At 39.4% G+C, this 121,976-nt stretch overlaps 2 protein-coding genes across 2 annotated transcripts; one reads left to right on the top strand and one right to left on the bottom strand.

The window, feature by feature from the left end:
• Positions 1 to 11,318: 11,318 nt before the first annotated feature.
• LOC145985886 (uncharacterized) lies at positions 11,319 to 12,927 on the bottom strand. The gene is made up of 3 exons (XM_083120019.1): positions 12,776 to 12,927; positions 11,716 to 11,822; positions 11,319 to 11,493 (listed from the first exon to the last, which is right to left on the bottom strand). The coding sequence occupies exons 1-3, from the start codon at positions 12,907 to 12,909 to the stop codon at positions 11,378 to 11,380; spliced, it is 357 nt and encodes a 118-aa protein (XP_082976145.1). The 5' UTR covers positions 12,910 to 12,927; the 3' UTR covers positions 11,319 to 11,377.
• A 6,698-nt stretch (positions 12,928 to 19,625) lies between these two features.
• LOC145984922 (uncharacterized) lies at positions 19,626 to 107,562 on the top strand. The gene is made up of 14 exons (XM_083118323.1): positions 19,626 to 19,708; positions 20,992 to 21,160; positions 22,793 to 22,914; positions 48,563 to 48,662; positions 49,783 to 50,068; positions 52,005 to 52,098; positions 63,500 to 63,676; positions 64,117 to 64,239; positions 66,183 to 66,270; positions 67,591 to 67,885; positions 70,411 to 70,464; positions 79,169 to 79,274; positions 79,940 to 80,046; positions 107,233 to 107,562. The coding sequence occupies exons 1-14, from the start codon at positions 19,626 to 19,628 to the stop codon at positions 107,343 to 107,345; spliced, it is 1,917 nt and encodes a 638-aa protein (XP_082974449.1). The 3' UTR covers positions 107,346 to 107,562.
• Positions 107,563 to 121,976: the final 14,414 nt, after the last annotated feature.

Here is a 121,976-nt window from a genome sequence, read left to right on the forward strand (position 1 = left end):
AGGGGACGGGGCCCTCTCTGCCGATTCAGCGCAGTGGGTAGGTATGGTGCAAAAGGGTTCGCACTGTGCCATCAAAATGTGCAGGCGCTCCATCCAATTGAAACCAATACGATGTCGCACGTTGAGGGGTACATCTTCTAGCAGCTCTGGAAGGACTGATGCAAGAAAGGTGCGATAGAGACGGCCATTTAAACGTGGTGGCAGCAGGCATGGACCGATAATCTGTTCATCGATGATACCTGCCCAGATATTCACTGCAAACTGGGTCTGATGGTGCACCTCGACTGCTGCATGTGGATTTTCATAATCCCACACATGGCTGTTTCGGCAATTGAAGATGCCCTCACGGGTGAATGTTGCCTCGTCCGTGAAAAGCACATGGCGCAAAAAACGGGGATCGTCGGTACAAAACTGCAACAGTCGTTGACAGAATTCCACACGTCGTGGGTAATCCCCAGCCTGCAACGCGTGGACTCGCTGTGGATGATAGGGATACAGCAGATCATCATGAAGGACACGCCACACTGTCGACTGTGATACTCCCACTGCACGTGCAATGCTACGGGTGCTAGTGGACGGTGTGTCGTCCACGCGAGCAAGTACGTCCTCCTCGACCGCCGCGGTGCGCACATGTCTTGGGTGACCGTCATGATGGCCTGCACGTAACACACCCGATTCACCAAGGGTACGGTGCACGTTCGAAAACAACCTGCTGTCGGGTTGTCGCCTCTCCGGATACCGTCCGCGATAAAGGTGTGCAGCTGCTCGGCCATTGCCATCTGCAAGGCCGTAGACAAAATGCATGTCCCTCAGTTCTACAAATGTGTAGCGTTCCATGGTACGGTGAGGATAGTGCCAATTATGGAATACTGTACTGCAGTGCACGGGTGGCACACACACACACACTGGTCACAACGGCTTCGAAAGAACGTACTCAATTGTCGTACGTCAAGCACACCACCACCGCACCGGCTCTTTCACTGACACGCTCCCTGACGCTGCACTTCCAATCAGCCCACACGTCCGCACGGCGCTGTGGTACAATCAGCTGACGTTCCTGAGCCACCCGTGCCTGTGCTCTTCACTACCTGACCACTGCCGTCAGGCGGGGCCATGTACTCTGGGGCCTTGTCATCGTGGAACACATGTAGCGTCCTTCATTCTTGCCCCATTCACCCACAACACGTACTTCGTCCGTCTTGCTCGAGCCGACGGGGAGCCCTACGTACGATCGTGTGGTGTTTGTGTACACCAATGTGGGGTAACCCAGCAGTTGAACAGACGTGCATACCCCCACGTAGCTTCATTACACGATTGTCCCACGCAGTTTATCTGTCCAGCCTTGCTCGGCCCGGTCTCACACCCACGCGGCAGTGTGCGGCTGTGGTGGTGTGAGGCCACGCTTGGTTTCGGAGCGGAAGGCTGCGGCCGAGGAGGGACTCGAGTTGTTCGGCTGGGGTTGCGCTCGGAAGCAAGCAGCCGCGTCAGGTCTGGGAACGGTGGACCCGGTGATCGGGATGGAAACATTCCGACCTCGTCCATTAGTGTCGTCCACCGTTCGGAGTGGTGGGGTCCGTACGACACTCCAGCAGCCTTTCGCCCGCTCCCACCCAGCGATGTGCCTCCGGCTTCATTTCTAAGAGGCTGATTGGGCCCCATCACGATGTTTGTTACAACGTCAGTACGGGGTACGTGGTCCTATCTGTACGTGCACCTTTCATTAGCAATAACCTCCTGTGCCCGTAGTTGCTGTGTTTGTCCTGCTGGCGCACGACCTCTGTGTGACATCCCCTCGGTGCTGCTACGGGGAATCCCTCGTCCCGCATTTGTTGTCTCCTTGGCAGGTACCATTCCCCTTCCGGTCCTCTTTCTCTTTTGTTGCACCGTGCTTTGTTCTTGCTGCGGTGTCTCCCCACTGTGTTTTGGGGACTCCCCTTGCGCTGCACCGCCAGCGCCGCCATTTCTGCCCCGAACTATGTACGCGTCTGTTGCCTGTCGAGTGTCACGGACCACTTTGCTTGCATTCTCGGTGTGTTTTTACATCCTACGTCGTCCTCCCGTGGTTCTGCAACCCCGCACTACTTTTCTCGACTGCACTGCTTCAGTCATGGTGTTTGTTTCCCGCTGTGCAATTGTTACTTCATGCTTCATAGCTTCTTTTCTCCCTACCGTTGTCGATCGCTACCCTTTCCCTTCACTTGTCTTGCGGGACACTCCTATTTCCTTTGTGGAACCACATGCGCATGCGTTGCGCAGCTGCCGCCTAGTGTTTTTCGGATGGGCGACTTTGGTGTTCCTTTTGACTTCGTTTGTTCCGCCTTTCTATCTTCACTGGTACTGGCTGTACAGAGGTGTGAAGTTCATTTTCACACGTTTTCGGCGTTGTCTATCTCCTCACGGAGGCATCTCTCGGCAAAGTGGAAGGGGAACTTTCGTCTCTATTTCATGGGAGGTATCTGTGGTTTTCGTTTGTACTATACCTTTAGAATCACCCTGTATATATATATATATATATATATATATATATATATATATATATATATATATATATATATATTGCTTTACTTATTCCATTACGCGTCGTTCACGTGTTCTCAGGAAGAAATCCAAGCATCAAAAAATCTAAATGGGCAAAGGTCAAATTAATTTTTTACCTTACACAAACTACTAAAACCCAGTCTTTTTAAAATATTAATAAGTGTATTGCTCCACTCCTTCTCACATATACCGCCAGCTGGTCGGAAGTTTATTACGGGCTCGTCTAGTCCCACTTCCGACAAGCTAACGTGTATATGGCACTGAAAAAGAATTCAACTAGTTTGAAAAAATTACCTGCAAGGCAAGAATTTGTACGAAGGATGGGTGAACTAATCCTAATCGGCGTCTTGCGCCATCCTTGACTTCCTGAACAAAGTAAGAACATGTTTCTTCTCAAATTTAGTTTCTTTGGTTAACAAGTGCTATTTGAACTTACATCATCAAATACGTAACAGTAAATTCTGCATAAATATAGACAATCACGTGACGACTACTATTCTCTCTCAATTATATAACAATAGGAATGTTATTTTAAAAAAACAAGAAGCGTCAATTACAACTTGCTCCATACACTTACAAGGCAGACATCTCTTAACATTTAGCCCCTCTCCAGACTTCACAAATTTAACTTCGACGATCAACGTCGATTAATTATTTCTTTTACATTTCTTTAGCTTCCTCTTTATCTTACAAACATTCATTTTCACACAAAAAAACTATCCCTACATTTACATTCCTTCTCTTCATCACTCTCCTATTTCAGAAATTTACCCCGGCGATAGAAATTATTTGCAAGTTAGTTCGCGATCTATTCTAGAATTGACAAAAAGGGGAAAGGGAGGACTAAATCAAGATTTATTAATCAAAAGTAATGCAATAAATTAAACCCTTAGATAAAATACTATTTGATTACTAGCCCACCTTAACTCCATCTTACGCAAAGCTCCCACATGTTCGTTGTCGACGTCCCAGGTGTACAGTCATGGAAAAAAGTTCTTCCCCATAAGGCTTTAATAGGAGCAAGTAATGCAGGAGGGTAGGCAACACATATTGCACCCTTCGATGATCGGGTGATTTTGCCTGTCTTAACACCGAGAAATGTGTTCCACGCGAAGGTCAACATGACAGGAAAGCAAAGAGGGTCACGTGACTATTGGGTACGTGGAGTGTTGTGCTTCTCCACGTCCCCAGTTCTTGATCCACATTGCACAAAAAGTAGAGCTGCATGCAATATATGAAAATAGGTTGTTTTCAACTACACGCCGCTTAATTATGATTTTCCCAATTGTAAATCTATCAGACGTGTCTCCCGATTTAGTCGGGACAGTCTTTTACTTTGAATTCCTGTTTGTCATAGGCGTAACTTGACGGGAGCAGAAAGGGCATTTGTAACCCCCCCCAAAAAATCAGGTTTCTTAAAGCTGCTAAAACAGGAATTAAATACTATGATTTGACGCGTCCAAAAAAGTATTATATTGAAAGATTTTTCCCAAATACGTAGATAGCAATTTAATACTTTGAAAGTGTCTCAGATTTGTTTATTGTCACAACTTAGTGTGGCACAGGTCTACTACAAAAGTGGAATTTCTTAACAGAAATATGAACCCACTCCTTTTATTTCGTAGCCGATTTCATCTTGAAACTGAAATTAAGAATATTAGTTAACAATGTCATTGGTAAACAATAAAAAAATGTGTTAGACCCAATTCTTTAATACCTTATCATAATCTTTATCGCAAGTTTAAATTTTGTTGTAAGTCCACTTTATGCAAAAAAAAAAAAAGGTAAAGTTCTCACCTGTGCTTGGCGCTACGCCATGAAGGCGTATAGGGGGTGTGGGGGTAACGCCCCACACTTTCTTGATTCGTTCGTGAGTGGGGGTGATGTGATCAGCAGCACGCCGCCCCACACTTTCTTGATTCGTTCGTGAGTGGGGGTGATGTGATCAGCATCACGCCCCTGACCGCCTTTACCTCCAGGGTTTCCCCCAGGTACCCATGTCATTCGACGCTGGGTGGGCGCCGGGGCCGCTTCCAACGTTAGAAAAGTTCCCGGGCTTGAACCGGCCGGGAATCGAACCCGGGGCCTATAGCATGGTAGTCAGACGCGTTGCCGACTGAGTCACCGGCACAGATAGACTAATCTGAAGTGCATACAGTTTAAAGTGGGATCCGAAACACTATGTGCGATCACCTGGTATCGTACCCCAGACCCCTTGATTACAAGGCCTTACCACTACGCCATCAGTGAGGCGCACACAATCTTTGTATTTCGACCTTTTTAAACCTATATGTATCATATAAGAGGTTGTTTAACGTTGCTATGCCTCTATGGATTATATTTAACCAGTATTCGAGCACATAGCGTCAGGTTTCATAGAATATAAGCTTCTCTTCCATGTTTATGGTTTCCTGTCTGCAGTAGAAAAACTGGCAGGTTCCCATAGCTTTTCTTTCAATAGTCTTACAATGGTTGCATATCATATCACTCAAATTTGATTCATTCGCTTCGAACACAATCCCCGATGGCGCAGTGCGATCATGGGCGCCTTGTAATTAAGGGATCCCGGGTTCGATACTCGGTGGAGGAACATAGTGGTTCGGATCCCCCTTTAAACTATAGGTCCATTCACGATTAGCCTAACAGGACATAAAGTGGACTTAAGACACCAATCAAGCAACCAACACAATCCCGTTATTGTCCAGATTATCGAATCCAGAACCTTCGTCGCGAACAACATAAGCAGGAAGACAACGTGAAATAACCGAACAGAAACAGAACCTAAAACCTACATCGGATAGATTGAATTAAGTTGACGATACAGCACGAGTTCTGAAATGAAAAAGAATACGAAAGTTGAAGGACCTCTATACGCACCCACTTTTCCTCCACTCAATGGGGAAGATATCCTTCTAGCTGAGAAGCCTTTACGTAGGAGTGCCCTGAGGGAACTTGAAGGCCACGACGATAAAGTGTTCTACGTGCAATGACGGGACCAAAACATACGGCAGATAGCTGTGTTCCTCCTTATTTCGTACGCCATTGATAACTGGAACACGTGACCTCGTCTTTGGTAGAGCAGAAGCCTGCTTGCTTGCCACCACCATTTAGTTCAGTGACCTTCGCCCGTAGTTAGCAAGAGTGAATGACTCACCATATACTTGTTGTCTGTGAGGCTACACAAGAATAGATATTTCGTTAGTGGCTGTAAGTATTGTTTCATCTGCAATTATATCAGTTAACATTTCAATAGTTTCCTTCCTGATGGTTACGTTAGTGATAAACATGTAAATTAGTTCTCGAGAGTGAACGTTTTATCTATTTGAACGGGGGATTTTTATACAGCCTGCATGTATTATTTTTTCCTGAAACAAGAAGAAATTCGAAGACGCAAAAAGAGTTGTATAAGAGTAGTTAACAAAAGGAAAAAAGAAGAAGAAATCGAAAATGTAAATGCTGAAATAAATTATGGTAGAGATCGAGTAAATAACATTTTGTCATGGGACCTCCTCGATGGCGTAGTGATAACGTCGTCTCCTTGTAATCAGTGGATCCCGGGTTTGATACACGGTGGATGCACATAGTGGTTAGTATCCCACTTTAAACTGAAGGTCGAGTCCAGATTAGCATATCTGTGCACCAAACCAAAACTAAGAAAGAAATTGTCACAGTGTAAGAAAATTTCATGTTCAACGAGATACGAAACAAAAGGGAATAATATATTGCAGGTTGGAGTTCACATCTGTAGCATCTAACCAGCACAATTATGAATCGCAACATATCGTATCAGATCCATTTTTATTATACATGTATGATAATATAAGAGAAGTAGAGGAAAGAGAAAACCAAGCGAAACACGGACGCCTTCTCCAGAATTTCAAATCTCGTTACATAAGGTTCTGGGTTGGAGTCCCGAACAGGCATGACTTTCTTGTTCTTGCCCTTTTATCTGCTTCATTTCATCATAATTCATCGTTATGGTTTACCTGCAGGGGAAGAATAATGACAATAATTGCCAATACAAAGCCAATGACAAACAGAACAACTCCATTACGGAGGTGCCAAGAAGAAATGAGACTTGACAGTGTCTCCGTCTCTCGGTTTGTCGAATTGAAAATTGCTCTCCCGTTCTCGGTCTCGATTAGTTAAATATAGAAATCGAAAATGTATGTGAATGAATATACATGTATTTTATATATTCCGGTTTTGTAGGAGATTTCGTGAAAGATGAAATAAGTACTCTTCCATCGTATTTATTAGAGCCTCCCCGATGGCGCAGTGGTAGCGTCGTCGCCTTGTAATCAAGGTGTCCCGGGTTCGATACCTGGTGGAGGCACAAGTGGTTCGGATCCCACTTGAAACTGTAGGTCCAGTCCCGATTAGCCTTACTGTGCATAAAGTGGACTTAAAAAACACCAACTCAACAACCATCGAATTTATTTTATAATTTTTATTCCCTGTTCGATGATCGCGACGATAACGACGAGTGACCATTACATGAAATTGATGACGAAATAGTCAAACACCCCCGACAAGGACGGTACTCGAACCCGGGAACTTTGGCGACGATATCGAATGTCAATCACTTAATGAGCTTGACCACCGAGCCTGCTTAATGTTGTTTCTGTCAGGTAATTTGTAATAATATCCCACATTCACTATCATTTGCTTCATAATTTATCTTATTGTTGTGATTAACCTGAATTCAAAGAATTAGTTGAAAGGCAAAAATGCAAGATTGAATGTCTCTGATGTTACTTCGTGCCGAATAATATGACGTGGTATTATGATATGAATTTATTAATCATATAATATGCCTATTCATTCCATTGAATGATCCCAATTGAGCACACAAAATATGATATAATGTCCACTCCATGGAGGAGTGGTTAGCACAACGCGCTACGATGCCATGGGTCCCTGGTTAGAATCTCGACTTGGGCGTGGGTGTCCTTGGTAAGTGTCCCTTCATCAATTTCATCATAGCATCACTCATCTTCATCGTCTCTATTTGCCAAAAGTGAAAGAATAGCAAATCTAAATAACAAACATCCAATCAAATCGAACATCTCTACCGATTTAATTCTATACGGTACCAAATTCCCACTTTATTACTGCATCTTAAGTCATTTTACAGCATCTCAATTGTTTTCCGATTCGAAAACATTTGGAATGTTGTTTTGTGCAGTTGATTGTGCATTGTTTCGTTGTTTGGATTGTTTAATTAACGTCGCATTAATTAGTTTTAGACCAATCGTGACAGGGGGAAGCAAGAGCACAAAGGAAGCGAAAAAGACAAGGAAGAGACCACGGCTTTCTTTAAAGATAGCATCCCGTGAATACAACTCAAGTGATTGCAGAATATTATGAATAAAATTTATTTCGCTTTTTCCTTTTATTTCTGTTTCAGTTATTTTACTTCGCTTTTCTTCTACCACTCGCGTTAATCGTGTCGGTGAGGAAGAATTATAAACTCGTGAAATGGACGATGGTACCAAAAAATATATGCCTCTCCCACGGTTCGAAACTGTCAGTACAAAATATTGTCTTATTTTTAAAATTTACGGTCAAATATGGTTTGTCACGTAGCAATTTTCGCTTATCTCTTTCTCAAGGGGTTCCATTGCCTCTCTGATGTCGTTGGTAACGTCTTCGCCATGTAATGAAAGGCTTCCGAATTCAATACCAAATAGAGAGGCATTTGGTTCGGATCCCATTTTAATCTGTAGGTCCAGTGCATGAACTGGACTTAAACAATTAACGTGTGGCATGTGGTCTGTGATGAGAACCATCATTTCAGCGAACCTTCTTGACAATGGCTCTAATATCACTTGAAAGAATAGTATTTTCTTACGAGTAGCTCTTGTCACGAAACCAGTTCCTGAAATTTTCTTCTGGAGGCATCGTAGCACCCAGCTGTTTGTTGTGGCTGGGGCACGAGTCATGTGACTCATGCTATCAAAGCTTAATCCTTCCCGAGAACTCAAAATCACCAGGCAAACTTAAGCGAATATTTTGTTATTTGGGTTGCATAAACAACAGGCTTTAAGACGTTACGAAATTCTACGTCCCGTGGCCCAGGTATTTTTTTTCTAAGACTGTACGGGGAAAACGGCAGAGTTACGGCGGCTATCACGGGCGGCTATCACGTCGTCGAGAACACTGTTACTAGAGTAGGTCTTATTGCGGACGCAGCAGGGAGAGAACTTGCTACTCGCGCAACAAGGAAAACCTCTGCCCCGAAAAACTCACCAGGTGGCAGTGTCGTCAATCCCATGCGAGCTTCTGGGAGGCAGACGAAATTTATTCGAGCGAACTAACAATCTCAAGGCAACGGGGTTCATTCCTTTTATACAGGGTGGACCGAAGAATGTAGCGAAACGGAATAAATGAGTCCCGATTCACCACAACCCACTGGCGGCAATGAAGTATTTGTTGAAGGAGCATATTTATTTACAGTTCCGTGCAAAGAAAGGGTGATAATTATCAAGAAATGGACAGACCAAGATTTGAATCCTGGTTTAGTGAAGTGATTCATAAATTGAAACCGGGTAATAGCAGCAGACAATGCACCTGATTGTCACCAATAACAAATCATGCTTTCTTTGCGTGTGTCTTACAGAAACGGATGTATTGCGAACGAAGCAATCAAGTTTTCCATAAATGTATTTCTTTCTAAACCAAAAACAATAATTTGCCATTAAATTCAAGAGGGGCCTATCGTTGTTTACTTTTATCTTTGTTTATTTTTCTTTTTGCGTGCTTGAAATATACACACATGCTCTCATGTTTAGTAGTTATTTCACATTTATATTAAGTAATGACACATTTATTAAATTATCTATGCGCAGAAAGTACTTCTAAAATTTTATGTGTCAGGAGACAAAAAGAAGCAAAAATACATTCTGCTTGACATGCATTCGGGTTTTGATGTGTTGTGCGGTTGGCAATACTGTGCATTTTCTCAGTGTCTACGATGTAAGCAGCTCTGAAGTTGAGGCAAGACTGGCACGGAAGATTCTGAGCTCAGTTCTCGCGTGGATTGATCATAAAACCTGCTGCAAATTTAGCTTATTGTCCAGCATATGAAACAAGCATATGAAACAAGTCAAACATCTAGTAAAGATCAAACATCTAGTAAAACACTTCATACTGCAACAAAAGTTATCAAAGGATGACGACGCATTTCCTTAGTCTCTTCTCTTTAGACATTCACTCTGGGTTTCCTGTAATCGTAGATTTGCAATTTTTTTCAGATTTTCAGATCCCACGAGGTTAGTATCGGCCCCATGAGAAGGGAATATGAAATATCTAAAGGATGGAGAGATTAAGATGAATGCCTCCTTCATGAATTACAATTGCTGCGATCACAGTTTTGAAGATGATTTGCTCGAGGACGCCGACTACAGAAGGTGGCCAAGCGTACAAGAGAGGGATTGCTACGAAGCCTATCCCGGTGTAGTGTAACGAGTGAGTTGACTCCTTTGAAAATTGAGCTGGCGTTGCTCAATGGTCTCCTAACTAGTGAACGTGAGATAAAGAAATTTCAAGTATTAAAGTTTCTTTTCTCCTTTTTTTTTACTATTTCCTTCATCGACCTTCCATTTTAATGACGATAAAAGAAACAGTCCTCCGTAATACAAATGAGACATCAAGGTCCTAAAATACTCTTTTCTCAGTATGACGTTATATGTGTGCTTAATTTTGTGGCGTTGAGAGAACTTCAATAGCAAGTTCATCCATCGCAGGGAAGTGAATATTTCGGGATTTGGCGTCTCTTTTCTTATAAAAATCAGCATAACCACGCTATCCCATACTCAGCTTCGCTTGAGATAAACTACATATCGCTAACCGACAATTATGTTATTTGGATTGCATAGAATATACGTATGTTTTTAAGACATTATGAATTGTAATGTGCAGTATGCATTATTTTGCACCACAGAAAGCTCCAGAGCTGAACTGCAAATTAAGAGTCTGTCCTGTTTTACAACTGAAACATCTGCTGGCATTGAGAAGCAAAAGCATCAACTCGAGATGAACTCACCGTACGCTAATATAAACTGAAAACGGCAACATCTACACTAACAGTGTTTTTCTACAATTGTAATCCTATCCAAATAAGGTACAACGTTATCAACAGTATATATGGATTCTCTTTGAAGCACACTCCGAAGTTGAGCAACATTTTATTTTATGCACAGAAGCTAGTCGCAACATTGCCAGGAAAAACAGCCAGACATTATGTTTTAAAATGGTTATCATATAACCGATATACTCAATATCAGAGACCATGCACATTGGATAATTATTTTAGTATCTTCATTACAGGATATGCCTGTTCCAACCTCCATTCCTACTCTTCTGGAATTCTTCATTAAACGTTTCGCTCCTGTGCGGACGTCATATGAAGGACAGACAAAAAGACCGACAAATAAGCAAGTAAATAATTAAATATCCATTAGTCTTTTCCTCGTTCTTCCTTCCCGGTGACTGTGTTTCTTATATCTAGTCTTCTTTTCGAGATAAGCTGATGATAAACAATTACTGGATTATAAGTTTTCCTGTAAACAAAGGTTCAGCCATATATGTGTTTACAACATAAACGAATAATTATCAAATTTTTATTTAGTCTCCGAAAAAAAGCGCAAGTGTAGCACTGAGTTAACATTATTTTTATACTACTTGAAATATGAATCTAGAATTATATCGTAATAGGACAGAACTTGTGCAACTTTGCTACAGTTTCTACACCTATTCTTCACTTTGTTTAATTTCCATGTTTAATTGAAGTTAATTGTACTAGATAGTAGATACTTGTAGCCTACTTCGTCTTCATTTAAGCTTCTCGCCTGACCAAAAGGAACAGTGGTCTTATAATCATGAAGTAAATTACTTCCATAGCACTCATCAAACTGGCACCAATGAAGAACCCGAAGACACCACCAACTGACACTGTAAGGATGATTGAACGTTACAAAAGAAGTGGTATTTACAAAGTATCAAAAAATGGAAAGATGTATATAAAACACACATTAATTACATTTAAAGAAATTTACTTAATTCGAAATTATAACTTCAGCTCGCACATATATTTTCAGATGTTAAAGTGTTTGCTTGTATTTTCGTTATTTCACGTTACGTTCTCCTGTTATAATATAAAAAGTAAACCCTTACCAGCAATGTCTACCATTCCACGCACTACTTTCAGTCGACGTCTTGTTTTGCCGAGAACAAGCCTCATTTTGCTGTTACAATATTTTCCTTTAGTTGTTAATCCTGACCTGAAAGCAATTGCAAAAATTTGAAAGATATGAATTCATATAGGCCAAATTACATTATTGCACAATGCAGATGAATGTAGTAAATAAGCAACATCGTTTCAGCAATATACGTGACTCTGTTTTATTGTACGAGTTACGAAAATTCTCAAACCACCAACGATTATCATTATTGTGCATTGTGCTGAATGCAAAATATTTGCTAGGTGTTATTTTCGTTTGTTTTTTTATATATAGATTTTGAAACTTTTTTTTAATGGATAATATTCAGCGAACAACTTTCCCTACAGTTCATTGCCACCATATTTCGGGCAAACAGATCAGATCTTGTTCTGAAAACATGCCGGGTAAACATTGCGCATATGATCTTTGCCGAAGTAATTTAAGGAATGATTATCATGATCATATGAGGAAAGTGTACAAATAAAATATCGCAAATTTCTCACTGAAGGAAGGCTTTTCATGCGTTTGCTTAACACGTGAGGATCTGTTTGCCTTGTGTTTGCCCAAATTCATGTTATTTCTCCCCAAAGTGTAGCTACTGCGTATTGACGTCAAGTTGAATATCATCCTCTGAGATTCTGTTGTGGTAAAACTAAACGATATTTCCGACGTGCTCTATAACCTGTTAGTAACAGACTTTATACTGAAGTTCGTTCTACAATAGTAAAATCAGAACATTATTTTCGAAGTAAGCAAAAGTGCATTATATCAAATATCTATCTGATAAATATATATTTTTTTTTTCAAAATTACATTTTCGTCATTATACTTATTCACTGCAAATGTTAAGATAACATTAAAAATAACACGACATTTTTGAAGGAAATAAACTACCAACAGCAAAAATAACGACGAACAAGGAATGGATTTTAATTTAATCGATCGAATTTTAATTATGTTGGAAATTTTCTGTTAGATGCACTATTCACTTCTAAAGTAAAACGAGAACTTACATTCTGTAATTTAAGACAGCAATATTTTGCTCAACACAGCTCAAGGGGCAGTCGCATCTTAGACCACTCCTTCCTTCCAAGGCAGGATTGATATATTCAAGTTGGTCTGAAATTAAAAGTGAGATAGAAGTCATATTATTCACTTGTAGGGGAAATTGGCCTAAAATGACATACTTTTTGTAGAACGCCTAAAAATAGGACAAGACTACAGGTTAGAAAGCTGATTTTATTGTAACCCATTGTTACATTCTTTAGTTACAATATAAAAATAATTAGAATGATATATGCTCAAAAAACAACTAGTAATAATCGTTTGAAGTGGAAGATGCCATTTTTCAAGTACTGAAATAGTACGCCTAAAATTACATAATAAGTGAAAGTAAAATGACATACTGTGTAATTTTGATTGAATTGTTGTTTTAAGTCCACTTTATGCACAGAAAGGCTAATCGGGACTGGACCTACAGTTTAAAGTGGGTCCGAACCACTATGTGCCTCCACCGGGTATCGAAACCGAGACACCTTGATTTCAAGACGATGACGGTAAGTATAAAATAAATGTTTCCACATTTTCACTATTAGGGTAAAATGACATGCTGTATTTTATGAGCCTCCCCTACCTAACAACTTACCTGAACTTCGAGTACGCATCCAAGAAGTAGTTGCGTCCATTGACCCTGAGATGTTGGGAAGAGTGTGGCAAGAATTTGACTATCGGTTTGATGTGTGCCGAATTACAAAAGGCACTCATATTGAGCACCTTAACGTGGAACATAACACGTATGTATGTAAAAAAAAAAAACTTTTTGAGTTTTCCTTTCATTTAAAATAATTTGCATGTCATTGTGACTAAATAAACGTGAGATATTAAACTTTGAAATCGGGAAGATCATTTAGAATAGCCATGTATATATTAGTGTACAGTCACAGTCAATAAACATGGGACACCTAGATCCTGAAATACAAGCTTTCCTGTAAGGCGTTATGTGTGCTGCTTAACTTTACGGCGGTGAAAGAACTTGTCCTTGAAATTTGTTATTAAAATCTACTCATTGCCGTAGAGTTAGGCAACACACATAACGCCTTGCAGAGAAGCGAGTATTTGAGATCGTAAAATGAAGACTATAACTTCAAACCCAAACAATGTTTTTTGAGATAAGAAGCACTGTTTTAGAAATAAGTAAAGAAAAATACGTTTTGCTATTATGTAATGCTACATATTTTTTTCTCCTGCACGTTTGATATTTGATTCACTGTTGTTGAATTTTTTGAATTTGATTTTAAAATTGTGGGAGCGTCAGCACTTAGGCTATTTTGCAGCCCCTTATCATTACAAAAAACAACTCTAACGTTGCATAATTATAAATCTTAAAATGTTCTGACTTCTGTTAAAAGCTGAGGCTGTAAACGGGCACTCAGCACAAATAAGGACAAAACAAAGGACATCACAAACAAAATTATACTGGCCATGGGGCAAGTCGCCAGAGCCTCGTTAGTCTTCGGTCCAGAGTGTACTAACGTGGAAGTGAGGTTGACATTTGGGTGTACTACGTGGAAGGTCAGCCCTTACACCCCGATTCACTGTTGTTGATTTTGTTGATGCATAATTAGCAAACATTGTAATTAGGAAATTCAAAATAGTACAAACCATTTTTAATAGCATTTCCAATCCCGTGCATCAAGAAAGCCACTTTCAAGGTAAGCAGAATTTCTACAGGAGATATGAACTACACATTCTATTTCTTTGCCTGAGAAAGGACAATTCAGTGTTATGTATAGCTTCGTAAATAGAGCACCGCGCGAACATTTATTATTCTACTGAGGCCTGTGTTTTTGTGCGTAATGAAAATAAACGAAGCCAGCAAAAAATCGACCACTTTCTCTGAAGCGGAAACCTCAACTGATACTTGCGTTAAGCCTGGATAACGTTTGATATAATTATATCACTCTCGTTCACGCACACATAGTCTAACCCTACACACATACATACCTAAGTAGTATTGTTTTAAGTCCACTTTATGGACCATTTACACGAGGTCAATTGTGAAGACATTCCACTAAGCCAATCCAATGACTACTGGCGCCGAAAACTTTGAAACCATTCTAATTTAGTGGAATGGCTTGAGACAATGGCTGGAGACATTCCATTCACATGGGTTGCCTCTACTCACACGATGCCAATGTTGAATTGGCCTAGTGGAATGTCTTCACAATTGGCTTCGTGCAAATGGTCCATTATGCACAGATAGGGCAATCTGGACTTGACCTACAGTTTAATGTTGGATCCGAAGTACTATGCTCCTCGATCGGGTATCGAACCCGGGACTCCTTGATTCCCAGGCGACGACGTTACCACTACGTCATCAGGAGGTCCGAGGGTGTTCTTTGTGTCCCTTCATATATTTCATCGTATCGTCACTCATTCCAATCTACGCGATTAGCAAAAATCGTCAAAAAAGCGAAGTAAAATAAACCAATCAATCAATCATGTAGGGCCAGTCCCGATTAACCTATCCGAGCATAAAGTGAACTTAAATAAAATCTGGGCCTGAAAGGAAGGCATTTAATAATGTTTCTAATGATAACTACGAGCGATTATTGATTATATAATAATCATAGGTTACATAATTATCATAGATTATAATCTAGTCGTTCTCACACTCACTTAAGCGCTTTTTTCATATATTTTCTGTTTATGAGTGCGTGAATGTCAGTAGCACGTATGGGTATGTAAGTATGTATATTTACATGATTATTTTGGTTTTGTGCAATGAACTGTCAGTATTAATATTAATGATGCTTGCATATATGTGTTTTTGCGTAAACCAGTTTTTTTTTCTATATTATTCTTCCAAATGTAGAGGGACATATTTACCTACCTCCAGAATGTGGCTACGTGATGGCCATTAAGCTTATCTCGGTGTTTATTTTCCTCAATGCTGACAGGTGTTTGCTCAACAGATGGATTGGCAAAAATATTTGAACAAGAGCTTATAGTTCCATTGTGAATACATTTGAGTCGAGACAGAATCGGAAGCATACCAGTGTTAATTGTTACAATTTCTGCCAGGATACAAAAGGGTATGTAATACTTGATTTCCAACGCAGTTATTGGTCAACTCTGGAGCAAGCATATACGTACGTCTTCTCACATTCTATCACTAAGTGGTTCTCTCCGATAGGGTAGTGCTTAAATTGCCACCCTGTCTGTTCGGTGGCAGAGCGCGTTAATTGGCTGACTTTAGAACTGGCAACCGAAGTTCCCGGGTTCGAGTCCCGGTCTAGGCATGGTTTTTTTTGTGAATGTTCCTTCATTTTCATCTAATTGTCAATCATTCTCATCGCCGCGATCAGCAGGAAGTGGCAGTAAAGCGACGCTAACTAATGCAAATAAAAATACAAATTGCCACCTTGTAATCGAGATAGCACTTCTGTGACTACAAGTATGTATTACAATATCTATTTACAGCCAAAGTGCGCCGGACCCCGTGGCCGAGTTTTTAGCACATCGCGCTGCGACGCTAGGGGTCTCGGGTTCGAATCCCGATAGGGCTTGGTTGTTTGTAAATGTCCATTCATCAATTTCATCATTTCATCCCTCATCCCGATCTTCGCAAATTAGCCAAGAGGCACAAAACGCGAAGTAAAATAAATCAAATCATAATCATAAATCATACAGCCAAAGTGCATTTTTCCCGAGGTGGGAGTGCAAAACATACAGAAGAATATCTAGGAAACCAAACAAATAAATAAAAACATATTCACATTACTTCCATATGGTATGCAAAAGAACTTCGACATGACTAGGCTTTTTTCACCTAGCATTTTTGGTAATGGGTGATTTATTTCGTTCGTGTGGCAATTATCAGTAACTGAAACTGTTTCCAAGAATTTCAAAGCTTTATGAAAAAGATAAACTCGATTTGTATGAAGATAAGGTGTGAACAGGAGAAGAAGTGATACATACGGTAGTTACAATGATCATTTTTATATTACCTAACTTAGTTAAACGTGTTTGTTTTCTCAATCTAGCCATATTTCTATTGAACCACATTGAGCATTTATTTTTCCTGCATCAGTCAGGTCACGATTATTAAGCAACTGATGAAATTGATTATTCGATTTTCATTTTGCACATATTCATTTATTTTTGCAATTTTTAGTTGTATTTTGTGTGAAAAATCACGTTTTATGTGAGGAAAGTTTAATCCAGAATGAACAAAAGTACTTTAAAACCTTTTCTAACAGGCATTAATTAAATACAAAGATTCATGTACATAGACGGTTAGATGTATCAATTTGAAACACTCCTATGAGCCATGTAAAAGAATCATTCGTTAGAGCTCTACGAAGAAGCACTGTTCTTTTCAGTTAAAAACTCATAATATTATTAAAATTGTATATTCAAAATCATTAATTTGAATTATGGACAAAAACAAAAAAGTATTTCATCACTATTTTCGTAGTTTATCATACTTTCTGTATTCATCCTTGAATGCTTAATGTAGGCCTATAGGCCATACGACATTATATCTCATGAAAAAACAAGTTATTTCGTTTTGAAAAGCCGTCAGTAGTAGCAAATAAAGGCGGACAGTTGAAACTTTAGCAACTGTAAATGTCGAATTTTGGTATAACTTGCTTTCCGAATCTAAAACGCTAAAATTACATTTCAAATGGTTTTGCTGCTAGGTTGCTTCACTCCACGAAGCATTAGGCTTTGTTCCTCTCCAAGAGACGGCGCTAGTTGCACATATACAAATTACTTCTTGTAGCCTGTTGGCGTGTTTTCCATAACTAGGCTCTGGCGTCTGTACTCACATCCGGTATAATCCTCTGTGGACCCGTTTTGTGATCTGTCCATGTGTGTTTGTGACTGTCCTTTCATTTATTTAATCTAATCGCAATTCATCATCATCTTCGCGATTAGCCAAAAGTGGAAGAAAACCGAAGTCAAATAAAATAAATCAATCAAATCAATTAATCTAATCTACTTCGATCTGCTGATTAAGTATAGTCTATGTTAAATTCCTTCTTAATTGAAAGAGATAGGACAAATTATCCACTTTAAAAAAGAAGTACACTGTGAACAGTTAAAAGGCGTAGGCAGGGAGACACAATGAAGGGAAGGGACACTTAAATGAGAGAAATAAGGAAGGTTATATCAAGATTGACAAAGGGAAGATAGGAATAATAGCCAAGCGGCTTTACAACAGGTGACGACATGGAGTCACTTCCTACTCTTTCCTAGATTGGAGTGGATAAAGGGAAATTTAATCAGAAGTTTTGGCGAACGGATTACCCGTCCGGGCGCATGTATGTACCCGTCCCTGCAGTTTTCCTTGTCTTGTTATTTTTGAAGGATAATATAATATCGGAAACAATATACGTTAATGGCAACAATACTGTGGACTAGTCCGATGCCATGCTCTGCCAACCGTTCATATTGAGTTTTCTGCTTTCAATAATGCTGCTATATGGTTTCCTAATTTTTAGGGCTTATTATCTATGTATTTATCATGACAGGAATGTACGTATCCACAGATTGAAATAGATATAAATTGAAGCTGAAAACACTCTTAGAAGAGAAGCAGAGACTATGATAAATTGCAGAGTATTTTTGCTCAATACATCACTGCATGGACTACCAGAAACGGCCAGGAAGGGAAGACGGATTGGAGAAAGGTTTGTACACGCCTTCATTACGCGTATATTAATAAGAAAAAATATGACAAATTTTAGGATGAAAATAAAAAAAAGTGAGATTAACCCTGTTTGTCATTATGTACTATAAACAATATTTAAAAAACAGAGCCTTATATAATTATCCTAAGCAGTCATATTTGAATAGAAGAACATTGATCATCTATATGGATTAGGAAAGTTCTCCGGATTATAATTTATTTCAATACAGCATTGTCGTCAAAGCAGAATATATTTTAGGAGCGCATGATAGTTTTACTGAGAATAGTTAATAATCATTTTTTTAAATACATGAAGATTAATACTTTATAACTGTCATTAGTAATTTGTTATCGAAATTGTTATGTAAAGTTATTAATTCCACATATGCTTTTTATATGTGGCTTAAAATTTTAAAAATACACTTAGGAACAGTTTTTGTATATTTGATGTAAATTTAACGCAAAATATTATCGTACTGAAACAGGTTTATCACACTGGATAATCTTATTATCAATATACTTTCTTACTTTAACGGTTTATTGTGCTATAGAAAAATGAATCAATCGAAATAAGCATTCTACTTGGGAGTCACTTACTTTTATACAATATTGTTTGCATACTTCTGTATTGTAACTATTCTTTGATTACTTCCAGGGTACTTTGGTTGGGAGTAGTTGTAATGTGCATCGTAGCTACAACGCTGATAATAATGGAGTCCTGGGAAAAGTACCAAGAAAATCCGACTGTTCTAATTATAGAGAGAAACAGAAATGATTGGATATTTTACTATCCAGCTGTCACTTTTTGTGGCGATTCTCGCACAAGGAATCGTCCTTTAAAAAGATTTATAAAGAAGTAAGCAATCACATATTTATTGCAATATTTCTAATGCACAATATGGTGCAAAATTAAAAAAAGTTATCATTTTTTTCTCCTATGATGTACAGAGTGGTCACAAAGTGAGCGTATTCCCCATTTATTTTCCACACTATAATGGTTGATTGCTTGAAACACACACATACCTGATGGTTTAAGAGTTCGGAACATCGGAATGGGGATCGTCATTTTCGTACACACCCGAATTCTGGCAGAAATATGCGGAGATAATCCGGGTCAAGTGAGCGACGGCATCTTTCACAACTGCTCGTAAATCTTGCGTTATACGATGCCGGTTATTTCCGACTGTGTCATTGATAAACCCCCAGAGGTGAGGTCGGGACTACTTGGAGGCCAGACTAAGGAAGCTGGGTAATCTTCAGAAACTCTTCCAATCCACGGCCGGGAAAAGCCTTATCCAGATAATGACACACTTGCAATGCGAAGTGTGCCAGAATTCGGCTGCTCTACGAAACTGACGTCTCCATACCGATGTTCTGAAGTCTTAAACCAGCAGGTATGTGTCCACATAATATCAAACATTCAGCCATAGCCATCGAAGTGTCGAAAATAATGGGGGGTACGTCCACTTTGTGACCACTCCATGGGTGTCGTAAAAAATTGTTGTAGGGGGAAGTGGGGCTCGGGCAAGTGATAAAAGTTGAATAGTGGAGAAATAATAAGTATTATTACCACGGTTATAAATGTTATTATACGTATAATAATAAAAAGTAACAACTAACAAAAATAACTTTTATTCGAAATAATAATAATAATTATTATTAGTATTATTACACAAATGTAATCCACCAAACGAGTGTATACCATCACAACTATTTTCCATTATTTCTTTTGCATTTTATGCAGTTCGTATCTGAAGTGCATTTTGATATTAGCTTTTGCACATCTCGTTCAAGAAAGGCTTTAAATGTTAGGGGGATTCTCTTTTCATTAAGTTTGTTGTCTGACCTTTCGCCTACAATTGTAATTCTTAGAGTTTTGAAAACTGTAGAACCATTAGTTCTTTGGATGAAATGGTAGAATATAACCTTATTCGTGTATTTTTCACTCAATGTTTTCCATCCAATGCATTTTTACTGTGATTATTCTCTTCGAATAATAACTAAATGAACTCCATTTCTGTTCTTATCAATAAGAGTAACAAACTTTCGACTTTCTTGTATCTTTAACTGAATGATGTCAATTTCCAGAGGGGATACACCGACCCGTTCGACCCCCCCCCCCCCCTATCGACGCCCATGGACCACTCTGTAATTCTATCAATATAAATTTACATTAAATAGTGAACCTTGTATTGACAGATTTTGAGTTTTAAGTTCGCTTTGTGCACATATAAGTTAATTTCGGAGATATATTCAATATAATCTCATTTGCAGACATTTTCTCTAACAAAAATTTCCACACTGACACACAATTATGTATTTCAAAACTTAATTTTATTCCTCACAAGTATACAAGCTGCTGCTTCTCGTCCATCTACCTTTAGATATTCGACAGAGGCACAACGGACCAAGTAACTAGAAGTCACAAGTGCAATAATCTTCCACCAGGAATCGCCTCTAAACATTGTAACCCGTATTTACCTTCTTCATTATTAAATATTAAAGGGAATGCTATTGTGTCTCTTTTTTCAGAGAAATTGGAAAATTGCCAAATAGTAAATTAAACTACTACATGGATTACTTACAGAAAGTAGCAAATATGAACATATCGTACATGAAGAACATAGCGTACATGAAAAGCTTTGGAAAATACAAAAATGTGAATATACTGAACATGACTTTTAGTGAGCTTCAAGATAAGGTTAGTATACATGACATGAGGTACTACCAGAGGAGAGGTGTCCGGTCATTCGGGATATGCGGCAATGACCGAGAAAAATAACAAAAATATTATTATTTAAGTATTTTAGGAAAGAACATAAAAACAGTCAGAATATTTCCCAATTTGTGCGAAATTAGTCAAATGGAAGCATAAGGAAATACGCAAGGGATTCGCAAAGTTTAGTGCATTGAAATGAGAGCCCAGGCCCGCTACGTTTCCTCTTGAGTACAATATTTATTTATTTAGTCTATTTATTTACCTTCAACAGAGACAAGTTTCCAATTACAGAAGGTAGTATCAAAATATTACATTTTCATTTACAACTTGTACGTACGCATATACGATGCTGTTACCCGCGACCATTCCGGCGACTTGGTCGAAATCCGATGCGCTGAATTTAATGTATCCATGTCTCCACTATGATCGGTAATGTTCGCCATTGTTCGGTTTAACTGGGCAGTCATGACACCCGAAGCCAGGCATGTCTTTGGCTTTTTGCACCTGAACGAATGTACAGAAGGCTTTTTAGTTGTTGTTGTTATTATTACAATCTGTCATGTGGCTGGACCTTTATCACCATTGCCGTAATTGCTCTATTTGAACTTTCAAATTTGACCAAATTCAAATCATATTCGGAAAGAAACAATTTTCCTGAAAATCTATTTGCTGACTTTTATACAGTTTATCCAAATGTTTTTTATTACAAGGCCTTAAAAATGAACTGGTTGTATTTTATAGAAATGCATCAGTCTAGGATAAATCGTCATGTAAATTGGTAGCATTTATGGTAAAAGAAAATTTAGAAGAAACTTTGGAAGAAATTTTTCCGTTTCACTAAATTATTTTGCGCACTATGAGTAATAAGAGGAAATAAAAGAAATGTACGAGATGTCGATTTCACTAATTCGTCACGAAAGCAGAGAGGCTAAAGTTTCTATAGAAGTAAGGTAAGACGTTTTAACTTAATTTGGCCTATTTTACTTCGTAATTCATACATGCCAATTTGTTATATTTAATTACAGGACGAATGTAAATTAATAAGATTTCTCATCGTATGGGACAGCTGTGAGCGTATGGTATTGCAGTGAGCTTTTAAATTTGAAAGGGCAATGACCTTGCCGTTTATGCTGCAGAATTATTACAAACCCCCTTCCTCCGCCCGGTTAAAAGTTCGATCCTGACATTCGGCAAATCTTGCGATGACTACGTAAAAATATCACACCTCGCCACTGGATACTATTAAAAACAAACGTTAAGAGCAATTTATGTAATATGTACTTCTGGAGAAATGTTTATTCTGTCGAATAAAGGATAATAATTTTAATTTTTTTTTCATTTCTATACATATTACTTCAACTGGAATATTCTATTAAATATGTATTGTGTTTAGAATGAATTAATGTGGTTCAAAAGTCCACTTTATGCACAAATAGGCTAATCTGGACTGGACCTACAGTTTAAGTGGGATCCGAACAACTGTGTAATGTGCCTCCATCGGTATATCTTTAGACTTTTCTGGATTTACTGAAGATCCTATAATGACTACTAAATATACATGACAAATATATACGTATATGCCCTATATAAGAACACCTCACTCTTTTTATTTAGGTGAAGGAGGAACCAGTAGCTCTTTTAGCCTACAACCTATACGAAAGATATATGCGGGTGCCCTTAAGAACGGAGTTTGGACTGTGCTTCGCAGGGAATTCCTTCTTGGCTGAATATGCCAGGTAAGAAAAATGTTCTTAATGAAAATACGTTAATACTTTAATACACCAAAAATATTTGTACGATGGCAAATCCATGTTTAATTGAATAAGCTGTGGATTTATCCATGAGCAAAGTACAAACGGGGTAAGATATAAATATATCTAGTGTGTAAAATTATTTTACTAAGTGTAACCACAATTATATTTCAGTTTGAGCTGAACTATGATCAAGAAAACTTCTAATAAAACACAATTACTAGAACGTAAGATGACCCGGGCTCACTTTAAATATGTAAACTTCGGATTAAACACAATGCTAAACATGTAACCACGTTTTTCTCTTAAGACCATAGAAAACATTAGTTCACCTCGTCACAAAATCCCGGCCTGGGTATGAGTGTTCTTTGTGAATGTCCCTTAATCAATTTCATCACATAATAACTCATTTCATCTTCGCGATTAGCCAAAAGTGGCATAAAAGTGAAGTAAAATAAACCACCGAAACAACTTAGTCAAAATTACATATGGTCTAATGTAATATACAGTTGCGTATACTGGGTTAAAATCCTGGGCTATGTCATATCATAGTGTTCGAATGGACAAAAATTTGCTGGTGGGGGTGGTTTTTTTTAAACTCATTTCGGATGGCGGGTTGAAGTGATGTGACACCGTTATTAAAAATATGTACCTCATAAATAAAATATGGAAATGTACACTATGTCAGTAAGGAAAGGATTTCAAGCAGTGGCGCAGTGCCTTGAAACTAAGGGATCCCGGCTTCGATACGTGGGTGTTCGGATGCCACTTTAACTGTAGGTCCGATCCCCATTAGCTTATCTGTGCATAAAGTGGACATAAAAGAAAAATCCACACCGATTTGTAGCTTATCGTCAAAATAGACAGCTTGTTAATTATATCCCTCATTTCAGTTCACTACACAACACAGCACATATCATTCACAAAAATACAATCTACTCACTACTGCATTCACACGCTGCCTCTAAACAAAATCCAAGCACCAAAACCACTCGACGCGATCTAGACTAGATCTGGTCCTTGTCATATCGGTAATTTTTAGATTAATAAGCCATTCCCGGTCAGTCAACAATTTTCTACTCTCCACTGTATCTCTAGTTGTTTGAAGGTCAACGACCTCTTTTTCATCTCTCTGCAAGCGTTCAATTATGTTCTTGTCCCTGCCATATGCCACACTTTCCGATTCCTTGCGATAATTTGGCTTCAAAATTCCCCGTTCCTGGTAAAATTACATGATGGGAAAAATTGGTTTGCCACATTGACCTAGACTGTTGAGGTAGTTCAGAGTGAATTTTTCCGCCATTTGCAACCCTGTTCCCCTCTCCTGTAACAGTTTGGCTCCACAATTACCCGTTCCTGTGGAAATTATATGGTGGGAAAAATTGGTTTGCAACACTGATTGGGTGATCCTTAAGATAGCCCTGTCACGTTCGCCCGTTATCACCCCCTGGAATCGCCGCCTGGAATCGCCGCCTCGCGAATTAAAGGAAGCGGACAATGTTTCCAACTCCTAAGAAATCAGATTCATCTTCATATTGAAATGAACAATTTTATGCACATTTTCTGATAGATATTTTTTTCTGTATTTTGGTCATTGAGTCTGGGCTTCGCAGATAGCCTAGATAGCCCCGAATATACGCCCCTGCTAATATCCACAGGTAACTTTAGTATGTCATTTTTCTTTCGAAACGTCTCGTCTCAATCATTTACGGAACAGAGGTATTTGAAAGTATGAACGGGTGCTGCGTGTATATCTAATTGGAAAAAATAATTATGGAATGCTTTAAAAGTAGTGGAAACGTATTGTTTCTAAGTAATCCTTGTAGGTATGCCTAGTATTTAACCTCAGTTGTGACATATTTTGATGATTTTGATGATTTTTTATGGATTTTATTGCGTTCGACGATGTTCTAGCCCTATTTTTGCTCAATCTCATTTTTGGAGCCTCATCTTTGTAGGTATGCCATGATCTTACGTGATATAACTTAACCTATTCACTTTTTTACAGCCCTTTACGGGTTAAATAACCTACAAAGTGTAAAATGGTTGTTTCTATGTTATCCTTGTAGGTGGGCCCTCAGCGTAAACGGCTACCATGTATTTTTTGTTGATTTTATAGCATTTGACGATGTTCTAGCCCTATTTTTTGCTCAATCTTATTTTTGTAGCTGGGGCTCTCAACGTAAACGCCTACGATGTATTTGGGGGCCTTATTTTTTTTTGTAGGTGGGGGCCCTCAGCGTAAACGGCTACGATGTATTTTTTTTTTTTTAATGATATGTGAGCCCCCTCCCTTTTCACGATGTATGTCGTGGCATTGGTTCAATGCCCCCTACTTTTGGAGGGGCCACAGTGGGGGCTCGCAGTGTTGCCAACCCACCCCCACGAAAATTTCACCATATGATATTTCACAGGCGAAGCTAACTTACAAATAGAAGTTGGCACAGTAGGGGCTCGCAGTTATAGAACTCGTCGAGCAATAGCAGATAAAGCAAGAATTGTTTTCCTACAGCCCATAGTTTATGAATTACAAAACAACTTAGAAATTACATCTTGAAATTTTAATCTAAAATAACTCGGAACCAGCAAGCACTAATCATCATCTGTCTAATAGGCTGTAGAGTACTTCTAATTTTTTTATCGAATGATATTAAAATTTTCGAATTAGGGTCAAAACGAAGCCAGCAAATCAAGTTTCTTAAAAAATTAAAAAATGTATATATTTCCGAAACTTGAGGGGATGGAATTAATTTTGTTTGCTAGTCGAGAAGTTTTCGTCAAACTCTATCCAACAAACCTATAATTATCATCCTAGCTCAATTAGGAGCCAAGAAAATTAATTTCTTAGAAATCGTCTTAAGATATTTGTCTTAAGAAAATTTTCTTGACAGACCGGAAGTAACATCTTGACAGACCGGAAGTCGACTTTCTGAAAGATTAAGATATTTGTCTAAAGACATTTTATAAGACGTTGAGTATCTCGACTCCTATGGCAGCTAGAACCATGTAACTTTGGTCTATGTATATACATACTAGTGCTTTTCCAACATGTTCACCCACCTTAGAACCTTCACAGATAAAGAAAAAAGTAAAGTTTCCCCTGTGCACATGTATAAAATTTAAACTCCAACCCACCAATATTCCCATTATCATACTGATTTTTTACCTTCCCAAAGCTTTTTTTAGCACTCCATTCACACACCTCCACTGTAGACCTCATGGTAAGTGAATTGGGCAATAAAATTCAGTCAGTTATTTCATTTGCAATAACAGAGCCATCTATGTGCAAATGTCTGAACTCGATGAATGCTTGAGTCATTATTTTCAGTACGTCAACATTTGTAACTCTTTTTGTCAGTGAATGGGTTAGGTGACTTGCAACGACGAAGGCCTTCTAGCAATACGAACTTAGCTTATGCCGGCGTAATTCGCTAAAATATCTTTAAATTTGCATATTTCTCATACCGCTGTATCTTGTTATATTAGACCTCTTCAAGAAAATTGCCAATTAGTGAAAATTAATTGAGCAACAACAGCAAAAGAGGTGCTAATAGGGGGCAAGCATACAGTGATATGAGAATATACAAATTGTCGGTTTCTTCAATTCAGACAGATGGATCGAATTGAAACTGGGATATTTTGCATTTTTTTATATGATAGCTAAAAAAGCAGAGATTTTGATCGGCTAATAATTTATACGTGGTGTTTTCTGATTGGTTTAAGTAAGCAAGATTTCTATTGGCTCCATAAATATATATAACTCAGAGCACAGTGCTGATTTCTCACCCTTGCTGGATCGGCAGAGGAACCCACATCGCGGGGGATAGAACCTGAACGGGCTCCACCAAAGTATAGGAGACTAGAAGCATATAATTTTTCATAGGGAATAGTATTATCAGGTTGAATTTTAAGTTGGTGATATCCCATTAAATTTTATATAAAAATTTTAAATTTTATATAAATAACATATCTGAAATTTCTATCGTTTGTTTGCTCATATTTTAAAGCATATAAATAAAATGGAATCACCTACATGTTTGACTCGTAAGATTGATAAGATCGAATGTGTCACTTGTGGGAAACTAATTTCAAAAAATAATTTATCGATACATAAGACAAGGTGTAACGCAGCAAATCGTTTGTTACCTTCTAAAGCCTGTGCTCAATGTGGAAAAGAAATTAGCATTCCAAATCTAAGTAGACATTTGAAAATTTGCAAACCATCGACCGGAGAAGGAACATTGAAAAAAAGATTGATTATTCTGAAGCTGAAGCTTCTGCTCCAAAACAAATTAAATTAAATAATAAATATAAACCAGTTAGGTCTGCATTTAATGGTCGACTTCAGGATTTATCATTTACGTCGGAAGCAGGCCGTGACATTCCTAGTTTCTTGCGTGAAGCGAAAACTTTTGTACTGAATACTTTGAAAAGTAATCTTGAAAATAATTCCATGAAAGTATACGTTGATTTATGTTCCGAATATGAGAAAGTCCATGGTACAAGAAAAGTTTTTTATCATCGTACCAAAAACCAGGCTCTTTAATTGGTAGATGTTGAAAATTTGGACGAGTTTTACTCTAATCTGTCAAATGAGTTGATTATGAAACATGACACTTTCGAGGCTAAGGGGTCGGGATGGTCTTTATGTGGCAGTCCTCATACATTAACCATTTACGTGAAAAAAAATTCATGCCTTTTTCTGCATCGAGTTACGTCCCTCTACCACCGAACATTCAAAGCAAGAAAGCAGTATTAAATATTCAAAATAATGACTCAAAATGCTTTCTTTGGTGCATCTTGGCAGCTCTGTATCCTGTTCATTGGGAAAATAATCCAGAGCAAGTTTATCATTACAAGCAGTACGAGACAGAGTTTGAAAATGTAATGTCTAACATTGAATACCCCGTGGCATTGTCAGACATATCAAAGTTCGAGTCGCGCGCACGAGATTCTGATGGAAAACGCATTGCTATTAATATATATTCTTATACGTCAGAAAAACATCTTGTGCATCCCATCAGGATAAATGATATCAACGATAATAATGCTGATATAATTAATCTTATTTTAATTTCAAACAACAATATTCACCATTACTGCCTTATTCGCTCACTATCACGACTAATCAGAAGTCAAGCAATGAAGTATGCAAATCACATCGAGGTTTATCCAATGTGTTTGACCATGTTTAATGATCGAAGAGAATTCAATCACCAAATATATACCGCACGGCAAATTGCTATTGAAAAACGTGTCGAACATGAAATATATTGCGGTGACAACAAACCAGCTCGAATGTTGATGCCCAAAAAGAACGAAGTCGAAGAATTAAAAAAAAACAAGGCTTTGTTTGATCATCCAGCCATTATCGTCGCAGATTTTGAATCATTTCTGAAGCCACTGTCCACCTGCAAACCAAATCCAAACATTTCCTCCACAAAGCCATACCAGCTTCATGAACCAAATACAGGGTGTCCCACGAACGGCGCAACTGGGAATTAAGAGTGGCGTTACTTTGTAACCGAAACCTGTACATACATAAGTCATACACCAAATATTAGCCCTGTCCAAGTGGATATTTTTAAACATAGAAACAACAAACGGGGTACAGTGTTGTTCATGCAGTGTTGCCAAATGTAAGTAAAAGTGTAAATTTATTTTTCCACAAAGCATGCAAAATTGCACGTCAAACATTCGTACGGAAATTTGGACGTCAATTTCCACCTTGGGTAGGTGGATTATTTCGCCATCTATAGTTCAGAGAAGAAAACCGATCGTTTTCGCGTATAGCCAATCTTGAAATGCCTCGTAAAGGCGTACCGGTCCAAATGGGTGTTTTAAAAAAAATATGAGGTACAGTGGCAACACTGTTGATGTTTGAAGGCAACAAAAGGTGTGTTTAGTGATGGTCTATGACATGGAAATACTGGAAAGAGGAAAAAAAGAAAATGAAAATTATGGTGAAAAAAGTGTTACTTACCTACTCCTGGCAACCATGCAAGGCGATAAGAGCGCCCACCGAACGAGAACAAAAGAATCAGTTAGTTGTGTACTCAGAACTGTTTGAGCCGTGCATTTCGCATTGTTCGTAGGGGAAGATTAGAATTGTTCTGTGAAATGAAGTACTCTTTGGAAGAGAGGGTGTTCATTGTGGAACATTATTTTTGTTCAAAATCGTACGCTAGTGTAAAAACTGTGCTTCGCGAGAAATATCCGAATAACAGTGTTCCAGAAAATTCGACGATATAGCGACTTGTTTCCAGATTTCGTGAAACAGGATCAGTTAATGACAAACCCTACCACAGACAACCACCAGTTTTGACACAAGGTGTGCTGCAGGATGTGGAGCAGAGAATGTCACAATCTCCCAGGAAATCTGTTCGTAAACTTGCTGCACAGTCAGGTATATCAAAAACAACAACTCACCGAGCGTTAAAACAATTGCACCTACGTGCATATAAGGTACAGGCTGTGCAAGAACTGAAGGAAGCAGACAAAGGTGCACGTGTAAGATACTGCCAGTGGTTTAGAAATTTTATTAGAGACAATGGATGAAGTATGGATGAAGTATGGTTCCACTTAAATGGATATGTCAACAGTCAAAATTCACACTGGTCAAGTAACAATCCCCATTTGTTACATGAACAATCACTTCATCCACAAAAGATCGGTGTGTGGTGCGCGATTTCGCGGAGAAAAATAATCGGCCCATTCTTTTTCAACACAACAGTTGACGGAATAGTTTATCGTGACCTTATCACACAGTTTATTTCTCTGTTGGAAAGTGATGAACGTGATTGTTGGTTTCAACAAGACTCCGCAACATGTCACACGTCTAATGAAACTTTAGACATGTTGGCAGAGTTTTTTGGCGATCACATTATAAGCAAAAACTTATGGCCCAGTCGCTTCCCGGATCTGATGTCCCCAGATTTTTTTCTGTGGGGTTATTTGAAACTAACAGTTTACATTAATAACCCAAGAACACTTGATGATCTAAAAATAATCATTTGCACAGCCATTAACAATATAAACCAATCAACCTTGCATAAAGTTGCTTCCAACATGATAAAACGTGTTGATGAATGCCTCAGGGAAAATGGTTGTCATTTTCAACATCTTTTGTAAAGCTACACTGCCTGTTACGCGCATTGCATGGTTGCCAGGAGTAGGTAAGTAACACTTTTTTCACCATAATTTGCATTTTCTTTTTTTCCTCTTTCCAGTATTTCCATGTCATAGACCATCACTAAACACACCTTTTGTTGCCTTCAAACATCAATACTGTTGCCACTGTACCTCATAATTTTTTAAAACACCCATTTGGACCGGTACGCCTTTACGAGGCATTTCAGGATTGGTTATACGCGAAAACGATCGGTTTTCTTCTCTGAACTATAGATGGCGAAATAGTCCACCTACCCAAGGTGGAAATTGACGTCCAAATTTCCGTACGAATGTTTGACATGAAATTTTGCATGCTTTGTGGAAAAATAAATTTACACTTTTACTTACATTTGGCAACACTGCATGAACAACACTGCACTCCGTTTGTTGTTTCTATGTTTAAAAATATCTACTTGGACAGGGCTTATATTTGGTGTATGACTTATGTATGTACAGGTTTCGGTTACAAAGTAACGCCACTCTTAATTCCCTGTTGAGCCGTTCGTGGGACACCCGTTAGTTTTGGTTACATTGTCATACGTCAAGATGAAATAAATAAACCATATGTATACCGTGGACAGAATGTTATCGAACACTTTTTTGAAAAGATGGAAGAGGAGGTTGAGAAAATTGGCAGCTTCTTGCAATTAACCAAACCGATGAATTTGTTGACAACAGAGGAACAAAAAATATTTGATGAAACTGTCGAGTGTCCAGTGTGCAATCAATACTTCACAAACGAGAATCGTAAATTGTTTCACCATTCGCACACAGACGGTCGTTTCATCAGCGGAATCTGTAATGCTTGCAACCTCAAAATTCAAAAGCCCAAATTTGTCCCCATATTTTTTCATAATGGATCGAATTACGATTTTCATTTCTTAATTCGGAAACTTGGATAAGACACACAAGAAAAAGATATTCTTGCTCAAAATGAAGAACGATATATTTCTATAAGTAAGAAAGTTAAGATTTCGGGGACAAATAAAACCATAGAGATGAGATTTCTTGACTCGTCCAGATTTCTCACTGCAAGTTTGGACGTTCTAGCAAGTAAACTCTGTGACGAACAATTTAAAATTACGAAAGCTAGTTTTCCCAACATAGATATAAAACTGATTACAAGTAAAGGGATTTATCCGTATGAGTACGTAAACAATGAATCTAAATTTAATGACGACACTCTCCCTCCTCAAAAAGAATTCTTCAGTCAACTGAGAAAAGCAGGAATTACGGACAAAGAATACGAACATGCACAACTGATGTGGGATAAACTAGAATGTAAAACATTCGGAGATTATCACAACGCATACTTGAAATTAGATGTTGCAGATGTTTCAATGTCTATTTACAAGTTGGACCCTGCGCATTTCTTCAGCCTCCCGGGATTAGCGTGGTCTGCAATGTTGTTGCAATCAAAAATTAAGTTAGAATTATTAACAGATGTAGACATGTTACTTTTCATCGAGAGAGGGATTCGAGGTGGGATGGTACAATGTGCACAGAGACATGCAGAAGCCAACAACATGCACATGGAAGAAAAATATGATGCGAATAAACAATCGAATTACATTTTTTACATCGACGTTAATAATCTCTATGGATATGCTATGGTACAGGAACTTCCTTATGGAGGTTTCGAATGGATAGAACCAACTTCCATAAATATTATTGATTTTGACGATTGTGAATTTTTTTTTTTTTTTTTTGCAGAAGTGGATATTGAATTTCCAGACAATTTGCATGATATTTTTTCCGATTTACCACCGGCACCCGAACTTAAATGTCCACCTAATTCTAATCAACGCAAGCTTTTATTAACTTTGGAGAAAAAAGAAAGATACGTTCTCCATTACAAAAGTCTACAGTTTTTGATTGCGATGGGTGTTAAGGTATTGGATATTAGAAGAGTCCTCAGGTTTAAACATTCCGATTGGCTCAAACCGTACATTGAAACAAACACACAACATAGAACAGTTGCCACTACCGATTTAGACAAAGATTTTTTCAAATTGATGAACAATGCTGTATATGGCCAGACAATGGAGAACGTGAGAAATCACGTGGACGTGAGATTGGTTTCAGATGAAAATAAATGCAGTAAGTGGGTGGCTGATCCTAGATTTAAATCACGAAAAATTTACAACGAGAATTTGTCACTTTTCAATCTAGATATAAAAGTGATAAAATTCCGAAAACCAATTGATGTGGGAGCAACAGTTTTAGATTTATCGAAACTTCACATGTTTCAATTTCACTACATTGTTATGAAACCTTTCTACAACGATAGCATTTCATTACGTTACATGGACACCGACAGTTTTATTTATAGCATTAAAACATCCAATCTATATGAAGATGTAAAAAATCCGTCCTTGCTTGATTATTATAATACTTCTTCCTACCCTCAACCGAACAGATTTGGAATTCCATCTAGTAACAAAAAAGTTCTAGGTAAATTAAAAGACGAGTGTAACGGTGACACCATTCTCGAGTTTGCCGGTTTGCGTTCCAAAATGTATACATTTAGAACTGAGAGCAGCATCACGAAGAAAGCTAAAGGTGCTGGTAAAAATACTGTACAAAACAAACTTTCATTTCAAGACTATATTGATTGTGTGAAGGAATTGAAGCCCCAGTTACGATTGGAAAAAGGAATCCAAAGTGTAGACCATGTGATTACAACAAACAAAGTTAGGAAAGTAGCATTAGATCCGCATGATGATAAAAGATGTATTTTGTCTTGTGGGATCCACACGTTGCCTTGGGGGCATTATCGTTTAAATAGTAGTAAGAAATGCATACAATGCACTTAAAAAAAATCGTACACAACCTTACGGCTGGCAAATATTTCTATCAACACAAGCATATAAAATAATCATGCCTATGAACCTGTTTGGCTTCAGGAAGCAAGCTATGGAAGTACCCGTCCAGCCTACGTCGTCGTCGAGCTTCAACGAACTCCTGCCTTCCATGCTATCTAAACTTAACGGTCTGTTAATTATACACTTGAATAGCATCCTGACCCAGTACGACGATGACGTGGTCAAAACTTTCTATGTATTCAACAACAACTTGAATTATTACCAGTTCCCTATCTCTGGCAAACTTAAGTTCAACATGAATCCCGAGAACAAAGGGGAGGCCAAGGTTTCCACTGGCAAGAACATCTATCGCATCAAGCATGATAGGATGGATGCGACTACAACGTACGATGTCTCTGCTGGCGATCGCCTGTACGTGGAGCTCTTGGACGACTACGACAAACTCATCCCTCTTTTTATAGAAATGAAAATCACCTACTCTATAATAAATAACCATAGCAACAATGCCTAATGACATCTTTGGTCACACCAAGCGCGATGATCACGGCGACGAGCTACTCATGCTCGACGTCAGGGTGAAGAAGCTGCGAAGCGACCTGCAAGCTCTGCAGTCCACGGTCAACTCTAGCCTCCAGACCGAGATAGCCAGCCTGCAGTCTCAGTGCCTGGACCCCGTACTCAAGATCGACGCCGAGCTTAAATCGCTGCTGCAAAAATATACCGACCTCGCGTCAATAGACAACCTCGAGAACCTGGCAGTGAGTGTAGGCAAGCTCCAAAACGAACTTGTGAAGCTGCAACAAACGCAAACGTCTGACGTGGAACAGCTGAAGCGACACTTGCAAGATCAAACTAGCACCACCCAGACTGAACTGCAAAACATTATCCAGAGTATAAAAACTCAAGATGACTACGATCGCGTGAATGCAAGTATTGCCAAAATTGCATGAACAGTTTCAATCGCTCGAAATTCCTACGTTGGAAAGCATCAAGGCTGAGCTTCAAACGGACGCTTTGCATGAAGCCATCAACGAAGATAAAACTAAACTCCAAACACTAGAGGATTTTATTGACAATCTACCTTCGTCCAGCGAGCTGAATGCCATTGCCCGTACCGTGGCCAACATCAAACTACAACTTGAGACCTACGAATATTTCGGGAAGCTGTAAGGCACCATAGCCCATATTGAGGATGCTCTTGCTGTCATTAGAAATGATCTCCAAACATACACCAAGCACTGGAATCCAAACTGCCTGGCATCAGTGATACTCTGGCCAGCGTCCAACAGCAGATCTCCAAGCTTGAAAATCTGAATACCGAATCCGAGTTGTCTCATTTTCATCACTTGATCGACGACATACAGACTAAGTTGGAAACTTTGCAACAATCCACCCCCACCCAGGACAACATAACACAATTACAAGAAGGGATACGTGCTGCTGCTGCTGCCTCCGAGTTGGACGCGGTGAAAAAAGCTTTGGAGTCGCTCCAAAACACGGTGACCACCCTGCCTACCTCGCAGGAATTGAAAAGCATGAAGAGGGCTGTCAACCAAATACTCAAATCCGACGACATCAAAAACATCCAAACCGAAATTGAATTACTTCGGGAGTCTGTTGCAACCTTGCCTACCAACCAGAACATCAGCGAGCTACATGAATTGTTTGCGGAAATTAGAACCCAAGTCCACGACCTCGGAATAGAGAGCTCCAAGTTGACACTTGTGGAAAGTCTACAGCAGATTATTGCCAGCGTGAAAGAGCAAATTGGTAGTATCGAGGCAAGCCAGGAATCGGCCATAGCCAATTTCAGCACCCAACTACATGACTTAAACGAAAAATTCAAGAGACTAATTGTCGATGTGAAGATCAAGCCTGACTATGACACTGTTGTTCATGCTATCGAGGAACACCTGGAATAGGTGAACGGTAGATTGGAGGACGTAGAGAGTGAGGTTCGAACCAACGTGAACACCCTGAACGCCAGCATCGACAATCTCAAGTCCACAATTGTCATCGAACTGTACAGCATTCCAAACAGAGAGTTTTCCTCGCTCTTCAATCCAGGTTCCAAACTCTACATGCTGACTCCTGCAAAAGCCTATCACCAATTTTTCCTCGCTTTCACACTACAGTTCGTCAAGATTTCCTACTGGTCTTTGCCTCACGAAACCCACTACCTATCCATGACCGTGACGAACATCGGTGACGAGCCTAAAATAAGAGGAGTGGAGTTGGTCGATTTCACCCACCCCGAAACTCGCGAGACTGCCTATGCCGAAGATGCCACTCAAATTATCGACATAGAAATAGGTGATAAGCTGTACATAGAAAACCCGGCATTGTCTGCAGCCAGAAATCCCATCCAAGCTATATTTTTATTTTTGCGCAATGTCTAGGCAGGCTATTGTGAACGAGCTGCACAAACCTGCACGGCGAAACTACAAACGATTGGCGGTGGTAACCAAAAGCATAGACGACCTGTGGCAAGCTGACCTTGTGGAAATGAGCAGTGGCAACTTAAAAAATTTACATAAAATCAACAAGGGATACAAGTATCTTCTCACCGTTATAGACACATTTTCAAAATTTGCGTGGGCATTACCCCTCAAGGAAAAAATAGGAACCTGTGTACTGGAAGCATTCAAAACTATTTTCGATAAAAGTGGCAGGCGACCTCGATTTCTTAAAAACAGACAACGGAAAAGATTTCTACAACTCTGTCTTTCGGCAATTTATTCAAAATCAAAATATTCAACATTACTCCACCTTCAGTCACATCAAAGCCAGCATAGTGGAACGTTTCAACCGAACTCTCAAAACACGCATGTGGAAACAATTCACGCTTCAGGGGAATAACAAGTGGCTCGACATGCTTCCGGAACTTCTTAACAGCTATAATCACAGTTTGCATCGCACGATAAACATGAAACTAGCTGACGTTAACAAATCTGACGAGCAGCGTTTAATTTCTACGGTTAATTGTCCAAAGTATAAATTTACAAGCAAGAAACCGAAATACAAAATTGGAGATCAGGTGAGAATCAGTAAACTTAAGCGTGCGTTTGAAAAGGGCTTCACAAAAAATTGGAGTACGGAACTTTTCACCGTAGTTCGAGTCTTACCCGGAAACCGTCACACGTATATAATAAAAGATAATCGCGACGAAATTCTGAAAGGAAGATTTTACGAAGAGGAACTTTCTAAAACAAAATACTTCGACACGTATCTTATTGAAAAAGTATTACGTAGAAAAGGTGACAAACTGTTGGTGAAATGGCTGGGACTCGAGGGAAAAGTTGGATCGACGCAAACGAGGTGATTGTGTAACGGGTGCTTGGGATGTGGTACGGCGACTGCCAGATTTTCCATCGAAACGTCAGGATAGGAAAAATGGCGAGCTTATACCCGACAACATTCGCTGTCTAATTGTTGGACCTTCTGGATGTGGAAAAACAACGTTACTTATTGATAATTTTCTTCTTGCACCCGACTGGTTAAACTGGAAGAACAGGCACCTGTATGTTTTCTCCAAAAGTTTGGAGCAACCGAAGTATCGCCAGCTGTCGAAACTATACGAGGGACTAGGCATAGGTATATTTGTTTCTGAAGTGATACCACTAGACTGCTGTCTCGAAAATTCGGGGGTGGTTTTTGACGATGTGATCCTGGAGAACCAGAACGAAATTCGCAATTCTTTACTCAGGGTCGGCACAGAGGCATGGACTGCTTCTATCTTGCTCAGACTTTTTCCAAAATCCCCAAGCAGCTACTCCGAGACAATGCTAATTTTATTTGTTTGTTTCGTCAGGACTACACTTATTTAAAACACGCTTACGATGATTATGTAGGTGGGGATATAAACTACAATCAGTTTTCCAAATTTTGCTCTTCATGCTGGAACCAAGATGATTTTGGATTTGTCACAATAGACATGACGAGGAAACCCAATAACTGAAAATACAGAAACAAAAATAATAATTTTCTAAACGTTGCAACGTTACAATAAACGTCTTGACCTATTATAAATAACTACATACAAAAAGAAATGAAACGCAAACTTCCAGACGACAACCTGAAGCTGCGTAGCTACCTGGCAAAACGGTTTAAGGGTTAGAAATCCGAGAATCGTGGAATTTATGAAGAGAGAAAGTGTCAGGACAAACCTATCATCGATTCCATCAGTGGACTTGGTAAAGAAATCAAAGATTCACCGAGCAAAACAAAGAGTTAATCAACGAGCTTGTGCCACTTACTGCTCGAAATTATACCATACCTACACCGATATCCAGCATTCACTCTACTCCGTTCGAACTTGCTCCGGCTCCGAGACGTCAGGCCCTAGGCAGTATCTCTTCGGACAAGCTAATCGAGCTGGGTCCGTTGGCGAGGGATTACCTAAGCACCGGGAAATTCGAAAAAGACGAGGTATTCGGATTGTACCCGACCATGGAACATAACGAGGGTGTGGTTTGGAAGATTGGAAAGTCAAAAGTCACGTTCGAGGGCGACGATGTAGAAGTTAATTTGGGCGAGAAGAACAGCTGGACCAGGTATCCCGGCCGGCACCGTGGGACTGTGGGAACTTATCACTAAGAAGCAACCTAGAGATTATACAAACGAGGATTACCAAAGTTACACAGAAATTTTGATCATGACGGACGCACTGTATCAAAACAACGATGCAACACAGAATCGCGTGAAATCTAGCAGTGGCGAAAAGTACAGGAACCTCATCAAGCCAATATGGACCCAGCTCAAGACTGGCAGCGGTGTCAAACTCTACAACACCTTGCCAAAGGAGTTTGTTTGGGTAGACGACGTAAGAAAGCTTGTAGATCGATTGCTGGTTATCGCGGGCGAAGAAAATGCAGGCAATCGCAACTTCCACAACGAGAAGATGGGCATCATGGACATGATTAGCACCAAGCTTGCCAACTTCATTGTCAACGACAACAAAGGTATAGGTTACCTTATCAAAATCATCAACACCCTGCCTCCCAAATTCTGGAATGTAGCCGAGGGTCGAGGTTTGGTGAATGATATTATCAACAATCTACCCTTCGAGATGCACCTGCCAGGTTACCAGTACTGTGGTCCGGGTACGAAACTCGAACAGCGACTGGAAAGAGGAGACAAGGGAGTGAACCCACTGGACGCAGCATGCAAGGACCACGACATTGCCTACAATGCTCACACCGATCTTGACGCACGTCATGATGCTGACAGAAAGTTGGAGCATGCGGCTTTCGGGAGAATCATCAGCAGAGATGCCTCGCTAGGTGAACGGGTTGCTGCATTGGGTACGACCATCGCCATGAACACAAAACGAAAATTAGGATGGGGATTGTAACTAAATAACCTTTGTGAAAAAATGCAACTTGTATAACCAACCTATCATCACTTCATTGCATTAGGGGCAAAGCAGAGATTTTTTCTTACCCTCTCACGATATATAAATAACATACTATCACCATGAAGCCCAAAGGTGTCGTTTACCAAATACCCTACGCAAACCTCAAGTCTCTCGGAACATTAGATGGAATGCTCACCAAAAAGCAGCGCGAGAAGAAACATTCCTGCTTGGCAAAAGGTCATGGAATGAAATTGCTGCTCAGCACTCCTCAGTTGAGGAGCTTACAAGGTTCGCGAAAGCAGCAGAAGACTGGAGGTTTCATATCCAGCATCCCGGCTATCTTGACAGCTTTGGGTGCTGTATGCAGCTTGGCAGGAGGCAGTGCCGCCATTGCCAAGACCGTCATCGATGCAAAAAAGAACAAGGCCGAGTTAGAAGAGCAGAAACGCCACAACGTGGCTATGGAGAAGAAGGGGAAAGGTGTGACCAAAAAGCGAAAAAACAACCTCGAAGCTTTGAAAAAGTTTTAAAAAAAGAAGAGCCCCTGTCCAACTTCGATATTGAATCTTTGATCGAATCATTGGGGATCAAGCACTTCAGGAGCGTTTTCATGTCTGATTCTCTACCCACTGTTGTGAAGAAAAAAGAGTGTGGTGTGGTTAACCTAGACAGTTACGAAAATCCAGGTACACATTGGATATGAGTAGTGCAAGTTTATTGTTTCAAAATAACACTTGGTACGAGTGCTTTTTTATCCTCTTTTTTTATCAATTGAATATCAGTTTTTGACATATTTTGACAATTTTTTGTCGATGTTTTAGCGTTTAGCGATGTTTTAGTGAAATTTCCCTTTTTTCCCACTCACACTTGGTACGAGTGCATTTGTAGCCTCTTTTTTTATCAATTGAATATCAGTTTTTGACATATTTTGACAATTTTTTGTCGATGTTTTAGCGTTTAGCGATGTTTTAGTAAAATTTCCCTTTTTTCCCACTCACACTTGGTAGGTATATCACGATCTTACGTGATATAACTTAACCTATCCTTTTTTTTATTACGTGCTAAACTACACGAGAGCCTCTACATGGTTTGACCTACTTTAGAGTAGACCCAAATAGAGAGTTCTCACAACGTTGCAACGTTTAGAAAGTCGTTGATTTTGTTTCTGTATTTTCCGTCGTTGGGTTTCCTCGTCATGTCGATCGTCGCGAATCCGAAATCGTCACTGTTCCAGCAAGAAGAGCAGCGTTCCGAAAATTGATTGATCAACAGGCCGTTGAGTTTAGATAACATGGAAGGTAGAAATTCATGATCTGCCGTGCGGTGTACAGTCTCCATTGTTTGCTTTCGGAAACCAAAGAGATTCATTGTCCTTGCTAGTTATTTATTGTGTATGTGATAATTTGAGACAGTTAAAGTTTTTTTATTTTAGTTATAGTTATTTAAGTTGTTTTTTTTTCAATTGCATTGCCTACAATTTTTACTAATTTCTAAACGATAGTGTCCCCAAGGCAACGTGTGGATTCCACAAGACAAAATACATCTTTTATCGTCATGCGGATCTAATGCTACTTTCCTAACTTTGTTTGTTGTAATCACGTGGTCTACGCTTTGTATCCTTGTCTCCAAACGTAGAATCCTCGACTGTGAATAGAGGCAATTGATGTAATCCTCGAACACAAGCTTGTTTTTCACGGTATTTTTACCAACACCTTTGGCTTTTTTGGTGATGCTGGTTTCTGTTTTCACCACATACATTTTGGAACGTAAGCCGGCGAACTCCAGAATGATTTCTCCCTTGCATTCATCCTTCATTTTACCAAGCACTTTTTTATTGCGAGAAGGGAGATCAAATCTGTTTGGTTAAGGGAAGGAAGATGTGTCGAAATGATCAATCATTTTCGGTTGTTTCAAATTGTTGTAGAGGTCAGATGTCTGTACGGAATAAATAAAACTGTCTGTGTCCGTGTACAAAAGTGTTATATTTTCATTATAGAAGGGTTTCATGACATTATAATGAAATTCAAACATATGCAGTTTAGATAAATCCAAAACCGTCGCCCCCACGTAGATTGGTTTGTTGAACTTGATTATTTTTTTATCCATCACAAACAGGGCCAGGTTTTCATCATATATATTTCGTGATTTGAACGTCGGCGATGCTATCAATTTTCTACATTTATTTGAATCGGGAACTAATCTCACGTCTACGTGCTTCCTGACATTCTCCATTGTTTTTCCGTAAACAGCATTATTCATGAGTTTAAAAAATTTTTATCTAAATCTGACGTGGCGCGTGTTCTATGATACGTATTTTTTTCAATGTAAGGTTTTAACCACTCGGAATGTTTGAATTTCATTATTCTTCTCACATTTATTACTTGAACTTCCTTCTCAATTAAGAATTGAAGATTTTTGTAATGGAGAACGTATCTCTCTTTCCTATCCAATGTTAACAGAAGCTTACGTTGATTTGAATCGGGCGAACATTTTAGTTCGGATGCAGGAGGTAGATCTTTGAAGTAATCGTGTAGATGGTCGGGGAATTCGAGGTCCACCTCTATAAACAAGCCAAATTCACAGTCGTTGAAATTATTAATGTTAATGGAAGTGGTATCCACCCATTCGAACCCGCCGTAAGGAAGTTTTTGTATCATAGCATGTCCGTATAAATTATTTGCATCCACATAAAATATGTATTTCGATTGTTCGTTAGGATCGTATTCTTCTGTCATGTGAACGTTATTTGCTTTTGCATGTCTCTGTACGCATTGCACCATTCCACCTCGTATCCCCCTCTCGATAAAATATAACATGTCCACGTCCGGTATCAATTCGAGTTTTATTTTTGTCTGTAATAACATGGCAGACCACGCTAAGCCCGAGAGACCGTAAAAATATGCAGGATCTAATTTGTAAATATTCGCCGACGTTTTCCTGAATGCTTGAAAAACATCCGCGAGTATTGTCACGTCCAATTTTAAGTAGGCATCGTAATAATCGCCGAGTGTCCTACATCCTAATTTGTCCCACATCCGTTGCGCGTGTTCGTATTCATCGTCCGTGATTCCTTTCTCTCTGAGTCGACTGTAAAATTCTTTTTGAGGTGGAAGAGTGTCGTCGTTAAATTTAGAATTATCACTAACATATTCGTAAGGATAAATACCTTTACGTCTAATCATTTCTATGTCTACGTTGGGAAAATTAGCTCTCGTTATTCTAAATTGTTCAGCCGAAAGTTTGCTTGCAAGAGCGTCCAAGCTCGCAGATAAAAATCTGTAAGAATCTAAAAATCTCATCTCCACAGTTTCGTTTGTTCCCGGAATCAATACTCGCTTGCTGACACTGATGTACCTTTCTTCATTCTCTGCTAGAATATTTATTTTTTGTCTATCATATCCAAGATTCCGTATTAAGAGATGGAAGTTGTAACCGCTGCCATTATGAAGGTATATGGGGACAAAAGTAGGTTTTTGGATCTTTAGATTACACGTGTTACAGATTCCACCGATGTAGTTTCCGGTGAAGTGATTATGGTGAAATACTTTCCGGTTCTCGTCGGTGAAACGTTGATCGCACACCGGACACGTTTCAATGTTATTGTGAGATTGAAGTTCATCGCTGGATAATGGAAGCATTGGTTTCGATTCGCGTAAGAGGCTGCCAATGGTCTCAACCTCTTCAACCATCTTTTCAAAAAAATGTTTGATTACGTCTGGTCCTCGGTAAACATACGGTTCATCTATCCTATCCTGTCGCACAACAACATATCCGAAACTCGAGGCTTCATGCAACTGATACGGTGTTGTGGAAGAAAGTTCGGGGTCTGGTTCGCAGTACGACAACGTTTGAGAAAAGACTCAAAATCAGCAATGATGATTGCGGGATGTTCGAACAATGCCTTATGCATCCTAAATTCTTCGACCTCTTTTGATTTCGGCATCAACATGCAAGTCGGTCTGTTGTCACCGCAATAAATTTTATGTTCGGCAAGTTTATCGATAGCAATCTGACGTCCGGTGTAATTTCGATAATCGACTCGTTTTTTATCGTTGAACGTGGTTAGGCATCTCGGGCAAACTTCGATGTGGTTTGCATACTTGGTAGTTTGACTTCTGACCAAACGTGATAGGGAACGAATTAGCGTGTAGTGATGAACATCCTCGTTTGAAATTAGAAGAAGATTAATCACACGAGCATCGTCATCGTCGATATCGCTTATCCTGACGGGATGCACGAGATATTTATCTGACGTGAAGGAATATACATTAATAGCGATGCGTTTTCCTGCACGATTTTCAAACTTTGTTATATCCGACAATGTCACCGGGTATTCGATGCCAGACATTACACTTTCAAACTCGGACTCGTATTGTTTGTAATGTCCAACCCACTGTGGATTATTTTTGCAATAAACAGGATGCAGTGCAGCCAATATACACCAAAGGAAACACTTGTTATCGCTGTTCTGTATATTTAACACAGCCCTCTTGTGTTGAATGTTCGGTGGAAGAGGAACGTAGCTGGAAGCGCGAAGAGGCGAGAATTGGTTCACGTAAACAGTTAACGTGTGAGGACTTCCACACAGAGACCATCCCGACCCTTTAGCCTCGAAATCGTCATGTTTCTTAACCAGCTCATTGGTAACTTTATAATAGAAGTTGTCTAAATTTTCGACGTCAGCAAAATAAAGAGTCTGGTTTTTTGTACGATGATAAAAAATACTCGTTGTGCAATCGACTTTTTCGTATTCAGAAAACAGAACAACGTATACTTTTATAGAGTTGTTTTCAAGTTTATCTTTTAAAATATTTAGTACAGATGTTTTCGTTTCGTCCAAGAAACTAAGGATGTCACGGCCTGGTTCTGACTTAATTGAAAAATCCTGGAGTTGGTCGTTGAATGCAGATCTAATTGGTTTGCGTTCATTAGATAATTTAATTTGCTTGGAAGTGGAAGCTTCCGTTTCTGAATCATCGATTTTCCTTCTCGATCCTTGTCCGGTCGATGGTTTGCAAATTTTGAGGTGTTTACTTAAATGTGCAATGCTGATCATCTTTCCGCATCGAGCACAAGGCTTAGAAGGTAACGAACGATTAATTCTCGAACCTGTTTCGATACATCTTGCCCTGTGCTTGCTAATATTAGTTTTAGATATTAATTTTTCGCAAGTAACACATTCAGTTTTATCATTTTTACGATTGAAACTGGTTGTGGATGCCATTGCTTTCTCCAAAATCACAGAAATCAAAAAGTCTAGTATATTACAATAGAATTTTCAGCTATGTTATTTTATATAGAATTTTACGAGGCGAAATAAAAAACGCACAATCACGTCAAAATTCAATCTGGTCGAAATTACTATGAAAAACCACGTGAAACACCTTTAAACTTGAAATAATAGATGGTATGTAGCTTCAAAGAAAGTTAGATACCTATTTTTTTTTTACAAAAACGAGGAGCGCTGCGACAGGACGTCCGTACTCTTCGGCTGCTCTCACGAGACTGACTGATCTGCAGTGTATGCCGTCTTATATATAATAAAAGCGCGGACCGCATTGAAAACACCTGTAATAATTAACCAATCAGAAGACGCCACGTTAGATATGACTCATTACATTACGTCATAATTTGTTGCAACATGTTGTGTAATAGTTTACTCTACATGGTTCTATCACCGAGTTCAGATGTTTACTCATTGCTGACTCCGTCGTTGTCGTCTATCAAAAACCTAAGTACATTGGAAACAGTGAGAGTTATCGAAAAATCTCCCCTTGTCGATTTTTTTTTGGTGACGTAGAGTACGCGTAGAGAGGCCGGGTTTAGTGCGTCGGTCGAGTCTCGGTGTTCTCTGTCCTCCCATACCAAAATGAACATAGGTCGTCATGGAACCAATTTTTTTCATCAATCGAAAAATTTTCTAAGTCCACAGCGTAAAAAAAATATCTTAAATTGCAAATATCTCGAAAATGGTAAGAGTTATCGAAAAAAATATATCGAAAAACACCCCCATCCTGGTATCGTTAGATACCCCCCTGTCGATTTTGGAGGTGTAGAATCCGTGTACCAAGTTTTGGTGGTCCTGGGGTCAAGGGGTAAGAAGTTAGCCCACCCTCCAAAACTTTTGATCACTCGTAACTTTTGAACGAATAGTCGTAGAAAGGTCGGGTTTAGTGCGTCGGTCGAGTCTCGGTGTCCTCTGTCCACCCATACCAAAATGAACATAGGTCGTCATGGAACCAATTTTTTTTCATCAATCGAAATTTTTTTCCAAGTCCACAGCGATAAATTGCAAATATCTCGAATTTTTGACAAACAGAGGTGTCTCATAGGACCTTTGAGAAAACAAAAAACACGTGAAACTCTACAGAGGTGTGCTTATCTATAACCGCAACCGTTAGAACCTTTTTTGGTTGGGCACCACGCACTCCTGGCGGGGTTATAGGGGCCAGGAATCCTAAAAAAACAATTATTATTTTTGTTTGTTTGCTTGCGTCACAATACGTAAATAATGAGAGGCGCGCGCGCGCGTTTGTGTGGCACATCGTTCCCGAGAGGTTTACAAAAATCACGATATATAAACATTTGACCGGGACTTGGAAAATTACGATAAGGCGCATTCGCTCACCACTGTTGCCAGCTATAGGTCTTTTAAATCTCTCTCTCTCTCTCTTCATCTTACAGCAACGTTGGCATCTCTCTCTCTCTCTCTCTTTTTTTTTTTTAGTTGTAGGTGGTTTGCCAACACTCTCTAGTTAATAATGCTACATATTATACACACACACGCACACATATACTGTGTTGCCATCCATCCATCTCTCTCTCTTTTACGGCAGTGTGTGTTTGTTGCCGGCTCTCCTTGCCCAGTGTGCGTATGTTACGCCAGTGTATACATTGGCTAAGCCCTTGCCAAGTAAGAAGAAGAAGAGGTGTAGGTAGGTGTTGGCAACACTGCGAGAAAATGGAACTTATGCCTTACAAGAGAAAACCATTAAGTCGAGCTCCACCGAGCCCCACTCCGAGCTCCACTTTCGGTTCCAGAACTCTCTATTTGGGTCTACTCTAAAGTAGGTCAAAGCATGTAGAGGCTCTCGTGTAGTTTAGCACGTAATAAAAAAAAGGATAGGTTAAGTTATATCACGTAAGATCGTGATATACCTACCAAGTGTGAGTGGGAAAAAAGGGAAATTTTACTAAAACATCGCTAAACGCTAAAACATCGACAAAAAATTGTCAAAATATGTCAAAAACTGATATTCAATTGATAAAAAAAAGAGGCTACAAATGCAGTCGTACCAAGTGTGAGTGGGAAAAAAGGGAAATTTCACTAAAACATCGCTAAACGCTAAAACATCGACAAAAAATTGTCAAAATATGTCAAAAACTGATATTCAATTGATAAAAAAGAGGATAAAAAAGCACTCGTACCAAGTGTTATTTTGAAACAATAAACTTGCACTACTGATATGCTACCTCAAAGCCAACAACAACAAAGCATTTGTTTTCGATTCATTCGGAGGCATATCACCTGCTGGGTTGGTAAAGTATCTCAGTGTTGTCAACCTCTACTACAATGACGAACGCATCCAGGGTTTCAGCGATGTGAACTGTGGTCATCTCTGCGTTTCCATGCTTGTCTTCCTCTTGCAATTTAATAACCCAACAATCGAGGATTTCCAGAAAGCATTGTGGCACCTGAAGCACTATGGGAGTATTCCATCTCACAAGCGAGACTTCGCTTCTGAAACTCGCATTGCATGACGATATCATCTATCCTAAATCTATTGCTCTTCGTGCATTCTACAGCATGTACCTGATACCTAATGTGACGGTACACAACAATACCATCAAAATTGGCAGCGAAAAAAGCAGCATCACCCCTGGCCAGTACAATCTGTCTACCTTGCAGGCTCAATTGCCAAGAAGTGTACTGCTGTCCCAAAATTCTGTAACTCACAGGGTGGAACTAGTGTCTGCCACTGAAATCGTAGACCTGGGTACCATCGGAGAGCTTTTGGGATTCGAGCACAACACAAAGCTCGAAACTGGCATCAAGCACATCGGTGCTAACATTCCTAAATTTCTAGCCATCGAGACTCTGAACATACATTGCAATGTGGCAGAAGGTATGATCACCAAATCCTCGGACGGCATCCCAGGGAGTCACAAGCAGACAGGTATTATCGCTACGTTCAAACCAAACTCTGAGTTCATGGAGCCAATTATCTACACACCCTCCCCACCGATATACTTTCCTGTATCTCGTAATCGCATAGACAACATAGAATTTGCAATTATCAACGAGAAGGGAGAGGTGGTTGATTTTGCAGGACCCACGACCACTGCCGTCGTGGAGATTAACATATAATAAATAACCATTATGGAGCAAATCGAAAGTTACGAGTTGCAGTCCATCCCACCCAATCGTCGCACGTTTGCCAACCTCAATGAAGCGAATCGAGAGATAGAATACGACGTGGACGTCGGGGATGGGTTCATTCACCCTCACAGAGCTGATTTGTATATCAAGTTTGATGTAGTGAAGAGAGACAACGGCGAAGTATTCCTTGCCAATGCAAATTTAAGATTTGTAGATAATTTTGTGCCGTACCTATTCTCGCAGGTGGAAGTTAGAAAGCATGGCACCGTCATCGATAGGGTTGACTACCCCGGGATTACCTCTACAGCTGTGGGAACACTGAAACTCTCCAAGACCGATGCAGCGTACTACCAGGCAGGGGGATCCGAAGCAGGTACAAAAATCAAAACTCAAAGTCACACAGTACTGTTTCTCATGCGCCTGCTTCCTGGCTTCTTCTCAGACTACACAGAGATTATGTGGAAGGGTGGTTTGCGCGTCACTTTTCGCAGAAGCGCCAACGACAACGATGCGCTGATGTGTTACAGCACCTTGAGTGCAGACGGTTCGGCACTTCCCAACACACTACCTAATGCTGCCAAGTGCATCATCCAGTCCATGGAGCTGCGCATGCCCGTAGTGGAATACGAAACTAACTACGCTCTCAAGTACAAAGCAGACATTTTGAAGAATCCCTAAATACCCATCCAATTTTACGGTTACCAGTGCGTTCAGAAACCTGCTTCCGGCAATCATTTTGAATTTGACGTGACCACACAGTTTAACAGCATCCGGTACGATATGCCAGAGTTTGTGGTCATGCTCTTCCAGACAGGGGAGGACAACAACCAAGAAAAAGATTCGAGCCAGTTCGACAACTGCAAGATCAAGAACATCTACCTCAAAAATGGCAGGAACGAGATATTTCCGCGTGAGAACTACAACCTGAACATTGCAAACAACGACTACCTGAAACTGTACGAGGCATACACAGCTTACAAGAGAGTGACCTCCGGCAATGTGGACGTGTACTACAACCCCAATGAGTTCATAGCTCGCAGACCTATGTTCGTCATTAACACATCGAAGAGAAAGCAGGTGGTTATTAACGATCGTACCAACATCAAAATTGTGTGCGAGTTCCATGACGCCTTGCCTACCGATACTCTATGCAGCGTCATTCTTATTGCAGAGAAAACTTTTGTGTATGATGTCAAGAATGAAAGAGTGACTGAACAGTTTTAGATACAACAATAAAAATGGATAATTCTATAAAAATTACACTGACCTTAGATCCAAACATTCTTCACACATAAAAAAAATCACTATACTATAGAAATTTATGGCAATACTGAGTAGTGCCAACTTCTATTTGTAGATTAGCTTCGCCTGTGAAATATCATATGGTGAAATTTTTGCGAAGTAAGTTGGCAACACTGCGAGCAACCACTCTGGGGCCCCTCCAAAAGTAGTTGGGGCATTGAACCCATTGTAAAAAGGTATGGCAGTAAACCCCAATATCCTACCCAGCCTCTTATATTTATTTATTTATTTATTTATTTATTTATTTTCGACTTTGTTAAGGCATTATTGCCTTCTCTTCCACTTAACCATTAATTACAGTGATCAGCCTTAAACAGTAGCTGTGAGTAACCCCAGAACAATTTTCGTTCATAACTTTGTTAATTGAGGAAATAACATTTTGACGATTTCCAGCATTTCCTATGGAAAATTTGTAAAACTCTTGGTAATAGTTTTATTTTAAATAAATTTATTTAGAGAGTGGGTTCATAAACCTATACACAATAACATTTTATTGCACTTCAAAAATGTGTTTAATCTAACTTCATGAGATGAGATAAGTTACATCTTAATGCAAAATTTGCCTTATATAATTTTCAAACTATGTTTAATTCATTGCAGAGCAGGAAATGAATCAGAAGCAAAAAAGTTTCTTCTCCAGTTTGACATGAGTGATGAACAAATGTTTCTCTTTGTTTATCCTGCTCCACAAAAGCTTAAGGTAAAAAGACAAAACATAAAAACTTCCCTAAGGCTGTAAGTATTATGTTCTTACTATTTAGTTTACATTATTCACGATATATCAAAGAATGAACATGAAAATTTGATGATGGCGTTAGATCTTCTTTTGTTTCCCATTGCATAGAACTGCCACAACTAGCACAGCATCTATGCGATGCAAAATAGCAAAAATCAAGTCATCATACCTTATAAAAGCACATGATGAAGAACGAAAATACCGATGGACAATTTCCCTTATCTGAAACTACAGATAAAGGTTATGAGGCTTGATTTATGCAGTAGTTCAGGAAAATTCTCAAATAAATTATTTTTTTACTTTTGTTATTTAGCGCAGCTTTTCATCCAATTTTGGCTAATCGCGACATAGGAACGAGTCATGATACGATGAAGGGGCACCTTGAAAGAAAATTGGAAAAAATATTTTGGTGCACAGGTCCAGAGATGCCTGAGCAATAACGTATTAAAATCTCCAAAAATTCCATTGGGCCTTCATCCCACGTTTGGAAAATTCGACCATCTTTGGAACAAAACGGAAAATGTAGAAACTCCAGCGAAAATACAGGCTCGATCTAGACTCGAACCCGTATCTCTGGCTGGTATATTTCTACATAGTGTCAAATAGTAAGGTAACACGAAAAATGAAATACCATTAGTTGTATGAATTCAGAAGTAGTGGTTACATAATGGCATCAGATTGACACCCGCTGGCATCCGTGGTGGAATGGTTGACAGAACACGCTGTGACGCTAGATGTCGAAACACTGTTTTAGCATGGGTGTTCTTTGTGAGTGTTCCTTCATCAATGTTATAATATCATCACTCTTCCTCATGGTCGCGATTAGCCAAAAGTACCTCTTTTTAATACAATTTAATATTATTTATAGAGTAAGTACAACCAGAGGCAAAAGCAAGTTTTGCTTGACTATACACGTTGAATTTGGAAGGATTAGAAAGAAGGAAATTCACTTGTCACTAATTGAGTGATCGCCGGATTAACCACGAATACTCCCACAGCCCTTTTATTTGCTGATAAAATGCACTTTTGCTCCTGACGTTTACAACACATACTAAAATGTTTCATGTTTGTACGACTTTTTCAGGTATTTCTGAACTCACCGTATGAATTTCCCCAAGAAAATGGGAACGAATTCGTGTACAGCGTTCGTGATGATGTTAACCTATACATCCATGATCTAATTCTAATTGCAATAGTGAGCACTCCATCTCTAAGAGAGCTTTCTCACTACCAGAGGAAATGCTTGTTTCAAGATGAAGTGGAGTTGGATTTCAGCCCCATCTACACTCATGCCGCCTGCGAGATGGAGTGCAAATATCACAACATCATGGACAAATGTGGCTGTATACCTTATATATTCCAGTTCTTCGGTAAGTACCGGGCTTGACATTGCTGAAGAAATAACACCAAGGTACAAAGTGTTCAATTTAAAACAGGACCCATCGTAGAAACACCATGAGAGTAACTGGAAGGTATATATAGCCAAAAGTCACCGGACACCCAGTGCTGTTTATTCCAAAGACACCAGCCAGGTAACTAATGAGATGTCAGACCTCGCTTCGATATTATTACAGCATCTACTCTTCGGGGCAGGCTTTTTACTAAGTTCTGGTAAATTGCTGGTGAAAATTAACCCATTCGTCCTTAAGCCTCGTTAATAGTTCATGGGTGGTTTTCGGTCGAGTGGATCTGGTACTCAACCAACGTTCCAGTTCGTCCCAAAGATGTTCTAAGGGGTTCCGATCGGGGCTTTGAGCGAACCAGTTAAGCATATCCTCCTGATTGTCCTCAAACCACGATGCAATGGACCCTGCTTTATGCAGAGGGCATCATAGTGCTCATAGAGAAAATGGTCCATTTCAAACTGTTGGCGCAGTGTGGGCAGGATGCTATTTTCTAAAATGTTCTCATAAACACCACTGTTCACGTTGCCATTGACCAAACTTTATGGCCCGAGCCCAAACCAGGAAAAACAGTCTCAGACCATGATACTATCGCCACGTTCACTTGGGTTTCTGGTGACTTTTGTCTATATAGTGTGGATTCAGTAAGGCTATGATCATCCTGACAACATCTTGGTGTTGTCAGAGAGAGAGGTTGTCAGTGCTCCGTGTACGAGATCCACTGAGTTGAAACCATGCTTCGTCTGTGAAAAGCACCTGATATTAAGTGGAGATGTCTCCAAGAATGAAGTTCTTAAACTATTGGCAACTCGCCGCGTTCGAAGGCAGCTCCCCGCAACTGACTAATCACAGGAGTTTCTGCGTCAGAGGAATTATATCTCTTCCTCTTTCCTAACTTCCCCACCAAGCGCTTTCTGAATGGAAGGATACAGGAACCAGGTTACCACTACAAACTAACTATGCACACAATTTATGAACTTGTCAATGTGCGGTCCTGTTTTAAATTGTATAGGTAGTATGTCTACAAGACGTATTTCCATGCGTGTCTACTTTAGCTTTTCTTCTTGTGTAGCTAAATATATGAGTTGTTACTTTGAGTCATTGACTATTCTTCAATTTTATTCTACCAGTAGCTCCTTCATTTTTTTTATTCTACCAGTAGTTTCTTCATCTTCAAGTGATACAATTACACATCTGTCCATTCTTAGATGGGACATTGTGAACAATTCTGCATTTCATAATACGTTCACTGTCCAATTCTACTCAAGATGTTCATCGCAACTGTGGTATAACCATTTCATAAAGTGAGAATGTTCATCACACGTAGTTTTATGGGTTTACATAGAACTGATTCCATGAAAAGTGTACGTTTTAGCACATGTGATGTATCAATTTCACAAATATTTTCCAAGTTTTTTGAGTTATAATAGTCCATTATCTTATGTTGCCTTTTAATTCGCTTAATGCAAGTTGAAGGCCCATCCTAATTTAGTCAGCACATTAAGTCTCTTAAGAGACTGTTCCTAATATCTTGTTTTCCACAATGTCGTTAGTTTCTATTGAAAATACATGGAGAACCTTTAATCCGATTCCCATTTTACTCTAATGGTCTAATATAAGCATTGTATTTCAACCTATATACCGCTATTCATGGTTTGTCTTTATTCCAGGAAATTACGAAGAATGCAATTCGACGGGCTTACAGTGTTTCGTAGAAGAATTAGGTGAGGCAGGAATAACATTATTAAATAATTCTGTTTGTTATAAGTTTATTTTATAATTGAATGTGCTAATTTCTTAGCTAATTTAATGGTAAATTAATTTTTGTTTGTTTCATAATAGAATTAGATTCCACGTATGTGTGTTTCTTTAATCCAACTTCAAAATTTTCTTTACTTTCCAGCATTTAAAAATGAGACGGCCAAGGTTAATGACTGTATCTGCGAAGCGCCCTGCGACGAAGAAAACTTTGGAACGTTTCTAGGCCTTACGGGAAAGTAAGTAAATTGTGATATCATTATAATATTCTGAATTCTTCAATTATTTGATGAGAATGAGCAACGCCCATACACTGTTTGGAATAAAAATCAGACAATTCATGTACGTACTTTTGTAGACCCTTATTACACAAATATATAATCGCAAAATAGCTTTATTGTCGGAGGTTATACAGGGTGTTTCTAAAGGTCGTTTACAACGCTTGGGAGGTGATTCCTCACACGAAAACAAGCAAAAAGTCTAAGTTCCATTTTTACGACTGAGGCTTCGTTTCCGAGATAGGAGCCTCGCAAAAGGTGACAAAGTGAACGTCACACCTGACTGGGACGAATACTATAACAGATAGAGAGGCGGTTCCAAGGGAATCATAAAGGAATCGTATGTGCTCAGTCCGGAAGTCACTATGAAAAGTTCACTGCACGCATGCGCAAGGGAGTCCTCAAAGGAATTGGGGATTTCCAGCAAGAACAATACATGGAAAGGGTATGTAACGCAGCAAGAAAGACCGTGACAATGAGAAATGCGTTAAAAACAACACATCCCGACCTCAAACATCAAAACATGAGCACGGAACACAAAATCCGAAAAGTTGAGCACGGATGCATACCCCAGTTACACGCGAGGAATGAACGAATCATGTCATGTGACATACGAGAGACACATTACTCCACCAGGAGGAGGGAAAGAAAAACACAATATCAGATGATTGCGACAACGTGTATTTTTACACGCGACAACTACGTAATATCCCCCCCCACACACACACACAACAAACAACAAATGCTCGAAGGGTTGGTTCTCTCCGGCAGTCGTTCCAGTCGTGTTGCAGGTGCTGGGATATGATCAGCAGTTGTGTTCGTACGGTGATACGGCCAATTTGTGCAGTGGGCCAGTGTTAAACAAAAACAATACTTTGCAGTTCCAGCTCCCTATTACACAGATGGCTGCGTATACGACCCAGCAGCTAGCAGACATGCACCTCATGTATGGGGAGGCACGTGGTAATAGCCGTGAGGCAAGGCGTCTTATGGAGAACGCTTTCCACATAGACGTTTACCGTCTCACACCTTCTTTCAGGTAGTGGACAGTCGACTGGGTGAAACAGGGTCAGTGTTACCACCGCGGCAAGAAGTTGGAAGACCCCGAAGTGTACGCACACATCAGTTTGCAGAAGATGTGTTAACAGCGGTCGCAGAACATCCTGGCACCAGTACGCGAGTGCTCGCTCGGACACGAAACACGTCTCATGTGAATTTGTGGCGAGTGTTGTCAGAGGAAGGAATGCACCCTTTTAAACTGCAGAAAGTACAAGAACTGTTACCTCGTGACTTTCGCCCTCGTATGGAGTTTTGCCAATGGTTGTTGCATCAGCTGGACACAAACCCTCACTTCGGGGCAAACGTATTGTGGACAGATGAAGCCATTTTCACCAGGATGGATGTGTTCAATAGTAGAAACAGTCATGTATGGGACTTTGACAACCCACATGCACTTTTTGTGGCCCATCACCAGCACAGGTTTTCAGTGAATGTGTGGTGCGGGATAGTACATGATCATTTAATTGGACCATACATTCTCCCTGTTCGCCTGAATGGTCGCACGTATCATGCATTTCTTAGTGAGGTTCTGCCTGAACTGTTGGAGACCGTACCTTTGGCAAGAAATGTGGTACCAACACGATGGTGCACCAGCTCATTTCGATTGTAATGTACGACATTTCCTGCATGACGTGTTTCGCAATACGTTCATTGGTAGGGATGAGCCTGTGCCTTGGCCACCGAGGTCGCCAGATCTCAACCCTCTCGATTTTTTCTTCTGGGGAGAAATGAAAACCCTCGTATACGACACACCTGTCACATCAGCTGAGGACCTCGTTGCTCGCATCAACGTCGCCGCCGCGACGGTAGCAGATACACCTGGCTTGTTTGCTCGTACTCGACAATCCTTGATTCGTCGCTGTCATCTCTGCGTAGAAGTAAACGGCAGACATTTTGAAAACCGTCTGTGATTATTATCCTCGGCAATCTCAGTGAGAACACTCTTGGTATTGCTCCCCACCCCCTTTGTGTGGTGAAAGTGACATCTTCAGTTGGTGTACAGTGACAGGACTGTCTGTGCGTAAGATATTGTAGCATTTGTTGTTTGTTGTGTGTGGGGGGATATTACGTAGTTGTCGCGTGTAAAAATACGTTGTCGCAATCATCTGATATTGTGTTTTTCTTTCCCTCCTCCTGGTGGAGTAGTGTGTCTCTCGTATTCCACATGACATGATTCGTTCATTCCTCGCGTGTAACTGGGGTATGCAACCGTGCTCAACTTTTCGGATTTTGTGTTCCGTGCTCATGTTTTAATGTTTGAGGTCGGGATGTGTTGTCTTTAACGCATTTTTCATTGTCACGGTCTTTCTTGCTGCGTTACATACCCTTTCCATGTATTGTTCTTGCTGGAAATCCCCAATTCCTTTGAGGACTCCATTGCGCATGCGTGCAGTGAACTTTTCATAGTGACTTCCGGACTGAGCACATACGATTCCTTTATGATTCCCTTGGAACCGCCTCTCTATCTGTTATAGTATTCGTCCCAGTCAGGTGTGACGTTCATTTTGTCACCTTTTGCGAGGCTCCTATCTCGGAAACGAAGCCCCAGTCGTAAAAATGGAACTTAGACTTTTTGCTTGTTTTCGTGTGAGGAATCACCTCCCAAGCGTTGTAAACGACCTTTAGAAACACCCTGTATATAATTTTACCATAGTATCTTTTTTCTTATTTTTTGAAGGCTTATTGGCATGAGGGAGTGTTATAATATAAGTTTATACAAGTCGTACGTTTCGTGACTTAATGTATTGTTGACAATAGAATCTGTTAATAAGGTAATGTCGTCAGCTGGAATATAGTATTCCAGAATTCAGAATAAATTTTTGAATAAATTATATGACTCCTACTACTGAAACCTGGGAGATTCAATAAACAATGCAGACTCCTAGTATTTCTGTGGTTTAAAATTGCGTTAACTTTCAACCAATCAATACTTGTTCCATTATTATTATTATTATTATTATTATTATTAGTGTTATAGTGTATACGCTGGAATACCGAAAGAAGGAATTTCCTCAGAGGTAGAATAAAGTACCATATCTCCCTATTAATACTACCCCTTCAAATATTGTATGCTAGAAGGATACACTTTCACTTATTTTACTGAATTAATTTCACAAGAGTTCAATTGCATACATGTAATGCGTGGAAGTGCATGAGTGTGTTTAAATTGATTTCTTATGGCTATTTTATATTAAAATGAACTATCTCTTCATTTTATATATCATTGCGTGGTAAATACGAACGCTCTAAAAAGCACGTTCTCATTTGCAGGGCATCTCACAACATTCCCAAAGGAGTCGGATACATCATGGGTTCATTTCCAATGGTTAGATACAAGAGAGATGTTGTCTTTGGAAAACTGGAGATGTTAGGTAAGTTCTAGTATAAAGGATTTATTCCAGAAAATATTTACTGTGTAGTTCAAATCTAATTAATTCCATTGAGAAAAATTCTAATTGAGATTGTGTATTGAAAAAAATATCCATGTTCGAACATTAGCCCATTAAATCACTGGCATTCCTCGCCTCGCTCCAACGAACTCCTAATTCCTCTGTATCTTCATTACATCCAGAGATATATACGTAGAAAAGTTACATCCAGAGATATATACGTAGAAAAGTCTATTTTTTAAAAGAAAAAAAAACATTCGTGTATCATTTAATGGTATTTCAATAAAACAGGAGTACGAGAAGCCAGTGAACAGAATTTATATGTTATGATCAGGGCTCGGAAGTTATGGAAATTACATTTTTCCTTCGGATAGAATTATTGCATTTACATCTATCTCGATGTATAACGCGATGTATTGAAAAATGGTTTGTAAAAATGTTGTTTATCTTCGTAATAGGAATAAAAGTATTAAACAAGAACTTAGGTTTCCATTAAAAAAAATATGAGTGGCCTTCAAATGACCTTCAAAATGGCCGCCTACTAAAACATGCATAATGGCATTCTATTTCCCTCCTAGAGGAAATTTGCATACAAACATACGTCACGAAGTTCAGTTGTCAGAATGAGACATGACGCCTCGTTCACATCAACGCTGTTTACAATGGTAAAAAATGTTAAACAAGAGAGCAGTGGTGTAAAACCTTTTTTTCAATCGGAACAAAAATTTATAGTATATGCATTGATTCTGGACGCCAGATAATTTTTGCACCTCTTCAAAAAAGCTCGGAGAGTGGAGATGAATGTACAGAAGCAAAAATATTGCAACATTGATATGTGGGTTTATTCAGAGAACTGTAAAAGTTTTAACATTTATAGACAATTCTGTAATGCGATTTTTGGAAAAAATCACGCCCTTATATAAAGTGTAAAGTGTTTACTTTTCTGTCATTGGCTGAACGTAAAAAATAAGGATTGGAAAATCCATGCTCGAAACTCTTTTGCTTTCAACTTCGCCACTGGAATAATATTATTTTTTTAAAAATCTATTAACATAATTCTATTAACATAAAAATCTATTAACTGTTAAGATAAAAATCTGTTAACATAAAAATCTCTTAACATAAAAATCTGAAAATTTATAAAAATAAAATCTGTTAACATAAAAATTTAAAAAATCTCTTTACACATTGCATATAATGTATACGTTAAAAGAAAACACTACGAAGACCTATAACCTTACTTAGATTTATTCACCAAATCATCTGCTTTAAGTCTCCAATGCTCTGGTGAAGTCTGTTCAGGTTCTATCGCCCACAAGTGCTTTCCCTTAGCAATCCAGCAAAGGTGAGAATAATACACAGCAACCTTCTATTTATACTCTTAGGCAACTAGTCAGCAGGGGTCATATGACACCCCCCCCCACCCGTAGAGGGAAAGGGGCAACATTCTGAACAGGTCAATGTCTAATGTTCACACACAGCTGTAAGTGCATCAATCTCCACACACACGCATACACACTCGGGAATGTTTGGAATGCAAAGAATTCTCGTGACAAGACTATTAATAGGAAATTCCCCTTAGCCAACCAATCAGCACAAGTCGCATGATCACCCCCCTTCCCCCGGTAGGGGTCAATGACATTCCCGAGCCAGTATTATTGATGTGACATTCTTAACAGGTCAATGCTCACAGACTTCCCCTTAAGTGCATCAATCTTCACACACACGCACACACTCAGGAATGTTTGGAATGCAGAAAATTCTCGTAACAAAACTATTGATTTGTCTCAGTAAAAAAAAAACTATGTTACATGAGAATTCTTGCCAACATTTCTGTTAGTATTCAATTTTCTTGAAGTTACTGGTTAAGAAAAAGTTATTTTACACACCAAGGTGCGTAAATATATATTTTTATATAGCTTTTTTCTTCTAAGAGATACACATATGAACATTTCAGACGTAAAAGTAATCAGAATATATATATATTTTGGAAAAGTAATTATATATACTGCACTGCTAATAACTCAAACCAATATCTACATTTCAGACGTAAAATTAATCAGAATACACACATTTGAGAAATAATTATATACACTGCACTACACAGCACTACACTGCACTGCTAATAACTCAAAACAGTATCTACACATCTATTTCTTTAAAAATCTGGATAATTGTAAATGTATGCTTAAAATATACTGATTTAGACTCAAAAAGTGAATTTTCCCCTATAGATTGAGCTTTGATAAAGAAAACATAATTATTTTTTATGCTATAAAAATAGTAAAATTTTGATTTTTTGGATATTTTCCCCTTAAAAAATTAGCTGAAATCGAGGTAAAATGAAAAAATACAAAATAAATGTTTTCAAAAGAATCAAATACCCTACTCGCGGGAATCTCACTTTAAACTGTAGGTTCAGTCCCGATTAGCATTAGAGCGCATAAAGTGGACTTAAAAAACGAAATCAATCAATCGAGAATATCGCTTGTCTTGTAATGCAGCTTTAGTTAGAAACTTCATATTCATCTCATTAAAGCGCCAAACACACATCGTAGCAACAAATCACTGCGAGCGAAGTGAACAAGAAAATTTTTACATCCATTTCTTTGCAAGCTTTGAAGAATATTAATTGAATGGGGTGTCAATACTTTCTTAAGATCCCGAGATATTTAATCTTTTCCTTTACCAGCTTTTCCTTTGGCACATTCGGGGTCAAAAACGTGTGGATGCGCTATCGCTTAATACAGTCTCCAAAAAATGTAATGTTTAAACTCTCTCTCCACTACAGAAATCCCTTAATAATCTAAGATTTAACACTTGATCAAGAGCTTTCTATCTCCCTCTTTAAATTTCATACTCAATCATACCACCAAAATTTCCATGCCAATTTTAGACTTACTGTTAATATTAAAGAGTAGATATTGCCTCCTCCTAAATTAATTCTCAGTCTCCACACCAGAATTTCCGCAACAGTCTAAGACAATAGTAATACACAAGAATTAGATATCCCCTTCAATTTAATGCTCAATCCCCCTCTAACTAAAGTACTCGCCATAATCTGAGACCTAGAGTTGGATACTGTCCCCCCAAAGTTTAATTCAGAATCCCCCTCAGAACCCACGTGTCTATTAAGGCCTAATATATAGGAGTTCCATACCCCCCTCCCCCTTTCGATAATGCCCTAAACACTTTCATTTCTTCATCTAATGTATTAAATATTGTGCATTTAAGGTGTAAAATTTTTACATATATTTTGGAAAAGATATAAATGTTAAATATTATATTATTTGAAGGGAAAAATTTACCCCCAAAACATCTCGATGGCGTAACCTGCGCCATAAAACCCCCCTGTGGGCAGCCCTGCCAGGATTTATCAAAAAAAAAATCACGATAGCAATAGGTTAAACTTGGCAAATTTATCAACAAAAAATCACACGAAGAGAAGATTTCTGTTTGTTGCTTTAATTTTGGACACTAGTATAAAATGTAAGTGTATCAATATATGTACTTATCTACCTATAAAAATAACATCGTGGTACTTTTCTTTTACAATTTCTGTTGCATTTTTGGATGTGAAAGAACAGAATATTTACTAGGCTATATTACAGCGCAGAAGAAATAGCTTGGCAGTGACGTCATCTCCCACCTTCACCTCTCCTTCCAAAAGCGAAGGCTCATTCGCTAGAGCGGACGACAAGGTGACCTGCAAACCAATCGAAATAATTCAGAGAGGGGTGATACAGGCGTGCAAACCCCCACACTGCTACATTGGTCTAACAAACCGCAGCTACGAGCGAGGGATTGCAGGCTATTTTGTTTCTTTGTTAGAAAGGTTATTTTGGCTGGTTTTGTCATTGTTGTACAATGAGCAGTGGAGTAAAGAAAGGTAAGCCCCTGCACAGCGATACAAGAGAAATAGTTTTCAATGTGTATAAGTACTTTGATTGCGATGAAAACAAAACCACAGCTGTTCACAGAACGCCCGTGGCGACAGGTGTCAGTGAAAGATCTGTGTGGAGAATTTTGAAGGAGAAAGACAAAAGTGTTGCTATTGCGAGCGGGAAACCTTTTTCAACGGCGGGCAAAAGCCGACCGAACGCCCAGCAACGTGTCACAAATCTGGATTCTTTTGATGAAGCAGTCGTGCGCCGAACAATCCATGATTTATACACGAAAGGCATTGTTGTTACCGTACATAAACTGATGAAGGAACTGCAAGAAAATGTTAATTTTAAGGTTTCCCATTGGTCATTGCTAGTGTTGCCCACGAGACGAGACTTTGGCCTGTCTCGTCTCGTGGAGTCTCGTGGAAATGCTGTCTCGTCTCGAAAATATTTGTTTGTCTTATGACACATGGTCAGTCTCGTCTCGTCTCGAATTTTTAAAAGCCTGTCCCGTCTCGTCCCGTGGGCAACACTAGTCATTGCGTATGATCATAAGTAAATTAGGATTCAGCTTTTAAAAGCACAGCGTAGGCAGCAGGAAGCTACTCCTTGAACGAAACAGCATCGTTGCATTGCGGGCGGCGATCATTTTTGCGTGAAGTTAAAGAACTGCGCAGAGAGTAAACCGCCGGTCTTTCATTTACATGGATGAAAGAACACACACCACACTGTCCCCAAAGTTTGGTTGGATTCCAAAAATTCGGAAGGGGGGGGGGGTTAAAAGTGCCAACAGGAAAGGGTCCCAAGTTTATTATTGTGCATGCCGGTGGTGAAAGTGGATTTGTGGAGGGGGTGTAGTTAGTGTTCCTTTCAAAAACAACTTCAGGTGACTATCATGGGGAGATGAACACTAACAATTTTATATTGTGGTTGGAAGAACAGCTTATTCCCAATCTGCCCCCAAACTTGTTATTGCGTGTGACAATCCTCCATACCACAACAAGTTACTGAAAAAAATTCCAACATCAAACAGCAGAATGATGAAATGAAGTCGTGGCTATCATCTCACAATACCCCGCATGCAGAAGGTTTGCTGAAAGCCGAATTATATGAAATAATTAAAATAAACAGACATAAAATAAACATCTAGCAGTGCTAACTTTAAATTGAAGATTGGTAGTTGCACCGCGATCCTTACTGCTCGTACTCTTATTCGTGCCATGGTTCTTTTCATAGTAGTTGGCAACGCTGACTTAGCAGGGAGTGACGTTACTGCCAGGTTATTTCTTCCCGCCTGTAGGTACATATGTACTCAATATAGTTTAATCGTTACTTTTTAACAAACTTCCGTGCAATTTGTTATAATTTGGAACTGATTATAATTTTCAGTAAACGTCCAGAAATTATCCTTCTTTTGAATTTTGTGATTAGTTTTATCTTTCTGACTTTGTACACCATTAGAGGAAATCGCAAACCTTAGGTACGCCATATTGGGTTCAGAAACCTTAACACAAACTCCACCCTACCTGTCAAATGTCACTTTATTAAGAATGTTTAGGTCAACTTCCAAGTCCTAGCTATGAATAACTCCTACCTGTGATTTGATATGTACCTATGTACTCGTATTTCAGTGACGTTCGGTGGTACGGCTGTGTTGCTGTTTGGCGGAAGCATCACCTCAATGATTGAAATCTTGTATTTCTTTGTAATACAACCAGTTTTCATGTTTGGAAAATATGAAGTTAAGAAAGCAGCATTAAAGAATGGCAGCTCTTATCATCAGAGGAACATAAAATACAATGAGATTTCAGCTGCCAAAGCACTCGAGATGTTTATACTTTCAGCGCAAAGACATGGACGAAGAAAAGCGTGGATAAAACGTTACAATATACATGGAAAACTTGAACATGTATACTCGCCTTTAGTTAAATGGTCGACGAATCCACCAAGAAGTACATTACTCGGGTAAGTGATTATATTCTTATGTCATATCTTCACGAAAGATAGTGACGTATTTGATTTCTATTTACGTCACAAACTGTAACCCATACAGCAAATAAACATTGGACAGAATCTGAAAGATATCGGTCAATCAGGCACGGATCTAGAAATATGTTTCGGGGGGGTCCGAACCAAATGTCTCAGGAATAATAATAATATTTTTTTTAAAATTAAAATAATTATATAGAATGAACACATTCCGCTAGCTTTATACGAAATTTTATGTGTGTGTATTGTGCAGGTCCCTTTACAACCTTACACGTTTAACTTTTCCCAGGGAAATTTTACTTCATTTCTTAAAATCTAGGTAAGGAATTTAGGTAAGAAAATCTTTCCCATTTTCGCGTGCAGGTGCAAAATTGCCACCATATGTGCCACAAGCCCATTAATTTTAATTCATTCATTCATACGAACTCTTATATAACGTATACATAAATAGGTAAAGTTTCTCTGTCCTGAATACATGATATATCTGAAATAGTTTATTGATAAGCCAAAGAATCAAATTTTAATCTCCTCTATTTTAAAACCAATAAGTTGCTGACCAAGGCAGTTTATTAAGATAAAAACACTTAACACGTAACGTTTCGACCCTGTATCAGGGTCTTCCTCAGACGAAGAACTAAGTTTAGTTCTTAAGAAGTTTAGTTCTTCGTCTGAGGAAGACCCTGATACAGGGTCGAAACGTTACGTGTTAAGTGTTTTTATCTTAATAAACTGCCTTGGTCAGCAACTTATTGGTTTTAATATGGAAACAAGGCTTAATTATATTACAATTGGACATCCTCTATTTTGACAGTAGGTTTCTTCCGAACTTGAATTCGTAGAACTAAGTGCATGTGCTTTTAAATTTCTAGGTTTCCCGGTGGTTCGTTGTTTAAATCTATATATTCACTACTGAGAGAATATGCAGATAACTCAACTCTACATGGCATTAAATACATCTTCCGATCAACTTTAAGTCCTCCGCAGAGGTATGTATTACCATTTGGTGCAAAGAATTGACAGACAGGAAAATTTCTTCATATTATTTGTATTTGAAGCCGATGTACTCGATAAAATTCATTTCCATTTCTAGTTTGGTTATTTCACATTACTTTTCTATATCTTGGATTCTTAGCGACGTGAAGGACACTAACGTAGATAAGCAGGATTTTTTCGGTGGAATTGTAAAGGTGGATATTTACATTACTACGTTCTAGTAGGCGGGATACACAATGAAAAAAAAAAGGTAAAGTTCTCCCCTGTGGATAGCACCACGCCATGAAGGCGAATAGGGGGTGTGGGGGTAACGCCCCACAATTTCTTGACCCGGTCGTGAGTGGGGGTGATGTGATCAGCATCACGCCCCTGACCGCCTTTACACCCCAGGGTTTCCCCCAGGTACCCATGTTATTCGACGCTGGGTGGGCGCCATAGTTAGAAAAGTTCCCGGATTTGAACCGGTCGGGGTTCGAACCCGGGACCTATAGCATGGTAGACAGAAGCGTTACCGACTGAGCCACCGCGGCCACAAATAAATATTTCGTAATTACCATTTTTAACCTTAGTTTTAAAAGTTGTTTAAGGACAAAAGTCGTAATCGGAGGTCATTTTAAGGGAGCTTCGAAGTTCTTCACTGCTCTCATTTGAAAATTTTGATTTTCTCAAAATTTCTGAAGGAGTTGTAGCCCTGTCAGCTCCTCCGCGTACGCTAGTGGTGGAGGATGAAATTGATGTCAAAAGTACAGAATAACAATAACAATGAGAGACAATTTAAAAATTAGGTAGAGCTAGTCACCAATGAAACAATGAATATATGGGATACATATTTGTAAGCAGTTGTGTATTGCTATGATATCATGATATGAAACAAATAAAAGGTTGAAAATTATTATCAAATTAAACGTCAATAAATTACTAGTAATTAGAATGTTTTAATGACAGTTTCTAGATAATTGTTAAATCTTAATTTAGTTTAGGTATGTGTAAGTAAAACATTAGTAGCTACACCAGCGTCAAAAACTAACATATTTTCCTGTGCAGGATATTTTGGCTGCTCGTATGGACGACGCTACTAGCTTATGCTACCATTGCATCAATGACTCTTTGGGAGACTTACTACTATAGTTCAGTTGGTTACGAAACTGAAACAGATTTTGTATCCTGGAACTCCACAATTCTCCCAGCAACGACAGTATGTTTCAAAGAACGGGGAAACAGGTAATTAAGATTACGTTGTTATAATATTGAGACAAAGTTCACTTTGTTCAATTATTTTGTATCATGGGCAAGAGATCACCAGAATGAGATTGGTACCGTAGCCCCTTCTTCATGATCAGTGAAATATATATAATATATCATGCACTCAATAATGTGAGTATCAATATTTCACATTAAATACACACACACACGCCCACAAGCTTCCATAATCGCATGTTTTTGGAGCATTAATATGCTGCGCTTAATAAAATACCCATATGTGGTGATACTCAATTATTTCGATACTATAAGAGCAACAATGACAAAAATTACCTGAATTATAGCTACAAAAAATATTAACCACAGAGTATCCCGTGGTCTCTTCCATAGTTTTTTTTTAAATTCAAAAGTCCACAAAAGTGCTTAACTAGTTAATGTTAATTTCAATTGTAATTTTCTAGATCCTGTGATGTTATTTTCGAAGACTGTTCAGTTAATACTGTTCCTGTGGACTGCTGCGAGGCGTTCCAGCCTTTGCCGTCTGACATCCCAGACTGTTTCTCTTTCAACTCCAGGCAAGCAAGGCAAGTACAGTATCAGTCATTCATATTAGTCTCATTGTATTTCCGGTCTGTAGTGCTCAAATTAATGTATGTACAGTACATACGAGATACTGCCTTTGATCACATCGAATCAAAATTGAATACACTTTTTCGGATTTTCGACCCCTAAAGACAACTTTTGTCTCTCAATTCAACTTCTTAAGTCAACCGGATCACACGTTAAATCAGACTACTTGTGCAAATCCGCTGTTTTGGAAAATCAGTGTGTTAAGAGCCAGGTCAAAATGAAGATGTACCTAAGTAAAATAAAGATAGGTTTATTATAAATCAGTTTGGGTAGTCCTGTAAAAGTATTATTTAGAATGCCTTACGCCTTGTCATTCTCTCCTGAATATGTATATATGAATTGTTAAGTCCACTTTATTCGCTAATCGGGACTGGATCTGAAAGTAAAAAGTAAAGTAAAGTGGTAAAGTGTGCTATGCACCACGCCATGAAGGCGTATAGGTGGTGTGGGTCAGGGCCCCACACTTTCTTGATCACGGCCGAAGGTGAGGTGATGTGATCAGCACCACGCACCTGGCGGCCTTTACCCCCCACAGTTTACTCCAGGTACACCCAACGGCGAAAGAAACAGTAGGCGAATTGTTCACCACCACTTTCATTCGGTCTATATTACACAATGTGATTACAATAAATTGAAGTAATGACGTCAATAAGCAGAGAACAATGCCTGCTTCGAACCAACATAGTTTCATTCCTTAAATCAACACAGGATGTAGAATAAAAAAAGTAATTAAAATAGTGGTGAACAATTCGCCTACCATTTTCTTTGTCGTTGACTGTACCCATTTTATACGACACTGGGTGGGCGCCGGAGCCGCTTGAACAGGTGGAAAAAATCCCGGTTCTCCCCCGCGGGGGATCGAACCCGGGTCTCTCGCATGGTAATCAGACGCACTAACGACTTAGCTACCGCGGCATTGCATCTACACTTTTAAAGCGCAACCAACTGGGTATCGAAACCTGTAGCTCTTGATTACAAAGCGACACCTGCAGGCGGCTCCTGCCGACTGCCTGCATGCCGCCCTCGGGGGCCTCAAACTGGACAGTCTCCTTTGAATGGAGCCAGAACCTTATTTCTGATTACGTAAGTGTGGCTATTTGTTATAAAAGGAGTTGGATAGACAATAATTAATTCAAGTTACTGCTGCAATAAGAATATTACACAATCATGTAGCAATTTAAGCTAAGAGATTACTGTTATTTTGATGTCATTGTATGTATAGGTATTAAATAAGCACATACCTACAATAAACGTGTTATTTAGCAGAAACACTTAAAGTATTCACTAAATAAGCTTATAATTTTTCGTCATTAAAACTGGAGGAAGGTGGAAAGTATGGGAGGCAGAGTAGAAATCTGGAGGGGTGAAAATTTTATCCTGGCGACGGCGTTACCATTATACCATCGGGGAGGCAATGAATTTAATTTAATAATACACAATGAATTATTACATACATTTAGATGTTTTACACTTCTTCACAGTGTTCCATAACTTAAAAATTTTATTTCTAAGAATAAAATATAAGAAGAAGAATTATAGCTTTTCAAATCCATAGTCGTCTTGCTTCACTGTAATATAAGACTAGAATCACATTTGAAAACTCTTGGTCAGACATTAACAAACATTGGTGTGTGTGTGTCTGTCTGTCTGTCTGTCTTCTCCTATCCCCCAACCAACCTGCGGAGATTTCGCACCCTGAACCCTATTAATCTTCGATAAGTCAGCTGTCTACTAACGATTACTCAACCCAAGTAAACACAACTAATGTAAGATTTCCTCACATATCCTTCATGTAGGGCTCTATGTTTATCTGGTTTTAATGACTTACATATATAAGTTATATTATGACGACATTCCATTACATATGTTTGTGACAAGTTTTGTAATTTTCTTTCAGATCTTCACATTTGCCTCTTTTTCATATTAATGAAAGTCATGATATAACACTTGCATACTCTTTTATGTGGACTGGTCTTCCTGTAAAGGTGAGTAGGACATGTGTGTGTTTGCTTATATCCTATACAAACACACACACACACATACACCCCCCCCACACACACACACACACTTACGAGCTCCCTAAGGAGCTCCCTAAGCCTATCTCTGGAAACGTGCCTGTATGTGTACATACATTGGTTTCTGTTCGCTTTTTTCTCGTTAAGTACGTGCAATGTCCCAAAATCGAAAGTAATAAAACGGTGTGATATAATGGAAGTTGAGGTCAATAGAGCTAAGAATGCGTTCGAAATAAACACCATTTCAAAAGAAATTCGATACAAATAAATATTTCAATGAACATAAAGCTGCTTCGTCAATGAACCTCACAAGGAGAATGTGTGTTCAGGGAGTGTGGAAAGAAAATAATAGATACTGAAATTTTAGGTGCAGGAAGGGAAGGGGTAGGTGCCGTGGGCGTCGGACGGGCTCGAACCGGTCCGTCAACCGCCCTCCCTTGAAATTAGCATCGTTAATTTCAAATTACAAAAAAAAAAAAAGTTTCCTACCTTTATTGTTAATAAAATTTAATTTACATCAATTAAAGAAATTTTGAGTTTTAAATAATATTAAAGAAATATGGATCCTCTGGGCCAACCTGGGTCATATCTTTGTGCATACAAGCTTGGAGGTATAAAGAGAAGTCGGACATTTTTGTGCCGGACATCTTGGGGCCAGAAATTTCGATGCGTGGGCATTTTGGTTCTAGACATTCTTCTAGCATTTTTCTCTATTGCACACCCTTTTATCTCTGACCCCTGATTTACTTTCAATGACTCTATATGCTGAATGTCTACCTCATCACATAGGCAATGGCTTCTTTGTTAGTGAATAGCTCTCATGGTAGGAAGAAACTAATTCATGATGGATTTTTGAAAAGGTCAGAAAATGATAACGTGTACTGACAATGCTCTCTGAAGCAGTGCAGGGTCCGAGTCCACACAATGATGAAGTTCTGAGAAGCACCAAACGTGGACTACACCTTGCCCCATTTAGCTGCATTGAACTTTGATTTCTTTAGAGACTATTGTAGTACATAAGTTAAATACTAAATATGCTAAGCCCAGACACCAAAATGTCCTAGATCCGTTTAAAGGTTAAGAATGAGGGGCCCGTAAAGTTCTTTCCGGCGGGGTCCCGAAATCATTAGTTGATTCACTGATTAAATTTAAGTAAGTCGCAACAGAGAAAAGAATGTATCTAGCTGGCACATAGTCAAGTTAGAGTAAATTAGTACAGTTATATTTATGTTTTAAAATGTCTCATTTTAATAAGACTGCCATAAATACGACCCTGAACTTTACTTCCAGCTAATATCTCATGGTGGAGATGATGTCCCCTTGGGTACAGGCTCTGTTTTGGAGAGCTTGCAGGAAGAGCAGCCATATGCAACGTTCGAGGCAGATTTCCTGGTTGTGAATGAAGTCGCGGAGGAGAATGTGCGCAGTATTCCCGTCAGTTCCAGACGTTGTAGATTTCCTGATGAAAACGAAGGAATATGGGCTTACAAATACGACAGCTACACCGCTTGCGTGGCTCAGTGTCGTGTGCAGAGGAAAATGGAAGTTTGCAACTGCACAGATGCAATGATAGGCGACGGCCAAGGTAAGGGCGAGGAGAAAACTTTTCCACTTTCATCATGAATACGACGTTTTAAGAACCTCGCGCACTGAGAACGGAACAGAACGGAAAAGTTTCGCTTCCGGCGTCTCAGTGCACCATAACCCTCAAGATAAACTGCAGACTTCTAGCCGAAAATTCCGTGCTTCGGTTCCGCACGTACACCACTTGATTTCAATAGAAGCAGACAACAGAGGTTCTGTTGACGGATTTTTTTCCGTCTCGGTGCGCGACAAGCTTTAAGACTTTGGCCGACGCCAACAAAGGAGTTTTCGAGACTTCCTCGCCTTTCGAGAAACCGCGATGATATTCCAAATTTTGGAAAAGTGCATCGGCTTAGAATTCCTTCCAGATAATTCATGTGACTCTGCTCGTGATTTGATTTTGCTGTTGTCTAGATATTATAGCCACGAAACTATTGCGAATATCTAGATAGATAACAGCGTAAGCAAACCACACGAAGATTCACGTGAATGTTCTAGACGGAATTCTAACCAGATGTATTTTTTCAGAATTTGGAAGAAAGAGAGAGAGAGAGAGAAATATTTCCTTTTCTTTTATCTCTCCATCTTTTCTTTATTTCCATCCCTCCCTCTCTCTGTCTTGTTTCTCATTCTCCTCTCTCTCTCTCTCTCTCTCTCTCTCTCTCTCTCTTTCTCTCTCTCCCCTCCCTCCATCATAGGACTTTTTCGAAAGAGGAGGAAATTTCGAAAACTACTTATCTGGTGTCGATTCAACCGTTGAAGATAATTTTGCGGTGGCTCTTATCAAAAATGTTGTGTAACAGTTTCATACATCGGAGACACATTTCTTCAATTTTACACAAGAAACTACTTACGGAAATGAGTTTTTCCAAGGTTCACAACGTTTGTCGAGGTATTTTCTTTCATCGTGGAATATATTTGACCAGGAAAGCATGTATTTTTCAAGAGAAATATCTCACCGACGCACAATTGCCATTGCTTTGATTTGTTTGCCCTACGACAACCGGATGCTGCGTACGTTTGATGACGTAAGTTCCTGTCAGTGTTTCACCCCCTTTTTTTTTTACTATGCTTGAATCCGTGAATGGTTCGTGGGGCTATCCGTGAATGGTTTGTGGGGCTATCCGTGAATGGTTTGTGGGGCTATACGTGTATGGTTCGTGGGGCTATCCGTCAGCTACCCGTGCATAATGTATAATTTCCACCGATGATGAACACGACAGTAGGTATTTTTTGGTGAAGAAGGTTGAAACACTGCATATCCACCACGTGAGTCAAGATGTGCCCGCCATATTGTGTGTTCCGGAAGCGAAGAAAGGAATAAAAAAAAGCACTCAGAATGTGAAAAATTGCTTTTTTTTTCGTTTAAAAAGCATAATGGCACCTTGAACAATATTCCGCAATACACACTTGGTAAGTACGAACCATGCGAAACACAAAATATGCGATGTTAATGTATCTGCGATCTATGAAACTGGTACCAAAATGTTTTCTCGGGAATTCCTATACATTCATCTACTCATGATGCACAAATAAACATTAGGTCTATTACAACGCATGCACGACAATTCCAGTCCTGAGGGAATGCAGCAGTGGCAATCACAGTTTATAAACAATAATACAAGTTTCAGATGTCAACAAGATCAATATATACCCGGCATATTTCTTTTCCTCATCTTCTAGGAGGTCCACACCATATTTTGGTGTTGGAATGGTGTTCTTTACAACCATTTTTCTGTGCGGGCCTCCTTGGACCACTGTATGTGTCTCGTTAACACCCTTTGTTCGTGCGTACTTACTCAGACTAAAGCACGCTCAATTCTACACAAAATAGTTGTTGAGTTAGTGTTTTAAGTCCAATTTATGCACAGTAAGGCTAATCAGGACTGGACCTACAGTTTAAAGTGGGATCCTCTACACAAAATTAACCTCTCTCATCACAGGGTGTTGGCCTCTAAATATTCGTTGACAACGCACTTTTTTATGATAGTGCAAGATGTATACTCTATCGGCTTCCCGGAATACTAGAACTCAAAGGTTTTGTGCCCTAAATGTCCTCGTTTGCAACCTATTTTCAAGTAAAGAAAAAATGTTGCGTTGGTTGTAAATTGTTTCGTATCGTACGAAATTCTTTTAATTAGATTGTCTTAAGCTTGATGCGCACTGAGACGCCGGAATCGCGGCAACAGAACGGAACAGTTTCACTTCCGGCGTCTCAGTAGGCGATAACCCTCGAGATAACCTGCAGACTTTTAGCCTGAAATTCCGTACTTCAGTTCCGCACGTTCCCCTGTAATAAGCGTTACACCATTTGACTTCAATAGAACCTGACGACAGAAGTGCCGGATTTTTTCGTGTTTCCCCATGTCTCAGTGCGCGAGGTTCTTTAATCGGAAGAACACATGCGGCTGTGCCCCTTAGGTGAAGCCGCTTCTGAATTTGTGGTACTATTACTAATACCACACACATTCTCATAGTTATCTATAAATGAACATTCATTTATTCCAAATAAATTTTATTTTTCAGGAAATCAAGTACTCTGTAGTGAAGAAGGTGAAAATTGCCTGGAAGATAATAGAGGTAAAACTATTTATATCAGTTTCTTGTTTGATGTGCAATGCTAAAATTACTTATGGATACGCAAATTTAGGAAGGAAAACGTGTAATAGGACTACTCAATGTGGGGTAAAGCCGCCGAATTGCAGGTAAATTTAACGACAATGTAGGAAGTTGATATTTCCACATGTTTTGGTGCAGACTGTGACGTTCACAAGTCAATCATTTGTACGATTACATTTCGTTCATAAATATTTGAAACTAAAACGCGAAGGTGAAGATACAACTTCTATGTGTCTATTATATTAGTGAAATAACTGAGCAATATGAAGTTAACTATTACCTATATTTCCATTTTTTTGTCACACACATTACCACATAATGACTATTGATTCTCGTTGCTATAGCAACGTTAGAATTCCAAATATCTCGTTTATACAGCGTATAGTGCAATAAATAACATAAAACATAATTAACGTTGTACAAAGTAATAATTATACATTTTTTTAAACGTTAATATAAAGTGATTTTTATAATATGAAATTAATAATTTCAATAAACATATAATTAATTATATTGTGAGGATCCACAGAACCGTCACAACATTCCCCTCCTCCGGGAAAATGAAAACTACGAAACAGCGAGGAAGAGTTTTCATTTAAAAATCAGTCTGATGTTTATCAACATAACTAAAACAAAGTTACAAATGCACAATATTATCTGACATTCGACAACAACGTGCACATAAACAGATTTGTGCCTAACAGGTAATAACAAATCAGACCATAATAGAACATTCAATTGTACAAAATAATAAACAGAATGGTTCCATTTTTCCAGTATCTACTCTCATAAATTTAATTTTCAGACAAGAGTTGATTCCTCTTTTCTTCCGAACAGTTAAACACTCGAAGATTTGAAAAGTTCACCTTGTCATAATATTGCTGGTTCATTGTGTAAAGAATTGCATTATTGTCCTTAATTTCCTTGACAAGGAATGGCCCAATATACAAGTTGAACAATTTCTGAATCTGGCTGTTAATTTTAGAACTAACTTGCCTATTTTTTATCATAACCAAATCTCCTGTTTGAAGTTTGATCGAGTTCAATGCAGTCTTAATCTTCCTACTTCTTCTAGATTGTCTAGTCCTGATTTCTGCTAAAAACAATTTGCGTTTCCATAGCAAAGATTTAATTTGTTCTGGCCAGCCTATTTCTTCAAAGATTGAGTCCTTCATATCTTCATGTAAGAAAAGTTCACTAGGAGATAATCCGGTAACTGAAGAGCATGAATGATTTAATAACTGAATAATGGAATTTATTTTTGGATACCAACTGGTGTGATTATCATTGCAGAATAATCGCAGTAACCTAACAATATCCTTATTGTACCTCTCAATAGGATTAAATTTCGGATTGTATGTAGTGGTAGTAATATGCTTAATTTTCCTTGAATCCATGTAGGCTTTCCACTCATTTGATGTAAATTGGCTTCCACAATCTGATAATAATACATTACATACAGGGTAATGTTTAAAATATTGTTCTTCAAAACGATTGATAATTTCCCTGGCAGTCGCTTGTTTTAACGGATAAATCATAACAAACTTCGACATAACGTCTACAATTGTGAGGAGATATTCATATGTACGTGATCCGTGATCTTGGTAATTTTCCGATTAAATCAATAGAGAGGAAATCGTGAGGTTGGTGAGAAACGACGTGATATTCATCTCTCCGCAACGGCCGACCTACAATCTTTGTTCGTGCACATTCTAAGCAATCTTTCAGGTAATTTCTAATTGATTTTCTCATGTACGGCCAAAAATATGCCCTTCTACAAGCAGCTAAAACCTTCTGATAACCAAAATGTCCATTTAAATCATGCATTTTGTGCAATAACAAAGGTATAGGCTCACGTGGCACTAAAGTTTACAAATTTCATCTGAATTGGGTTTATAAAAAAGAATTTTGTTGTGAAGAAGATACTTCGAAAAGTCTTTATCAGTTGTACTATCTTCCAGGTGAGAAATTATATTATTGCATTTTTCATCTGCTCGTTGAGCTTTTAACCAAATAGAAGAAGTATCATCTTGTGAATCTTCCAAAATTACTTGATTGATATATAATTTATCATCAAGTGCAGAATAAGTAGTACAAGGCGGAAATCTGCTCAACGTATCAGCAATATTATTCGAAACTCCTGGGACATGTTATAACGTGAAATCAAAACACTGCAGTTTGAGAGCCCATCTCGTAAGACGAGAATTAAGTGTTGTGCAAGCCAAGACAACGACTTATGATCTGAATATAAGTTGAAATCAGTTCCTTTAAGATATATAGCAAATTTATCCAGAGCAAATAATATAGCTAAACATTCCAATTCGTGTGTACTATATGTAATCTCTGCTCCTCTAAGAGCACGACTGCCATATTGTATGACACGAATTTCATCATTATCAACTTGCCAAAGTACACAACCCAATCCTTTCTAGCTTGCATCAACAGAAACACAAAACCTCAACTCAAAGTCGGGTTGACTTAATGCTGGTGCTGAAATTAGACCATTCTTTAATAACAAGAAAGCTTCTTGACACTGAGGTGTCCAATAAAATGGCACATTCTTGCGTAAAAGATTATATAATGGACTACCGATATCTGAAAATCCCTGTATAAAACGATTCCTCCAATTTGCCAGTTCTAAAAATTTGCGAAGTGACTTTTTGTTTTGAGGAACAGGAAACTGCAGAATAGCTGAGTCTTTATCATGATCAACCTTAATCTCGGAACCAGACACCACATGACCCAAAAACATGAGAACTGTAAACTTGTACAGGATTACTTGATTCAACATTAGTCGAAATATTAGATGTTAACTTAGTAATATTTTCCTCACATGCTTCCACGCGCTTAGTTATTTCGTCCTTGCTCACAATGGCTTCAAGTCTTTGAACTTGCCGAGACAACCCTGAAACATTGTTCTGCCATTCTGTAAACTGATCATTCAATCCAGCAAGTTTATCAGAATTCTCTGTACAGGTAGTGTTGACTTCCTCGATTTTCTCTGTTAGTCCTTGCACTTCTCTTTCCATTTCCTGATGTAATGAACGTGTTGCTAATTTGCAGGACTCGGCAACTTCAGCTAATTCCTTTCGTAACGATGTACTCAATTCGTGGAAGTCAAGCTTGAGTAGTTGCTGTGAATTTTGAATTTCCTGTTGAGATTCCCTGATTTTTGTAAACTCAAGCTGATGAGACTCTTGAGTTTGCCTCATTTTTGTAAACTCAAGCTGTTGAGACTCCTGACTTTGCCTCATAGAATCTTGAGTTTGCGTCATTTTTGTAAACTCAAGCTGATGAGACTCCTGAGTTTGCCTCATAGAATCTTGAGTTTGCCTCATTTTTGTAAACTCAAGCTGTTGAGACTCTTGAGTTTGCCTCATAGAATCTTGAGTTTGCCTCATAGAATCTTGAGTTTGCCTCATAGAATCTTGAGTTTCCCTAATTTTTGTATATTCCATCTGTTGTGACTCGCTGATTTTTCATAACTCTGCCAGCAGATCAAACATTTGAAAAGGAACATTACTTTGTCCCGTTGACGTCTCTGCCAACACAGAAGGACGAATGTCAATTTCTTCAACATTTTCTTGACTTCTTTTCCATTGCACGAAAGCTTCAATACTGAACGGATCATAAGATGGATCACAATCTGTACAGAAATAATTTTCATTTAACTGGTATAACTCCCAATGCTTATCGGACAAACCCAAACATTGTAAATGATACCAATGGCCACAATTTTCACAAGCTACCAACCTTTCCTTGTCGGGATCTTTGCAGCACTTCACCATATTCATGGCACCATTCTTATTTTGTGATTCATCAGGTTCATCACCACAATTGATAGATCTAGCTGTAAGACTTGTTTTGGATCTCAGATTATAAGGATTACTTGATGCGTACATAATATAAATTTATGTACAAACTAGATTCACGAGAACAATGGTGTAAGTTAACACTTACGCAAAACACATCACTCAAGATCGTGCTGATAACGTCCCCCTTACTGGCCACCAATTATACTGTGACGTTCACAAGTCAATCATTTGTACGATTACATTTCGTTCATAAATATTTGAAACTAAAACGCGAAGGTGAAGATACAACTTCTATGGGTCTATTCTATTAGTGAAATAACTGAGCAATATGCAGTTCACTATTACCTATATTTCCATTTTTTGTCACACACATTACCACATAAAGACTATTGATCCTCGTTGCTATAGCAACGTTAGAATTCCAAATATCTCGTTTATACAGCGTATAGTGCAATAAATAACATAAACCATAATTAACGTTGTACAAAGTAATAATTATACGAGGCACATCCAGAGAGTAAGTTTCCCTATTTTTTCCCGTGAAAGTAAACATAATGAGACGTGCAAATTGCGCATGCGCAGCAGAGCTAAGACGTATCAATCATATGCCAGGTGGACAGATCCCGCGCGGCGCCAGTAGCGAGGCAGCAGTGGTCCGAAGTAGAAGCTCGTATTCCTTCTCCCGCCGCATGCCAGTAGCGAGGCAGCAGTGGTCCGAAATGGAAGCTCGTATTCCTTCTCCCGCCGCATGCGAGGTTCGGTCGGTGATAAAGTTCCTGAATGCACAAAGCATTGCGCCAATTGACATTCATCGTCAGCTCTGTGAGGTCTATGGGCCGAACATTATGAGTAAGCAGATGGTGCGTCGCTAGTGTCGGCAGTTTTCGGAAGGTCGTCAAAGTGTCCATGATGACGAGCGCAGTGGGCGTCCGTCCCTCATCACTGATGATCTAGTTGAGCTGGTGCGGCACCGCATCGTAGAGAACCGTCGCTTCACGATTACGGAGTTGAGTAGCCTTTTTCCGCAGATATCGCGATGCGTGTTGCATGAGATTGTCACGCAGCGCTTGCTGTTCAAAAAATTGTGTGCCAGGTGGGTGCCGAAAAACCTGACACCCGAACGCAAAATGAAACGTTCAGGAGCAGCACCACATTCCTGCAACGTGGATTTCGCACTTCACCCCGGAAACCAAGCAGCAGTCAATGCATTGGCGGCATAGTGGATCTCCGGTCAAGAAGAAATTCAAACAGACGCTGTCGGTACAGAAAGTGATGTGCACCGTGTTTTGGGACAGGAAGGGCATTTTGCTCATTGACTTCCTTCCCAGAGGTGAAACGGTGAACGCTGACCATTACTGTGAAACACTAAGGAAATTGCGACGTGCCATTCAAAACAAGAGGCGTGGCATGCTTACTGCAGGTGTTGTGCTCCTCCATGACAATACTCGTCCACATACGGTTCGGCGCACAGCAGCTGTTTTGACGGAATTTGGCTGGGAGTTGTTTGATCATCCACCTTACAGTCCTGATCTGGCTCCCAGCGATTTTCACGTTTTCTTGCACCTCAAGAAATTCCTGTCCTCCGGTGAGCGTTTTGGCAACGACGAAGAGCTGAAGACGTCTGTCACACGCTGGTTTCATTCACAGGCGGCAGAGTTCTACGACAGTGGGATCCAAAAGTTGATACCACGATACGACAAGTGTCTCAATTCTGGTGGTTGCTATGTTGAAAAATAGCTGAACCTTTGCTGTACCTGTTGCCAATAAATGGTTTCCTGAAACTGTGTTGTTGTTTTTTTAAAAAAAAATAGGGAAACTTACTTTCTGGATGCGCCTCGTACATATTTTAAACGTTAATATAAAGTGATTTTTATAATATGAAATTAATAATTTCAATAAACATATAATTAATTATATTGTGAGGATCCACAGGACCGTCACAAGACGTTATAAGGAAATGTAATATACCCCAAAAATTATGAGTGGGTAATGACTGTAGAAATTTTGTTCCTTTCCGTTTTCAGTGTAAGAATCAGTGGCGTAGCATGGGCATTTCGGGTGGGAACGCCAAGTCCGAAGGAAAGGTCGGTCCTTTTTTGGTTAATAATTTACTTGTGGAATTAGTCGCCACAGGTGTTGTTTATTTGCCTGAAGTCAGCTGGGTTTGCAGTAAAGCATCATCATCCATGCAGTTTTTAGCTAGAACATTAGATGCCTCACTATGCAACAAATGTTTTGAACTCTGGTGTTTTATACCTTTCGGCATGACACAAATCATTATAAAACCTACCTGAATCGCAAGCCTCTGGACAACAGTAGACGTCATTGTTGTGAATGATCCAACTAATGATTGATTTGGTTTATTTTACTTCGCTTTTCTGCCACTTTTGGTTAATCGCGAATATGAATATAAGTGATGATGATATTGATGAAGGGACACTCACTAAGAACACCCGTGCTCACCCCGAGATCCGAATCAGGGGCCTCTGTCGTCTTGGCGCGCTGTGCAAAACACTCTGACAAGGAGGTGGGCGGATGATCCAACTATCGTACACTCTACTAACGTAACAGTGCCGATTAGTAATTCAGACCACTGTTTATTTCGTCTTGAGAATGTTGATAAACATTTTAAAATAATTTTGTCCAGAGACCATTCGATGTTAAGAGTTTTCAAATGAATGCTAAACATTTCCATTGACACAATATTAAGCAGTTACATAATAACGAAAACATAATAACCCGCAAAACTATTTTTTTTTTATTAAGTGGTAGAGCAGCCACAGGCTGAACTTCCACCACGAGGACTTCACCAACTTATTTGACAAAAACTGTGTTGACCTTTTAGTTTTTAATGCACATCGCTGTTCGTGCGATAAATTATACAATGCAGTGGCCATTAAGAAGTGCTATATTTCAGTTTGGTAAAGTTACGTCAGTCAATATTGCGTATTGTAGCAACACATAGCACGAGTGGCACTAGCGCGAAGAACCGGGTAGGAATTCTACCGCTGTCGTCTGCTTCAGAAGGTAGGAAGGGTCACGTGAACCAATCACGTAGCCCTCTGCTCCATACGCTGGCGTAAGAGAGAGCATTTGGGCGCGTGCTGTAGAGATCCAAGCTTTCCCTTCAGATAGACAGCAAGGAATATAGGGTCCTGTACGCCGAACCTGCTCGGCGTCCGGCCAGGAAAGGCATTGAAAAAAAATGCTAGAACGAGTGTTGTTAGTGGAGCGTTGGAAGCGGATCGCGAGAAATAGCTATTATAATGCCATGAAGGTCAGACATATATGAAATTAGTGAAGAATTACTTTATATTTACAGCATTTACGTATTTTTAAAATTTTAAATCTGGGAACGCCGGGCGTACGGGCGTACTATAACGCTACGCCACTGGTAAGAATGGTATTGTTTCGTTTAGTTTAGTTTACTTCTATTCGCTTTTGTTCCACTTTTGGTTAATCGCGAGCGAAGATGAGGATGAATCGTGATAAGATGAGATTAATGAGTTAGTGTTTTAAGTCCACTTTATGCACAGTAAGGCTAATTGGGACTGGACCTACAGTTTAAAGTGGGATCCGAATCACTTGTGCCTCCACCGTGTATCATGAGATGGATGAAGTACAATCACAAACATAGGGACGGCACCAACACGAGCCCCACAGAGAATCATGCTGGCAGTGAGGAAGGTTGACAATTTGGGATCTTCAGAAAGGGTCACTCCTTACACCCCAAGAATGGTATTGTATCACATTTAATAATTACAGAACCATAACTTCTGTTGTGGAACACAAATTACAAAGTAAAAAGTTTTGAGTAAGCGTTAGACGTTTTATCGTATTTGTGCCTCCTGTTTTCATGTAATTCATCGTTTAAATTGTCACTGCGAATTGCCAATATATTTAAAAAAAAGTGGCAATATATTCAAATATTGAAATTAAAAACAGTTTTTTATATCAAACACTATTATACTTATCGCACGCTCATTTTAAATAATATTCAGCAGACTATGGTAACATAATTCTCATGTGGGCCATAAGATATTCGAGTAAATTCACATTTTTTATAAAATTTTACATGTTCGTTCCAAATATCCAAATTTCCTACGTTGATTGGGGTTTAAATTACATACATTTTATTTTCGGAGTTTTCTGGGTGTATTGTACTATAAGACCTGCATTCTATTGCTTCTTTGGAAAATGGAATCAACCCCTCGATAGCGTAGTGGTAATGCTGCCGACTTGTAATCAAGCGGTCCGGGTTCGATATCCGGTGGAAATACATGGTGGCTCGGATCTCACTTTTAACTGTAGGCTCAGCCCCGATTAACCTATCTGTGCATAAAGTGGACTCGATACAAACTTAGATTTGGGTGCGAGGCTGGGTAAAATCAGTAAAAGCAAACAATAAAAATAACACGACAGCAAATCTCCATAATTTCCAGTCGCTACATTGAAGGATAAAATGTTTCTTCATGTTGAGGGCTACATTTCATACAAGCAGCCACACCATAAAATCTTTAGGAGTCAAGATAATACAAAATAACATCGATTTTAACATCATATGAAGATTGTATGTACAGTCACCGGCAATAACAATGGGACAACTGGATCCTAAAATTCTCGGTTGCATTCAAGGATTATGTGGGTTGGCTAACTCTACCGTGGTGGTAGAAGTTGCCATTGAAAATTTGAAAATCTACTTATCGCCGTAGAGTTAGACAACACACATAACGCCTTGCAAGCAAGCGAATATTTCAGGATCTAGGTGTTCCATTGTTATTGCCGGTGACTGTACATATAAATCCGTTCGCTGATAATAACTAATTGTATTCCTTTTCCTGCTATTCCAGATCTCCTGGAACCAGTCAACTCCATCATTAACAAAGACAAGGGGTTGACCTGTGACTGTCCTCTAAGTTGTACGCAGCAAAGTTTAGAACATATAAGAATTGTAGCGTAAGTATAAACACCATTACAGAACCAAAACAGTTTTCATTGTGCAGTCGATTTATATCATGATTAGAATATATTCGTTGTTATTTAGCGTCGCTTTTCTGCACTTTTAGCTAATTGCGAGGATGAGGATGAGTAATGATATGATGAAATTGATGAAGGGGCACTCACAAAGAACAATGTTCCCAGGCCGGTATTCAAACCCGGGACACCTGGCCTTGCAGTGCGCTGTGCTAACTATCCTGCCACGTAAATAGGCAGGAATAGGAAACTGTTCTTGAATGGGAGTGGTTGCTCCAAAACCGTGACTGGTGAGTGAGCGACTGTTCCCGCTACGGAAGAAACAATGGAATCGAGTGACAGCTTGTTGAATAGCTCTCTTGATTTGTGAAAATTAAATATTTATTGAAAATATTTTTATAGGGACCAGTTGGTTAACATATTCATTGCTGTTGAAATAAACAGATCCTTTCTACGTCGAACTGGCATATATTTCAATATATATGGAACTATTTCACAGTGTGCGCGAGTGTGTGCGTAATAGAGAGGGAAACAGTATTTCATTTTATTTGATATCCTCCATCCAAACGTGAATATAACTTTACAGCTAAGCTCATTATAATGTTATAAAATTCTAGTATCGCATATTTTGTTCTTTCTTTGTCCAGGTACAATTTTACTGATATCGGAAGCTTCTCTACGGTTAAAGTATATTTTACTCTTGCCAAAAGAAGACGTCACATGGCAGTTGTACGAGGAATTATTGATATTATAGGTGAAGTATTGATTATAAATTTTAATTTAGAGAATCTGGCATAACTAGATACGTTCAGAACATGCATGAAACATCTCGACATCTGGATTATCCATTGTTTTCAAATCAAATAATAAATATGAAATCCACATATCCATAATCCAGATTTTTTGGTCATGCTACTTGGAATCGCAAGATATTGAATATGCTAATTGAAATTGTATACGCTACAAGACAGAGACTCGACACCATGAAAGATGATGACGAAAGTTGACATTTCATTTTTTAAATTCATAAATTGTTGCAAAAAAAAGACAAATTTTATTAATTTTCCCCAGATGCATTATCCAAATATCGTATCAATCCATAAGATTATATTTTATTTAAAGACTCCCTGATGCTTCATGTTGACCAGGGCATTCACTTTTTTATCTCAGTTGTCTCAACCTCTGTGGTATGTAAATAATGCATAGTGTTGTGCTATGCAAACCTCTTGAGGTATTCAGGATAAAGGAAGTTCCATCAGCCTATGGAGTCAGCGGTTTGCATAGTGGCAGTTAAAATCACGATTCGGCATGGAGGAAGGTCATGGGGCCTGGGGAATATAGAGGTGAGGCAGACTGAGAAGGGACTGACTTTTGATTTGGATTCAGGAGAGAGAAGAGCTTAGAGAATAGGAGTTAAGGAAGAGTGAGGCGAGGCGCTGGTCAACCTGCAACGAAGCCTACAGATAGTGTTGCCCACGGGACGAGACGGGACAGGCTTTTAAAAATTCGAGACGAGACGAGCTTGATCATGTGTCCCGAGACAAACGAATATTTTCCAGACGAGACAGCATTTCCACGAGACAAGACAGGCCAAAGTCTCGTCTCGTGGGCAACCCTACCTACAGAGGACTTAGTTTATTTTATTCTTCGAAATTATCTTCATTCTTCAGATAGACAGGTAATTATACTAACCCAGCCATGATTCAGGTTCAAAGGTTCATAAAACCCAATGAGTGACCAATGTCATTTCTAGTTGTTAGTTTTGCTTGTTAAGGGTTTAGTTTTAGTTGTGCCTCTCGCATGCCAAGCGTTAACTCGTCATGTTAATGACGAATGATCTCATCATCGAGGATGAAGGATGAATAAGTTACATCACCCATTGATTAATTGTGAAAGTGACTGGTTCTGATCCCCATCATTTTGTAGAATGACACGATATACACGTATATCATTCTGTGATGATACTTGATAACAATATGGAAAATGAACAATCTGTAAAATATCAACCAAAACTACAATCGCACGTACCTAACCTTTTCCTTCTCAGGTAACTACATAAACCAAACTAAAGATCAAATGTAGAAATTCATAAAACTTCCATTCACATAATTAAAAAATTCTCCAACTCAGTTTCATGTATCGAAGTTATTCCTCTAATAAAACTAATTACCGTATCAATCATTGTGACCACCGAGTTCTAGAATGCATTATTCATACTTCAATCAAGGTTATTCTTCAAGCAGCCCACCCCCCGAAATAAAATTCTGGCTACGGGCTTGTCTTCAAGGAAGGTTTTGACATGACAATAGCATTTAAACAAGACTCCTTAACAAAATGGATAAGAAGACACAATCGATGGACTTGACTCTCGACAGAAATGATCTGCATTCAAAAGCAAAAAAGGAAAAAAAAAAGAATCATTAATCAACTTCGTGGGGATTTCGCCACTGCTTTTCGTATTGCTTAATTAGCAGTGTATTTAAATGTTGGCAAAAAGCAGCACAGACAAGTTGAAAGACACGCGACGTTTATCTAAATTATTCACCTCCATACTCACACTATCATTCGTCGTTTTGAGCGATGTCAGTAGAGCAGTACAAAGCCTTGCAATTATCTCATAGGATGTAAAAAAAAAGGAAGTAAAACAGCGATATGAGTAATTTAAGTGCACATAAATTTGAATGTCTACTAGAAGCGTCAAATATAAACGACCTATTTCGATTCAGCTTCAACATTTTGAAAAATCACTTATTCAGGAAATCGCCAGGTAAATGTTCTTTTTGAGAGGTTGTGCTCTTTTCTACTGTCCTGTGAATGAAAATATAAGATTCAATGTTTTCGACTAGTAGGTGGAACCGTACGTTCTGGACCCATCCTTTGACCTACTTTTTATTTTACGACGTTTTACGGACTAAACTAACCTACAATGAGAGAAAAATGGACAGAAAAAGCTCTGGCATCACTTTTTAAGCTATTTTTTACCTCCTGCAAATTTTTGCTCTTATGCTAACTCGTCCTTTGACCTACTTTTGAAATGACTTTCCTATAAGGCTGCTGTCTCCTCTCACTGTAAGGTCCCTTAGTGTAATCTACTACGACCTGCTAATATAGGCTTCTGCTCTCAGTGTAATCTGCCACGATGTGTTTTTTTAAAACTCTCAGGTGTGATCTTCTACGATGTGTGTGTGTGTGTGATAATCAAAATTATTTTTGTTAAGGAAATCCCTGGCCCCCAAAAAAAAGAAAATATCCCGCCAGGGGTGCGTGGTGCCCAACACAGTTCTAATGGCCACGGCAAAAAAGCCATGCCTCTGTAGAGTTTCATGGGTTCTTTTTTTTTTAAACCCCCCCATGACTCCCTACAGAGGACCTCCGTGTGTAATGTGTGTGTTTTATGATTGAAGAGAAGAAAAAATTTTGGTTAAGAATGGAATGTGTAAGAACTAAAAAAGTTTCCGTAGGGGTGCAGCATCTGAAAGAAATAAAAAAATATACTCAAATAGTGTACATAATATGATAGAAAAATACAAAAAAAAGAGTGTGAATGCAAAAATTAGTGTGAATGATTGTTTTTTTTTAAAAAAAAAAGTGGTGCAAGAAATAATACGTACTTTTTTGATGCGAAAGTCTAATGGTGCGAGCAGATTTCTTCCTCGTCATGGCATCCCCATTCTCGGGTGTGGATGTTGCAGTCCAGTAGCCTCAATTTGGTGTCGTGGGGATCAAGCGCCACTTTGTTGATCGTGGATGTATGCAACTGGTCGATGGTGCTCGTGATCCGATGTTCGGTCATGCGTTTGATTTCTTTGTCGAACAAGCATGACTTGTAATCTTCTACGGTTAGTTTCTTTGTGCTCGAACGCCCCACCCCCTTTGCCTTCTTTATTTCGGTCTCGTCCTGGATTTTCACGGCGTACATTTTCTCTCGAAGACCCGCAAACTCTGTGATGATGCGGCCGTTGACTTCATCCTTCATCTTCCCGATCGTCATTTTCTGGCTGTTGTCGAAGAGAGCGTGATCTTTTGGATAGTTCGAGAAGTCGAAATGGTGGCTCATGCTTTTGAGATCTTCGTATAGATCATCGGTGTGGATGTTGTACACGAAGCTGTCCGTGTCGGTGTACGCCACCTCGATCCCCTCTCCATAGCGTGGTTTCATGATGTCGTAGTGAAACTTGTACATGGCCAGCTTCGACAACTCGAGGATCGCGACTCCTACGGCGATTGGTTTGTCGAATGTTATGTGACGGAGAGCACGTTCGATCAATACCAACGTGTCGCTCAGTATCGTGAAGTTCTTGTACGTGGGCTGAGCGACGAGCTTGTTTATTTTCTTCGGGTCGGAGACCAAGTTGATATTTTTTCTTTTCCTCGCATCTTCCATGCTCTTGCCGTAGATGCTGTTGTTCATCAATTTGTATAGGTCTTTGTCTGCGGAAGAAGAAGCTGATGCTCGACGTTGAGTGTTGCCGTCGATATAGGGTGCTAGCCACCTGGTCTGTCTAAACTTCAATCCCGAGTGCACACGCTTCAAAACCAATCCATGCTGGAGGTAGAATTGTAGGAGACGATAATGCACCACGTAATTCTCTTTGCTCTTGAAGATGAGCATCAGCTTCTTCTCCGGAGCCGATTCCATCACAGGTGCCATCGCAAATCCATGGTGTTCTCGATGAAGCGATGCAGGATATTCCAAATCTACTTTCAGGAAACATCCATTTTCATGATCTTCGCTCCACTCCAAACAATCTTGAAGTTTCTGCTCGCTCATCCATTCGTATTCTCCGATGGGCAGAGGCTCGGACATGGCATAACCATACAGGTTGTTCATGTCCCAGTATGCCAAGAAGTTTGTCGGTTTCCCCGCATCGAAATCGGCAACATATGGATTGTTGGCCTTGACGTATCGAAGGGGACACTGGACGATTCCACCACGTTTTGCTTCTTCGAGAAACAAAAGTTGATTGACGTCTTTGATGAGTTCTATCTTCACCTTCGTGGATTTTAACATCGCCTGCCAAGAATAACCCGGTGTGGTGTAGCTGAAAGCGGGGTCCAAACCATATGCTGCCATTCCTCTCGAGCGATGGAGATGAAAACGGTCGCTCAATAGCGTAACATCCAGTTTCAAATACAGATCGTGATAGTCGGCCATGGTTTGACAAGAGAATGTAGACCAGACGAGCTGAGCATGATGGTAGTCCTCTTCGGTGCAACAGGTGTCGCTAAGACGAGTGTAGAATGCTTCTCTCGGTGGTAACGATGTTTCTGAGAATTTGGAAGCATCCGTCATGTATTCGTAGGGGTAAACACCCTTGCGTCTCAACAGTGCTAAATGTTGGTCGCCGAAACATTTCCTGGTGGCGACCAAATCATCGTCGGTGAGTTGAGACGCAAGTGTCGCCAAACTCGAAGACAGAAAGTTGTAGGAGTCCAAGAAGCGAATTTCTACGTGATTGCCATTTCCAACGTCGACCTTCTTGCTGAATGAAATGAATTTCTCGTTGGTGCGAGCTATGACGCTAATGGGTTGAGCGTCGCATCCCATCTCCTTTATGAAGATTTTGGCGTCGTAGCCCTCCAAATTGTGAATGAATACAGGAATAAAATTTGGTTTTTTGATTTGTAGATTACAGTTGTTACACAGGGGGGCCACATATTTTCCGGTGTGATGATTGTGGTGGCGAACTTTGACATTTTCGAGGGTGAAGTTACTTTCGCACACACCACACTGAGAGGCAAGGTCGTATGCTTCCTTCTCTTCCTGGGTAAGAGGCTCCATTGCTTTGTCTTCTCTTAGTAGAGGAGCGAATTGTATGGCAATCTGTTTCAAGGTTTGAACGAAGTTTTGTGGAGCATCATTGCCACGATGTAAAATAACATTGCCTGTGTTGTTGACCATCAATCCAAAAGCGCAGGCTTCGTGATGTAGAATTTCGGTAGTGCTCGATACGCTGGGATTCGGTTCGCATATGGCGAGTGGGAGTTGGAAACTTTCAAAGTCGGCGCATATCACCACGGGATGCCAGAGTAATGCCTTGTAGTTGGAAAATGTCATGTCTCGAGAGGGCATTTTGATAGCCGTAGCCGGATGTTTACTACACATTTCATGATGATCTTGGAGTTCTTCATCAGCATTCTTTTTTCCTTGACCGTAGAATATACTCAGGCATCTGTCGCATACTCGAATTTTATGGTGATTTGTGGTAATTTGACTTCTTGTTAATTTTGGAAGATTCTGAATTAGACAATAATGATAATTATCATCATCTTCGATCAGGAGTAATCTGATGACACGATTACTTTTAATGTTGCTATGTCTGAGAACGTAGATGGTGTTGTTTTTTGTCTAATCCGAAGATGTGTACTGCTATACTTTCGTTTTTATCTGTCTTGTACTGTGTTTCAAATTTACTAATGTCTCGTAGATTTACAGGGTAATTAATGCCAGCCATAGGTTTTTCAAATTCTGAGAGATATTCTGGCTTGTTGTAGTGGTATAAACGATGTTTGTTATTATTGGCTGGGTGATGATCGGCAATGATGCACCACAAAAAGCATCTCATATCCTCATTTTGAACGTTTATTATGGCTTTCTTACTGGCTATTTCCGGAGGCAAAATGATGAAGCTGGATGCTCCCATCGGGTTGTATCGTGCCACCTTCAAAGTTAAAGTGTGAGGCGAACCGCAAAGTGTCCAACCCGATCCACGTTTTTGGAAAGTCTCGTGCTTGTTCAACAAAGCGTCAAACATCTGGTTGCAAATGGCATCCACCTCATCGACGTCGGCGGCGTGGAGGCTCTTTACACCAGTGTAATGATGGAAAGTTTCTCGCTCTTTTTTCACGTTTTCGTAAATGACGGAAACGATGAGGTGGATTTTCAACGAGCATTGCAACAAAGCTTCGGTGATAGATGAAATTAACTTGCTTTTGACCGAGCGAAAAAAGTTGTTTAGATCAGATGTTTCTTCAGATCGGAAAGTCTCCTCGGTTAAAATATTTCTAATACTTTCGCCGGCACTCTTCTGCTTCTTTCGTGGCGCTTGATCGTCAACATCGAGCTTTCTCTTACTTGATCCTTCCCCATGCACATTCTTCCGATGTCTACTCAAGTTAGAAATGGATATATATTTCCCACAGTCGGCACATGCACGTTTCGCTTGCTTCTTCTCCATTTTTTTTTTGCTAAGAAAAAAAAAGATGAAGTTACTAAAAATTTCACATTTTTTTGTGGTGTTATTTATATTAGACCCCCAAGCATAAATGATCTACCATAGATGAAGTTACTATTTGTGGTGTTATTTATATTAGACCCAAGCATAAACGATCTACCATAGATGAAGTTACTAATTTGTGGTGTTATTTATATTAGATACGATCTCAATTTTTTCTTAAATAACCAGCATGAATCTTTTTGGTTTCCGAAAACAAACCAATATGGAAATTGTACACCGCACGACGACAGATCATGAATTTCTACCTTCCATGTTAACTAAACTCAATGGTCTACTGATTGTTCATCTCAACAGTATTTGGACGAAATTGGACGAGGACGTTGGTAAAATGTTTTACGTCTTCAATAACAATTTACATTTCTACGAAATTCCGATCGACGGGAAACTTCGGATCACCGTGAACCCGGAAAACGTAGGCGAAATCAAAATTTCTACCGGCAAGAACATTTTTCGAATGAAGCACGACAAGGTACTTTCTAACATGGCGTACGATGTGTCTGCAGGAGATTGTCTTTACGTGGAACTCCTCGGAGATTACGACAAACTCGTTCCTCTCTTCGTAGAATTACGAATCGTCTATCCTATTATAAATAACCGTTAACAAAATGCCTAACGACATTTTCGGCCACACCAAGCGTGTGGACCACGCAGAAGAGATTCTCATGCTCGATGTCCGAATTAAAAAGTTGAGGAGCGATTTGATCGCTTTGCAGGAGACCTTAAACAAAAGTTTAGAGTCGGAGATCGCTACGCTCCAAACGCAATGTCTCGACCCCATTCTGAAAATCGATTCCGAACTGAAGACGCTGATAAAAAATTATGTCGACGTACCTTCTTACGACAACGTTCAAAATATACAGTTGAGCGTGGATTCGCTTCAAAATGATTTGGCCAAATTACAGCAATTTCAATCGAAAAATGAAGATTTGGAAAAATTGAAACTCGAAATCGAAGAACGAACTTCCGCAATCGAAAAGAATTTCTCTGAACTTCAAACCGTCGTGAACGATATATATGTAGAACGCTTGCATGTCGTCGTTTCCAAATTGCAAGAAGATTTCACCAGCACGTTGGAAGAAATTAAATCCAAGTTGCAGACTTTGGAAGATACAATGACAAACCTACCATCGTCGGACGAACTGCAGGTCATCGGTAAAAGCGTCGCGAACATAAAAATTCAATTGGAGGCTTATCGAGATTTTGAACACATTCAAACCACCATCGCTACGCTTCAGGCGTCTCTGGAATTGATCAACGAAGAAATTAAAAATATTCACGCTGAAGCAAGAGCGTTGACGAGCATACAAGACACGTTGAGCACGGTTCAGCAGAAGATCGAATATTTAGAAAATTTGAACGTCGAAACGAATCTCGCTCATTTTCATCACGTACTGGACAACATACAGGGTGACTTGGAATCGTTACGGACGAGCGTGCCTTCGAGCGAAGATTTGGAAAAATTGAAAACGGCGGTGACGGCATTATCCGATTCGAGCGACGTCAAAAGTTCGTTGAGCGATCTCGAGAGTAGGGTGGCCAATCTCCCCACCTCCAAAGAATTACACGCTTTGAAAAGGAACATATCAGGAATGCTGAAACGACTGGAAACGGAAACGGCGAACGTGGAACAGATTCGAGACGAAATCAGTTCGCTGGTGTCGCCGCTGCCCACTTCGCAGAGCGTCGCCGACCTTCACACGCAGTTTACAGAGATGCGAAGCATCGTGAACGATCTTACCGAGAAAAGTTCGAAATTGAATCAAGTCGAGAACCTTCAGAACATCGTCGTCAACATCAGAGATCAAGTTGGAGTGCTGGAATCCACGCAGGAATCGACGCTGGCCTCTTTCGGTGCCAAGTTGCAAGAACTCAACGAAAACTACAAGCAGTTGAACGTGGAAGTGAAAATCAAACCGTCATTTTCTACCGTAACGGATACCATAGTAGAGCATTTGTTGCCCATCGAAAATAAACTAGGACAAGTTCACAGTAATCTGCTCGGCGTCGACACTAAATTCGCCAAATTGTTCACCTTGCAAGCCATCGAAATCAACAGCGTACCCAATCAACAGAGAATCTCCACGTTCGTCGAAGGTAACAAACTGTACATGTTGCATCCTTATCATCCGTACTACAAGTTTCTCCTCGATGGCACGATTCAGATAAACGAATTTTCGTACTGGTCTCACGGCAGAAAAGCTAGCGTTCCCACCATGACGTTGATATCGAATCGTGGTGTCCAGAAAGCAGGAAACATTCCTCTGGCACGTTGGAACGAAACGCGCAACATATATGAAATACACGAAGACGAAGATCTTACCGTTTTCGACGTGAGTGCCGGCGATAAGCTGATCGTTCAAAACACGAGCGAGGTACCACCCTCTTTGAATCCCATCACGCTCGTGCTTCTCTTCAAACGTAATCTCTAAAAGAAAGAAATGTCTAGGCAAGCCATCGTCGAAGAATTGCATAAACCTGCACGCCGGAACTACGAACATTTGGCGGTGGTAACCAAGGGCATCGACGACCTCTGGGAAAGCGACCTCGTGGAGATGAGTAGCGGAAAGTTAAAAAACGTACATAAATTGAACAAGGGCAACAAGTACCTCCTCACCGTCATAGACACATTTTCGAAATTCGCATGGGCTCTACCTTTGAAGGCGAAAACGGGAACATGCGTCACGGAAGCATTCAAGACAATTTTTCGCGAAAGCGGCGGCAGACGACCACGGTTTTTGCACAGAATTTTACAACGCCGTATTCCAAAAGTTTATTCGGAAACACGACGTTCGACATTATTCGACCTTCAGTCACATCAAAGCCAGCATCGTGGAAAGATTTAATCGAACCTTGAAAACACACATGTGGAAACGATTCACGCTTCGGGGAAATTACAAATGGATCGACATTCTGCCGGAACTCGTCGATACCTATAATGATACGGTACACAGAACGATAGGCATGAAGCCAGCTGACGTTACCAAGTCTGACGAGCGGCGTTTAATTTCTACCGTTTACTGTCCAAAGTACACGCCCACGACAAAAAAACCTAAATTCAAATTTGGAGACCAGGTGAGGATCAGCAAATTCAAACGCACCTTCGAGAAGGGATTCACAAAAAATTGGAGCACGGAACTTTTTACGGTGGTTCGAGTTTTACCCGGAAACCGACACACGTATATAATAAAAGATAGTAGCGGCGAGATTTTGAAAGGAAGATTTTACGAAGAGGAACTCTCTAAAACAAAACACCCCGACACGTACCTCATCGAGAAAGTATTGCGTAGGAAAGGTGACAAACTGTTTGTCAAATGGTTGGGACTTCCGGAAAAGAGTTGGATCGACGCGAACAAAGTGATCTTGTGAGTACGTGGAATGTGGTGAAGCGTCTACCGGATCCGGAAAGTCAAACGAGAAAAAAAAAGAACGGCGAGTTGCTTCCCGACAGCATCCGCTGTCTAATCGTAGGTCCTTCGGGGTGTGGGAAAACGACACTGCTCGTGGACAATTTTCTCCTCGCACCGAATTGGTTAGATTGGAAGAACAGGCACCTGTACGTGTTCTCGAAAAGTTTGGAGCAATCCAAATACCAGCAACTGATGAAACTGTACGATGGTCTGGACATTGCAACGTTCGCTTCGGAAATAAAACCACTCGACAATTGTCGTGAAAATTCAGTCGTTGTGTTCGACGATCTTATCCTGGAAAATCAAAATGAAATTCGTAACTTTTTCACGCAAGGTCGTCACAAAGGAATGGATTGCTTCTACCTAGCTCAAACGTTTTCCAAAATTCCAAAACAGTTACTACGCGACAACGCTAATTTCATATGTTTGTTTCGTCAAGATCACACCAACCTCAAGCACGCGTACGATGACTACGTAGGCGGAGACATGAACTACAATCAATTTTCGGAACGCTGCTGCTCTTCTTGCTGGAACAGTGACGATTTCGGATTCGCGACGATCGACATGACGAGGAAACCCAACGACGGAAAATACAGAAACAAAATCAACGACTTTCTAAACGTTGCAACGTTGTGAGAAACGACGTGTATAAATAACGTCATGACGAAACGAAAAATCGAAGACGAAAATCTCAAGCTTCGCGATTACCTCGCGAAACGCTTCAAAGGTTGGAAATCCGAGAATCGCGGATTCTACGAAGAGAAGAAACGTCAGGATCAACCTGTGATCGATGCCATCAGCGGTCTAGGTAAAGAAATTAAAGGCGTCACGGAACAAAATAAAAATTTGATCAACGAACTCGTACCACTTGCAGCTAAAAGTTACGCTGTACCCACGCCCATTTCGAGCATTCCTTCGACGCCGTTCGAACTGAAGGATGTACCACGACGTCGAGCCATAAGCAGCACGTCTTCGGATAAAATCGAGTTGGGACCTTTGGCACGAGACTACCTGAGCACGGGGAAGTTCGACAAGGATGAAGTGTTCGGATTGTATCCCAGCATGGAAACCAACGAAGGCGGCGGTGTGGTGTGGAAGATTGGGAAATCGAAGGTGACCTTCGAAGGCAACGACATTAAAGTCAATTTAGGCGACAAGGATAGTTGGACCAGGTATCCGGGTACGGTGGGACTGTGGGAACTCGTCGCCAAAAACAGCCGAAAGATTACACCGACGAAGATTACCAAAGTTACAAGGAAATTATAATCATGACGGATGCCTTGTACCAGAACAACGACGCCTCGCAGAATAGGGTGAAATCGAGCAGCGGCGAGAAGTACAGGAATCTCATCAAACCGATTTGGAACCAGGTCAAAACAGGCAGCGGCGTCAAACGCTACAACACGTTACCCAAAGAATTCGTTTGGGTGGACGACGTGAGGAAACTCGTGGACCGATTGTTGGTGATAGCCGGCGAAGAGAATGCAGGCAATCGTAATTTTTACAACGAGAAGGTTGGCATCGTGGGCATGATCAGCACGAAACTTTCCAACTTCATCGTGAACGACGACAAGGGCATAGGTTACCTCATCAAAATCATCAACACGCTGCCTCCGAGATTCTGGAACGTGGCCGAAGGAAAGGGACTCGTGAACGACATCATCAACAAGTTACCTTTCGAGATGCATCTACCTGGCTACCAGTATTGCGGACCGGGTACCAAACTAGAGAAAAGATTGGAGAGAGGAGACAAGGGTGTGAATCCGTTGGACGCCGCATGCAAAGATCACGACATCGCTTACAACACCACTCGCACCGATCTGGATGCACGTCACGAAGCAGACAAGAAATTGGAACGTGCAGCTTTCGAAAGGTTCGTGAGCAGAGACGCATCGCTGGGTGAACGGGTCGCCGCACTGGGTACCACCATCGCCATGAACACGAAACAAAAACTTGGGTGGGGTATATAAATAACATAGAGTAAAAAATAATAATAATAACAACATGTCTCGTTTAACTGATTTGCCGCCGGAGCTACTATCTAAAATATTCAAACACGCAGTAAACAAAGATTGTGAGGATGTACATAAACTTGTAATCATAGCAAGAACGACGCCGGAATTTCACATCCCTTGTGAAATGGTTCTCAAGGACCATCTTCGGGAGATCAGCGGTCTGAGGTGCGGTGATCTCAACATTCTGCTTTCGGCCGCGGGGAAAAAATTAAACGAAAGGATGGACACGGACGATTGGTGCAAGTCTGAACAGAAGATGGCAGATATTGTAACGCACATCATCTCGTTTTCCGAAGCACGAGCTTTCTTCCTCTTACACACACTGTGAAAAATAAATAATAATATACACGTCAAAAAAAATGTACGTGTCAAAAAAAAATATGACAAAAAAATATACGTCAAAAAAAATGTACATGTCCAAAAAAAATTGCCATGGAAAAAATTTTTATCGTCAAAAAAAAAAAATTGTCTCGTCAAAAAAAAGTTGACGTGGACATCGTCAGAAAAAAAAGTTGCCTTATCGTAAAAATTTGTTATCGTCAAAAAAAATGTCTCGTCAAAAACGTTGACGGAAAAATTATTACCGTCAGAAAAAAAGTTGCCTTATCGTAAATTTTTTATCGTCAAAAAAAATGTCTCGTCAAAAAAAGTTGACTTGGAAAAATTATTACCGTCAGAAAAAAGTTGCCTTATCGTAAAAATTTTTTATCGTCAAAAAAATTTGTCTCGTCAAAAAAAGTTGACTTGGAAAAATTATTACCGTCAGAAAAAAGTTGCCTTATCGTAAAAATTTTTTATCGTTAAAAAAATTTGTCTCGTCAAAAAAGTTGACGTGGAAAAATTATTACCGTCAGAAAAAAAGTTGCCTTATCGTAAAAATTTTTTATCGTCAAAAAAAAATTTGTCTCGTCAAAAAAGTTGACGTGGAAAAATTATTACCGTCAGAAAAAAAAAAGTTGTCAAAAAAAATGTACAAGTAAAATGAAAACTTGATATATAAATAACACACATCGTGAAAAAAATCTACGAGATCTCAAAAAAAAATTCTTCGGTATATAAATAACACACATTGTGAAAAATTAAAATTCTCTAACACCCTGAAATTTCTCTTCGATATGACGACTGAAAAAATGAGTGATCTCCAAGCATTAAAACAAATGCTAAATTTGTCAGTCGAGTATGTAAAAATTCAGGAATTGGAAGTCGACAAACCCTACACGATAACTTTCGGTTCAATCGTTTCTACGCAGTATGGTCCCAAGGTGCGTCTGTTGCTCGACGGACAATACAGTCTATTTTTACCAGATCGATACGCTAACATGTTATCCGACGAGAAGCTAGCTATCTTAATCGAGAACAAAACTCGAATCGTGTACAAGGGGACAAAGGAACTTCTTGGCAAGAAAACGAAGCACGTAATAGAATTTGTTTAATCACAGACACCCCAACCCCCCGGAATATATAAATAACATACCATAAAAAAAAATGTCAACTTCTATAACTCAACTTCCTCCCGAAGTGTTGCACAAAATATTTACGTTCACGTTCGACGGGGATGTAACTAAACTCATAGACTTGTGTAAAGTAACGCCAAAATTTCGTTCACCGTGCAAAATGATTTTCATGGATCACCTCCGAGAAATAAGCGGAATGAAAAAAATGTTCCGATCCCCAGAGACTCTCTTTCGAGCCGCAAACAAAAAAATTGACGATAAATTAGACGAGCTGCACGAGTGTAGGCAGGGGAGAAGAAGATTTACCAAAGAATGGTACGCGTCGAACATTGAAACTGACGATCTTGTAAACCACATGATAGCATTAAGCGAAGCAAAAACTTTTTTTCTTTCCCAGAATACATATATATAAATAACACATCGCCACAGTTTGTTTTGAGTGAGACGATATAAATAACACACATCGTAAACCTAACGGGAAAAAAAAAGTTGTTCTCTTTCTCAGATAACATATAGCATCAAAAAAAATGAAGCCCAAGGGTGTGGTGTACCAGATACCATATTCGAATCTAAAAAATCTAGGTGCCCTCGATGGGTTACTCACCAAGAAACAACGCGAGAAGAAACGTTCTTGCTTGTCGAAAGGACACGGAATGAAATTGCTGCTCAGCACACCTCAATTGAGACGCTTGCAGCGTTCGCGGAAACAGCAAAAGATCGGAGGTTTCATATTCAGCATCCCGGCCATCCTGGCAGCATTGGGGGCCGTGGGAAGTTTGGCCGGCGGAAGCGCCGCCATCGCGAAAACCGTCATCGACTCGAAGAAGAACAAGGCGGAATTGGAAGAACAGAAACGTCACAACCTGGCCATGGAGAAGAAAGAGGGGAAGGGCGTAATGAAAAAGTTTAAAAAAAAGAAACAGCAGCACTCACCAACCGAGACATTGAATCTCTGATCCAACCATTACGAATCAAACACTTCAGAGGAGTTTTCATGTCCGACTCGTTACCTTCAAGCGTTAAAAAAAGAGAATGCGGCGTAGTCAACTTGGACGGTCAAGAAAATCCAGGCACGCATTGGATATGTTACCACAAAAACGATAACAACAAAGCATTCGTTTTCGATTCTTTCGGAGGTGTTCCACCTGCAAATTTAGTTCATTATCTGAAAACGAACAAAACCTCTATATACTACAACGACGAACGCATTCAAAATTTTGGAGACGAGAACTGCGGTCATCTCTGCCTCTCCATGCTCGCGTTTCTCTCTCAAATAAATAAGCCTACGATCGAAGATTTCCAGAAAGCATTGTGGAACCTAAAACAGCATTACTAGGATGGGCGTGTTCCATCTCACGAGCGAATCTTCGATCTTGAAACTCACGCTGCACGACGACATCGTCTATCCTAAATCCGTAGCTCTGCGTGCATTCTACAGCATGTACCTCATACCTAACGTCACGCATCACAACAACAAATTTAGCGTCGGAAGCGAACATATCGTCGTCACGCCAGGCCAATACAATCTTTCCACTTTGCAAGCTCAATTACCCAAAGGCACGTACCTTTCTCAAAATTCGGTCACGCACAGAGTGGAAATCGTGTCGGCGACGGAGACCGTGGACCTGGGCACCATGGGAGAACTTTTAGGTTTCGAGAACGACACAAAACTCGAAGCTGGCATCAAGCACGTAGCAACCAACATTCCTAAATTATTGGCCATAGAGACTCTAAACGTACACTGCAACGTAGCGGAAGGCATGATCACGAAATCTTCGGACGGGGGGTTGCTGGGAAGTCACAAGCAGACGGGAATCATCGCCACTTTCAAACCAAGTTCCGAGTTCATGGAACCGATCATCTACACACCCTCTTCGCCGATCTATTTTCCAGTATGTCGCAACCGCATAGACGACATAGAGTTGGTGGTGACGAACGAGAAAGGAGAGGTGGTGGATTTCGCAGGTGCAACGACCACTGCCATCGTGGAGATCAACGTATAATAAATAACACGCATAGTGTAAAATGGAACAAATCGAAAGTTACGAATTGCAATCTTTTCCTCCCAACCGTCGCACGTTCGCCAATCTGAACGAAGCGAACCGGGAGATCGAATACGACGTGGACGTAGGGGACGGGTTCGTTCATCCTCACAGAGCGGACCTCTACCTTCAATTCGACGTGGTGAAGAAGGAAAGCGGAGACGCGTTTCCCGCAGCAGCAAACTTGATACTCGTGGACAACTTCGTGCCTCACCTGTTCTCGCAGGTGGAGGTGAGGAAACACAACACCGTCATCGACAGAATAGATTATCCAGGCATCACGTCGACGGCAGTGGGAACGTTGAAATTATCCAAAACGGACGCAGCATACTATCAGGCCGGGGGGTTCGAAGCCGGGACCAAAATATCGACGAGAAGTCACACGGTGCTATTTCCCATGCGTCTGCTGCCTGGTTTCTTCTCGGACTACAAGGAGATCATGTGGAAGGGAGGACTGCGCGTCACATTTCGAAGAGCGGCCAACGACAACGACGCACTGATGCGATACGCTACTTTGGGTCCGGACGGCACCACGCCGATAGCCAACACTTTACCCGAAGCAGCCAAGTGCGTCATCCGGAGCATGGAGTTGAGAATGCCGATCGTGGAATACGAGACGAACTACGCCCTCAAGTACAAAGCGGAGATATTGAAAAGTCAGCAGGTACCGATTTACTTTCACGGTTACCAGTGCGTGCAGAAGTTAGCGTCGGGAAGTCACATGGAATTCGACGTGACGACTCAGTTCAACAACATACAGTTCGACATGCCAGATTTCGTCATTGTACTTTTTCAGACCGGGAGGGACAACAATCAGGAAAAAGATTCCAGCAAATTCGACGACTGCAAGATCAAGAACGTTTATCTGAAGAACGGTAGGAACGAAGTGTTCCCGCGCGAGAATTACAACCTCGACATGACCAAAAACGATTACCTCAAACTTTACGAAGCGTTCTCGGCTTACAAACGCGTGACCGAGGGAAGCGTGGACATGTATTACACACCCAGCGAATTCAAAGCCCGGAGACCCATGTTCGTCATCAACACATCTAAGAGAAAGCAGGTGGTGGTCAACGATCGAACCAACATCAAGATCGTCTGCGAGTTCAACAGTCCGTTGCCCGAGGATACTCTATGCAGCGTCATCCTGGTCGCAGAGAAGTCCTTCGTCCACGACGTGAAGAACGAGAGGCTCACAGAGCAGTTTTAAAATATATCGCCTTCGTCGAGCAAGAATGGCTTTTTCTACAATCCCAATTACAAAATTTTTAATCTAAAACACACTCCAATAGGTTTGTAGAGTTTTAGGATCAATTCGAATTTCTTGAAAAAAAAATTGAGGGGGGGGCGCTTGCTTGTAGTTGAGTAGTTATCATCAAAACCTATCCAACAAACCCACAATCATCATCCTAGCTCAATTAGGAGCCGAGAAAATCAATGTCTTGGAAAACGTCTTAAGATAATTGTCTTAAGAAAATTTTCTTGACAGACCGGAAGTAACATCTTGACAGACCGGAAGTCGACTTCTTAAAGATTAAGATATTTGTCTTAAGACGTTTTCCAAGACATTGATTTTCTCGGCTCCTATGGGACCTACAACAATGTAACTTTTTGGTCTAGTGCCTTCACGGATCTCCCCTAACTCTATCGCCTTTGGATTCAGAACAACTCGCATATGTGATGTGGTCAGCACCACGCAACCACACAGCAGACAGGGTCTCCCCCATGCCGCAGTGGTAGCGTCAATTGCCTTGTAATCGGCGGGTCCCCGGGTTCGATACCCGGTGGAGGCACACATTGATTCGGATCCCACTTTAAACTGTAGGTCCAGTCCCCGATTAGCCTCACCGTGCATAAAGTGGACTTAAAACAGCAACTCAAAACACAGCAGACAGCCCCTGCAATCATAGTCATAGCCTTTGAGCTGAAAATTCACATTCATAAAAAAATCTATAGTCTGCACAGTCGACCATTTCGTAGTACCTCTAAAGCCATAAGCTCAGCAGGAATTGGGGCCTACAGTTTTTTTTTCTGAGCACCTACAGTTTTTTATCTGAGCAGAAATGGACCTACTGTTTTTTTTATCTGAGCAGAAATGGGCCTACAGTTTTTCTCTGAACATAAAAAATGGGTCTACAGTTTTTTTTTCTTCTGAACATAAATGGGCCTACAGTTTTTTTTTATCTGAGCAGAAATGAACCTACAGTTTTTTTTTATCTGAGCAGAAATGGACCTACAGTTTTTTTTATCTGAGCAGAAATAGACCTACAGTTTTTTTATCTGAGCAGAAATGGGCCTACAGTTTTTTCTCTGAACATAAAAAAATGGGCCTACAGTTTTTTCTCTGAACATAAAAAAATGGGTCTACAGTTTTTTTCTTCTGAACATAAATGGGCCTACAGTTTTTTTATCTGAGCAGAAATGGACCTACAGTTTTTTTTTTATCTGAGCAGAAATGGGCCTACAGTTTTTCTCTGAACATAAAAATTGGGTGTACAGTTTTTTTTCTTTTGAACATAAATGGGCCTACAGTTTTTCTCTGAACATAAAATTGGGGTCTACAGTTTTTTTTTCTTCTGAACATAAATGGGCCTACAGTTTTTTTTTCTGAGCATAAAAAGTTAAAACAGTTAAGATCCGAACCACACTTTCCACTTGATATCAAACGCAATAAAGAAATGGCCTAATAATGTGTCCCGCACACACATTTTTTTTCCTATCAACAAACGGTACACAAACAAAAAAATGCATGCTAAAAATGTATGTGTAGTTCTGCGAGTGTATTTTCTTCAACAATACGTTAAGGGCTGTTTGGTTTGTTTCATGGGAATCCCATCCACAATCCCTTTCACGTCTGTTTTGGTTAGTTTCAAGAATCAACTCGCAAGAACATGCAAGGTACAAACTTTTTATCTGGCAACAAAGAGAGAGAGAGGAGAGAAAAAAAGAGAGAGAGAGAAGAGAGAGCCAAGAAAAAAAAACTTTTTTACTTTGTGTTCTGCGAGTATATTTTCTTCAACAATACGTTAAGGGCTGTTTGGCTTGTTTCATGGGAATCCCATCCACAATCCCTTTCACGTCTGTTTTGGTTAGTTTCAAGAATCAACTCGCAAGAACATGCAAGGTACAAACTTTTTATCTGGCAACAAAGAGAGAGAGAGGAGAGAAAAAAAAGAGAGAGAGAGAAGAAAGAGCCAAGAAAAAAAACATTTTTACTTTGTGTTCTGCGAGTATATTTTCTTCCACAATACGTTAAGGGCTGTTTGGTTTGTTTCATGGGAATCCCATCCACAATCCCTTTCACGTCTGTTTGGCTCGTTTCAAGAATCAACTCGCAGAACATAACACCAATAAGAAAACATATCATGCAAGGTACTTACTTTTCTCTGGAACACACACTCAACAGGAACAAAAAAACTTTCTATTCTTTGTGTTCTGCGAGTGTATTTTCTTCAACAATACGTTAAGGGCTGTTTGGCTTGTTTCATGGGAATCCCATCCACAATCCCTTAACGTCTGTTTTGGTTAGTTTCAAGAATCAACTCGCAAGAACAGTCGCTCTAGATGATATGGAAGTTTCCATGGCAGAGCTTCGGATTATAAGAGGATGCGAGGAGTGATATGTTGAGTAAAGTGGCGTAATCCGCATCAGAAAATAGTCCCTCAATTCCATTGTCTGAACTGAACATCATCGCACCCCACGCTTTCGATGAAAAGCCCGGAAGTACTCTTCCGCTCTCCTATTGTTCAGTGAACATGAAGAGATTTTTCCCCCTTCACGCAGCACACTCGATTTCAAATACCGCTACAATACCAATTTTTACATCATGAGGAGCAATTTACAGAAAAATATCGTAACAGGGGTCCAAAACATCGTAGGAGAGGTCCCCTGTTAGGTCGTAGCAGGGGCCAGGGATTTCCTTAACAAAAATAAATTTTGATTATCACACACACACACACATTGTAGAAGATCACACCTGAGAGTTTTAAAAAAACACATCGTGGCAGATTACACTGAGAGCAGAAGCCTATATTAGCAGGTCGTAGTAGATTACACTAAGGGACCTTACAGTGAGAGGAGACAGCAGCCTTATAGGAAAGTCATTTCAAAAGTAGGTCAAAGGACGAGTTAGCATAAGAGCAAAAATTTGCAGGAGGTAAAAAATAGCTTAAAAAGTGATGCCAGAGCTTTTTCTGTCCATTTTTCTCTCATTGTAGGTTAGTTTAGTCCGTAAAACGTCGTAAAATAAAAAGTAGGTCAAAGGATGGGTCCAGAACGTACGGTTCCACCTACTTCGACTAAAACCAACAATATGTGAATTTCTTAACAATATAAAATAAAATGACTGCATTTTCCAGCAGGTACAAATGCCTTGAACGTGCCAACAAAGCTCCAAATGTTCCTGCTCGAACATTACGGCTTTTTTTATTATTTAATAAATTGATAGATTTTCTAAGTGCGGGAAACACAAACAAGTAAGATATTTTGTTCCGAAATGTGGCTCGCGTAAGAAAAATCTCTTGTATCTCGGAGTACTTTCGTATCCGTAAAACAGGTTTCATGCACACTCAAAAAAGGGAGGAAGGTGTAAATGCTTACGACACCAAACCTAACGCTCCTAACCTGGTGAAAACGTAAAATTACTATCAGCATCGAACCTAACACTGTAAAATTATTATAAATACAATTAAATCTGATCGCAAGAAATCCTACCAAAGATTACTACATACCTTGAAAATACAATTTTCCGCTATGTGGTTACAGGGTGAAGTCACCTGCAGGAATGATAACCCACCTTGCATAGTTCACGCCACAGCAAGGTCACTGATGCCAGAGCAGTAACCCGATTTTCGCTACACAATTTTACTCTCTTTGCAATCACATGTCTATTTTGTTACAGTCACCATTGAGTTGTTTACATCGTACATATTAAAAAACATATATCTATCCTACTTGCCCATCATGAATCCATGTGGGACTGCTCGGGGCCTCCGAGATACTTATACTTGTGTACGGGCCTAACACCAGCTTCCGTGATATCACAGGATTAGTCAAGTATAGTCTATTGACAACATTTAACAAAGTGCATTGTACGTAAGAATATAAAATTTAGTTTTATGAGTGAATAGTCCTCTCTTATTCCTTCAGAACGTTGCAGATGTTAAACGACATTGGAAAATACGTAAATAATATTGATAAAAGTAAAAAAAAAATATTTACCGTTCTGCATAAAGTATCTTTATTCTTCAAATTACCAATGGAAAAAAGCGATATAGATAAAATTTCATCCTACATTTCGAACTTACTGTAAGTTCGTAAACAAATATCGTCATTAGTATATAATTGCTATTAAATTGCTGTGAAATGAGAACTTAGTGTCAAAGTTATGTATTCAAGATAATTTTGTAAAAGTTTACGTAGAGATGGTTGAGGAAAGAGCTTGTAAGATTAGAATTTCGTATTAAATGAGCTTTCCAACTTTCGAAAATCAATTCCCGTGTCTAATTTGATAAATATTTAATTTTCCAGAAATCTGGTAAATCTTTGGATGCACAAGTTCCCGTGGTTTGGTTGTAAGTTACATTTATTAAAATCATTGTTCGCATCAAAATCTTACATGCAAGCAAAGAGAGAAAGTGTACAAATACTAATGCAACAAACGTACTAGCCTAACCTATTCGCAGTACCTAGAGGCTAAGAACACAAATCTTAAATGACCTAACAGTAATTCAAACCTTTGAAAAGGGATTTGCGATCACACGGAAAATGAAACTCGTTGAGAATATTATTGCAACTGGCAAACAACTTACTTTAATTAAGAAGTTCAAAGCAAGAAGCAACAGGACACAATAAACCTCATGCTCTATCAGGATATTATTGTTAAAAGAATATCGTATTCTAAAATCCTTATAATTATATCCCTTCTCGGTAAACAAGTTAGATAATGGTAAAAACCAAGGGACAAGTTATTTTAAAGGATAAGGCGTACGTTTTAATATACAGTATGTAACATTGTTATTCGTACACATAGAATTTCCGAGGAAAAATGTCATATCTACTAGTAAATATAATCATTTTCATATGTACCTGGAAATTAATGTTAATTTAGGTTTCACCAACAAATGTCAATAAAAATGTATGTTCAAAGTGCATAAACAGAGCACATAATTTGTGTGAAAATAGAAAAACACGCTGTTTCATGAAACATTGTTATTCGTACAGGCAAGAGTTTCAATCTTCCTCGCATGCAGCGCCACCGCTATTCGGGCGATTTCGTGCAGTTTGCAACTTTGTAACAAGTTTGAACATACAGGCGCGCTCCCCGTCAAGCGGAATGCTAGCGTAGGTATTGTTGTAGACCTATCGTCTATCTATCATCGTGTTCGAAATGGGCAAAGTGAAGGAACTTAGTTCCGGCCTGAAGGATGTTATTATAAATTTGGCCCTTAGAGGTTATTCGTTAAGAAAAATTGGACACACAGTCAATGAACCACACTCCACAGTTCAATACATAGTAAACAAATTTAGAGAGGAAGGTTCAACATAGAATGTGGCGAGAAAACCAAAAGAGAGACAGTTGAATAAATGTGTTGAACGCTTTATTTTAAAAAGAGTGCGAGAATACCACCGACTAAGTGTTCCTTAGTTACGACCGTTAGTAGAAAATGTTGCTGGCAAGATGATGTCCGATCAAACTGTCCGACGTGCCTTGTGGAAGCATGGATATCTTGGCAGAATACAATGAAAGAGGCCGTATGTAAATAAGGTGAATCGCAGGAATAGACTTTCATTCGCGAGAGATCACATCCACAAGGACCAGGAATTTTGGGATAGTGTCATATGGTCAGACGAGTCGAAGATTAATATACTAGGGACGTTCAATATATAAGTTTCCCTGTGCTATAAAATATTGTATAAAACAATGCCATTAAAAAGAAGCACATGGTTGACAAGCGCCATCCTTCGTCTACAAGGAACAACAATCGATTCGTTATCAGACGTGAAGGCGCATGCGCTCAAGGGCGAAAAGTAAATGCTTGTTCGGAAAACGCGGGCTCACGTCATAAGGAGTTCAGAAGCGAGCGTGGATGCTACGGGCGTTCTGCTTATGGACTTTTTGGAACGAGGAAGAACAATTAACGCTGACCCTTATTGTCAAACATTGGATAAACTGAAAAACGCAATTCGACATAAGCGACCAGGTCTCCTGTCAGCTGGTGTCATTCTTCTTGACGATAACGCTCGCTCCCACTCAGCAGTGCAAACACAACACAAAATTGAAGAATTAGGGTGGGAACGGCTGCCCCACCCTCCATACAGCCCCGATTTAGCGCAGAGTGATTTCCATCTTTTTCTGGTGTTAAAGTCTGAATTTCAAGGTTACCGTTTTGAAACAGATGAAGTGAAGCGGAATGTGAGAATAGTGCTCAATAGCCAGAGCCCTGATTTTCTTGCAAAGGGTATGGACAAATTGGTGCAACGGTGGGACAAATGCCTGAATCTCTATGGGGATTATGTGGAGAAGTGAGGAAGGATCCTCCTACATATGTATGTATAGTTTTCTAATGTATCTTAAAAATATATTTTTTTACAGCATAGGGAAACTTATATATTGAACGACCCACGTATACGGGTCAGATGGGGATAAATATGGTCTGGAGAAAATCAAATAAAGACAATGATCACATTAACACAGTTCCAACAGTTAGACACGGTGGTGGGTCATTAATGAATTACAGCTGTACATCGTTCAAAGGTGTTGGTACCATCCAGTTTATTGATGGTATCATGGTGGATGCATATGTCTATTTGGACATATTGAAGAACAATGTAAAGCAGAGTGCCCAAAAAAATGAACATGCAGCCTATCTACAGATTCCAACAAGACAATGACAGTAAGCATAAGGCGCGAGTTAACATGACTTGGCTAATATTGAATGTGCCAAAACTACTACAAACACCAGCTCAAAGTCCAGACTTAAATTCCATTGAGCATTTATGGGCAATTTTGAAGAGGCCAGTCCATAAAGCAGGCGTCAAGTCCAAACAAGAGTTGAAAACTGTTGTTCAAGCCGAGTGGAATAAAATAAGCTCTGAAACATGTCGGAAACTGGTTAATTTTATGAAGAACGGGTGTCAAGCAGTAATCAAAACCAAATGATACGCATCAAAGAATTAGAACTGTCAGTCAATTTGTTCAGAATATACTATTTTCTTTTATATTATTAAGTGTACGAATAGAAACGTTGTACAAAAATTGCATGTTTCTCTTTCAGTTTCATTTAATTTATTATTGTCATTGGTTATACAGAATTTGGGTAAGATTTTATGTTCCTAATGATATTAGTTATTAAATTATAAAGAAACAATTTCAAAAGAGTGTACTTCCTTTCAGATATTAAAGCATTTTCTTTGAATATCCGCGTGTACGAATAAGAATGTTACATACTATATATCAGCGTGTGTTTCATTCATCCCTAACAACGACAATTTAATTCTAACTGTACCTGAATATGTACTGAAATCGTGACATGCAATATTGTAAGTTGATAATTATATTTTCCCCTTGTACTTGTGATATTTAGAACAGGTTGAGATAATATCTCACTCTCCTACTTTTCAACATAGCATAAATGTAAATAAAGCAAATGTGTTACATGAAATCACAATTTTCACTTTAGCAACTTCTCTACAACTTGTCTATATTTCCAAAAACCTTAAATGTTGGTGGCACAAGTGCACGTTTTTATATAGTTCGCTAACTAGATCGCAATAATCAAAACGATCTTCTCGTTTTTGACAGAAAAAATCGACAAAGGGAAAATATAACATCGATTACTGAGTAAAAAGGTACAAAATTATCCACGTTGTATTTGTGAAATACGTAAAAGGTAAAAAAAAAAGGTAAAGTGTTCCCCTGTGCATAGCACCACGCCATGAAGGCGTATAGGGGGTGTGGGGGTAACGCCCCACACTTTCTTGATCCGGTCGTGAGTGGGGGTGATGTGATCAGCATCACGCCCCTGACCGCCTTTACCCCCCAGGGTTACCCCCAGGTACCCATGTTATTCGACGCTGGGTGGGCGCCGGAGCCGCTTCCATCGTTAGAAAAGTTCCCGGATTTGAACCGGAATGGGGATCGAACCCGGGACCTTTTTGTGAAATACGTAGGCTAATAAAATTGAACAAAGTCGTAAAATTCTATTGATGTATATTACATTTCTTTCACCTCATTGTATATCATGAAGCACATAATTCTTGTAAATTGGAACATAGCATGAAGAAGTAAGTGAATATCCTCCACTGTGACTAGAAAGAAAATGTGTTAAAGACGTAACTCTTGCACTTTGAACTGCACAATTTGAGACGACGTATGAGCAATAATACGGACATTTTTTCATGTTAAATAAAGGAATATTATACGTAGTTACAAGGTCGGCATCCATGTAATTAATATTACCATTCAGCTCTGTTCACAAATTCTTAAATGTCGTATACTTTGCACTGATTGAACACAGACTTTTGTTTTTTACTAACTAACTAACTCCCTAGCCTTCTTAAACCCGAAGGTTCATGGCTGCAGCAACACAGGCCTTCCATCTTTCCCTATCTTGAGCAAGTTCTATATACTCTTTTCCATCCCTACCAATTTCCTTTAGGTCCATCTCAACGTTGTCCCTCCATCTTCGTCTTGGCCTTCCTACAGGTCTCTTACCATCAGGTTTCCCAACAAGAATCCTGTAAACTCCTCTTTCCTCTCCCATTCGTGCCACATGGCCTGCCCACCTAAGTCTTCTTGATTTAATTATTCTAATAATATCTGGACATGAATACAAATTATGTAGTTCTAAATTAAATAAGCTTCTCCACTCACCAGTCTCCTCATCCCTTTTAGGTCCAAAGATTTTCCTAAGGATCTTATTTTCAAATAATCTCAATTTATGTTCCTCTTTCAATGTAAGGGACCAAGTTTCACATCTATATAATACTACAGGCAAAATTGCTGTTTTGTATATTTTAACTTTTAGTTTCTTAGATATTAAACGAGAAGACAAAAGTTTATGAAGAGAGAAGTAACATGCATTTCCTGAATTAAGCCTACTTTTTATTTCCTCTTTAATACAATTTTCATTTGCTAATATTACTTCTAAGTATTTGAATTTGGAAACTGGTTCAAACGAGTTGTTATCAATAATTAGACTTTGATTATTACCTAACACTTGGTTTCGGCCTGTAATCATATATTTAGTTTTCTCCTTGTTAACTTCCAAACCTATCTCTTGAGCAGTTTTGAAAAATATTTTAGCATTATTCTTAATTGTATTCACATCATCCCCCAGTAAGTCTACATCATCTGCATATGCTAACAACTGAGTCACACCATTTAATTTTACGCCAAGGGTCCCGGGTTCGAATCCCGGTCGGGCTTGGTTGTTTGTGAATGTCCATTCATCACTTTCATCATTTCATCACTCATCCCCATCTTCGCAAATTAGCCAAGAGGCACAAAACGCGAAGTAAAATAAACTAAATCACTCACTCACTCACCATTTAATTTTAGTCCTTCTTTAGTTTCTTTTACCTTCCTTACAGCATATTCTAAGGCAAAATTAAAGAGCAATGGAGATAATGCATCTCCTTGTTTTAACCCATCATGAATTGTAAATTTGTCAGACATATTAATACCAACACGAATTTTACTTTCTGTTTCACTGGTGCATATTTTTATCATACTAACAAGCTTCTTAGGTATTCCAAACTCTACTAAAATATTATATAATTTATCTCTTTTGACCGAATCATATGCTTTTTTGAAATCAATGAATAGCTGATGGACATTTTGATTATATTCCCACTTTTTTTCAAGTGTCTGTCTGATGTGAAAAATTTGACCTGTAGTTGATCTGTTACGTTTAAATCCACATTGATAATCACCTATAATTTCATTAGCATATGGGGTTAGTCTTGTTAAAAGAATGTTAGATAATATTTTATATGTTGTTGAGAGTAGAGAAATTCCACGGTAATTATTGCAGTTCATTTTATCACCTTTTTTAAACACAGGAACAATTATGGATTCTTTTCACTGTTGAGGGATTTCTTCTTTATTCCATATTAAACAAATTAATTTATGAATTTGACATATTAACGAATTTCCACCATATTTAATTAACTCAGCTGGTATTAAATCAATGCCAAGTGCTTTGTTATTCTTTAGCCTTTTAATAGCATCTTTAACTTCAGTCAAGTTAGGCTCTGGAACTAAAGGTTCTGCTGTGTGGACTTCATTTTTACTAACATATAATTAAATGTTGTACTACATACAAAGGCAAAAATTTACTTGTAACTGATCAGGAGACAATTATCTTTAGTTTGCGATAACAATTATTGTTCTTACTCTGAAATGAATACATTTAAAGGACCACCTATGTATTTTTAAGCGATGGATTTTTATGTATGATGGTGCAGAAATTGTCAAAAGTCTTCTATTAGTTCTTGAAGCTCTTATTGGGTCAAATAAAGCGCACGAACATGATGATGGACAATTTGCACGGTAATACTTATGGATTCTACTGTACATCCGCAAATATGGTAATCTGTACTAACATTGAGTCAGATGTCTTTAAGTTTCAACTTCATTTCAGTAAAACTTAACTCATATTTTTTTCACTTTCCATATGTATATCATGCAGCTGTAAGTTATACCATTTAACATTTCTGTTCTCAATTTCGTATTCAAAGAAAGGATAATTTTAATTGTTACTATTTCTTTTATTTTGCAGTGTCTATTGGTGGTGTCTTTAGTCTGTTCCTTGGAGCCAGTTTAATGAGTGTGGTGGAACTTATTTATTTCATCTTTGTGAAAACACTGTTACTGCTCATGCAGAACTATTAGTATTGTGCTTTATCAGTTTGCACAAATACTGCAACAAAGTATGTGAATAACTTAGAGATGCACTATTTTCACATACTATATAGTTTAACAACAGTAAATAAACTGAAAAAGAACAGCATACAGATTCAATACAACAATTGTATCATGTATATGTTCTCTCTCAACCACTGTACTATATTTAATGTTTGCCAAAGATTAAGTCCACTAGGATAATCGACACTGGACCTACAATTGAAAGTGGGATCTGAACCACAACGCAATGTTCCTCCACCAGGGATTCAACTTAGGACTCGAGGATTACAATTTGCTGCACTACCATGCTGACAGGAAGGCCTCATTTTATATTTTTAAAAAATGAACAAAATGTAATGAATAGCTGAAGATCTGTATTGTAAATATAAAAATTAACTTCCATGGTGTTGTGCCATTGCCCAAATTCAGGCAAACATGAGAACTGCATATTTTGTTGCTTTATAACCTAATGAAACAAAGGAGATTTGAAATAGTTACGTATCTACTGGTGAACAAGTTCTACATTATTCTTTGCCAATTTTTCCATTTCTTCACTTTCATGCACATATTTTTTCGCAGTGATATAAATTTCAGTTTCAGATACTTACTCAAAAAGTAACTCAGTTTGATTTACAATTGGTCATTATGAATAATAACGCAATTGTAGTTACCGTTAGTCGAAAACAACTTCAGTTAATTTTACAATTGTAGTAAGAAGAAATAATAATAACACGTGGCGCAACCAAGGATAATATATAGGTAATGCTTGGTGCAACACCCCATTGAGGGTCCGGGTCTACATACTGACTGCCAGCCTTACTCACTCCTGATTCTACTCACTCACTCACCAAAGGTGGAGATCATCCAACCAGTTATGGGGTGATGTGTGGTCAGCACGACGAATCCACAGTATTAGTTGTAGGTTTTCATGACCAGGTTACACTACTCATTCGTAGCTCCCCAATTTTCTCGCGATGTTGGGTGGCCACTGGTCCCATACACAAGGCAAAAACTCAAGAGAAAAGTTGTTATGCTTCCTCTAGGAGACTCGAACCTGCACGCATCGCATAGCCGGAGTCCAAAGCATGACGCCTTAGCCCGCAAGGTTAAGTCTCTGCGCAAGAAGTGAAGCGAGACGGCCCCATAAATGAACACGTGAGAGAGAATGGGATTGAATTGGGGGAAAAACTGCAGTTACCAGCCATCACAGCAACGTGTACTGCTTCGCTCTGCCCACTCGATTCCCCACCCTTCTCTGCCGATATGCGCGGCCTTGCTCCAGTGATAGACGGGACAGAGTATGCACGATTTCTATCGACATGGACGTCCAGAAGGGAGGGGCAAGTGTTGGCCACGGCAGCTCCTTCCCCTGAACTTGTCCTTGAAAATTTGCTATTAAAATCTTTTCATCGCCGTAGAGTTAGGCAACACACATAACGCCTTGCAGGGAAGCGAGTATTTCAGAATCTAGGTGTTCCAATTTTTAATTCCTGTGGCTGTGCGTGTGTCCCCAAGAGCTAAAAATTAAAAACAAAGAGGGAATCAAGAAACCAGAGGGCTGGATTTCCTCTCATCCCCTCTCCAAATACAGGTCTATCATATTTAGGTTCTTCGATTCCTGGGCATCAAGTCAAACGCCTGATCATGCATCCTGAATAATTAATTTGAGAACAGCTACACAAGTATTGTATGTGTTTGTGTCATGAATGACGAAATGCAATAAACATATCCTATCGGTGTGCTGATTACTATGGAACTGTCGTTCCATATCGTATCGAACTAGGACGTTTATCGATGCTAGTAGCGAGCACCAGCTTCAAAATATTACGCCAATGACCTAGAAATGAGACACGCAAAATCATCTCTTTAGAAATTCAACACATTCGTCAATAAACCTAGACCTTTTGGTGCCTATAAGCTACCACATACATTTCCATTTTAAATAACCTTGCTATTTTACTCATGTAGCTACACATCACATAACCGCACACGTTTACGCCAATAAGTACGATATCTTCCATCTTCCATAACATTTACTTTCTTCCGATTGTAACATTAAATAATGTGTGCAGGAATAACATCGCACATATTATATAATAATAATTATGGACATTGAAGCAAACAATGTGCTTGAACACGTATGGTTGTCTTATTAAATAGGTATATTACAATACCATAGGTTAAGATTATAGCTATACAAACTCTCATCAACAACTGCATAAGGGCGTCCCCATGGCGTCGTGGTAACATCGTCGCCTTTAACCCTTAGTCCGTCCCCGTAACACATATGTTACCAAAAAAGTATGTCCCTTGTAGCCTCTGTAACACATATGTTACAAACAGCTTTAGGTACAATTATCGAGGGTTTGCCACACTTATATTTATATATTGAGGTTGAAACACTGACAGTTCGTTCGGGAACATGTTTTACAATCGTGTTTACGAAAATTCCAATAACAAAAGTTATCCGAAGTAGATTGGTCCCATAGTGTCAGTTATAACAATTTTATGAATAATATGCAAATTGGCTAAAATTCGCTAGAGTTTTACGTTTAGCCTTATTATTCAAATTGTATTGCATCCACGAACATGTATCAAGTTTCATTCTGTTGCGGAAGGTCCATTCTTTAAAAAAAGCAAAAGTTCCGGTTTTCTCTCCAAAGTAGCTGGAGAAGATGGGGCAAACTCCACATTTTCATGCTTTTTTCATTGAAATTCGGGGGATGCAGCCCCCGCCCGTAACCCCCCGCGGTTGGGGCATCCAAATTTTACATGGTTGCATGCACCAATATATTACCTGCAAAACAAAAGTTATCCGAAGTAGATTGGTCCCATAGTGTCAGTTATAACAATTTTATGAATAATATGCAAATTGGCTAAAATTCGCTAGAGTTTTACGTTTTGCCTTATTATTCAAATTGTATTGCACCTACGAACATGAATCAAGTTTCATTCTGTTGCGGAAGGTCCATTCTTTAAAAAAAGCAAAAGTTCCGGTTTTCTCTCCAAAGTAGCTGGAGAAGATGGGGCAAACTCCACATTTTCATGCTTTTTTCATTGAAATTCGGGGGATGCAGCCCCCGCCCGTAACCCCCCGCGGTTGGGGCATCCAAATTTTACATGGTTGCATGTACCAATATATTACCTGCAAAACAAAAGTTATCCGAAGTAGATTGGTCCCATAGTGTCAGTTATAACAATTTTATGAATAATATGCAAATTGGCTAAAATTCGCTAGAGTTTTACGTTTTGCCTTATTATTCAAATTGTATTGCACCTACGAACATGAATCAAGTTTCATTCTGTTGCGGAAGGTCCATTCTTAAAAAAAGAAGCAAAAGTTCCGGTTTTCTCCCCAAAGTAGCTGGAGAAGAGGGGGGCAAACTCTACATTTTCATGCTTTTTTCATTGAAATTCGGGGGATGCAGCCCCCGCCCGTAACCCCCCGCGGTTGGGGCATCCACATTTTACATGGTTGCATGCACCGATGTATTACCTGCAAAACAAAAGTTATCCGAAGTAGATTGGTCCCATAGTGCCAGAGTTATTACGATTTTTCTCCATTATGTATACGAATTCAAATTTCCCGCTCAAAGCCTCGTCGACACTGGGCTTACTTTCGTCAGACCGCGCGGCGTACTAAGGGTTAAGGCGAAGAGTGACAGTTTCGCATCAGGGGTGCATTTATTTCAAATCGTTGGAATGGGCAACGCTACTGAAAAGAAACCAGGGTATGAATTTATCACCCTTGTAACAAGTGGAATCTTGTTTTTTAAGTTGATTATTGAGCTAGATACGATCTGCAAAAATGATGACGAATAAGTATTGACAGAATCCCATATATTTCTTATGGAGAAGCAACTTCAAGTTAAGTCTAACCACAAACAAAAATCTTGAACATGTACTCTTTCCGTTCATGTTTTTTTTACGCCATTGGAAATTTGATATTCCCTAGAGAACAAGTAAAATAATACTCCCATAACCGTACAGTTAAGTTTCTCCCCCTCCTTCAACCATCCAGCGCACAGACATCTGTTTCTGCAGCTCGCCGCCGGGAAAGGTCGATGAGGGAGGGAAGGTTTAGGGTATTTCCAGAAAAACTGGACACTGAAACTGTTCCTCGTGGCCTTAAGATATTTTGTGCAATTTATTATCTGTTTTGACACTACCATACACTGTCTCTGGAATCTGTAGAGCAAGGCCTAGCATAACGTCAGAGAAGGAAAAAATCGAGTCCTTACTTGCGCAGAGGCCTCGCTTCATTCCGCGTGCTCCAGAGATTCCCGAGACAGAGTGTAGCCTTAGCATAGTGAAAAATTCCCAAAAGGCGAGGAATTAGCAAGTAACCACCCCAGTTGGAGCCAATGGATCTAAAATCAGCCCACTTAAATTTTGGTATCCAAGTGACATTTTCTGTCTGCCCTACGCGTTTTTATCTTTCCCATAAGGATTGCACGCCAAACGTGCTCTATGACTCTCAAAGGGTTCGATCACTTCCGTATTTTTTGTTGTTTTTTTAATTGAGCTCAAACGGTATGCAGAAGGTCATGAGAATTTCGAAGTTACACATTTACCCTATATATAATTTTATAAACTCGAAACACTTTCAAATGGAATGTACTAGATGGATATATTCACATTCTACTGTTTGAGCGTATGCATAAATACGGTCCATAGCCCAGATTTCACAATGGAGTTATCCGCAATTCAAAATAAAATAAACTAAATCCGAAAATGAGGATAGAAAGTTAATTAACTTTTAGCGTATTCACACGTGGTGGAAGTTTGACCCCCTGCAGGACCATTTGACATGTGTCGATCCTACACAAAGACATTGAGGAAGTAAGTTATCAAGCTTCAGTTTTATTTCTCTGTGTTTAAATGATAATTAATACAAGTACTTTAGAACTGGTTAGACTTTAAAAAAAGTTACACGAAATAATAGATGGTGGATATACGTAGAACAATTTGTTTCATACTTCTTTTTCTTGATGTTTAAAAATGGGTTTGGTGGGGAGGGGGCTGCCATATGAATACAGGATATTCTGTGTACGTCCCAGTAAAAGAAATCTGGATCCGCATATGCACGTAGATATATATGTAAAAGACTTGATTTACTACTTAGGGATGTATGTGTGTAGGGTTAGACTATGTCTGCGTGAACGAGAATGATGATTTTATCAAATGTTATCCAGGTTTCCGCTTCAGAGAAAGTGGTCAATTTTTTGCTGGCTTCGTTTATTGGTATTACGTACAAGAACACAGGCTTCAGTAGAATAATAAATGCTCGCGTGGTGCTCTATTTACGAAGCCATACATAACACTGAATTGTCCTTTCTCAGGCTAAGAAATACATTATGTAGTTCATAAATAAATTATAGGGGGAACAGGCAAGATGAGACAAATATTGAAGTAAGAAGTAGGAATAACAAAATCTAAGAGTAATCTGACGAAAGAGAATATTCAAGATGGAATTAGTTTTAGGGAAAACTGACACCGAATACCGACTGTCATGTCTTGAAATCATACGACTGTCTTTTTCATGTGACTACATGCTACGTGATTTGTACCAGTCACTGAACCAAGTACCAGTCACTGAACGAAGACAAACTCATGCAGGAACCAGCTTCCAATTCTATACAAGCATTTTAATCTTTCTCTTCATCCCTTTTAATTATGTATGACGTCTACTATTTCATACGTAATTTCTAAGTGTGTGGTAGTACAGTCACGGACACTTCTGGGTTGTAATGACCTAACTAATTTACTTGCAATGGAATAGCTACAACTCAGAAGTGTCCGAGACTGTACATGATTGCAATGTAGACCTCATATTTGCGTATTTTGCTTTCTGGTAGGCAATTCTTGATTTTTAATTACATTTCTTTGCCATTAAATAGATTTGTGTGTGCATGCTTATACTGATTTTTATCCGCCACTAGAGATACTGGCACTCGTTTCCCAAGGGTATCCGCAGGCGGAGTGGCAAATAAGGGTAAATTCCCTCCGTCGAATTCAAAATTTAACTGATAAATCGATCTAAATTATCAATTCTTACCAAAAAAATTGGTAATTTGTTTTCCTCAATACGCTCGACCTTTTATGTTTGTTGGAGTCACTAGTATTGGCACAATGTTAAAAGTTGACAATATTTTGGAAGTGTTTATACGACATGTTAAACTGATATTGTTTTCGGTTTTAAAAAACATAAATAGTAACAATTTTGTAGCTCATTTAGACCACAGCAGAATTTGTACATATTACTTACTAATTGTCACTTATCGATTGTTTAACGAATACCAGACTTGCAGGGAGGCACAGAGGGGCAATTGCATCCTCCGATTTTAAATTTTATAAAATAAAAATACATTTCGTATAGTTTTCCTGCTCGTTTCGCTCGCAATATCTGCTTTTCTTACAGTCTCGTCTCGGGAGTCGGCCCTAGGAGACGAACGAACTAAATGGAAAAAAAATGTAAAAGAGAATGCCATGGCACCCTGTGAAAATGTTTGCGCCCTACTAAATCAATATTATTTTCAGTTAGCAAAAATCTGGATCTAAAAACTTTCTTGATCGCTTTGATTGCAATGCATTGTAAATTACCAGAGAGAGAACTAAGACCAAATGGGTACTTCAGACTGTTGCTGCTAAACAATTTTGTCTTAATATTGTTTTGAGGAAAAGGAGCGCGCACATTTCAGACAATTTATACCAGTTTTGCTGTTGGTTTGTTATGAGGCGGACAAATTGATTAAGTAATATATTTAAATCATATGTTGTGTGTATGTATATATATATATATATATTCTTATTTTACATCGCTCCATGTTGCATGTGTAAAGCATATTATGTTGTACATGAAAATATTTTAAATAGTTTATTCCAACACAAATGCTTTAGCAACAGCTTATATCCACTATCTGCATGATTTGCGAGGATAATAACATATTTTATACTACTACTAATAGTATTATTATTATTGGCATGTTTATCTTGGTACTCCCCCCCCCCCCAGACAAATATTAGCGGTTGTGCGTCTGGTGTTAATGCACATGCACATATAAACATATCCATATCTGCGGTAAAATTTTGAACCTATCATTGTTTCATTGTTTCTAACCCGATAAAATAGCATACTTTTATGTTGCTCAAATAATAAATCATAATAAATGTTCCCCCGTGAGTGCCGCCGTAACGGATATCTAAGTTAGGGACATTGAAGTTATGATACACCTGACAAAATAATAAATTATTGTAAATGATAACGGAATGAAGATAACGATGACGATAAATGCGAAACGGCAAGTGTGCTACTGGCCCCCGCCCTTCTTGCACGCACAGTAATAAACCAGGTGTTTCACATCATCACACACACACACACCACAGCAACTGTTTGGTAGATCTCGTTTCGTCGATTTGTGAAATATAAAATATCAATATACACTTCTGGATGGGACATTTATTAATTTCTTGACATTATTTGACAGTGACAAACAAGTAAGGGAAAATTATTTTTAAAACACCCCAGTGGACGGATCTTTGTAAGGTTAAAAAAGGTGACGATATTTCTAGAATTTAACAGTTTCCATGTTATTGATAATCAAAATTAAGCGTTGTGCGACTTTCAGAAAATGATGTTCATTTATGAATGCACAATGGAAACACTTTTTTGGTTCTTTTGGGAAGCGGAAGAAACTTAAATGTTTTCCTTGTTCACTTTTTCTTCTTCCATTGTTCTTGCAATTTATCTGTTACAATACAGAGTCAGTCTATCAATATACTAAACATTTTGAATTCTTCACTCATCTCACTGTTTATTTTAACTCTTGCTTTATTGCTGGTTAAAGTTAACATAATTAGTTTTATTAGCTTAGGCACACACACATGGACATGTACGTATAATACCTATATTCAAATTCGGGCCTGGCACGTATCATAATTATGCTGAAAGTTAGGCAATCACCTTATTTCCTTCGGATGATCGACTTGAAACTTGTAGGGTAGCTACATATCTCAGTTTCTTTTATGAAATTACAAGTAAAAAAATGTGTAAATAGACAAATATCTTAGGCTCTATAAGAGTGTAGTGCATAGTTATTACGATAGATATCATGACTTATAACTATCGTGAAAGTTAGCTCTGGTATAGTGGCGGACACTTAGGATTATAACACTTCCATTGCATTAAAATGGGATCGTTACACTTTAATAATGTCCAGGGCTGTACACTAGTGTGTATCGAAAAAAACTAGTGGCTAGTGCGGAAAAGTGGTCATTTGTGACCAAAAACACGTCTGATTTTTTTTTTCAGATTTTTTGGAGGTTGTTTAGGTGGCGCGCATCGACCTTGAAGTTTTGATAGTGATTTGGTTATGCAACACGCACAACAATTTCATAAAAATGTCATTATTAGGCTATTTCATGTCTTATTTTCTGCATTATGGTCATTTATTGTTTTGTTTATGGCAAATATGTTACATTCGTGCCTTGGGGATGGTTTCCTATGCTGTTTACGTATGCTTTTGCTCAAAAATTGTCAATTTGAGGCTAAAAACTCCATTTTTTCTATTGATGGTTTCCAATTGGTTTCGACTGTGTTTTATTCGAAAGTTTTCCGATATAAAAGACTAAATAAAATAGTTTGACTTTCTAATTGCTAACAGTTCCTCAATTACTGTCCAGCGCTTCGCTTATTTTCATAGCTTATTATGCTTTGAAAATAACCCAGAGCACACCACGAGGAGGTGGCTGGACTGCGAGCTCCACCCATGTTGGCAAACATAATTTTACTAAGGGGCAGGCCAAGATTTTCTTCTAGTTTTCTCCTTGAACTTTATAGTCACTTTTTATTCGAAATGTCGGCATATGTTCTCTAGATTCCAATTTCGCTTTGATGTAGCCATCACGTGCGCTGGCGCCGAAAACGGAAGAAGCAGCCTCTGTGATAATTTTCACAAGTCGCTCCACTCCTTGTGTGTGGCAGGGGAAGTCTTGAATTTCCGCTATTTTTTGTTTTTAATGTAGTCATCTTCTTCTTCATTTGTAATATTATTGGTCAACGGAGGCTCGTGGAGGGAGCATGAAGCCCAATCAACCATGTCATAGTATTGGTCTGCATTAAAATTGATGGTTGGTAAAACAAAAGTGCGAATTCTTTTGCCTTTTTTCAATCCTCTTGCTTTCTTAATTCTTTGCCAACCAAGACTTCTTATTTCTGGGTTTTGGTCGGTTATTAAAGCCAGCAGAAGATTTTCAGGATGGGCGAAGAATGCGTTTTGTTGAATGACCCTATGAATCAGATCTCTCAAGTGGTGTGGGAGAAATCGGGACAAGTAGATCAAATTCTAGAGGTGTCGGGCTCCGTCAGTTATCGATGGTTCCTTCTTGATCCCAAACCACACATACTACATAATGAAGGTGTACGCACCGGTGTAGTTTGGGATCAAGAAGGAACCATCGATAACTGACGGAGCCCGTCTTCCGTTTTCGGCGCCAGCGCACGTGATGGCTACATCAAAGCGAAATTGGAATCTAGAGAACATATGCCGACATTTCGAATAAAAAGTGACTATAAAGTTCAAGGAGAAAACTAGAAGAAAATCTTGGCCTGCCCCTTAGTAAAATTATGTTTGCCAACATGGGTGGAGCTCGCAGTCCAGCCACCTCCTCGTGGTGTGCTCTGGGTTATTTTCAAAGCATAATAAGCGCTGGACAGTAATTGAGGAACTGTTAGCAATTAGAAAGTCAAAATATTTTATTTAGTCTTTTATATCGGAAAACTTTCGAATAAAACACAGTCGAAACCAATTGGATACCATCAATAGAAAAAATGGAGTTTTTAGCCTCAAATTGACAATTTTTTAGCAAAAGCATACGTAAACAGCATAGGAAACCATCCCTAAGGCACGAATGTAACATATTTGCCATAAACAAAACAATAAATGACCATAATGCAGAAAATAAGACATGAAATAGCCTAATAATGACATTTTTGTGAAATTGTTGTGCGTGTTGCATAACCAAATCACTATCAAAACTTCAAGGTCGATGCGCGCCACCTAAACGACCTCCAAAAAATCTGAAAAAAATCAGACGTGTTTTTGGTCACAAATGGCCACTTTTCCGCACTAGCCACCTTAACATTTCGAAAAAAAGTTTTTTTCGATACACCCTAATGAGCATTAACTAAATAAAGTTCTTTGTTCGTTGTAAGCGGCTAATGTATAGACAAAGGCTAGGCGGACAAGAATAGTCACTAGTCCACCTTCTCATTGTTTATCGCGGTACGGCACGTTTGAATTTCTGATAATAAGCTTAACTATTTAAAAATGCTTTGTTGGTAAGAACAGCGAGACAATCCAGATGTGAATTATCGGGGACAAAACCGGAAAAATTCCAACCAATTCCGGGAATCGAACTCGGATCTCCCGCGTGGTTGTTAGATGCCCTACAGGCCAGACCACCGTAGCTCCTTGGATGAATTCCATATTTTGATTATTTCAACTTATTTTAATATATTTTTGTATTTATGTATTTTCTTCGCACTTAAAATGTCTCACCTCGTTCACTACACAATTATTTCGTAACAAAGAAACAAAGAAAATGCTCCCTAGAATTTGTTAAAAATTGAATGACTAGAAAGTAATTTCGTTCTATTAAATAAAAAAAATAAATACTATATTTATGTAGACCTCTACTACTTAATATTAATAGTGGTATTAGTAATAATACTAGTAGTAATTCAACTAATTAATTATTAGCATTATTAATTAATTAGGGGTATTATTATTTAATTAAAGTGTAATAAAACAATGGTAATGTTAATTTGGAGAAAGTTTTAGAAACAACCCCCCCCCCCCCCCTTGATGAAATCCTGTGTATGCTACTGTTCCTTGTGGTGTGCAACGAAGAAGAATAACATGTATTATTTCCTACTTAGATTAGGCAAGTTATTTGTCGAAAGCAGACTTACATATTACTTTGTATTTGAAATGCTGTAAATTAATTATAAATTCATTTATAAATCTTTCCCCAAAAATGTGCACAAAAGAGGAAGTCTGCCTTGTACATCAGCAAATACAGTAATCTGTACTAACATTGAGTTAGATGTCTTGAACTTTCAATGAAACTTTACTACAAAAAAAAGTTTCTTCATTTCCATTTCAGTAAAACTTAATTCTGATATTTTTTTCATTTTCGATATATATTATTCAGCTGTAAGGTATACCATTTAACATTTCTGTTCACAATTTCGTATTCAAAAAAAAGAAAATTTTAATTGTTACTATTGCTTTTATTTTGTAGTGTCTATTGGTGTTGTCTTTAGTCTGTTCCTTGGAGCCAGTTTAATGAGTGTGGTGGAACTTATTTATTTTATCATTATGAAAACACTGTTACTGCTCATGCAGTAAGGACAGTACTATTAGTGATGTGCTTTATCAGTTTGCACTAATACTAAAACTTAAAGATGCACTATTTTCACATACTATATACACTGGCTGACAAAAAAGTTAAGCACCCAGAAGGAGTGGTTGGACGTGAATGAAACTACATATGCTGAAAGTCCATGTACCTTTATTGAACTGATTACAATATAGGATGCAAGAGTCAAGCCCGTTGGCAGTTACAGGTGGAATGGTGGCGCCAGGTCAGTAGGGTGTTGCACCCCCTCTGCCGCAATGCATGCCCTTATGCGGTTCGGAATAGTGTCAAACAGCCTTTGGATCCTCTCCTGAGTACGTTCGTCCACAGGTGTTGCAGCTGTCCCTCCAGATCCCGCAGGTTGGCACTAGGACGGAGTCCCCGTCCAATGTCATCCCACACATGTTCAATGATGGAGAGGTCCGGGGATCGTGCTGGCCACGGGAGGACCTCAACATGCTCTAGGTAGTCCATAGACACATGGGCTATGTGTGGTCGTGCATCATCTTGTTCGAACACTGTCCCAGGGTGCTGTGCCATAAGGGGTAGGACGTGTGAACGCAGAAAGTCTGTGACGTATCGCTGTGCCGTCAAAGTCTGCCGAAGCACTATTAGAGGTGACCTGAACGCATATCCAATGGCTCTCCATACCATGATGCCAGGGGTCACACCTGTGTGTCTCTCCACAATGTAGGCAGGATGTGCCCTCTGCCCTCAACGCCGCCACACCCGCACACGATGGTCATCGGAGGTCATGGAGAAGCGGGACTCATCACTGAACATGATGCGACACCATTCATCCTCTGTCCATGCCTCCCGAGCATGCCACCACACCAACCGCAGGCATCGGTGTTGTGGTGTCAACGGCAACCGGCGCATGGGGCGGTAGGTCCCGAATCCGGCGGATGCGAGTCGTCGAGACACTTTGCGGGAACTCACAGGATGTTGTAGAGTGTCCAGTACATGTTCTCGGATGACGGGTGCCAAAGTTGTGGGATCCCGCACTGCTTGTAGCGCCATACGACGGTCTTCCCTCGGGGTGGTGTTTCTTGGTCGACCTGAACATGCACGACGTGCATGGGTGCCCTCATGTACCCATTGATTCCATCATCGGGCCACTGTGACATCTGAATGGCCCACATGCCTGACAATTGCCCGATACGACCAACCCGCCTCATGCAGTCCCACAATGCGGCCTCTGTCAAATGCTGTCAATTGCTGGATCGGCTAACGCGTCTGCGAGGCATCGCCGGTGCTTCGTTTTCCTCTCTGAACTTCGTGCTGCACTGTCTGACTCACAGCAGGTGACTGGTCCCACCTTATCAGCAATAGGAGGTGATGTCACAAATGCCCTCTGGTGAGCGTTCTACACATTACAGATCCTTGTACATCTAATCATTTACTCACACATGAATGGTATGCATGTATACCGAAATGGGGTAATCTTCGACCACTCCTTCTGGGTGCTTCACTTTTTTTGTCAGCCAGTGTAGTTTAACAACAGTAAATAAACTGAAAACGAACAGCATACAGATTCAATACAACAATTGTATCATGTATATGTTCTCTCTCAACCACTGTACTATATTTAATGTTTGCCAAAGATTAAGCCAACTAGATTAATCGACACTCAACCTACAATTGAAAGTAGGATCTGAACCACAGTGCAATGTTACTCCACCAGGTATTCAACCCAGAACCCCAGGAATACAAGATGGCGGCACTACCATGCTGTCAGGGAGGCCTCATTGTATATTTAAAAACTGGACAAAATGTAATGAATAACTACCAATTTAGATTGTAAATATAAAAAGTTATTTCCATGGTGTTGTCATTGCCCTAATTCAGGCAAAAATGAGAACTGCATATTTTGTTGTTTTATAACCTAATGAAACAAACAAGACTTTAATTGTTACCTATCTACTGCTGAACAAGTTCCACATTATTCTGAAAGAAGTTCTTTGCCAAATTTTGCATAGAATTCTTCACTTTCATGCACATATTTTTTCCCAGCGATATAAAATTCCAGTTTCACTTTACTCAAAAAGTAACTCTATTTTCTTTGCAATTGGTCATTATGAATAGTAACACAATTGTAATTACTGCTAGTCAAGAACAGTTTCAGTCAATTTTACAGTTAGAGTAAGAGGAGGAAATATAACAACAACCTGCAATTCAACAGCCCATTGAGGGCCTGAGCCTACCTCTGACTGCTGGCCTCAATCCCACCTGATTCTACTCACTTACTCACCTGAGGTGGGAGATAATTATCTAACCAGTTACGGGATAAAGTGTGGTCAGCACGACGAACCCCCAGTCATTGTTGTAGGTTTTCATGGTTACGCTACTCAGTCGTAGCTCCCCAATTTCCTCAGGATGGTGGGTGGCCACCGGTCCCACACACAGGGCAAAACCTCAAGAGAAAAGTTGTTATGCTTCCCCCAGGAGACTCGAATCTCCAGGCATCCAATAGCTGGAGCTCAAAGCATGACTCCTTACACAGCAAGGCCATGGTGGGGACAAGATGAGGCATACATAAAGACAACAATCTACCAAGTTAATCTCAGTGTTTACCTCAAACAATGATTTCAAACAAATTCCACTGAACTGTAAGTAACCTTTTTTATAATCAGTAATTTTTAAAGAATTAGTCACAGGTTGAAATGATGAATTGTGATACATAACATTACTAGTCTGAACTTCTTGATATTTTTTGCTGCTCTAGTTCTCATAGAATAATTGAAATAAATTATTTTGATTCTGATATAAACAGGACACAGATGAATGGATATTTCTAATTTCATAAGTTTACACAGAAATCTCTCAGAGAACTTAATGTGCCACATTTATTTTTGAAGTAGTAGTGATTAGATTCAAGTTGTTATATGTTTATGGAATATAAAATCAATGTTGTTACAGGAACTGGCCCTAAAAGTACTGGAACTATTGCTTCAACAACCAAAAAAAAATTATTTATGCAGTTCTACATTTAATAGAGGCATTTTTTCTGGACCTTTGAACATAGAACTACGACATAGACTAATGAAGTGGCTTACTCCACTTTTGTTTTTTTATTCATAATAAATAATACAGCCTCTCTAGGAATCAGAAGAATTCATTGTCTTGAAGAAATCATTTTATATCTGTATCAAAATTATATTTTGAGGATTTAGTAAATTGCTTGTTAAAATAAATAGG

This window comes from Lepisma saccharinum, chromosome 1 (assembly GCF_977018435.1).
Source record: "Lepisma saccharinum chromosome 1, izLepSacc3.1, whole genome shotgun sequence".
NCBI lineage: Eukaryota > Metazoa > Arthropoda > Insecta > Zygentoma > Lepismatidae > Lepisma > Lepisma saccharinum.

Excerpts from the sequence above, each read along its gene's own strand:
- LOC145985886 (XM_083120019.1), bottom strand. The coding sequence starts at position 12,909 with ATGACTTCTATCTCACTTTTAATTTCAGACCAACTTGAATATATCAAT. Across the intron at positions 11,823-12,775 it reads GCTGTCTTAAATTACAGAAT|GTCAGGATTAACAACTAAAG; the intron begins GTAAGTTCTCGT and ends AATTGCTTTCAG. Across the intron at positions 11,494-11,715 it reads TGGAATGGTAGACATTGCTG|TGTCAGTTGGTGGTGTCTTC; the intron begins GTAAGGGTTTAC and ends TCATCCTTACAG.
- LOC145984922 (XM_083118323.1), top strand. The coding sequence starts at position 19,626 with ATGCCGGTTATTTCCGACTGTGTCATTGATAAACCCCCAGAGGTGAGG. Across the intron at positions 22,915-48,562 it reads TTCTTGGCTGAATATGCCAG|AGCAGGAAATGAATCAGAAG; the intron begins GTAAGAAAAATG and ends AATTCATTGCAG. Across the intron at positions 80,047-107,232 it reads AGGAATTATTGATATTATAG|TGTCTATTGGTGGTGTCTTT; the intron begins GTGAAGTATTGA and ends TTTATTTTGCAG.